The 125,883-nt window shown below is 38.2% G+C and overlaps 8 protein-coding genes across 16 annotated transcripts; 2 read left to right on the forward strand and 6 right to left on the reverse strand.

The window, feature by feature from the left end:
* Window positions 1-213: 213 nt before the first annotated feature.
* LOC120342920 (uncharacterized) lies at window positions 214-18,594 on the reverse strand. Of its 5 annotated transcripts, none has more exons than XM_078111080.1 (16): window positions 18,378-18,594; window positions 16,130-16,242; window positions 13,857-13,977; window positions 12,832-13,006; window positions 11,620-11,833; window positions 10,690-10,821; window positions 8,817-8,936; window positions 8,170-8,253; window positions 7,210-7,422; window positions 6,424-6,628; window positions 5,671-5,743; window positions 5,055-5,212; window positions 4,712-4,790; window positions 3,674-3,787; window positions 2,482-2,883; window positions 214-1,479 (listed from the first exon to the last, which is right to left on the reverse strand). In XM_078111080.1, the coding sequence occupies exons 1-16, from the start codon at window positions 18,434-18,436 to the stop codon at window positions 1,435-1,437; spliced, it is 2,307 nt and encodes a 768-aa protein (XP_077967206.1). In that variant the 5' UTR covers window positions 18,437-18,594; the 3' UTR covers window positions 214-1,434. The 5 variants fall into 5 exon arrangements, with proteins under 5 accessions (XP_077967206.1, XP_039267902.2, XP_077967207.1 ...); XM_039411968.2 differs by having other exon boundaries at window positions 2,472-2,883; XM_078111081.1 differs by lacking the exon at window positions 8,817-8,936 and having other exon boundaries at window positions 2,472-2,883.
* A 2,772-nt stretch (window positions 18,595-21,366) lies between these two features.
* Window positions 21,367-29,362, reverse strand: LOC120342219 (ferritin heavy chain-like). Its single transcript, XM_078111129.1, has 7 exons — window positions 29,212-29,362; window positions 27,669-27,758; window positions 26,814-26,960; window positions 26,132-26,238; window positions 24,564-24,648; window positions 23,735-23,836; window positions 21,367-22,860 (listed from the first exon to the last, which is right to left on the reverse strand). Exons 1-7 carry the CDS (start codon window positions 29,278-29,280, stop codon window positions 22,708-22,710), a joined length of 753 nt encoding a protein of 250 aa, XP_077967255.1. The 5' UTR covers window positions 29,281-29,362; the 3' UTR covers window positions 21,367-22,707.
* A 3,966-nt stretch (window positions 29,363-33,328) lies between these two features.
* Window positions 33,329-39,570, forward strand: LOC120343150 (uncharacterized). 2 transcript variants are annotated; one of them, XM_078111047.1, is made up of 8 exons: window positions 33,329-33,347; window positions 35,335-35,426; window positions 35,611-35,756; window positions 36,557-36,716; window positions 37,145-37,228; window positions 37,479-37,619; window positions 38,471-38,674; window positions 39,008-39,570. In XM_078111047.1, the coding sequence occupies exons 2-8, from the start codon at window positions 35,352-35,354 to the stop codon at window positions 39,158-39,160; spliced, it is 963 nt and encodes a 320-aa protein (XP_077967173.1). In that variant the 5' UTR covers window positions 33,329-33,347; window positions 35,335-35,351; the 3' UTR covers window positions 39,161-39,570. The 2 variants fall into 2 exon arrangements, with proteins under 2 accessions (XP_077967173.1, XP_039268204.2); XM_039412270.2 differs by lacking the exon at window positions 33,329-33,347 and having other exon boundaries at window positions 34,801-35,426; window positions 37,479-37,598.
* Window positions 39,571-43,298: 3,728 nt separating this feature from the next.
* On the reverse strand, window positions 43,299-67,112 carry LOC120342595 (uncharacterized). 3 transcript variants are annotated; one of them, XM_078111008.1, is made up of 23 exons: window positions 66,108-67,112; window positions 62,736-62,927; window positions 61,715-61,924; window positions 61,219-61,381; window positions 59,913-60,021; window positions 58,217-58,438; window positions 57,320-57,504; window positions 56,746-56,817; window positions 55,394-55,485; window positions 54,751-54,856; window positions 54,078-54,237; window positions 53,655-53,809; window positions 51,910-52,647; window positions 51,693-51,876; window positions 51,228-51,399; window positions 50,313-50,431; window positions 49,534-49,646; window positions 48,609-48,792; window positions 47,503-47,719; window positions 46,202-46,328; window positions 44,714-45,105; window positions 44,153-44,278; window positions 43,299-43,497 (listed from the first exon to the last, which is right to left on the reverse strand). In XM_078111008.1, exons 1-23 carry the CDS (start codon window positions 67,041-67,043, stop codon window positions 43,435-43,437), a joined length of 5,037 nt encoding a protein of 1,678 aa, XP_077967134.1. In that variant the 5' UTR covers window positions 67,044-67,112; the 3' UTR covers window positions 43,299-43,434. The 3 variants fall into 3 exon arrangements, with proteins under 3 accessions (XP_077967134.1, XP_077967133.1, XP_039267436.2); XM_078111007.1 differs by having other exon boundaries at window positions 51,693-52,647; window positions 59,913-60,015; XM_039411502.2 differs by having other exon boundaries at window positions 51,693-52,647.
* A 4,998-nt stretch (window positions 67,113-72,110) lies between these two features.
* LOC120342959 (uncharacterized) lies at window positions 72,111-74,357 on the forward strand. Its single transcript, XM_039412017.2, has 3 exons — window positions 72,111-72,299; window positions 72,977-73,108; window positions 74,068-74,357. Exons 1-3 carry the CDS (start codon window positions 72,165-72,167, stop codon window positions 74,272-74,274), a joined length of 474 nt encoding a protein of 157 aa, XP_039267951.2. The 5' UTR covers window positions 72,111-72,164; the 3' UTR covers window positions 74,275-74,357.
* A 1,446-nt stretch (window positions 74,358-75,803) lies between these two features.
* LOC120343276 (uncharacterized) lies at window positions 75,804-86,579 on the reverse strand. Its single transcript, XM_078110814.1, has 4 exons — window positions 86,449-86,579; window positions 85,710-85,847; window positions 81,956-82,443; window positions 75,804-79,843 (listed from the first exon to the last, which is right to left on the reverse strand). Exons 1-4 carry the CDS (start codon window positions 86,556-86,558, stop codon window positions 79,653-79,655), a joined length of 927 nt encoding a protein of 308 aa, XP_077966940.1. The 5' UTR covers window positions 86,559-86,579; the 3' UTR covers window positions 75,804-79,652.
* A 4,342-nt stretch (window positions 86,580-90,921) lies between these two features.
* Window positions 90,922-103,495, reverse strand: LOC120342649 (uncharacterized). 2 transcript variants are annotated; one of them, XM_039411570.2, is made up of 12 exons: window positions 103,391-103,495; window positions 102,069-102,586; window positions 100,697-100,919; window positions 100,390-100,501; window positions 99,698-99,803; window positions 97,710-97,938; window positions 97,157-97,308; window positions 95,571-96,428; window positions 94,387-94,895; window positions 93,465-93,618; window positions 92,769-92,869; window positions 90,922-91,101 (listed from the first exon to the last, which is right to left on the reverse strand). In XM_039411570.2, exons 1-12 carry the CDS (start codon window positions 103,459-103,461, stop codon window positions 91,081-91,083), a joined length of 3,054 nt encoding a protein of 1,017 aa, XP_039267504.2. In that variant the 5' UTR covers window positions 103,462-103,495; the 3' UTR covers window positions 90,922-91,080. The 2 variants fall into 2 exon arrangements, with proteins under 2 accessions (XP_039267504.2, XP_039267503.2); XM_039411569.2 differs by having other exon boundaries at window positions 100,285-100,501.
* A 6,783-nt stretch (window positions 103,496-110,278) lies between these two features.
* On the reverse strand, window positions 110,279-119,958 carry LOC144420935 (arf-GAP with GTPase, ANK repeat and PH domain-containing protein 1-like). Its single transcript, XM_078110789.1, has 9 exons — window positions 119,829-119,958; window positions 118,515-119,032; window positions 117,139-117,361; window positions 116,897-116,943; window positions 116,603-116,745; window positions 115,665-115,854; window positions 114,531-114,651; window positions 113,510-113,759; window positions 110,279-112,969 (listed from the first exon to the last, which is right to left on the reverse strand). Exons 1-9 carry the CDS (start codon window positions 119,897-119,899, stop codon window positions 112,664-112,666), a joined length of 1,869 nt encoding a protein of 622 aa, XP_077966915.1. The 5' UTR covers window positions 119,900-119,958; the 3' UTR covers window positions 110,279-112,663.
* Window positions 119,959-125,883: the final 5,925 nt, after the last annotated feature.

Here is a 125,883-nt window from a genome sequence, read left to right on the forward strand (position 1 = left end):
ATGACGTCATGAGTTAGGATGAAACAACACAGTGGAACATTTTAAAAAATACAGTGATTATGACGTTGAAAATGAAAAAAAAATACAACAATAGTCTTTACTTAAAATAAACTGCCCAAACGTAGATCACGAGAACTCATTCAGAAGTAAAAAGGACTCATCTCTGGGCAAAGTTACGGCTGAGTAAATGGGGGGCCGACTCTGGGTTACGGGTGAGTAAAGGGGGAGTCGACTCTGGTTTACGGGTGAGTAAATGGGGGCTCGTCACTGAGCAAAGTTTCGGGTGAGCGCACCAATGTATTATCCAGAGATACTAACCCTATACGTGAATCTAAACCAGGTTCACAAACGGCGGAGCGCGGCCCACAAGGGGGCGTAGACAATTTTTTGAGGGCGCGTGAAGGTTACTGAAAATGAAAATATTTGTTAGATTTACCTTGCCCGCCTTATCGTGGATATTTTATTTATCAAAGTTCTCATTCATTCAAATTATTTACGCTCCATCTAAGTATTTTTAACGTGTTTTTGAAGAAAAGATACTTTCGCCTTATTATCTATTATTTGTAGCTTATTGTTAGCTAGTTAGATGGGGCGCGAGACTTGACAAATTCCCAAAAAAGACGCGGCTTAAAAAGTTTGTGAACCACTGATCTAAACTAATCGTCACATTTGAAAAACGTTGCTTTATGTGGTGAATAGTTATGGAGAAAATCCCTGGGGAAAGATGGATATAGAACTTAGTCTGAATGAAGCATATCCCCTGAAGGTACAGGAGTGTCCATAAAGTCTAAATATTTTTTGAATTGCAAACGGAATTTATCGATACCATGGTTTAGATATATTAAGAACTGACTTCATGATAAAATTCAAATTGTAAAGGGACTTTATGGACACTCTGCAGAACTCAATCTCAAGGGTATTGTTTGAATATCTTAGGTCGATTGTGATAGATATTTAAACCAAACCAAAAATTCAACGTCAACAGACAACGAACGAACGAATCATCATTTTGGGACAAGACCGGAAATTCCAACCAGCTCTGGTAGTGTTGGTTTTAAGTCTATTGAGTAACAATGCGGAAAGTGTTTTTCGCCAAGGGTACCAACCCGACATGGTTTCACCCGGAACGTTAGATAGAACTTTTTATCAAAAAATTAGAAAACGCCGTAATGTCGAAGGTTTCACGGCTGAAGCGAAGTTTTACGTTGAAGGAATCTTATCAAATAATAGCTGAATTTAATAATCCAAACGTAACAATGAGTTCAAATATGATACGCACATCGCAAGATTAACAGAAGGTTTGTCATATCTCAAAATTATAGTAACATTAACTGATATTGTTAACAGTATTTGAGAAATGAAAAGTTAATGAAATGTGGAATAATAATACTGCCGGTGTTCAGTGTTTCATGTGTTTTCAGTAATTCTTCCATTTCATCCATCGATTGCCCATGGTGCTACTACTCGGTACGGGAATGGCTGAAAAGAAAAATTCAAAATGACTTATTAGTTTATTCTTATACAAAGCTCATTCACACTTTCGCTCCGAATAGGGCCCGCTGCAAGCAACAGCTGATAGCAAATGATATGCAAAGAGCAGTTAATAGCTCAGGATTGCCTGTCATATTTATTACACTTTGGCAGGGGCGTGTAGCCAGGAATTTTCAAAAGAGGGAGGGACTGAAATGTATGACTGCCAAATTAGACCGTAACATCTAGTGGGTCGTGGGAAAATGTAGGTTCCGAATGTCTTGAGGGTCTAAAAAGCGTTCCAAGCTATGAAAAATTGCTATGTAGGATAAAGAATAGTGGCTAAGTGAAGATCAGGTCTTGAGAGCTATAGAAATTTCCGGCTAGGATGGCAGCTGATTAATTTGTGTGAGTTCACAGGTTCGAATCCGAATAAGATAATTGTGCTCAAAAGGATTTATCGATTTAACCAAACGTAGTCGACATATACATTCAGTCGACATTCTACTTCGTGTAATAAATGTAAAACGGGCCACATTTTTTTTCATATCACCCACAATTCAAAATGGAAGTCACGGAATAACCGCGCAGTTTAAAGTAATGCAAATCTGGCAATTGATATCTCGCTTAAGTCGTACCCCATCATTCGATTGCTATCAATAAAATTTCACCGAAAGGAATTCAGTACCGTTATATTTTTCTTTACATGTAACTTGAACTAATCCAACTCACGCCTCAATTAGAGTGGCGTGGGTTTTCAAGAGTCTTGAAGGTCTAAAAGCGCTTTAATACGTGTGATACAGAAAGGTGATTTTTACAATTCAAAAGGCGTGTTCCGACCTTCAAAACCCCCTGGCTACGTCCTCATTGCAATCTCTATAATGTCTGATTAGCTCTTTCAATTTCAGTGGTCGTTCTCAGTTTTACTCTAAGATGGGTGAGTGTGGCCTCGAGCTAAATCTCACAAAATTATTATTATGTCGTAACAATATAAATCTAACCATTTTTAACCTTGTAATCTGACTTTGCTGAACTGCCTGAACAACTCTTAGACGATTCTAATCTTGATGACGACACTCCTGACGCTGATGACGAAATACCTGATGCTGATGACGTCACCGGGGATGACGTATTTGAATATTTTTTATTGACTTTTAGTGGACAATTATCGCACAACGTCTGATCTTTGCAAGTTTTTATCTCGCTTTCGAGCTTTGCGACATCGGTGACGTAAAAACCATTTTCCTTGCTTACGTCATCGTTCTTTCTCATGACGTCATAATTCGGGCGATTGACGCCATCAATTGTAACGTTGTTACGTAACACAGTACTCATACTATCGTGACAATATGGCAGGTACAAAGCGCTCTGTAATGTCGTCTTATGTCTCGATGGGAGGACCTGCGTGCCTTCCTGCAATAAGATACTTTTCTTTACTCGAAGCGTTAAATTGACATTTGTGTCAGGCATAAATAACACAGGGGAATCCTCTATATCCAGTGGTAAAAATGAGCGGGACTGTGCAGAAGAAAAGTTCCATAGACCCAGCCCAAATAAGAATCCAAAACATGCGCAAACAATTGTGGCTCCAAGTCCTGACTTGGCTGATTTCTAAAGTATGACGCTGAGCGACAGCTTCAAACAAGAAGACATTGGGCTAGTATTTCTGAAAAGGCCAAAATCTTTCCGGATCACCATTGTCCTGGTTGCATTGGACCTATCCGGAGACGGGAGTATAGAATGGTATAGCCAGAAAATGTGTATATGTGAGTATCATTTACGCTTTGCCATGTTGATAAAATTATTCTGCCTAGTCACGCCTCCTTGATTACTCACTAAACTCTCTTCAGCTGTCACATCTCGATAAGATTATTCGGTGCTCCCGTAGTATGTGTACCAAGATGGCGCACAACCTGAACATAGTATGTGTACCAGATTAGGGTTCAGGTTGTGCGCCATCTTGGTGCACATACTATGAGAGAGCCGATTAGTCTGACTGGTCACGCATTGATTCATTGATTCCTCGCTATGCCTAATAATACTGACAAATCTCGATAAGCATATTCTGGCTAGTCACACCTCATTGGATTCTCTCCATGCTTGGATTCTGGCTAGTCACGCCTCATAGAATTCTCTCTATACTTAGATTCTGGCTTATTCTGGCTAGTCACGCCTCATTGGATACTTCTGACTATAAACAAACCTGCTCCTGAGCCTGGAATGCGCTTGTACTAAACTTTCTTCTCGTGTTTACTCCGTCACCCCTCGGTGCGCCGTGACCTGGTTTCCGGAAGAAATTGTCAAAATTGCGGAAGTGCTGAAGGTAAAAGGTCAAATAGTAATAAAATGTCTTTGACTATTCATGGGCTTTGTATGTTTTCACTCAAAACAATTGAGCGATGCTCAAATATATGAACAGGGAGAGTAGAGCGAAGCAGTAGTCTTATTTACTTTTGACGACAGTGTACCGGTACCGTCAAAAAACTTCTGACTTACGCGAAGCGAAAGAGTTGCTCGAGAAGGATTGAAGAATCGCTACAAATTGCTAATATTCATTTTTAAAAGGTCATCGCACAAAATTTCGAAGTGAGAAACGAATAATATAGAGCCCACAGAAAGTTTTGAAATAAATATAAAGTAATAACCTTCTAGCGAAAAATGAAATACTTTTGTCCAACAAGGCTTCTTTTCGTCTCGGATTTCTCTGACTAAACCTTTACAGTACGAACTTATGACAGTCCGGGTGATGGGTATGGGATCTAATTCTGAGACCTACAAGGCCAACATTGATGAAGTCCAACACTTTGACCGCTAGACTCGCGGTTTCCAAAAGGGGCACCGACGCGATTTGCTCAATGCGGCCGGAAATTATATTTATTATAAATGTTTCATTGGTTCTTATTTTGAATCGATCAATTTATTTTACCGTTCTATTTCCATGACTTTCTGCTACGTGGTATTCTGTTACGACGTCGAGTCTAATATGATTGGCGTAGCCTACTGCCATGAGGGCGACGATCGTTTTACACAATATATTCAAAGCGTGGAGAAGTACCATATTTATTTAAGGCGACAATTTGTTATTTTTCTCGATATTTACAACATAAATTTTATGCTCATTAAACCTATAGTCGTGAATTTAGCAGGCCTGGTAAAACAGTTTGATGGGTCATATTCGACCCGCACACCGTAATTTGCCCATCTTCGGGCTAAGTTAACTACGAAACCACCAGTGTCATACCTTCGCTTCCAGCTGCGCGACTCTTTCCTTTTCTTTCATTCTCATTCTTTTCCTGTCATCCGCTTGTTCTTTCAGTTCCCTGAAAAAAGATTATTTATAGAATACTAACCACATCAAATATATGCTTGGCGCCGCGGTCATTTGAGCGACAGTTACCTAGAGATGGGCATTTCAAATCGAATATTCGAATCGGTTCGAATGACTGCAGCCAATAATTTACCCCTTGTTTAATAATCATATCACACATGAGGCTGCTCGCACAAAGCGATGTTTGGAGTAAAAGTCATAGGCGTCGTATCACAAAAAATCAGAATAAACAACTTAACCTGTAACCTGTCCTTACCTGTAGTAAGACTCGACATCTCGAGGCCTGTCAGCAGCCAACTTCTGTGCTGTAACGTCGCTCATGACCCGTTTCTGGGGTTGAATCAATCCTGTCTCTGGATCCCGAGTCGGTCTCCCCACCTTGCCTTTACTAAACCAGGATGGGACATCGCCAGCCTGAAATATAGATTCATATGAATTATATTCCAAGAAAGCTTGCAGCCGTGGTACTTGGTGTTCTTTACTTCTGAGTGAGTGTCTATAACTTTGCACAGAGATGAGTCTTCTTTACTTCTGAGTGAGTGCCCGTAATTTTGCTCAGAGATGAGTCTTCTTTACTTCTGAGTGAGTGCCCATAAATTTGCTCAGAGATGAGTCCATTTACTTCTGAGTGAGTGCTTGTGACTTTGCTCGGAGATGAGTCTCATTTACTCCTGAGTGAGTTCCCGTAACATTGCTCAGAGATGAGTATTTTTTACCTCTGAGTGAGTGCCCGTAACCTTGCTCAAAGATGAGTCTCTTTTACCTCAGAGTGAGTGTAACTTTACTTACAGATGATTCTCAGCGAATACTCATAACTTTGCTCACCGGGTGCCGTTTTGGCGAATCGCGATGAAAAATTATGCTAAACTCACCGGCTGCATTAAAAACTCTTTCTCTTGGTCTCGTAAAGTCTTCTGTAGGCTCATGCCTTCCTGAAGTTGAGATCTTGAGTAAGATATGGAAAGTGTTAGTGATTACTATATAATGAACGTATGGGTCGTGAAATTTGCAAGAAGGTCGACAAAACTTGGTTAGTAATTTATAAGTGCGACTGTGGCATTTGCTCCACTTGTTTATTGACCAGCTTCCCACTTGGAACGAGGCTCTGTGCCAGTCTAAAAGGATCGTGATCTTTCGTGTTCGATATTCGCTACCATAATTTGGCGAATTCTTTAAAAAATTTAAAAAAAATTAAGAAAAAAGCAAAACAAAAAACAATCTGGAATCGAATCTGCATTTATTCAATGGGCCGGGAGTCGGTTAGAACAGGGGTTCCAATCTCGGATACATCCGAACTTACTATTCTAATACCATACTAAACGGCATGTAGTACTTTTATAGTCGCAAACTTAATAACTGATTCGAATCATACGTTTTTACATAATAATTATTACCCCAGAAATTAGCCCAAAGTGACAAGGCGGGGCTAGTTTTAGGAAGGGGCATGGAATGGTGGCTTGGTGGAAGGGGGAATTGTAAAGTGAAAAGTAAAATTAGTTTTGCTCATAACATTTTGTTTCCCTCCAACTGCTTTGTGGACACGGTTATAGAACTGTTGATTTAAATTTATAAACGCTTGGTTGTCGCGTCACGCTGAGATTGGCCCGGGTTTTTTATATACTGACCTGTATAATTCTTTTGCGCGTACTCGGCGAGACGCCTCAGTTTGCGTCAGATTTTGTCGTTCTTTATCGATTCTGCCTTTTGTGTTCTTGACGACATTTCCAGATTCGTCAGTCAATGGAGCACCTGCACCAGGCCGACCCCATGGACTGTTCCCGCCTTCAAACTGACGAACCTTCTCTGGCGTGGCGACTCGTGGTATGTTTTCTGTGAAATGAAATAATTCTATATGATTTACCCTATTCTTGCTACAGCATCATTGCATTTCATGCGTACGGATCACGCGCAAGTTATTGGTACGGCATGCAATATCTGTGTTGGTGTGCAGCAAGATTTTTGTATCACCTAGTAAAGTTATCATTCTTGCTAGAGCTTCCTTTCAGTATGTATATACGAGTCCATCCGTACAAAAGCCCAGAATCCCAAAATATAAGCGTCCTATTTGTGTTTGTAAGCGGAATTTGCTCTAAACAACAAGTCTCCAAGCGAAACAAAAAACATTTTTCCAACAAACTCTGAGTCGTGAACCTTATTTTGCGTCAACCAGAATCCATGAGGGAAATTTTTAAAACGTGTTCATGTACGGGGGAGCCTATTCAAAAAATATCTCTTTACGTATCAGTGAATGCAGACCCTTGTTCGAAGCGAAAAGCATAGTAAAAGGCTTGAAACCAACATACTGGAAAAACACATATGAAGTCAAACACTTCGTACCCATGACTATCAGAAAACACATATAAAGTCACACTTTGTACACACGACTATCAGAATACAAAATTCAACATTACCACTTCGTCTTGCGCCATGAATTGTAGTTAAATTTCCCATTCGCTTTGTCAATGGCTCACCGTTGTCGCCAACTAGTGGTTCACCCCCACCCCCGATATGTTTCCGGGGAAACACTTCGCCAGGGACGCTGGGGTCGATAAATTCGTAGATTCCATTGTCACCTGCGCGGGGGAATCGTCGTGCATTCCCACGGGAATCGATTCTTGGAGCTTCTGTAATGATAAAAAAGTGTGAGTTATTCATCTGCAGTAGATAGTGCTAATCAACGGATTTTTTTGTCTTATTCGAATATGCATAAAAGCGCTAGAAGGCTATTTTATTCATATTCCTATGAGACTGATTTTTCGACTCAAATTTTGCTGGTTTTTATGTTTTCTGGGAACTCTCCGATATGACATCCGTTAAATCTATGACTGGGCTTTGCTGACATTGCAATGACCGCATCAGTCACTTGGAATTTACCTATCCCGGGAAAAGGGGAAAGCCAATAAGACGTCATAAGCATAGGACAAACCATGGCCTTTTGTCTGGTTGCCAGCCCTAATTACTTGTTATTTGTTTCACACGCATAGACTTGATGGCAAAGAGAGCAAACTATACGGGGCTTTATCATAGGTATTAGAGGCCCCTAGGCGCTTTTGACTTTGAAGCCCCGTATATAAAATATATTGATAGTAGGAATGTAACTAGTGTTCTGTGTTATCTGAAATTGAATAAGTGAGTTTCAGTATTCATTGTTGATTGAAGGCCGAATTATGATTGCTTTACATATTTATTTGGAAAAAGTTCTCATGCCTACAAACATCTTTAGAGAGGTTGAAGATGATACTGGAAAAAGAAAACCCTATCGTCGAGTCATATACCTTCGTTTTCAAGAATCGCTCCAAATTGGTATTATAATTCCTTTATGTCGGCTTCCTATAAGCATAATTGAAAAAAATAAAAGACTGGGAACAAACCTTTACCCCACGGGTCAAACAATTTGGCGTCGTCTTTTGGAACCGGGCTTGTGTTCTTGTAGTGTCGTCCGACTTGTACTCGGCCTAGAAATATTAAAATAGTAAGTTCGGATGTATCCGGGGTGGTAACTTCGGACTAATTTAAAATATTTACTTTGAATACGGCTTTGTAACTTTGTATAAACGTGCTCAATACAAAACGTTTGGCTACTAAGGAAAGGTATTCAGTTACTGGAACAGTAAGTTCAGCATACCTGCGCCCCGTAATTAAGATAGATGATCGGATAGATAAGATCAATGACCGGATTTAACTGAAATCGTACAACACGACTCCAACCACCGCTCCACATACTCTTTCCACAGTTGGCAACAATTTCAGTGAGTATAGGATGCCTATTCCCCGCACTCACTTTAAGATTGAAAATTCCAATAACCTCCGGATATAACCAGACCTTCAAAACAGGACTCAAGCCACCGCTTTATATTGATCGATGTTGGTGTCAACGGGTTTTTGAACAGCGATATCTTATTTATTTTAAGCACAGTAAATCTAGGCATTTGAACTACAAGGTCCCTGAACTGGGTGTCAATCGGCTATTCCCGGACCACTGAGACACGACTCCAAGCACCGCTTTTTATATTCTTACCAACGTTATCCTCAAATTTTGCTTCTTCCTCTGCTTTATATCGAACTCTCTCTGCGTGCCTGGCATCAATAGGATTGTTCACATACGACAGACTAATGCTTCGTTTGGTGGCTGGCTTGCCTGTTCCGCATAACATTTAGTATTAATTACTTTAACTCTAGCATGACGTCATCGTTCTAAATATGTGCTGAAAATTAATGTACTAAGGCCGCATGCAATTGAATCAGTGTAAAGTTCTAAATAAGATTTAGACTGTCTACTAAATCATGTGATCTTTGACAATCACGTCAAAACTTGCACTAATCTGATAACCGTGCTAAATATTGTGCACAAACCTGCATGCATTCGAATCAATATTGTGTTCCGCACAAGATTTAAACTGCCTATTTTATCATTTGTAATTTGACAATCACGAAAAAGCTCATAAGTCAATCTTCCTGATTTTAATACGGGAAGTACTGTTCTAAATATTGTGCTGAAAATTAATGTACTAAATATCGTGCATGAAGTTACGTGCATTTGAATCATAACAATTTCTGAAGAAGATTTAAACTGCCTATTTTATCATTTGTAATTTGACAATCACGACAAAGCTCATAAGTCAATCTTCTTGACTTTAATATGGGAAGTACTGTTCTAAATATTGTGCTGGAAATTAATGTACTAAATATTGTGCTGGAAATTAATGTACTAAATATTGTGCTGTGAATTAATCTACTAAATATTGTGCTGTAAATTAATGTACTAAATATCGTGCATGAAGCTACGTGCATTTGAATCATAACAAGTTCTGAAGAAGATTTAGACTGCCTATTTATCGTTCATTATTCGACAATCACGTCAAAGATAATAAAATCAAACTTAAGGCAGGAATAACTAAATAAATGCTGTGTTACAAATACTCAGTGATTAGTACTTATCTGATGAGACTACAATACTAAATCCTAATCACTAAATCAGACTAAATATTGGGTACTCACGAAGTATGTGAACCAAGATGGCGAACATCGGAACGTAGTATGTGTACCAGCTTAGGGTTAGGGCATAATTTGATTCCAATTTTCCCTATTTTAGTTCCATTGCGAATTCGGGGACTAGCCAAGTGACTCTCGTAGTATTTTTATCTGAAATTATGGCCTGACCCTAACCTGGAACACATACTACATTCCGGTGTCCGCCATCTTGGTTCACATACTTCAAGCGTGTACTAAATCCTAATCACTGAATCCGACTAAATATTGTGCACAAGATCGATAACATACTAAATCTTAACTGGTAGTGTAAATTCGATTAATATTTTGCACAAGATTAAATTGTACTAAATCTAGATCGTTGAATTCAACTTAATATTATGCACTATCAGTGAAACAAGTAAAACTTGATTGTCAATTGTACCAAATCACAGCCATAAACAAGTGTAGTAAATTTTGAAAGTTAAATTACTCAAATTCCGCGCCCGAATCAACCTTCTTTCTGATTAGATTAGATTAGTGAAGTGGTAATTAAAACGTGATAATTTTAATATAGTGATTGAAGTCCAAATGATTTCAAACGTGCTGATTTGGCTTTTAAAGTCGATTATTTTAAAGATGAGTAATCAACTGTGAAATGACGTGCCATGATGCATACATGCTGCAAAAATACTTCATTCAATAAAATAAAGATACTCTAACTGTCGAATCTGAAATGTAAAGTTTTTTTACTGTATTTTTTAGCCACTTTTTCTTGTTATAAGCCTAAAACTTTAAAATTGCGAATTTGTGACTTAAAAAAATGCGACTCCGCAGACCTAAGAGTTCATAGACCCTCAAAATGGGCCACAAGAGGAAGAGGTTGAGAACCACTACTGTCAATCATCTAGTCACGTGATTACCTTTGTTGTCACGGTTCGGTGCACCTGCCCCTGGTTTTCCGAACGGATCGTAATGCAAGCTGTCTTTCTCTCGTTCAAAATCTATGGACTTGATTATGAGTGCGTTCTTTTCCCGGATATCCATGAGTGTGTCTGAAATGAAGGAAAGTTGACTCTGAGCATCACAATGTTTGAGACATAATCCACGTTATACCTTTGAGTACATTCCGTCTCCGGATTTACCGGAGTGTACTCGAAAGAAAAAATGACCGTTCAAAGACACAAAAAGTCTTTTGCACAACCTGAGCAGTGGCTAATGTAAGGATTTCTTTTAACGTATTTCTCGGCCTGTATCTGTAATGAGAAATATTAACTCTGGGTCGGTCATTTTTTGTGCCATACATAGCAACTTTTGGTAGCTTGAAACGAATTTTAGAGTCTCATGACTCTTAAAATCCATGTTTTTCGCAATTAAAAATTTTTGAACCGCCTTTTTTCAAAAATTCCTGGTTAATGAACTAAAATAAATAGCAGCCACCTAAATTTCAGTGACTGCTCGCTTAGTTATGAGTGAGAGTTGTGGAAATATACACTCAAAGATGAGTATATTTTACTCCTGAGTAAATGCATACGGTCTTGCCTCGAGTGAATCCCATCAAGAAATGCACAAATATTTCAGTATAAAATCGCAACCAGTTGCCTCAACCAGCTTCTACCATTTCCTAATCACTGAAACTTCGAAATCAATTGATCGATTAGTTGCGAAAAGGCTCGTACCAAGGGCGGGACTTTTATTTACATTTCAAAAGGAGAGAAAGGAGGTCAAAAAGTTTCAACTCACAGCCCCCGCCTTTTTTTTTTAATTCCTTGACTAACTCCCTGGATGCGGAGAAAAGCGATTTATCACAGCAACGACAATCCATATTTAGAATACGTGTTAGCAAATCATACCTAATTCTTTCTTATACGCCAGTGCTGTCTCCCTACTGACGGCGTATCGTCGCATCTGGTCGTCTTCATATCTTCTCACTCGAGGGCGCCCTGGGGCACCAATAGGAACTGTTTTCTTCCAATCGACTTTCGGGGGCTGTGACACATAGGGGTCGACAACGATACCCACTCCGTTTTGGTTTTGAAGAGTTTTGGAAAATCCGGTCTTTTCGGCCTGGACAGTAGTTTTCATAACGTTGATACAAATAATTGCGTTTAAAATAAATAAGCATTACTAAATATTTGTGCAATCTTCGACTTTAGATTAGGAAAATTATCATTGCATCCATAGTATAACATCTATTGTGTAACATCGTAATACCATAAATTTGCAATCTGCTTCTTCTCACAATTGAGGCTAATTCGTAAGTTTTGTCAATCCGGACTCGGAGTCTGAATTTGTGAACCGGACTCGAGTTAACTTCCAAAACTGGAGTCTTAAACCGGAGTCTAAGTCCATTAATTCTATGTTTAAGAGTCTAAGTCTACTTTTTTAACTCGGAGGTCGAGTCAAGCTTCTCAAACGAGTCTGATTCGTATGATTCATATGGATTCGGAGTCTAAATTTGTGAACCGGAGTCGAAGTCAAACTCTCTGTAAACCGGAGTGGGAGTCAAACCCTCTGTAAACCGGAGTCGGAGTCAAACTCTCTGTAAACCGGGGTGAGAATCAAACTCTCTGTAAACCAGAGTCGGAGTCAAACTCTCTTTAAACCGAAGTTGGAGACAAACTATGTAAACCGGAGTCAGAGTCAAACTCTTTAAATCGGAGTCGGAGTTCTTATTTTTTTAACCTGGAGCAAGCGTTATCGTCAAAATGGAGTCGGAGTCAAACCTCTTGAACGAAGTCAAAGTCCTAATTTTTATGAACCCGGAAGCCGAGCCAAACTTCCGAAACCGGAGTCTGATTCGTAATTTTCGTCAACCCGGATTTGGAGTCTAAGTTTGTAAACCGGAGTCTGATTCGTAATATTTTTAACCGGGATTCGGAGTCTAAATTTGTGAAACGGAGTCTGATGCGTAATTTTTGTCAACCCGGATTAGGAGTCTAAATTTGTCAACCGGATTCTGAGTCAAACATTTTGAACCGGAGTCGGAGTCGCTATAAGAGTCAACGATGATTCAAGTTCTTGAACCGGAGCATTATTTTAAATTTTTTTAGAACCTGACTCACCCTAGGTGCCCCGTATCCTGGTTTCCCGAAAGGAAAGTAAGTTTTCAGTTGTTTCATGTCGTTCTCTTGTTCTTGCTTCTTTGCTAATTCCTCCCTTTTCCTTGCTTCCCGGTGTAATCTGAGAAATTCAGTCTGTTCTTCCTGTGCGCGTTGCTTACTCCTGATTTCTGCAGAACTGGATGAGAAAGAGAAATTATATGTGAAACGCGCCGTTCGCTCTGAACAAGGGACGGCACAAGTAATCGAAACCGTACAAAGGTCCTGGCGACCGTGAGAGTCAGGCCGCCATCTCCTGACATGTAAAAACTGGCTACGCTCTTGGTGTTAGCTGCATATGAAATAAATAATTCAATAGATATCTGCCTCGTTTAGGCTGAAGTTATTGAATTCTGAAGGAATACATTACTGTGGATACAACATATTTTACGAGTGATACTAACTACAGAATTTTCAAAATTTGAAATAAAAATGTTGAGAAAATGCGCATTAACCAGCGATTAATAAGCGGGAGCCTAATAGTGTGAACTCCAACGGACTAATGGGTGAAAGTCAATAGCCAGTCAGTAGTGGGCAAGGTTCTTGGAGCAGGTGCCAAAAATTTTGCCTACCCATACAGGCGGGCCATGTGAGTGTGATACAAGAAATTACATTTCATGAACAATATTCAAAGTGTTACATAAGCAAAAGTGGAAAACAGTAAGCCTTGTGCCGAAACTGAATTTAATCGCAATCTCCACAAATCCCTTGAGCAATTTTTTTGGGAGAAACTTCAAAATTAGGTTTAAGTCTGGTTGTGGCAGCACCAGGCAGATTGAATTATTCAACGGGCCGGATTTAACCCGCAGACCATATTTGTCCATGTCAGAGCTAGATGGTCAGGCAATGCGAAAGCAAACAGATTCCTAATTTTACAATTTGTAGCCGTCCCGTGGATGCCCATGATTAGCCTTGTTAATAGCCGACATACCGGATCGTGTCTGTCGACGGATATGACTCCACTCACCGCAACTTGTAAAATAACTTACGTTTTATCTAGAAGTCTCAAATTAATTTTATTCTCTCTTCTCTCCTCCCCGCTCAGGTCTCGAATATTTTCCGAACCGAAGAAAAATCCTTTTGCTGGAGTCGGTGGAAGGACTGGGTTTCCTGGAAATATGATAGAAAATGTAGCTATGTGTTTATTCGACGTTTTACTGTAAACAAGGCGCTATCAAGAACCACTGACTATATATTCGGCTTTTGGATGATTTGTTGGTCAGAAAGTGAACTAGTTGGGTTGTTTTCGCACCTTTTACTGGAAGCAATTATCGGTACTCCTGTAGTATGCAAATCAAGATGGCGGACACCGGAACGTAGTATGTGTACCAGGTTAGGGATAGGCCATAATTTCATGAAAAAATACTATGAGAGTCATTTTACTAGTGCCCGAACTTGTAATAGAACGGAAATGAGGAAAATTTGAATGAAATTATAGCCTAAACCTAACACATACTACGTTTCGGTGTCCGCCATCTTGGTTCACATACATCAGAAGTACTGAATTTCGGTACTCCTGAAGTATGCGCACCAAGATGTCGCACAACCTGTACCCTGACCTGGTACACAACCTGAGTTCTATTAGTGACGGCGGCTTTGTACAAAAGTTCCAATTATTTTTGCAGTTATTGGCAAAAATATCAGTCGTTGCGTTTAATTGTTTTATTGTTACGCTTTCTACTTTTAATTGGGGGATCGCGATGTCACTTTCAGCAAACTAAAAAGATCTTTGTGCGTCGGTGGACACTCCCGATTGGCTGTGTATTAGGACTTTAATTTGAATTTGAGAAAAGTCGGAAAAAATAATGCCTTAGTCATACTTTATATCGTTTGCTCTTTACCAGCTGTGGATTCTTTGCTATGGATATGTCGTGCAACTCGCTGTGGAGTTTTGAAACATCGTAAACTATGTCCTTTGCGATATCGCCAGGTAGTCTAAACATCGCGGGAAAAAGCGCGGGAAATGTTTTCTTAACTCGTTTATTTTGTCACAAAGGATTTGTAAATTTCGCGCGTGCCACCGGGCAGACGATCGCTTTGTTTGCGAACAAAACGCTTTTTGTTGAATAATAAAAGTATTTGAGGTGACACAATAGCAGGTGCATTGTGAACGAATAAAGCGAGATCTGACACTCGACAGATCAATAAAAACATTGTTGTCCCAACGTGGGAGAGCCCATGCTTGAACATACATATGCCGTATATAAAGTGGATACAAATATACAGATTATCTTAGGCCGAATATAATTCATCGTTTTTCAACATCTGGCAAGTGTTGGCCATGTTGTACGTTTGAAGTATTTTACTCGAGAAACGTAAACACCATTTCCATTAAGAACTTAAGGATGAGACGCTTTGAACATACTTAGCTTCTGTTGTCTCATTTACCCATAGACATTTCCGAATAAAGTCCCAAATCCCGCCCAAATGTTTTTTATATTTCTAATTCCACAAATGCCTTTATGCCTAACTGGGAAAGAATCGTTTGTAAGAGGGCAAAGTAGAATTGAGAATTCTTTGCGCTGCATGGGTTGCGAGTAGTGATTCTCCCCTTTGTAAAAGAAATCATTTTCCTATTTCAAACATAGCAATTTTTCGAAGCTTGGTACGCTTATTAGACCCTCAAGATTGCTATTTAGACCCTCAAGACTCTAGAGACCCCATGGACTCGCTAGCTGTTACGGTCTCACTTGGCAATTGGAAATTTCAGAACCGGCCTGGCTACACCCCTGGTTAACGCCTTAACGCTTAGCTGTTAATGCCCCCGGGTGACCTCGGGTGCTCGGCTAATGTCGGAGTTTGGAGTACTTAATATTTACATCTGAATTCGAATTTTTCCTAACCCGAATTCGAATTTGAACAGAGTTAAAGAAAATTTCGAATTCGATTTGGAAAATTTACATTCGGGGTTTACAGTCTGACTCCGCTTTTCGGTTCAAGGTGAAGGTTTACGAGGTCCCATCTACCAAAACTCTACAATTCGTACCAATTTTTATGTTGCGTTCTCCCAGCTTACTTATCCCCATAAAATATGAAAAATATTGTCTAATCCTTATATCTTATCAGCGAGATTGGGGAAGTAATCTTATCCCCCTCACCCTCTCATAGTTATCTCTTATCACCAATCTGTGAAGGTGTTCTTATCAGCCTCCCTTTTCCGAGTAAAAATGAGAAATATTATGTAAACATTTTACATTAAAAAAACAAAGATCTTGTTAACTTTCCTCTCGTAACAAAACATAAAACAATATCTAATCTCTACCTCTTATCAGTGAGTTCGGCAGCGGATACTTCTTCGTATCATCGGCTCTGAATCCTATCGGCCCTGTGAGCGGGATTCGGGGATGTTGGAGGTCATACACGTACCCTCGGTATCTGTCATGAAAATATAAATTGACTATAAAGGTGTTATAGCCAAACCATATATGGCTCGTGGCCCCGTTCCAGAGACTTTACAGTGCTTACAGCCAACGTTTCTTCTAAGAGCTTGCTTAGTTGCGCGGAATAGAGCGCCATGTGAGCTCAAAAAAAAAGGTTTGCGCGGTGCAAGGTGCAAGAGGCGGTCCGCCGGCCACAACCCGGCCCGCCAAGTCAATTAGTGTGGGCCTTGTCAACACTCTTTTTTTTCCCTATCAAGCATAAAATCCGAATCCGACAGACGCTCACGTAGGTAAAAATACATAACTTTTTTTTCTCTCGTCGCTGCGTTACATCTTTTGCCGTTTTTGGTGCATTTTTGAAAAAGCCGGAATATTTTTTGTCCAATTTATTGCACGATGTGTGAGGTGGCGAACATCAATTTAAATCCAAGATGTTTGACAACTTAGTTAAATCAACGTGGAATAATTGCGTTTTGCGGACATGCAACAGTGCTTCGACAACTAGGCGGCCTTCAATATTTACTTAATTTAAGAAAAATTACGAAAAATATTTGATCAAAAATGCCAGCGTCGCGGTTAGGCCATTCATATAAATCTTCAATCTATCATTTTAAAATATGTGTTCCTATAAAACGATACACATGATGGGTTAATATTTGTTCAGACTAAGCCGCAGCACTTCAAATATATTAGCGTCATCCTCAATAATGGCCTCCTTGAATTTATGTGCTTAAAACCGAGGTATGCGATAAATGAAAGCCTTTATCACAATGAACGTTTCCCCAACCCTTGACCGCAGGAACATTTTCCATATACTTTATTATAGCAAAAAAAAATTTGCTCATTTTGAGAGTGTTTTGGAAAGTTGTATCATTCGTTCGGTTTTCAACTTTCTAATTTTGCCCGCGAGCGACAAAAAGTTGCCGACCCCTGTCGTAGACCCGTTTGCATGCCAATTACTGCTTCTACATGGCAATGTTCGGGGTGAACTTGCGATTCCGTAGATTATATTTTTGTTTTCAATAATCCCGATTTGGGTTGTTAGCGGAGGGTGTTGAACCGAAGTCAGTGTTTTTTATACTTTATACGCTAAACAAGACATTCGACCGTGTGTACTACTATATGTCAAATAGGGAGCAGTTTATACAATTTATGACGGTTCCCCACTAAAATCGGTACACCAATAACCGAATAACCGTGGAAAATTTTTTGTTAAATTTTAACAGAGCATTGCAATGAATAATAGAACTTTGATTGCGTGTTCGTCCTCCGCGTCTTAGTCAAACCCTCTAATTCAAACATCATAAAACTGAGTTAAAGTTAGCAAAGTGATTGTTTATCGGCTGGCGCGTCATGTTAATCGTTTTCTAAGCGAGGTTACCGTCTCTACCGTAACCCATGCGGTCGTAATGGGACGCGCTTAGAAAACGATTAGCATAAACTATAAGTGAGTTTAACTCGGGAATGTACACGAGAATGGGATTTCCATGAGTTACATTTCCAGTGCAATCTAAATTCCTGGCCAACACTCTAACCGCAGTGGTTCCCAAACTGGGGTTCGCGAAAGGGCTTGCCTAAACCGAAGCTTTTATTAATCAATATTCAGTTTGTCGATGCTGGAGTCTACGTCAAACGTGTTGTCGGTCCGGAATAGGAAATCAGAACTGAAAATGCTTCTAAACAACTCACAATTAGGAGTCGAACTCGTGAAAATTCTCCCTTAACTACAGCCCTGCAACGACACTGCCAATGATTGCTCCTCCCGCTGTTGTTCGCGTGTTTAATAATGTGGATGTTAATTAAATGCGAGAAGATTTATCGAAAATGTTGTCCGGTTACTGATCCACGCATGCTGGAAAATTAACTAGGAACTCCATCAGGATGAATATACTAATTATATCTTATAATTAACCCACCCCATCGGCCTCCTTATTGAGCCGTATTATCAACTATCTTCACCCCCAGAAGGAATGAATATAAAAATTATATCGTATGATTACGTCGTGTTATCCTACGATTGAGCCATCTTATCGCCTTTCCTCACCCCTGGGATAAATATACCATCCTATCACCTGGTCAAGCCATTCTATCGGCTTTCCTCTCTCCGGAATAAACATAAATGTCATGTACCTGTGATCAATTGTAACTGCATCTTGTTGAGGCAAAATCGCTTCTTCGGTCGCCGCCATTTTAAGCAGAATACGACAAAACTATCTTTCGTTTACCCTAAGATCTTTATTTTCCTATAAATTACGAGAAAAACGTCCCATTTCACCAAATTCAACTTTAAATTTAAGCCCTAACGCTCTAACAATTCCTAACTCGCAAAAAAATTCCAAAAACTGATAAATCTTCGATTTTCTTACTACAATTATCTCGTCACAATGGTTACTGTATCGCAATAAAAAAACGATCCTCTGACAAGCCATTGTTGACGGAACAATCCATTTTATACTTCCCATTGTTACAACACAGAGCGTAAATATTGACAAAAGAAATCTATCCGCTGGTAATAATTAACGCTTTTATTTGGAAATACTACTCGCACGACGTTTGGCCATATAAAAACCACTGTATAAAACTGTGAAAACCACGCTCTCAAATACTTTGAAATGCTCATAATATTTACGAGTTTCATCGCAGCTTTTGATTGCCTTTACGTAGAGACTGAGCAGTCAAAAATTTAGGCGTTTCCTTGTCTGCTGCCTGAACGCTGGTAGCAATCTGCTATATTTTTGAGTGAATCTTTCTGCTAAGGCCTTTGGTTGGGACGGTTTCAAATTTTCTCTCTGAAAGAAGCTCTGGACAAGCGATCTCCTATATGTAAAAAGACAGTATTTAGGGTCTCTGTATAGAAAACTCCCACCTCTAATGCAAAATGTAAGGCATTTGTACCGCAGATTTCGCTCGACGCTAACCCTATCCCGGACATAGATGGGAATAAATGACGCCTTTACAGGGAGTCCTCGGGTTACGACGGTCGCGACTTGCGATGTTTCGAGGTTACGAACGCACTCCATTAAAAATATAAAAGATGATACTGTACTGTACACTGTACAGTATTTGCTTTTATTCATGTGATATGGAATGTTTTCTGTTTTTTTAATAAAGTACTTTTTTGCATTATTTGTACATTTTATTACAGTACCATACTTTACAATACAGTACGATATGTATAGAGTAATTCAGGCACTGTACCACTGTACAGTATAATGTTCCGACTTACACTGAAATTCGGGTTACATCGCGTCTCGAGAACGGAACAACGTCGTAAGTCGAGGACTTCCTGTATTTGGAATTATTACACGGCCGAGGTTCGACTAAGCATAAGCCTACACATGCGTTAATGGCCGCTTTCGACTCTTCTATCAACACTCTTTTTTACTTTTATTGGAAAGCTCGAGGCCTTGGGATAAAGTGTATACAACTGCGAAAAGATGCTTTCAAGTACTTTGAAATGTTCATACAATTTACGCGTTTTATGACAGCTTTTGATTTCTTTGCGTAAAGATTGAGCAGTCGACAATTTAGGCATTTCCTTGACTATGGCCTGAACGCTGGTGGGAATCTGCTATATTTGTGTGAATATTTTTGCTTCAGCATTTGTTTGGGACGGTTTCAAACTTTCTCTCTGAAGGCAGCGTTAGACAAGCAATCTTTTAAACGTAAGAAAACAATATTTTGAATCATCTGTAGAAAGCCCTCGCCACCAATGCAAAAATGTGAAATTTGAGAAAAACATCCCCGCACGTTTTGAAATAACAAATTAGTAATTGTCCAGTTGGGTTTAGAAATGATTTGAAAATTCGAATTTACAGTTCAATCTGCTTTCCTAACCCTAAATGTATAATTACTGAGTTTCGTATTGTGAGCGATGTCTGGAGCTTTGCAAATGCCCTGGTCATGTTTTAATTGGTTCCATTACATTTGAACCCACGACAATAGCACCAGCATACTATTGCACCTATGAATTTTTTTTGTTTCACGGATATTTGAACCCATACTAACCCTAACCCATGGGTTTTAGCACCCGCATATAGATTGAACCCGCGGATATACACATGATGGGTTCAAATGTACGTCACCGTTTAAATTAAGGAAATTTAAGGTGACGGTGACGGAGTTTTACTATCATTATTATTATTTTTTTACATGAGGAGGGATTCACAAGATCCAGTATTTATACGAAGCACGTGATCTCTTCGGTTGAGTTTATCTTTAGGCATTTCGAAAGCGTTTTTAAACCTTCGATCTGAGTGGAGCTTTAGGCAAGCTAACAAATTGGCTGCCACTAAGCTAACCAAATACTTGATAATTACGGGTCTCTTTGAAAGACGCTATGAATTCTTTCAACTCACCAAATTGAAATCTTTGCATTAAGCCCCCGACACTAATGCAAAAATGAGTGCTCCCGAAGTATGTGAACCAAGATGGCGGACACATGAACATACTATGTGCTATACTATATCCATAGAAGATCGTGTATTTTTACAAAGCCTTTTTTTGTACCGTCCCTCCTCAGGCATGTTAATGAGCAATTTTAACTTTGGGCTCTGAACGAAGCTTTAGACAAGCACCTGTTGGAATTTAGGAGCTTTTGATTTTCAAACCACGCCTTGGTGCGAATACATAAAAAATTGTCAGAATTATCAACTAATAAAATTTTGGAAACGTTTTAATAATTCGCGTCGCGTTATGATTGTTGCGCGGTCCACAACGTTATGAAAAAAAAAAAAAATATGAATAACCAGTTCGGTTAAGAGCAAGGATGGATTTGAACCTTGGTGTAAATACATATAGGAAAAATGATATCACGAATGACAGCTTGGAATCACGGACAAATAATAAGTAAATTTTGGGGGTCTTTTTAATTCGCGTCGCACAAATATTGGTTGGTCCGCGACACACAGTTTGGTTGCCACTGACCTACACAAAATACTCGATAATTACGGGACTCTCCTTGGTAGACATTATAAATTCTCTCAACTTACCAAACTGAAATCCTTCGTACGAAGCCTGCGCCACTAATGCCAAAATGTCAAATTTAAGTAGAACTCCCCCTCCCACACGTTTTAAATTTTTTACAAGACATCCCCAAATTATACATGAAACCAGCAAGTCAATGTTGTTATTTGATTTTATTGCAATATTCGAATGATTTGGTTAACACTGGTGAGAGTACGTAATATAGGAGTAAATTCATGGTACTATTCTGTAATTTCCCACCACAATTTTTCTTTGGTTCTGTTTTGGTTTTGTTGGTCATGCTGGCTAGGTCATAAATTTATCTTACATTACTCGTTCAACTAATCATAGCCTAACCTAGGATAAACAAAATCTGAGAAGGCAGATAGGTCATCACAATAAACGTTCTTTGATTCTATTTTTCTTAGATAGGGATAGGTTATTGCCCGCCTTTTCTGCTAAACATAGCTTATGCTAATCAGGACTAAGTTAAACAAAATCTAAGAAAATTAGTGATGGGTTGACAACAGAATGAAGCTCTACAAAAAAGATTAAACAGATGTTTTACAGATATAATAAAAAACAAACTTTGCATTTGTTAGCTAACTGCTAAGATTAAAGATATGACAGAGAAGAGAAAATTACTAAAAACACACAAAGAGTATAACTACAAATGAAGTCAAGAACCGATGCCCAAATGCTTATCGTGGGGCAATACCATATGACGAATGGCAAAAGGATCGATGAGCGACCTTGTTGCATAATCTGCAGAAAATGAAATGACGAAAAGAACAAGAAAAACACTCAGTTTGACTATAACATGCATTACTACAACTCAAAGTCAAGAACGGATGCAATGCTCATCGTGCGTCACTAACATATAACGGATGACTAGAGAGATCAAACAGTATTTTTCTTTCTCGATTACAGTAGCTAACTAAAGGAATGCCTAATATGGAAGATGAGATCAATTACCAAAATACGCGAAAAACATCGCCACACCGCGCATAACTAAAATCTAGACTGGGAACACTTGCTTCGTGCTTTGGACAAATTGAGCGAATTTTATGCCAGGTTCAAGTCTGGTGTCTAATCTCGTTCGACAAATTTGTAAAAATAAGCACAATAGCTATATCTAATATACAAACCACAATATATCTAATTTATCTTTCCGTGAAAATATGGGGCGCTGAGCTCGGTAGCCTGTCTAATACGCAACAGAGCACGTTGCAATATTAACATTGGTCATGTACTGAAATGAAACTAAAGTAGTGAATTATTATATTAGGAAGAAGTGTGGATTTCTTGTTTGCAAAATGTAACCGTTGCCCATACAAGTTAAATGTACCCTCTTCCCATTGAGTAGCCCTAGTAGAGCCTAATAGCACTTATAACAAATGAAAAAAATATATACAGAAAGAATTATCACAAAAATTAAATGGTAAAATCACAATGACGTCATCGGTATGACGTAATATAATGATATGTAGCTAAATTACAGTTCAAGGTGCTTGTCGAAAATGAAGTCACCGAGACCCGGAGCGCCATCTGCCGATTGCAATTTCAATACATTGCGATAATGATTGGCGATCTCCTTGGTGTCTTCCACTTGGTGGCCGAGGAACTCATGAGCAATCATTTCAGCAAGCTGAAACAAAAGATAATTTTTAGTTTTTATCTGACATGAGAGGAAAGCCGGTAAGACGAATCAATCATATAGTCCGGTTTGTGTCTAATGAGAAGGGTTAGGATAGAAAACAATATTTGGTACTCCTGAAGTATGCGCACCAAGATGTCGTACAACCTGAACCCTAACCTGGTACATGACATGGGTTCAGGATGTGCGCCATTTTGGTGCGCATACTTCAGGAAGACCCAATATTTTTATATTTATTCAAGTAGGAAAAGTCGATAAAGCTGTATAATAATAATATTGCGATTCATCGCTCATCGCCCAGTCCATGTCGGAATTGGGAATGGTTGGGTTAGGAGAGTATTCCATATATCAAAGTGAGGAGAATCAATAGAACTATATTAATAATATTTTGATCCATTGCTGATCGCCCGGTTTCAATGTCGGATAATGAAATGGTAAAGTTATTCACAGGAAAGATATTCTATATGTATCCCCAGAGGAAAAGAAAGTCGACAGAAGGCTTAATCATACGGCAAACCACGGCATGCGGTTACCAATCGATGTACGGGTATGGGATTAGTTAGTTAGTTATTTGTTATTCGAAGTATAGACTTGATGGTTGAAAAGGCCGCAAACTAGAGTGAGGGTCGCCCCCCCCCCCCTTTCGAAATGTAAAAAAATAGCCGGACCCGCTAGATGTTACAGTCTAATTTCACAGATAAAAATTTCAGAACCCCCTTGAACACTCTCCCTTGGCTGTGTATGTAGGCTGAATTGGTTTGGCTGTTGAACCCAACTAAACCGTCTGGCAGGTCTTAGGTTTAAACAAATTCTGTTTAGAAACCCCGACAAGCGCACACGCAACACAAGACAATCTCAAACCTACCTCAACGTATTGTATTGACTGTATCGAATCACAGGTGCAGACGTTCATAGTGCTTGTGGTGGTTGCAGAGTTCTCGCCGACCGTGCAGGTAATGAGGAGAGGCTGAAAATACAAGTAAAATATCGTGAGTGATAAATCGGTACTAGGGCTTCCAACGAGGCTTTAGAACAGGGGTGTGCAACTTTTAATACAGAATTGCCAGATAGAGATAACTGGGCGAAACCGCGGCCGCACCTTTATTTACCATTGGCTTTACCGATAGTTGCCGGCACAAAAATTTTGGTTGTTGTCCTTCCTACATGCGTCGTTCGCTTAGCACAAGTTAAAAAGTATTGAAAACGCGTTTTGCGGGCTGCACATCATTCAAACTTGGCACTTCTCCGCGGGCCGCACGATATTTCCTTGTGGGCCGCATTTGGCTTAACTGACTGGTCAAATGTTTATCAGTCATAGAGTGTCGGATTAGAAATTAAAGCTTGATGGGAAGAGTTGAAAAGGGCCACAGTAGGTCAGTTAGGGGGCCACGTTGTGGCCCGGGGCCCGACTGTTGACAAAACTTGAGCACGAATTGTTAGAACATAATTGGATTTGGAATCTACCAATCAAAATACTATAAAGACCCCTGGAATGATAAACAGGGGGCCATGAAAATGCCTCCGAAAGTGAGCCACGAGCCATAGCATGTTGGGAACTACCGTTATAGGCTGTGAGGAGCCAATTCTCTTTATTCTCGTTAAGCATTTGAATGACCTACTGCGAATAAACCGTCATTATAGTGCCGTTACAGAAGTCCTGTAACGCAAGTTAGCATGACAATGAAATCACGTACCTGTGTCAGTCGCAAGTCATCATCATCAATGTCATCAACCCCAGAACACTGGTTGGAAAATTCTTTTTTCACTTCTGATGCATCGCTGTAAAAGAAAATGACATTTAATAATATTTTTTATTTTTAATCAATTCACATTTCCAAATTATATTTATTTGTTTAATCTTTATTACGCTTTTCTGCTACATGCATTTCAGTATAAATATATGTGAGTTCATTTCCTTTTTTCGGTGCGAAAATTGTGAAGTCTTCATTATGATTTTTATCGTTGTTACGACACACAGAATAATATAACATTGAATATGTTGCAATAATGAGATGAAGAAATAAAGCAAATATTTGTGAATAAATATGACGTCACACACTTCAATGGTGTATGCGTTTGTGCACGCTTCAGCGAAAACAGCTGCTCAGAACAAAGACACCGGCGTTCACTCAGAAGTAAAGGAGATTCATCTCCGAGCAAAATTACGGGCACTCAGTCAGAAGTAAAGGAGACTCATCTCTGAGCCAAGTTACAGGCACTCACTCAGATAAAATAAAGACTCATCTCTGAGCAAGGTTAGGGAAACTCACTCAGAAGTGAAAAGGACTCATCTCTGAGCAAAGGTACCGGCAATCCCACATAGCGAAAGTTGACTCATCTATGAGCAAAACTAGACGTAAAAAAGATTGCTTTTCGAGCAAGGTTACGGGCCCTCACTCATAAGTAAAGACTCACGTCATTGGCATCCATTATTTATGCATGCATTATAGACGTTATTTGGGGTTTCTGGCTTTTTAAACATTTTCTTGTTTTCCTGGCCATGTCATTATATGTATATGATACAAAAGTCCATTTCACAAGGCAAGTTAAAGGCTCAGGGACGCATCGTGAATATACTAATAACTACAAGAGGACGACTATGGACATGAAATTCAAACTTTCCTCCGTAAACTTCACGATTAACGCAAACGTAATCGCCACAAGGTGCGCAATTTTTGATGACGTAGTCGCACACAAAAAATGAATCCCATAAAGCCCACATAACTTTTTGAAATCAATAAAAGTAATAATTTTGACATCATCGCACACAGAAAACGAATCTTATACAGGACACCGAAATATTTGAAATAAATAAAAGTAATAGCCTTCTAGCGAAAAATACAATGTTTAACCACTGAAAATTTCAAAGCAATTGGTCCAGTAGTGAATGAGAAAAGCGATTTTTTCATAACAAGAAGAGGGAAGGAACATAAGGTACTGCCGTAGTATGTGAACCAAGATGGCGGACACCGGAACGTATTATGTGTACCAGGGGAGGGTTAGTCCATAATTTCAGGTACAAATACTATGGGAGTCACGTTGGCTAGTTTCCGAACTCGTATTAGAACTAAAATAAGGAAAATTGCAATAAAATTATGGCTTAACACTAACCTAGTACACATACTACGTTCCGGTGTCCGTCATTTTTGGTTCGCATACTACAGGAGTACTGAAAAGCATACTAACAACATAATGATAAACAACAATTAAACGATCCCTAGGTTCATTTCTTGTCCAATCATGTCATTTCATATATACTCACTTATGTAACTGAGTCAGCTGACGAGTCACGTGAGCTTCAAGCTCCATTGCACATTTGAAAGCCGTCTTAATGTCTTTGACGTCAGCGCAGGAACCTTCGGTGTATCGCTGAAATAGATAACCCTGCGTGTCAGCTTAGGAAGGATTTCTATACGGGTTTTAGGAAAATAAATTTACTGAAATATTTCAACTAAAGCGAAAACAATTGCGGAAGAGTCCGCTATTTAACTTGCGTAACGGGGTAAAGCGCAAAACAAAAGAGTTTCGGTATCGCCGACTGAAGATTTTGAGTTCAACCCACGCCTACCCATGGTGGACGGGCCGTAGCCAGGAATTTTTGTATTGTCAAGCTAGACCGTAACAGCCGATGGCGGGAAAACGTGGGGTTTCAAGAGTGTTGAGTGTCTAAAATGCTTTTTTTCAGATTTCGAAAAAGGGGGGTTACGATCGGCACCCCTCTGGGTACGCCCCTACTATTCATCGTACCATGTACGCCCCTAAAATATCATCGTACCATGCTGATCACAATAAAAAAAATAGGCGCTCTAGAAGTATGTGCACCAAGATGGCACACAACCTGATAACCTTAACTTGGTACACATACTATGTTCAGGTTGTGCGCCATCTTGGTGCACATACTTCGGGAGCACCAAAAATTAGTATTCTGGTTGTAATTTACTTACCGAGACTGTTGGCATGTCGACAGTTCCACCTCGTTGATTTTGATATTCTATGAATCGTTCTGCATGACTGAGTTCTTCAGCAGATTTGGCGCGAAGATATTTTGCGACCTTTGGGTAATGGCGGGTATGATGTTCGAAAATTTGGGCCTGAAAAGAAATGATTTGTCGTTCAAGCTACATTTAAAACACAGAAATCATTTTTACGATAAATATTAAATTGGCTAAATACGACAGTTTCACATATACTGGGGAAAAACAATTAGGTAGTCGAGCGTCTAACTTGGAATCGTCGTACGTTCGGTTTTAGGATAGAATTTACATATTTATCCCAGGGGAGAGGAAAGTCGATAAGACGACTTAATCCTTTTATGGCGAACTGCAGTCTCTCGTCCGGTTACCAGTCCATGTCGGGTATTGAATTAGTTGGTCAGGTATTTTGTTTTCAGATGCGTGGAATTTTACCCGGACAGAGTTAAATTAGCATCTCCGGGATTTCATGCCACATAAAGCAGATGTGTTGTTGCATATTTTCTGTAACACTTCAAATTTACTCACGAAATGTATGAAATTCTTTAAAATAGTAAGTAAATGACCTTCGTTGTTGCATTAATTAATTCGTTCAACACCTACACGACATCCATAAACTTCGGTACTTCTGGAGTGTGTGTACCCCCTAGGTTTCAGTCCCTCTGCACAACTTGATGTAAAGTAGGCGAACAAAATTATTTACCTTCATATTGGTACACACAATTTTGGAGCGACATCTCTCTAAGGAGAGCAAACATCTTTCTAAGGTCGACCCCCAAACCCCGGTGACAACGCCTATGCCTCTGGCATATTCTATATATAACATACCAGGTATAAATAGGTGTAATGTCCGCTGAGTTCGACCCCGATCTGACTGTTGACCCACTTGTTCACGCGATCATCGTAACATTTGAAAACCTGGAAATATTGAGCTGTTAGTAATATTAATTAAGTCAACCAAAATCTCCGTGTGATAAGGACTTCTTCCCAAATTTTTTTTTTTTACATAGAAGCGCACTTGGTGCCAGCATAGCAGTGGTTTGCAATCTTTTTAGTGGAGAGGGACCCTAATTCCAGGCGCTCGAGAATTGTCGGAACGACATGGTGCCAACTAGGTGGTAACTGTTCTTGGTTTGTGAGAATGCAAATTTGTTAAGCTTGGTTAAAAGTCCACGACCATCAGAATGGGCAAAAAGCGGTGGAAACAGCAAGGAGGTATTAGGACTACTTTGAATACCTGTGATATATGAGTTACTGTAATTTACATATTATTGGACATGAAGTGGGCCTATGGATTGTTTCGTTATTTTGTTGTTTTTGATCAGCAAGATCAGTATTTATTTTCTGTGATTTTTATGGGATTCTTTTTTGTGTGATATGACGTCATCCAAATAAAAATTGCGTCTAGCAGCGGTTTCGCTCTCGCGAAAATTTGCGATTTTGATATCAGACATTGGGCGTGACAACGGAAAAAGTTCAACTTGAAATTGACTATAGCACAAGCTGTCATGAATATGAAGATAAATAATATTCAATTAAATGGAATATTTAGCTTTGGGACTTCAATATTTTATTTCCCAATAACAGCAGAATTTCTGTGTCAATAGGTTTGGGTATAACTTGCACTTCGAACTCTGGATTAAACAAGAACTGTAAAACATATTTATTTGGAGTCGTAAATGAGATCAAAGCTAAAATGACAAAGAAATCAGGCAAATAACATTTACCATCCTAGACAGATATTAAAATAAAGCTTTGACTAAAACTGTTATTCGCTGATTCAATCCGAAACATATGCACTGGTTTGAACTAGGAAAGAAGGAAATCTGTTGCAACCTAAATCGGCAAAACAGCATGACACAGCAAAATGATTATTCAACAGTAAAATCGCTGACTTATTATTAACACACTTTAATAAAATATCATTAAAATTAATAGCATTTTGCAGTTGTTAATATTTGTATGTGCGTATTGGAATAGGGTTGGTTTCAGAAAGTTACAATCTTCACGAATATTTGAAATTTACGTAAATTGTGAGACATGTACGGTTCTGATCATTTAGTCTATATAACGTCCCGAGATAATTATTGATGTAAAAAAACTGAATATCATCAATTTGCTAACAAATTGCAAAATTATATCTTTTGTTATAGAATACGTCCTAATAACGGATGGAAGCATTTGATCACCCAACGCGTAATATCATAGTTCTGGTGCACAAAACTACGCCAGTTATTAGCACCAATGTAAAATAAAAATATTGATATTGTACGGTGATTAATCTATTCGGAAACTTCTTAGGAAAGATTTCTATATTTATCCCAGAAGGAGAGGAAATTTTACTTAATACATTGATAAGGACTATACTCACCCCTTTGCATTCCCCTCCAAAGGCTACCCCAAGCATTGACAGCAACAAGATGGCTAACACGTTCTTCATTGTGGTGATTTCAGAGAGTTTGAGAATATTTTAGTCAACAAATTTATTCTAGAACAAAGAAAAATTAGAAATTGATAGTGCATGGATTCCGGGTCGTAGACAGGAATTTCCTAAAGGTAAAGGGAATCCCTCCCCCCGGCTATGCCCTCATACGGGTTACAACTGCTAATGAATATTCCTTGCTTCAGCCTTCATTGGCCACTACGAGTAACAGTCTATCTCTGTCCTTCGTTCTTTACAATAAAGAATTATTTATGAATCTCCGGTTCGACTTAAGATGCTGAACTTGACACTACAATCTGTACGACGTAGTATTTCTATCATGTTCCTACGAACAGCGTGTCAAGAGAACTAGGATCATTGACCAGATGCGAGCATTAAATGTCCGGCTTGTCCGCATTCATCACAAAAGATCTGGACCCTTTCCTCCCCCTAATTTTTGCGAAATGACCACTTTAGTAGAGTGCAAGTGGACTCAATGCTTGCTATTCTAACATTGCAAATTTAGGAATCGCGAGTAAAAATCCGAAGTTTCTCATTCAGCTATACCAGCCGAAATTGATTCCGTACGATTGTGGTCTCCTTGTTATCTGAAATCACATTCTTAAGTTGTCTGAATGCCATTGCCCGGGGACAATATAAGAAAATAACAAATTATTTGTGAGATGACTCAGATATGAAACTGTTTTCGATAAGACGTTGCGAGTAAACGATGCGAAAAAGGCTTTGAGCAAGCAGACGATAAAGAGATATCACGGTTATGTAGCGGCCTTTTCGATTCAGGAAAGTTTGTCTGGTAGAGGTCGTTAATGAAAGTGGAAAAGCATGGTTTGGGTATCGCTCGAATACCAGCCTTTGTCTACAATGCAAAAACTTAACTTCATCCCATGCATAAACTATGACATCACAAAGAATAGTCAGAAAAGATGGCTGCCAATTTTCTGATTTGTGTTCTCCGATTCTGCTTAACTTAGGTTAGGATAAGTTATAGCTTATTGCCATAACTTTATCTGTTTACGTAATTAATTCTGGATATTTTTTTTTCCGAAAAACAATCCCGCCAATGCTCAAAATAAGAAAATTACTAAATACTTAAATATCCAGTCAGGTTTCGTTGCAGATTGTGTTGAAACCCCAACTGGATATCTATTGATTTGATATTTTAAAACCTGAGGCGCGTGTTTCTCCAAACCTCACAGTCTCGACCTATTCTCGCAATAACAGACTAGTACAGAAAATTTAAACATCATCTAAAGCCTTTTTACGAACTCACTTCTCTCTCTACGAAAGCTTTTGTGACGAACAATATAGCTTGCGAAAGAATTGTTTGCACTTTGTTGCATAATAATCATCAGTCGCACTGGCGCGATAAAAACCACCGAAGTACAAAGTGCATTTGCAGGATTGTTTGCGAAGTGCTCACTAAGAGAAAAAATTAGGACAGATTAAAAACGCGTAGGAATAGGTCAATTGGGAACTGCTGTGATAAAGAAAATGTTGTGTTTTTTAACGAGGCGATAATTAGGATTTACCTATAGGTTGCGTGACATTTAATTGCGTACATTTTGTATTTTTTCGTGGACATATATGGATACCTGGATATTTGAACATCGATTCGTTTTGTGCTCTGTGTGCTGTAACAATCATTCTGGTGTGTTAGCTTAGGTTGGAAATGTCACGTAAAGAAACTTTCAGTCATTCCAAAAAGTGCAGCACAATGGATATCCACGTTACTTGTATAAAGCATTGTTAAGAGAGAAATGGAAACAAAAAATCCTAACTGTGGTTCAGAAAGTACTTTCCATTTTAGTCAATGGGAACACTGACATGTTATTGCGAAAATCAGCTGATGTATGACTCATAATAAACCTTTTTGTTCGTTCATAATAATGTTCTTTGAAAGTAAACAAGTGACGTGCGTACTGCATGGTTAAGCAATTATTGCATTTTGACATTGTTGAAATCTGACTGCTCAACAAAGATAGAAAAGTTCGAGGTTTTAATAAAGCTGACAGCTGTGAAAATGAAATAAAAATAGAGCCGTTGCAGCGTGTGGTATCAGAGGCGTATCCAGGAATTTTTAAAAGGGATGTTCTGAAATTGTTAATTTCCAAGTTAGACAGTATCAGGTAGCGGGTCCGAAGGCAGTAGAACGGAAAATGAAGGCCTAAAAAGGGTTTTAAGCTACGGAAAATTGCTATGTAAGATACAAAAAAAAAACATTTTTGACTTTTAAACGGGAGGTTACCCCCCTTGGCTACGCCCCGGTGTGGTCTACATGCATGTTTCTAATGTAGTTTGTGATCTGTGCGCATCGGCAGTATAAATGCGACTCAATATAGTAACACCAAAGCTTATGACATATTATTTTCGATCTCTCTACATTTGAGTTCAGGTTAGTTTGATAAATGATAGAGTGGAAAATGAGTAGTAGTCGGAGCTTTGCACAAGACTTAAATAAATAGGTGCTATAATTATCCGAAGTCTTGTACAGAGACTTTTTCAGAGAGAATGTATGAGATGAAAAAAATGTATAAACTCGACTTTCTGGTTAATAATGATTCACCGAAAATGCTTTATGCAAGTATTGGATATATATTTTAAGAGCAGATTGGGTAGACTTGCGCTATGCTTCATTCGCAGTCAAAGAAATGCATAAGTTTGTACAAGCATATGCATAGAAGTGAAGCGTTGGTCACGATGTCTCAAACTTTGAGCTGACGTTGCTTTTTCTTTTTGTAATGCAAATTGCGCGGCATTCGAAAGTAAATGTGATTTTATTAACATTCAATAACGACAACGAAAAGTTTTAAAATATACACTATTATTGTGTGTATGTATGTGTGCGCGCACGCGTGTGTGTGTGCGTGTATGTATGTGAGTATATGTGTGTTTACGTGTGTGTGTGTGTATGTATGTTTATTTGCCCGTCAAAAAAGTAGTGGTATCTACAAAATATTTTAACAGTATAACAGAGTTCAATGCGATGCGTGAGTTGTACACGTAAACGACCCCCGCACGACTGACTATCTAATACAGTGTTCCTCAACCTTTTTTTTTATCGTGGTATACCTTTTACAATTTTTCAAGAACTTCGTATACCTCACAAATACCAATGTTTATTTAAGGCTTAAATAAACATTTTAAACAATAAAATTTTTAAGCACATATTGTACTGCAATATCTAATGCAATCTAATAGGCTAGTGTCCGCAAGTTGCAAATTTGACTGACGGCCTTAGCGTCAACAAGAATAATGTTCAACGTAAATCAAAAGAAATGCATGACAGCCGAAATCACCAACCCACCCACGTGACCACATTATCTAAATAATTTGTGATGAAACAATGTGCTCACGTCGGTTCTTTGCGTTAATGACATTTAATATTTCATGTGCGCCGCTTTTGCATTGTTGTCACCGCTTGAATATTTTATAATTTATTAGAATCCCTGACTTAGGGATACTTTCAATGTCAATTTAACTGATTTGGGCTTTCAAGGTCGCATCATACCAGCATTTTTCTGTATCATGCATAGCAATTTTCCATAGATTGGAACGCCTTTTAGACCCTTAAGATTCTTGGAAACCCACATTCCGCTAGCTCATACCTTCTAACTTTGCAATTAGAACTTTCATTTTATGTCAAGTTACAAACGCAGACAGATAAGAAGTTATCATAGGGATTAAATTGTTATTTGGCGACTCACAGCATCCCTGCGTCGAGTCTAATTAGAATAAATTGTAGGTCACTTGAGTTCATTCTGTTTGTGATGCAATTTAGGTAACGATAAGGTGATGCTTATTTGCTGAATGGATTTGACAGCGCGGACTCCTTTGAATGCGCATTGTTTAATATAATAATTAAAGATTATTTAATTGGGCGTCTAGAATACCTGGCGTCCCCGATAAACTGCGTTTATTTGCCTTAAACTACAACTGCGTCTGCATAATCAATGAATGTTGTTATAGAAAGCTTATATTATCTGAGCGGTATTCCTTTGCGGGAAAAGGGAGCATAAAATATATTATTTCTTCATATATCAAAGGGTTCAAAGGCATTGCAACGGGTATTCCACTTTGTTACGTTTCGTCTCAACGTAGTCAGACTTCCTCAGACAAGTAGTTCGCAAATACTTTCGAATCACTCAACATAGTCGCTGTAGTTCTCCCATAAAGGCGGGGGGAAAGGAGAAGTAATTAGGTACACATTAGTTCAATCAACCACTGTATTATAGCCGGCGTGGAATAAAGGTGCGGCCGGCGGTTTCATCCAGTTGTCTGTATCTGACTGCATAAAGATTGCACACCCCTGCCCTATATCACTCGAATTTCTGATCTATTACTCAATATTTCCTACTTTACGCAAAATTTCGACAACATTGCATTCTGGAGCCTGCCACCAATTCTATTACTTCCGACTCAGCCATTTCGATCGCTTTTTATAGTTTTCTACGAAATTCTGATTTGACACACCTACGCCAAGCATGGCCATCGATAAATTGACTCGCCCGACTTTCTTGGTCGTGGAAAACGGTTCTGCATGAATGGATAAATTCTGCAATGGTATTTCATGCGTGACTTTGAAGCATAGTTGTGTCATAATTACTGGTTGGCATGGGGCAGAACATACATATCTGGTAAACAGCAAACAATATGTTGTTGTCGCGCCAGCGCTAATTTGAAATTTTTTTTCTTGGATTTCGTTTATCTTAGACTCAGATTGAGATGAGATACGTTGAAGCAGTGGTTTCCAACCTATGGGTCGCGATCCAAAACTGAGCAACATACATAAATAGATGAAGATTGCAGCAATAGCCTAACTAATCCTAAATTAAGATAAACAGGATCAAAAAACCTATTTGTGGACGCTATTCTGTTATTGCTGCCAATTTCCCTATCTAACCTAACTTATCCTTGAGAAAGTATTGAACGACATGAGATAACTATTACTTCACGAGCTTATCTTAATTAAGATAATCAGGACCAAAAAAAATAAAATAATTGTGGACACTACCCTGTTATCGCGTCATCATTTTTTTAAATTTTTTTTCCCTCTACCTCAGGTCGGTTCAAGTTCATTTAAAAAGATTGAGGCAGGGAATAGCCTAATCTGAGTTATTCTAGGCTAAACTCATCAGAATCGTGGTGCAAAAATATGATAGTATCATGATTGTTTTCTTTCACGTACTCTTAACAGTGTTGAAGAATGTGTTCCGTATTGCAATAGAATAAAAATATAACATCATTGACTTTACAGGTATTAACATTGGATCTTTTGTACAAATCCCTCGCCAAAAAGAAACATCCCCGCCATTGCCTAAAATAAGAAATTAGTAATTTTCCAGTCAGGGTTGGAAATGCGGATCGCGCTGAAAATTCAATATTTCAAATCATACCTAACTACAACTGAATAATTACTCATTTTTGGATTTCCGCTTCTAGGAGACCCTTATTATCAGTCGTTCTGTCTGTCTGTTTAGATAGAGCGTCTTAATAATAATTTTTCATGCGGGTTATCCTGTCACCTTAGTAATATGCGTTTCGTAGAAAGGCCGGGTATGGATTTTGTTTCCACGGTAACAATGAAAAACGCGCCGATCGTTATGAAATTTCCATTTTTTTCACAATTTATCGCCGTTTTCTCGCCAACCAAGTCGAAAATTAAAATTCTAAAACGCTACCTTCCGAACAGCAAAATACTCTTTCCAATAAATCGTATTTGGTCTCGATACCTCATAAACTGGAGAATCCTTAGGCATTTTAGTGAACATTTTTTTATATTTATTTTAGCCACATATCAGTCACGCAAGTATGTCAACGGAACGCGCAGCGTTTAAATGAACTGGCATTTTCAGTAGTGTCTCCTATTACCTGTTAGTAAACTAAAATGACGCGGGCCTCAAGCAATGGCGGAGATCCAACTGGGCGCCTAGCCGCCTACCGGCTCATTCATTATTTTAAAACATGGCGGTGGTGTTTTTCTGAAATTTCACATTTTTACATTAGTTGTGGGAGCTTTGTACAAAAGATCCAACATTCCCCTTTTCTCTGTAGAAATAGCCTTATAGCTTATGACTTTGTACAACAGCATGACGAAGTGGCCGTACCTACTACTGCTGGTAGCTGTATTGCAAGGGCTGGCTACGGTAAGTCTATTCACTAGAGGCGTAGCCCCCTTTCTTGAATGCGGAAGTAGCATTTTTCTTGCACCATACACAATTTTTCGTAGTTCAAAATCACTAGATCCATTCCCTAATATCGACTCGAGTTAATTTTGAAAATTTGGTTTTGACTGTCAGATCTGCCTGGCCTAACGTTTTTTTTCCACAGGGCCATCGTTTCCCAACGGCGAAGATCCGGAACCCGATACAAGTCATATTGGAGGACAATCATTCCATAAACTATACCATAACACTGGATGGATCCGTATCAACAGGGGCGGACTCCTTCGAATGGGAGGAACACAGGAGGCCAAGGTAAGAAATATCGTCAGAGCTAAAATTTTTATGTTTCGTGCCTTCACTCAGAACAAGGCTTTGTATAAGAATACATTAATATGTAAGCAGGGGCGTAGACAGAAAAAAATTTGGGGTCGCTCCCCCCCCCAAATTGGAATGTAAAAAAAAATTAGGATTTTAATTTTTCATAGCTTAAAACGCTTTTTAGGCCGTCAATACTCTTGAAAACCCACGTTTTTCGGCCTGGCCAACTTTTACGGTCAAACTTGGCAATGAAAAATTTCCGAACCGCCTCTCCCTTTAGAAAATTCTTGGATACGCGGCGTTATATGTGAGAGCCACTATTTTGGAGAACCACAATCCTCAGAGTACGGTTTCGCTCACACAATTAAATCGCCATGTTAGGTGGAAAGGGTATTTTATTGAACGGTTGCGTTTTCTCGATATCGGATCAAGTATTAATTGTAGACGATATGTTTTATAGTCCGACGTTTTTTGGCTGAAGGTTCCAAACTTGAAGAATGGCCTATCTACTGTTCAGACCAATACGACCAAAGAACTAGGTAGAATATGCGTAATCGGGAAGATTCAAGCCTAGTTACAAGGGCGTATGCAGGAATGGGGTTGAAGGCGGGAAACCCCCTTTTAAATGTCCAAAATAAAAAGCATTTTCTGTACCCTACGTGGCAATTTTGCGTAGCGGGAAACAATTTTCCGACACTGTGTTTTCCGACGTCTGACAGTTGAGGTCTATTTTTTTGGAACCCCCCTTAGAAAAGTCCGGTTACGATCAAGATTTCACATGCTTCTATCCCCAGGTACGCTTCAGCATCGAAGATTGAAAACCGTCTTGATGCCGTTACCAACGTTACCATTGACGCACAGCAAGGAGTCTACCGGTTCAAACTCAGCGCAAAGTCCACTGGGAGGCGCAAGAGACCAAGAACAAGCACGGCGTCCTCAGTGGTTCATGTTGAGGTGAGGGAGGTTACTGTGAAAAAAAATCATTTTTCTTGTAACTGTTGTTCCAATAAATTTTCAGTTTTTTGAAAGAATTTCGAAGGATGATTATTTTTTCTGATAGCTATGGTCCCGATATTCCCAACTAAATTTAGCAGTTTTACCGTGTTCTAAGGACCATAAGGCGCACCGAGTTATAAGGCGCAGCAAAAGAGAATACTATTCCATTTAGCCGCGACCCAATTTTATTTAATTCTGTTTATCCCAGCGTAAAATATGAATCTGTAACTCGGCATCTGCCTTTTAATCTTCATTTTTATGTAGATAGACCTTTTATGGGTGCCCAAAACCCTAATTTTGCCTTTTTTTCACCTCACACAATTCCTGTTGTCCCTATGATATAACTTCCAGATGTAAAGTCAGTCACCCAATATCTTTTTTTTCAGTCGGCATCAAGTGTCGGGATGTACATCCTTTCATCGGACATTGTGACGAGGCTATTACAAATGCAGTATCAGTATCTGGGATTGGTGAGTAAACTCGTGATCATTTCTTTATATCAGAATCAGCTCGGAGCAGAGTCACTCGCACTAACACGGCACCAACTTGTTTTAAACGTGCAGTCCTCTTAATTTCCAATATTGTCGTATTTATAACAGTGTTGGTTAGTAAGGTGCGAGCAGTGTTTCTCCAATCGAAAATAGAATTTCTAGACTGCTCGTATTTACTGCCGTCCTGGGGAAGCTCGAGCTACGAACTGAGCGCGAATTCTATTTACAGAGTCAACATTACAAGTCAGCTTTGCGATACTATCCGAATGTTTCCGAATACTTCCGAAAGTTAGCGAAGACGCGCGGAGCCATGTTGGATGAAGTTACAAAGTATATACTTGCTAAGCAGGTGAAAATGAAATATTGTGACGTAAGTGTGGTATGACGTCATCATAATTATGACGGTTAGTATTTATAGTAAATAAATAATCATATTTTAATCAATGTTGCTGATCCCGGGGCACTGTGTTCTAGCGCAGTATCACACTAGGCTGCGGACCGGTACCGGTTCGTTACCGTTGCTCACTGTGTATTAGTGCAGTGGTCGGCAGTAACTGGGTCGTGGACGATTACCGGTAATCCAAAAATATATCAACCACCGTGCATTAGTGCGATGGTCGGCAGTCACTGGGTCGCGGAACGGTACCGGTCCGGCAGAATTTCGATACCGTTGCCTATTGTGTATAAGTGCGGTGGTCGACAACCACTGAACACGCCCCAGTACTGGTTTGCCAAAAGATCCATTACCGGGCCGCATTCCTTTCCATGTAAATTGTTCTAAAACACAATTTATGGAAAAGATGTATATTATATAGCAAGTTTGTGCAACAGACGGCCCGCGGACCATAACCCGTCCGTCAAGCCATTTCATGTGGCCCTTGACAACACTCAGATTTTCTCCGCCAAGTATAAAAATCTGAATTCTGTCAAAGCCGAAGCTGATGTTATGCAAGAACTCAAGATTTCAAGTGTTCCACTAAAATTTTTCATTTTGCCAATGGTTAATACGTTGTGTACATGGGAAAACAATTTTTTTATGTGGCCCAAGCTCGATATCTGAAGTAGGGTATATGAACCACCCACAAAAAATGTTGCACACCCCTGTTATATAGCTTTCGGTTCGACATGATTTCCGAAATGAAAAACCTGTTGTTAAGAGTTCATTCATTACAACCTGGACCTCTTTAAACTTTGATTTCATCACTGTTTCTTCATATTTAGGTAACCGAAGAGTTATTGCAGTCTTGTCCTACCGATTTCGTGCGGATTATGATGTCAGAAGGTTTCAACAACTCTATTGTATACAACAATGACGTCACTGAGTTGATGACGTCAGCGTTTGTTGTAGCTAGGACATCAGAAGCGGAACTAGGAGGAAAATTGGCTGAAATATCTCTATACGCTGAGAAGAACAACGACTTCGAAGTAAGTTCAAATCATTTTGTTTTTTTTAAGATAATTTGTTCTAAGCGACAGTATAAGATCAGCCCCCCTCAACTAGGGAGACTCATTTCATAGCAAGTTTCGGCAAAAGTAGAGTGGAGTTCTTTATTTAGGATTGGTTTACATATTTATCCCGTGGAGAGGAAAGCCGATAAGGCGACTTAATCATATGCCGAACGACGGCCCCGTCTATTTACCAGTCCATGTCGGTTCTGGGATTGGCATGCCAGTTATTTGTTTCAGATGCATGTATGTCGTGCGCAAGAAAAACAAGACCAGAGGAATCCGACTAACTAATCTCTTATTTTATTTCAGTTATCGGAATTCGTGGCAGCTGACTTACTCCCTCGAGTGACGAAAACGTTGCACGAGCACACGAATCATCTTCGAACAACTTTGCGTGCGACTGAAGCATCTCCACAGCGACATCTCGCGGAATTCCTTTTTGATAAATATTTGTTTATGTAAAATTTGTTCATCAATGCTTTAATGCATTTTTGTGTTAATTGATAAAACACAAAAGGCTTATTTGGAACGTCCAATGTCAAAAAATTTTCTGTTATATTTTGTCGTCTTTATTTTCTCAGTTTCAACAATTTTCATCAAAAAAATCGAGTGTTAAAAATGCCTTTTCAAAAGTCTAATGTACATGGCTAATTTTATTTTGGCATTATTTAACATTTTTTTGAGAGGTCATGATTCATAAAAGAGCATTGATATGGTAATTCATCACTTTTGCGGCAAACTGAACTGTTAATTTTATATCCGATCAGGTTGTATATTCAAATGTATATCACGAAAATTTGCAATATTTCGGTGTTTACATGCGATGCGGAGAATTTCATGTTTTAAGAATAAAAATATTGAATCCAATTCAATTCAAGTTTAATTATGCAGTAATGGAATATAAATAAGAGGTTGATACTCGAAGATATGGCCAAGAATTCGTTAACTGTTAGTTAGAACAGTGGCCCCCAACCGTTTTTTCAGGCGATCAAAATTCTCAACAAAAATGTACTGTAAAATAGCGTTACCTAAAGATATACGCAAATTCTGAACGGCATGTAGTACCTTAATGACGCAAAATAAAATTAGTAATATAAATGGCTCAGCAATCAGATGATGACAATGCTGATAATTTTGAGCTCCACATATTCTTCAATTTTATTGAGGGTGATATATATGCTTTTGCATGCTCTTATATCAGCCTAACCCTGCGACCGAAAATAGCGAATCTGTGGAATCATAGCAACATTGAAACTAGATAGCGATCGGAGACCGCCTACTAATGATCTGCAGTTTCGATTCCTTCGCACTGACTCAATAGCGAAACCACGTGTCCCATCACTAAATAATTAATAGCTCGCTCATTATACGACATAATTTACCCGATATTTATCAATAGGCTTTTGGTCCGAGATATGATAAATGCACATGCAAAATTTGGAGCAGATTCAGCCCCGCTTTCGTGAGATATCGCGTAACATACGAAAGTGTCTAACAGACAAACGAACAAAAAAAAAACCCAGACAAACAGACAGACAAATACCTATCAACATACTTACCGATCGAGATCGATAAGTAATAATATTGTGATAAAATTGTACACATACCGGATTATCAGCTGCCAGGTTTTTATATATTGTATAGCACTTGTGACAATAACTTCATCTCGTGTGCAGGTATGGAGTGGAACACACATTCTGTGAGAGATTGTCATAAAAACACTCGGGAATATTTTAAAAACAGGCTCAATAACCTATAACCAAGACCTGCACCGCAAAACTTGCAGCAGTATCCTGGTCAAAGCACTCAAACTGAAATCACTACCTTTCAGGTTGTCGAAGCAACTCGTTGTTGAGATGTTTTCTTTTATGGACGCTCAACCGTGAAGCAGACGCTTTTTTACGAGTGTGTGGCTTCCGTGATATGGTGGATTAAATAGACCAACCAAAAGATTGTGTTTCACAGCAGAGATACAGTCCCAGATATTTCAACAAACAAGCTGGTGTCTTAAATGATCTGACTAGAGTGGTAAAGCCATAAGTACCACGCCCGATAAGAGACTCGAACCCTTCACCGTTGGATGTTGGACAGTTCAACGCCCTTCCGACTGAGCTGACCGTTTAATCTTAAGCAAAGAAACATGTATGTAAAATATTCACAATTGTACTTTAATCAATGGTTCCAAAACAAAACCGGTGAGACAGTCTTAAAAAGACTGAGAAGGTGGTGTTAATAAATTAAAAAACTTTTCTGAGAAACTATCCAACTTAGGATAAAGGTATGTTATATTTGCATTACTGCATGTATTTATATTGAAGCCAAAAGTTCCCTTCGTTGGTTCGGATTTAATCTTTATTAATATAGGCTGTTAAAGCTTTGGTTTATTACTCAAACTAGACTACACACATGGTCGGCAAATCGTGAACCGTGATCTTATTGTTGCCCCGAGCATATTCTAGTGGGCATCCATTAAATTTCATCTATGGGCAGTGATGCACAAAAAAGTTTTATAAATCCCAAAATTATTTGCGAAGCACAATGTTCCAATGGCCTGAATATTATCAACTGACAGATTGAGCCCCGTCAATATTCGGGCGACACCGAGGCTAAATCAATTGTTGCGGAAATCGCAAACACTCTCGATGGTTGTTGGGCTTGAAATCTTTTACTGTTACTGTACTCAATTGTACTGTTTCGGCCTCACTTGAAACACTTTCCACGCTAGTGGGTTCGTATGCCTACAATTCAATGACTCGTATTTCATGTCAGTGAGTCATGTAGACCAGGGCTACTCAACTGGCAAACCGCGGTCCGAATCCGGACCTTTCGAGTATTGGATATGGACCGCATCTAATTATTTATTTTGGATAATTTGCCCCACTTTTGAAGTTCCTGTTATAAAATGACTTTTACAGTTTTGAATTTATATATGAAAAGTACTATAACACCATAATAAACAATCTTGATTAGATAATAATCATTAACAGGTCGAGGAAGTACTCGTTTAAGGATGCTGAAATATAATTTCTGGAAACACCGGACCCAAATAATTTTGAATTTTTGTATGCGGATCTTCGGTGGAAATAGTTGAGTAGCCTTGATGCAGACAACCCAAATGAGTTTTCAATAGGAATCTAGAAGAGCCTAATTGTATTACAGCACGCATCAAACTAACATTTGATTAGAATAATTCACAAAGCTTAAGCCGTATTGAACCACATTGTAATTGTGAGCACGGTCGACTTAGTAGCAATATTTTGACTTCATTTCTGTTGATTTCTTTACATGCGATCATGACCAGAGTACCTACTTAATTGTCATTATACTTTTAATAAAATTGTAATTAATTGTAAATTAATAAAATTGTTCATCTAACTCTTGGACTACTTGATTCTTCGATATTTTTTTCTATGTTTTATATTAGGTAGCCATTTGAGAATTGCTCTTAATACTACCCTACTGTTGAATACCTTTAACCTATATCAGATATTCATGTCTTATTTGATTTTATAATTCCTGTAACGTTGTGTGAAACTCTGACTCCAGCTCCCAAGCACTTGATCGCAGTAACATGTACAAATTTTTTTTCCTACCATAAAGGTATGGTTTATTCGTTGGTGATCCTGTTGAGGTTACCCTTAGCAGCCTGTGAGTTTCAGTGTAACCCTGCGCCAACACAATTTAACGTACAATGCCCTTCATTAGACCATGGTCATTTCACAATTGTATCATTGTGAGACTGCCTCACCGCGGCTCCATGGTTAGTGGTGTTCGGAGTCGTTTTTCTTTTGTTGAAACCGGCGAATGCAAGGTATAGCAGATCACCTCGAGGTATTTTTTTTAAATTAAGATACATAATGACTTTTTAATTTATAATTTCCCGTTAGACTTATTTATGGGTGCTGCTGCTCGGTAACCAGTATGTTGGTTTTCGCGTCTCCTTCACCCTGAAATACGGTATGTTTATATAATTTATTGCAATAGTATGCCTTATGCCTATTTTCATTATGGTGAAATAATAAACTACTGATTTCTGATCACATAGTCGGTGTTACGCAAAGGTATCTATTCATTCTCACCTTCTGCCATTGTGACAAAAATGCGGTTTTTATGGTCACTGTATAACTTCCTTCCTAATTCAGTAAGTGCTTATGATGATATTTTCTCCATCGTAATCATTCACCCATGGGGTACCGTAACCATTATTGATGAGAATGCCAGCGCTTTTGGCCGTAGTCTAATTATGCTTGTATGGAGCAGTCTGACAGAAATTATTTTTTTGTTGAACTGTTGAATCACAAACAAGCGAGCCCAGGTTATTCAACGGAAAAAATTTGGATCTTTTGTACAAATCTCCATTAATGCAAAAATGTGGGACCTGCTGAAATATTCCCGCCAAGTTTCAAAATCACAAATAAGTAAATATGCAGTTTGGGTTAGAAATATTTTGAAAATTTGCCCATCTGTATTTCTAACTGGATAATAAGTAACTTTATTATTTTATTAATTTATTAGGTTATTTATTTTTTATTTCAATAAGATGTTTGGTATAAAAGATCCGAAAAGTCTTGTCGCTCTCGACATAATATAGTCGAATTCATATTTTTTATTTTTATTTATTAAACCATCAAAACTATATAATAGCTATATAATTAATGAATAAATCGACACTGTATTAGTCTTTATTCAAATTTGTAGAAGGGACTTTTGTTTGAGGAAATGAAAAAATTCTCTCCTCAGTTCCAGGAAGTACGTCGGTCGCTTACTTCTTTGATGCGTGGTCTACGGTCAAAGGTCACCTGCGGATAGAAAAGGAAATATAATATTGTTATTTCTATTGGGACGTTAGCCCATGATGGAAGATTAAGCCCTTTTATGAAACGGAAGTATCATACAAAATAAATATGGAGATAATTAAGTGCCAAGCACGGTTTTAAAAGCAATCCATGAAGCAGCTGTTCAACTGGAATATAGAATGACTCCCAGTTCGGAAAATAGAAAATTGCTGAATTATTATGATTAGAGCTGTAGAGTTAAAGAGATAAATTTTCCATTTTCAGTGATAGTAATCGAGGTCAACATTTTTTATTTGCACTATAAAAAGCAGTCGATTGACAAAGCAAACAATTAAAAAATAATGTTTCAAAGTTTGTTTTCTCCGAGTTGTGGGCAGGCCCATAAGTTGTTGAGAACCCATACCATAGTCGAATTTTTTGTGAGAGACTCCACATCCTTATATGTGTGATACCACATTTTTATATCTAACATAATCACAATTGTAATTGGATATTCACAAAGCGGCATATTTATCATTGTGGATGGTTTTTCCAATACCTTTATATAAGTTACAAATATTTTCTTCACCTCCATGTTTGAAAACACTCCAAAATGAAAAATGAAAAGCTGGGAAACATACTGTGTGTAAATCTTGTTCGACAGCCCAATCAGACCTACCTTTCGCTTTGAACTCCCGAACGAGTCAAGTCTCTGTTGATCAGGATACGACGAACTACGATGTAATGCTGGATTATTCCGTTTGTTCACTGATGAAAATGAATCTCCGACTCTGATGCCGTGTTGCTGTAGAATATTAGGTTCATAAATAAAAAAATCAGGCAGTTTTGACTGAAATGCAGGAAGCAACGCGTCTGGTACGACAAGTTGTTAGTTATGTGAGAACCATCTTTTGTTTCTGTATTAATATTATCTCAATGTATGGAATAAGCGGTAGGAAAGCATAAGCGTGGCGGTATGTAGCAGATTGAGTAGTCTTTTGGCTTTATCATTGTATACTCAGATTTCACATATACTTCCATTGAAATATTTGATTGTATTAAGTAATAATCGATATATCATAGATCATATCATAGATAAAAACTCATTTTAAGTGGCCGGTTAGGTTATTAGAGCTTGGATCAATATCTTCCCGTTTCGAATTTTAAGATAATTCGTGTAAAAGACATGCAGTTGATTGATTATTGCATCACATTACGAAGTTATGTTATTTATTATTACCTCATAATCGCTTGTATAAATCGGATCCCTGTCATCTTCTCCCATGAACCATTGTATCGGTGGTTTGTTGTCGTTTACACTTTTACTTCGTTCCTTCCTTCCATTGAATTCGTTCCTTTCGTTGAATTCGTTCCTCCCATTGAATTCGTTCCTTTCATTGAATTCGTTCCTTCCATTGAATTCGTTCCTTTCATTGAATTCGTTCCTTTCATTAAATTCGTTCTTTCCATTGAATTCATTCTCAAATTGTTTGTTTTCTTTCCAATTTCTTTTTTCTGTTTGATTCGCATTCCGGGAATTTGAGTTTTCTCTCCATTCTATTTCTCTTTTGTTGGCATTTTGACTTCTGGAACGTTCACCGCTCACACGGTCGGTATTGTTGCTTCTTTCAGCTGCAAGAAATACAAAGTAAATCTTATTGCGCTGATGATTTGGTTTCTGCGGAATTAACTACTTATCCTTCTTCTGTGCATTTGTGCTTATGGATTCGTATGCATATAATGCAAGGATGCTATAGCAAGAGTAAAGATAACTATTCCAAGTGATTCAAGAGTCCTGCTGCACACTAACATGAATATATTTCTGTGTGTATTAGTGAAGCTGCCAATACAAATAAAATGTTTACAATACGTTGCAGAAATACAGGGTGTTAATGAAGTCCTGATTGTTTAAAAATGCAAAGAGAATTTATCGATAACATATATTATATTGTTTGTCCCACCTGATGCAATTGATGAAGTAAAAACTCAAATAAACACTGAATAAAATGACAGAAGCCAGGTTAACAGGTATTGAAAACTGGCCTGCTAACAAAATTAAATTAAGAACAAAACTCTGTGAACACAGTGTGTCATAATGTCAGCGTGCAGCAAAACCTCGGATAAGCTCGAACAGTTGTAACAAATTTTAGTTTGCAACTTTCTAAACTATCGAATATAACCCCAATTCGTTTTTGACTTTAGACTTTAAAGTCTGAAATAGTACAAATAATTTTCCACCGGCATAAAACAATGGCCCTTATATTCACGAAACAATGAAGTCTTTGATATTTCTCACGATAACTAGGTCATTCGATCACTTTTACAAAACGTTTGACCTTAAAACAGTGCCAATAGAAAAACAACTATCTTGCTCTAGAATAGAATATATTATCAATCATCTCTATCAAAAAACGTCATTCACCTTACTCATGCTATGTTATGGGTCGCATTATACACATGGTCTATTAACACAAACGGCAGAAGATGTTAGGCAGTTATTCTTGTTGATTTGATGAGAATAATTGAAACGCATTGTAAAAATTAGTTCACTGCATTTTTAGGACAAGCCAGTGGTCCCCAAACAGAGGCCCGCGGGCAAATTACGACCGAGTAACAATTTAATATGGCTGTCGAACTTAAGTGAAATAGTTTGACATGTTTCTACGTTTTGCATTATATATACCGCGCATTTATATGACAATATATGTCACAACTGCAGTAAACCTACCTTCCATGTTTTGAAACTGCGGTCCAGAGAAAGCTCTTTCAAGATCTAGTGTGTTGTAGAAATGACTCCCATTCTCTGAGTATGGATACGTTGTGTTTGATCCCTGACTTGGAATTGATATCGGTTCCTGTAAGTAGAAAAAAAAATAACGACGTCTTGTCACGCATTTCACTTAGAATAGAGTCCTAGACAGGTGGTATCCAACCTTTTATATCTCACGGATATCTTTTAGCCCTCATGGGGACTTTATTTATCATTCCAGTGGTATTTATAGTGTTACTCTTGATTTTTACATTCCAAATACGATTATGCTCAAACAATTCTTGCTCAACAAAGTGAAAAACACCATCTGAAGTAACCTTATCAAGCAATAAAATTTAGAAGAACAGGGAGTTTTTTAGTAAAAGTAAAACGAAAATATCGGTCAGAGACCGAAGACTTATCGATCGAAAGTTAAGGGATCCCCCAAAACAGCGCTTTTACTCCATAGTGACACCTTCTGTACCATCACTAGTTAATTAATAACTCGCTAATTATACGACATAATTCGCCCAAAATCAATAGGCTTCTGGTCCGAGATATGATGAATGCACATGCAAAATCTGGAGCAGAATCAATCTTGCTTTCGTGAGATATCGCGTGCATCCAACAGACATACATACAGACAGACACATACATATCAACATACTTACAGATTAAAATCGATAAGTAATCAGTTTAGCGTCTGGGATGGTGGCCCTACTCTAACTGCTCTGTGGCCTCCTTGGTGGGCCACGATCCCCCGGATGGGAACCACTGTTCTGGCTAGACAATCCGTCGCGAATAGAATCTTCCCTATTCGGCAATGCCTACCAAGTTTGCTGGATTCTGGGTGAGGTGGTGAGCATTGTATTTGCACAATATCCGTGGTTTCCAACCTTTTACTGACTGTGTGCCATTGTTTTTTTTATTCCGGTCCTGTACCACCGACAAAGCCTCCGTTTTTAGGTGGAAAACAATGGCACAAAAACGCGCTATGAGAGTATTTTACAATGTGACACTACATCTATTTTTTAGAGCTTCGTTCAAATTTCAACCTATTAATTACATTCAGTAATAACGTAATGAATGATTGCGTGCAAAATCGTGAGATAATTTGCATCGTCTACTGTCAGAGTTGGCTTTAATTATTGCAATCAATGAACTATCGCTAACCTCGGGCGAATACACTCTGATCAGCGATTTGTAAAGACAAGAACTGAAACCACTGCCCTGTATTTCCAACTTGCACAACCTAGTCTTATATGATTGCCTTATTTTACCTTATTTCTTGAAATAGCTCTACTTTGCACACGAGATCTGGTGGAAGGTCTTCCAGCATGCGACGACATCGCATCAAACGCGTCCAAGATATCGTTCGTCTGTTCAGTGTCCCGACTTGTCGATGACCGAGCAAATCCGACCGAACTTTGGGACGTTTTTCTCGGGAATCCGAAATCATCAAATTCATTTCTGCTTGGGGGAATCGACGATATTGATCTAGTTTAGAAAAAATAGAGAAAAACATATAAGGGTCGATAGTTTAGTGGTTACAGAATATAGCTCAAGGCTTCCCAAACTTTCAAGCTAACGACTCGTTCCAATATATTAAAAATTTTCCGCGACCTCTATTAAGCCGGCATTGTTATGCAAGCGCGTCACTTCACTCATCCTATGTATTCTCTTGAAATTGTGAGATTTATGCTTTGCACTAGTTTCAATAATTGTTTTTCGAATCAACGTATAGAAAAGTAAAATAGATATATTGTAAAATAGATATACTGAAATTCGTTGCGCGACCCGCTGTGACAGTTTGGAAACCCCTGTCATAAAGGGTTTGGAAAACTTGTTATGGGTCAACTATTAAAACGAGAATATCGATTGAAGACCGAAGACTTATCGACCGAAACTGCGGTTTCGATTCATGACTCTATAGTGACACCGCGTGTCCTATCACTAATTAATTAATAACTCGCTAATTATACGACATACTTCATCCAAAATCGATATACTTCTGGGTCAAGATATGATAAATGCACATGCAAAATTTGGAGCAGATTCAAAGCCTTCGTGAGATATCGCGTGCATCTAACAGACAGAGAGACAAACAGACAAATACCTATCAACATATTTACCGATCTAAAGATCGATAAGTAATGAATTCTAACAGAGTCAAAGAACCATTCGAATCGCTTCCGAAAATTGCATTCTGCTTCAATTTTGTACTTCATCATTAAAAGAAATATCTTGCGAACTATATCTTCAATGCACCATGCTGCTTTATGATATTGGGCTAATTCGAGAGGCCAGCCAATCACTCGGTTGTTGCTACTGGATATCTGCCAAATGAATTTTATAGAAGAAAATTGGTATAAAGTTTTATATTTACCTGTAGTCGTAATAGTCATCTGTTAGGATCTGTCCTGGTCTTGATGCAGGTCTGAACGATAGTTTGCTGGTTCTGCGGGAAGAAAGCTTCTCTGTCGCCTCTGAATTCTGACTCGTTGAACGACTCATGTTCTTTGAACTTCTTCGATTGTTCGACGAACGACTAAAATTTCTTGAATCTTTGTCTGTAATGGTTTAGTATGTGATTTGTAAGTTATAGTTGTTTAAAGTGAAAGCCATGAGCAGTGAACGTAACCTAATTTATCATTCGGAGATACTATGCTAAATCTCAGCTTTTATCAGGAATATGTGTTTTGCTTTAAATAAAAAACCACACAAAACCTCTATGTAGCAATTAACAATACCGATGTATAATACCATCTATGTGTAATGAATATGCAGTACTATGGCACATATCAGCATATATTTTGACACTTTCAATATTGATTTTTGAATAGCACGTTTGAGGCGTAAATTAATGTGTATTGAAGTTTTTTTTTTTTAAAAGCTATAGTATAGTCAGACAAAACTAACAAAAAGGAGGAACAAAGATTTCTGGTTCATACTTCATGTCCACCTCTTTACCTAGGCTGTGATAAATTGAGTGAGCCGAACCAAATTTTTTTTAAAATAGGACTTTTTTAGAGCGCGTTGCTCGGATTCTTTAAAAAACGCAGTTATGCCAATCGAAAATACTGTTAGAGTCGATTTTCAAAAATTGACTATGCTGCTATCAAATGTATGTATAAGAAAAAATTGAAACGATACAGAGAGGAATACTAATTCTATTATTTCCAGACTGTACAGCATGCACAGATATGAAAGCAGTTAAGTGTAATATAATAACAATGCAAAGAAGAATTGGAAGTATTGCAGTAATCATCAAAAATTAAAAAAAAAAAACATTACAATATCAGTAGACTTACTCGAATTGACTGAAACCTTTCTTTCATCCTGGTGTTTCCAACTCATTCTTGAATCCGAACTAATCGTTCGGGCCATGTTCGATCCACCTCTTCTCGATTCTGCTGTTCTAGAACTGTAGTGATCGTTCGTTAGTATAAGCACATAGACGCATATAATTGATGCGAGCTAAATAATCAAAGACTAAATTGGTATAAAAAAAGACCGGGAAGTTTTAGTCTGGTGTCTCCCGAACCAAATAGAATATAGAAGTTTATTAATTTATGAACCAAGCAGTGTTGCTTTAGAGCAAAATATTCGATAACACTCTCGGACCAGTGAGAAAATGCCTAAAATCTGAGACAAAAGACCGTACTGCTCTCAAAAGCGTCAAAATATTAGTCCGATACCGTCTATAAAAACCTGTAAAAAAAGTGATATGTTTCCCAGAAGAACAGGAAATTGATTCAAAAACTTATTTAAAAATCGTAAAGTTTACGACTTGCTGCAACACACTGCAATTGACTCAAACTCAAAATAGTTGAAACTTACGAATTTCAAACTATCGCGTTTTTGGGCTGTTGTTATTTTTTGCTTAAAGAAGTTAAACTATTAGAAATATAGCCTACTTTCATATGAAGAGATTATGTTCTCCTTACTCATATTCATCAAGATCTCGTTTATGCATCCGCGTAGCCACTGCCTCTTACTGACTCAAATCAGAACTTGAACCCCCAAAAACGACTACTGATTTAATAAGCGAAGTCCGTAATCATAAAGGTATATAATAGTTGATACATACTCTTTATCCCCCACTTGTGATATAAGCTTTTCAATGAAATCATCTCCGTCCTGAAGTTTGTCTTTTTGTTTATCCTTACTGATCGTCTGAAGGGCTTCACGGAGAGCCGTCTTGTAACCCTGAAATAATATGTAAGTTGTTTAGCGTTAATTCAAGTTTGCTCAAAGCAAGGTCTGAAAAACCCAACTAACAGTGGAAAGAATATTGGTAGAACAGTTGCAAGTTTGCTCAAAGCAAAGTGCCAAGCACTCAAACAAAAGTAGAAAAGAGTGATAACAAGCCGGTAGGCGCCCAGTTGGATCTCCGCCATTGCTTGAGGCCCGCGTCGTTTCAGTTTACTAATGGATAATTGGAGACACTACTAAAAACGCGAGTTCATTTGAACACTGCGCGTTCCTCTGAGTTCATTTCAAACGCTGGGTGTTTCGTAGTCTTACTCGCGTGACTGGTATATCATGGCTGAAAGTTGAAAAATAATCTTCACTAAAATCCTTACGGCTTCTCCAGTTTATGGAGTATCGAGACCAAAGATAATCTTTTGGAAAGAGTATTTTGCTATGCGGAAGGTAGCGTTCTTGGCGAGAAAACGGCGATAAATTGTGAAAAACATTGAAATTACATAACAATCGGCGCGTTTTTCGTTGTTTCCATGGAAACGAAACCTCCATCCGGATTTTCCATAAAACGCATAATACTAGGGTGGCTGGATAACCCATGTGAAAAATTTCATCCAGATTTGTCCAGCCGTTCAGAGGCAGACAGACAGACAGAATAACTGATAATAAGGGTCTCCTAGAGCGGAGATCCAATAATAATAGAAAGAGTGTTGCAAGCGACCAATAATACACTAAGGTACCGAGATAAAAGTTTGCCAAGAGCAAGACAAACAAACAAGGCAAATAACTGGATAACTACCTTCAAGAACGCATCTCGTGTCGTGTTCTCTTCCACCGCATTAGCAATGAACGAATTTGATCTCGGTAAAGATTTTGACTTGGAACCTCTCGACACCGGACGACCAAGCATGTCATGTAAGTCTTCGTTCTCTATTCCCCACTCAGCCAAGTTTCGACTCGATTTACTGGATCTGAATTTATTTATTTTCGTTTAATAAATAGTGAGGAATGTGTTTTGTTAGCGAGAAAATTAGTTTCACTATTTCGAACAAACAACGTGAATGCAATTAAAATACTTTTAAAAATAGGGCATTTTATAACCGAACAGGATTATATTGAAAATAGGATTGAATTTTCCATGGGTTTCGATATATTACAATATATGATTTATTTAGGGTGTTAAGGTAGCAAGTCATTATACCATCAAAATAGGTTCCCGGTGAAACTTCCCAATTAATTACAATTTCAGATTGTAGGAACTCACCTTCGACCTGATAATGACCTTTGACCCTCTGAATAAAGATCGTTATCAGTGAGATTCGGCAAACTTCGACTTTTGTAGCTGTAACCTTTACTACTTCCGGAATATCCTCGACTTCCGGACGCTCTGCTCGTCTCAGCTCTGCTGTCGTATCCGCGGCTGCTGGCTCCAGCCCTGCTGTCATAGCCTCGACTGCTGGTTCCAGCCTTGCTGTCGTAACCTCGACTGCTGGTTCCAGCCTTGCTGTCGTAACCTCGACTCTGCGTTCTATGGCTACTAGTTCCTGATTTCTCAGTATATGGTGGGGCTGGCTCGTCCCAGTACTCGTACGGATTATAATAAGGGTCGACTGAATACGCTGGGTCTCCCATAGGGAACCAGTTGGGTCCTGTATACATCCCAACGTCTCCATATAAAGATTCAGATCCCGGGTAATGCGGGGGATACCCCCCAAAATCCCCATAAATTGACCCATAGTCATCATACATCGTGTAGCAGCAACTGTATGGGCATTCTTCGTCATAATAGAGTTCATCGTGGGGAATCCCCTTGTGATCCTGAGCAGACTTGGGAGGTAAATTATTCCTATTGAACCGTGGGTCATAAGGGTGCCCTTTGAATGGGGGTGCTTGATTTGGGGGCCTGGAGATTGTGGGGGGCTCCGGGGGGTTGTAAGATGCTGAGTTTTGTTGAGGGTATTCTATCGGGTAGAAGTTATTGGGTGGAGGCGGGCCAGACTGAGCGTGGCTGACTGTATGAAATGGCTGTGATACAGGGGGTTGTATAGGTGTGAATGCACTCCTGGGATCAAATCGAGGGTCGTTTTTTGGAGGATATTGTCCCCCCATTGAGGACTGTGACATTGAACTTAGTAAAGGATTGTTTGGCATTAGTGTCCCCATGTTGGGAACCGGTGTCCCCATGTTTGACATTGGGGCTATAGCTGGCACTGCTTCACCTGCAGAAATTTATAAATAAAAGCTTTCAGCTGTTGAAATATTTTTCACATATATAGGGATGATTTGATATGATGTAATGACAGGCCAACATACTTTTACAGATGAGGCCATTCGAATGAAAATAATGATTATATACTCATCCGCATTCATATACTGCAGTCTATATGGCAGTTTATTGCCTTATGCAAATGGGGTCGTTCAACTGGCGATTGAAACTCTATGCAGGCGTTCCCAACCTTTTTTCAGGACGACCCCAAAGACAACTTTCAAGTGTCCAGTGCGACCCCAGGTCAATATATATTTTTTTCATGAAGCTTTAGAGCTTCTTTTACTGAATTTTTGAGTTTTGTCATGTGGGGGTATTAAGTAAAAAAAGCTAAAATCAAACGGTGATGTCACAATGAACACCTACATTTTCTATACCTTAAGCATAGAGCGATGCCTATGAGCCTGTTTTACAGTAAGCCATGGTACAAACTGCAAAATTTAACATGGTTTTTCAAATCTTAGATGTTTTGTACATCCATCCTCTATCATACCTCAGCGACCCCACCGATCCCATGACCTGTTCGCCTCCCCACTTATTTATCATCCCGACCCAATTTGGGGTTGCAACCCCTGGTTTGGGAACCCCTGAAATGTATCCATCTGTATTCCTATCCTCCTGTCTTTATGGCCGCTCGGTAGCGCACTATAAACGAGGCCATTCAAATGGTATAGGTGACAGTTTATATATTACTATACCATGCATCGATAGCAACTGTACAAGAGTGTAGGAAATAATTGTTATTTGAACAACAACCTCTTTCAGGGGTAAGAAAGTACATTTTGACTTGTTGTTCGTTGTATTCGTTGTTTGACGACAGCTGTCGTCTATCATACAATAAACAACAAGTCAAAGTAAGTCATATAACTAATCATTAGCATCGGCTCTTCTCGCTACGGATAAATATAAAAAAGCCTATCCTGAGAAATCCCAAACAATGACTGTATACCGAGCACTTACTCGGGTTGAGTATAGATCTCCACGGTTGTTGTTCGTTCATCACTGCTTCAGCGATCCCGGTCTCAGGAGGAAGGAAAGGCTGTGGTAGACGACCTTTATGATCTTGCAACGCCTTGTAAGACATTAGATAACGGTTCACCATCTCGGGATTCTGACTGTAAATACAATGATTGTGTTATATATAATACCGTGTTTCTCCTACAATGATACCCAAAATACTACCTGTGACTGTGTAAAGTTGCTTCACGTGTTTTTTCTGTCTGGTATTTTACTAATCGGTCGCTGTCATGATGCATTAGATTTAGAACTGCTCCGATTTATGATAAATTAAAATTACTTTATGTAAAATGTACATGTACAATTTGAATTACTTTATGTACTTCAGTTTACTCTGGGTTCAAACAGATTATGACTGTATTTTACCTGCATAAATCCTTCCCATACATGCGGAACATTTCTTCAACTGGATTCCCTGTAAATGCGTTCGGATCCCGAGATAATTCATCAAAGAAACACGTCGCCAACTGCAGATTCTGCTGAATTGATTCTCGTTCTTCTTCTTCGGACATAGCAGGAACCGAGTCTGGAAGTAAGTTCATAGTTCAGAACAAACCAAAAAGCAATGCTCAATTTTGCTAATTACAATTAATTTGCGACAACCTTAAGCGCTGAATAATTGTAATCATCGTTGCAATTTGCGCGGAATACTTCGATGTTAGTTCGGGTTCAGAATGGAATTAAGACGGCATAACTCTGGCAAGTTTCAATTTTGGTTGTTGGTAACATAGAATCCAAGCGGCTATAAATATCCACAACTTTCTATACCAGGGGTGGGCAAGATTTTTGGACCTGGGGGCCAAGTGGAGAACTATAAGCCTCGTGGCAAAACTAAATTCAATCGCAATCTTAACAAGCCTTGAGCTTGTTTTAGCTAAAGTATCAAAATTTGTTTGGTTGTGGCAGCATCAGACGTGACCGATTGAATTACCCAACGCGCCGGATTTAGCCTGCGGGCTGTAGTTTGCCCATGCCAGATCCATACCTAGCTTATATTTTACTTGAATCTAAAATCTCAATAAAAGGTTCTCCAGCTTACCGGGTTGTTGTTTGGCGTTCTCGTTTGATTTTGCTTCTTGGAGAATTTTCTCCGATAACTTGAGAGCGTTGAGCGCCATCTGTGTCAAGTTCTCCGCCATTGCCGGCTGCAACGATAAAAAATTAGACATAATATCCATATACCGGTATATATGCATGTTTTTTTTTACTTCTGAATGAGGATTAAAATGATTCCTCTCTAAGCTTTTATCCCTCTTTAATTAAGCTACTTAATGGAACTTTCTCATAAAAAATATGACTAAATTTCTAACCCAAGGGTGTGCGACATTTTTGTCGGTGGACAATATGAACACCTTCAGACATTTAGCTGGGCCACACATACGATTTAGTTTTTCCATTTACACAACGAAATTCTCACAATGCTAAGCGTCACAGCAATAGAGGCCCCGGGCAAAACGGCGAAATATTTAACGCACTGACAAAGCAAAAAAACTTATGTATTTGCATCCTATCCATCTGAGCCTTAAAACATAAAACTGTCGGGTTAGGATATTATACTTAATGAGGGGAAAATCTGCGTGTTAGCAAAGGCCCAAATAGTTGACTTTGTGGGCGGGGTTGTGCCTCGCGGGACTCCTGTTGCACTCTAATCATAGTTCGTGTATTTGAAACTCAATACTTACATCACAATTTCCAGATTTATCCAACGCTTCTCTCTCCTGGCGAAGCTGTTCAGCCAACTTTTCCATTTCATTGATATCAGGAGGGCTTTCACCTGGGAGAATCGAGAGAATGAATATATTGCAGTGATTCGATCAACACAGCAGAGTATATACTATTTTTTTCAATTTTGCCATGTCAGGTTCATTTTTTCCAACCAGTGAAAAAATATCACAAGCACAAATTACGAGAAAATGATAATTTACACAGTTATTACTGGGAAGGGAAGTCGTGGGGAACCAAAGCTGGTTATCGAGCATCTGTTTTTAAAACCAGTTTGTTCAAGTCACGCGCACTCAGAAATCAAACATTATTCTTCTCTGAGAAAAGTTACAGACGGGCAACCATTGAATGCCTATAACTGATAAAGCTATGTAGATTTATGAAAGTGCATTCGACAGCAGTAAATAATAATAAACGTTACCCTTGTAGCAGTTCATCTGATCATGAAACATATTTAAGGTAGTGGTGACGTTTACAAAACTGTTTTGAATTAAATTGTTAGTTTACATTGATAAATGAAAATTTATTTGTCGCGATCACATTGACAAATAGAAATGCTTAGCATGTGTGATATTTTTCCACGAGGAAAAAATTCTGTGGCCTGCGGAAAAGTGACAATTTCAAATCTTTCGCGGCCAGCGAAACGCATGTAATAAGATCGATAACCAAATTTTTTGTGCCTACAACTACTACAAAGCATATGTTAAATAAAGATATGGTCCGCAGTTTCACCCAGTTATTTGTATCTGGCCCTCCGTATTAATGCCTGCCCTAAGTAAATATTATTTTGAAAGCATGACAATAAACATGTGTGCTGATGGCTGGTGGTTAAAGAATCGCGACAATGACGGTATCGCCAGGCTTGTCCATGATACATATTGCACCACCCCAAGGGATTTCCACCTCCCACTTTAATCTCAAATCCCCCCTATCAAATTCTCTCGCTCGATAGCAATGAAAATTTCTTAAGTTATGTGTTGACGCAGAAAACGTAATGTTATATAAAATTGACCGAATTGTCGTACGTGTCCCGCTAGTCTTAATTGTCTCACGTGTCACATGGAAAATACCAAAGCGTCCTATCCTATCCCACGGAACGTTTCCCATGGGAATCCCATTTCCGTAGACGAGCCTGGGTATTGAAGGTTAAAGCCCTCAGGTTCCCAACCCCAGCCATAGGCGTAACAGAGTAATAGCGTTTCAATTATTCTGCTACTTGTAAAAACTGTGACTTATTATCTGTGAGTGGATGCCTGTACATAGCTCTGCTCCAAGTGCAATACTTTCATCACAAAATGTTGACACCACTTACTTGAGGCGAGAGACGATCTTGAATTGAAACCAGTATCTTTTGATCCAAATGGGCGGCCATCTTTTTTGATTTCTGTTTGAGAGAAATAAATTGTTACCAAACAAATATTGATACTTTGACATGGTAAATTATAAAATGAGTGCAAGACATGGCGGTGTGGCAAATCGTGTTAAGCGTTAGGAATACTTTTGACACCGCATCTCTGATTACCTTGCGTTCGCAAGTTCGAATCCAATGCAAGGTTAATTATGTGCGAGAGGATTGCTGGACACTTTGCCACCATAGCTTTCACGTAACCGCTGGTCGGTTCCGCTATTCTCCGCCATCAAGCTTATGCATCTGAAAACAAATAACTGGTCCAATACACGACGTGGACTGGCAACAGGACATAAGACCGTGGTTCGCCCTATTGTTAAGCCGTCTTTTAGGCCCTCCTCCCGACTTAATGATGAAATAAGTCAACCGAAGAATATTACTTTTTTTCTAATTTTTGTTTGTGCTCGATCGTTGTACTTTAGCGTAAAGTTTTCGCTTGTTGATTACTATTTTTAAATTGAAAGAAAGCCGCACTCACTCTGAGCAAGTTCTTTCAAATCAATTTCTGGCGGCGGACAATCATAAACAGGTGAGTTGACGTCAGAAAGCGAGGCTGCACGCTTGAGTGGTTTTGAGACTTGAGTATATGATGGTTTCGGGGTCGTAGGTCGGAGGTCATGGTTCATATAGATCGCTTCCTGTATAAATGGTGCTGGTGGTCGCCTGAAACGAAAATACATAAAAGTGATTTTGTTTGTACATACGTGTTTGTTATATTTGTATTTCAAATGTGTATACTTTCGGAAAACCAGATAAGGCATAGTGAAAGGATAAGTTATTGACTTCGCGTAATCTCAATCGGTACCGCGTTTCCTCTGCTAGAATAAGACATATCCTGGGACCTAGAATGAACTTTAGGTTCCATTACATTTGAAGCCACGTACATTTGAACCCACGACAATTGCATCTGCATACTAATGCACCTATGGAATTTTTTTGTTTTACGGATATTTGAACCCATACTAACCCTAATTCATGGGTTTTAGCACCCGCATATAGATTGAACCCGCGGATATACACATGGGTTCAAATGTACGGTCACCTGAATTTTAAACATGAATTTAATGAAAGCTAATAATATAAATTTAAAATAAGACCTAGTCGACAGCGCGAATTTTTTTTTTACCTAAACGATAGCAAGAAATCTCTCCTACACGTTTTAAATGATAAATCTAAAACGCGTGAAAGAGGAATGGATATCGATTCTCATATTTTGTATATTATGAAAATCTCGGAATTCTCTACTTTGTAATTTTGTTTTTGAAAAATGAAAATGAAAGACATACCCTTAAACAAGCCCTAGTGTTATTTTTCGGAAGAAAATTGAAATAAGATCTGGTCTAATTTTCGGGGAAACACGGTAGTTTTGTCTTACCTGTTAGGCATTCGTCTCAGCGGTCTCGGTTTAGACAAATTATCAAAAATATTTGGATCATTGGTGACTTCATCCACTGCCTCCTTGAAAGTCTTCTTTGTGGAAATCAAAGAAGCTCTTGAGTCTGAACGAGATATCGGGTCACTGGGTCCTGCTTCATCGTCTGGTACAAAACTTGTGTTGACGTAGATCCGATCTCCGTAGTCTTCGCTGAAAACAGGCCTGATAATGGGTAAGTATAAATGTTACGAAAACGAGAAACAATAATGATAACAAACAAGAATATCAGTCAGAAACCGAAGACTTATCGATCGAAAGTTAGGGGATCCTCAAAACAGCGCTCTTACTGACACCTGTGTCCCATCACTAATTAATTAATAAATCGCTAATAATACGACATAATTCACCCAAAATCGATAGGCTTCTGGTCCGAGATATGATGAATGCAAATCTGGAGCAGATTCAATCTTGCTTTCGTGAGATATTGCGTGCATCTAACCGACAGACAGACAGACAGACAAATACCTATCAACATACTTACCGATTAAAATCGATAAGTAATGAATGTTAGGTAGACGGCAACAGTACTGAAACAATCGAATGGATGTGACTGTCAGACTGATAAAATCGAATTTCTATCGAAATGCCGATAATCATATCGTTGTTCTCAGCATAATTTCAACAAAATAGCAAGTGCATTTGTAAGCTCATGTTAGTTCATAACATTTTTATAGGCAAGTATAAAAGTTAGAAAAACGAGAATTAATAAAAATAACAAATGAATGTGACAACCAGAATGATGAAATCAGATTTTCAACAAATCGCCGACGATTTGTTGGCAATATCATCTTGTTTTTAGCGAAAGTAGGTTAATTAAATCGGAATTAAGTAATCACTTTCATCACATTAGCAAGTACATTTATGAGATTCCGTTAGTTCATAGTCATAACTTCTGGGGACAAATAAGTTATAACTCAAAATAAACAGCGAAAAATGGATGCAAAAAAAAGTCTAATGAACCGGTTTAGTCATCGTGGAGGTACAGAGGCGTGATGCATGGAGTGTAAGATGTCAAACAAATCAGGGTAGTCTAGCAATTAACTAAGGTAAAACTAACACGCAACACGAAGCCACGGTACCCTTCGATCCAATACCAGATTTTCAACAGAATTAGGCCGCCAGACAAGCAAGTTTTTTTGAATGTGATTATGGGAATGTTGGGCATCGGAAATCGTAAGCCTATTTTTGCGCTGTGGAAGGGGTGGTGCAACCTGTGGCCCACAGGCCAAATGCGACCGACAAGAAATAATTGTGAAGCCCGCGAGGAAGTGCCAACTTTGAATGTTAGTTTAAACAGGCGAGTGCAAGTAATCTCAATCCCTTTGCGTTTCGAAGCCTATACCCGAGTTCAATTTATTGTCTGTGCCTACGACGTTAACAGCTAACTTGAGAGGGACAACAAACGTCAATAGATCAATACCCAAAATTTTTGTGCTTGCTATTTCTAGAATGCCTATTTTAAATTAAATTGCGGCCCGTGGTTTCACCCACTTATTTGTATTTGGTCCTCTTGTATTATACACCATTAAGGTTGCACACCCCTAGTTTACAGCAACGATAAATTTTTTTATATTAGTGGTTGAATACCAAGGCTTCAGCATCTTCGGCGCCGCCAACAACGCTACAAATCCTTTACCTTGTTTCTTTCTTTTCGGCCTGTCTGCGAGGCAAAGCGTCCGGTTTTGATCGATCTTTCTTCGGTTTGTTCCTCTCTGATATTGTTTTCATTCCTATTTCATCTTCAGCTTAAGATTATATCATATTATTATCATATTAATCATCCTATTAATTAGCAAGACCATTCCATGAATTCTAGAACAGTGTTCCTCAAACGTTGGGTCGCCCCCCGTTAGGGTGGCATAGACAATTTTCGAGAGGGAATGGAGCAAATATTTACGTTCCATCCGTATTTTCAACAAGTTTTTTGAATTAAACATACTTTCACCTTACTATCTGTTATTTGTAGCTTATTGTTAGCTAGTTATTTTTGAGGCGGGGCGCAAGACTTGATAAATTTTAAAAGGGGCGTGACGTAAAAAGTTTGAGAATCACTGTTCTAGAAATCCAACTTGCTGTAAGATCTCGTTACTTGGAATGTCGTTATAATCAGCAATCCGTTTGTTTGTTTTTAGCATTATCCGCCCGCAGAAAAGCTTGACGTACAGCCATTAAATAGGGTAGGCTGTGTCAGACTGAAAAATTAGAATACGAGGTAGCTTCCCATGTATCAGTCAATTCAAATCCAGGACCAGTGCTGGATTAGCCATTGAGCAACAATAAACCCGTGCTTAGGGCACCAAAGGAAAGGGTGCGCCACAGAAATTTCCATAGATTAATTTTCAATGGTGCTAAGTGTTTAATTCATGAAACACAGACCTGAATATTATCCAGTTGAAATAAAGCCTATCTCAAGTAGCCTATCATCTGCATCCATGTTTGCAAGTATGAGAACTGTTGCAATTAAATATAACTTGGCGTTCAATCAGCAATGAATATTGAAACTTACTCATCATATTTCAGATGACATAAAACACCGGGTTCAATACTATTATGTCATCATGTATCCAAAATCTCAAGTGGTTAGAGGAGAGGTAAGCAAGGTTTTTTGTATCAGGGGCAAAAATGTTGTCCATTGAGACTGGCGGTTATGTAAGTGTGACGTAAATACAATATTTACAGTAATACAAAAGTGAAAAACAATAAGCCTGGTGTCAAAACTAAATTTAGTGGCATTCTCAACAAATTCCTTTTTAGCTATTTTTTTAGCTAAATTTCAAAATTGGGTTTTAGTTTAGTCGGGCCAGATTGAATTATCCAACGAGTCGGATTGGGCCCGCGGACGTTAGTTTGCCCATGTCGGGCTTAGAGCCTCTAAGAGGCATGATCCGGCCCTGTTGAGAGCCTTGTTCGCAAAGGTTTGAAAACAAACATAAAATATTTACCTGTATTTGTTCTCGGTTTTTTAACTCCGACTTTGGTTACTCCGGGTTGCAACGATAGAGGGGGCTGCTGAGTCGAAGATGGGGTGGGGTTTGTGCCGATTTTAGGTGAATCCATGTATTTTAGAAGTCTTAGATAGGAGATCAGGACCAATGTAATGTAGACCTGTATAAGAGATTCGGCGTGTTAGTGGACATGAAATGTACATATAAATCGTTTTGTTATAATGTTGTTTTTAGTATTTTTCTTCTTACTGTTATGAAGCATCGTTTTTCTCTTAAATTACTTGACTTTATTACGAAACTTTCTATTGGATCCGAGGGATCACATGGAACTAAGGTTAGTCCGTAACACGTTCTCACAACATATTCCTAATATTCATTAATCACAATATATCTTCAAAATCTGATTCGATGACGTCCTATTTGATAAAACGATGACGTCATTAAAATATGATGACGTGTTAAAAAGTTGTGACGTCACGCATATCATACTCACAAATAATATAGCAAACAATCCGGTCAGCCCCCACAGTTTGACATTGTTTGATTTGATTTCATCGATGCTGTCGCTTGAATGAGTGAAACCTTTAAACTTTATGTTTGGCATGGCTTGCACGAAGACAGCCTCACCTATGTTGTTGATCAGGGCTGTCGTTGTTGCGATGAACCAAAACATTATGCATCGTCGCATTCGTTTGTAACGTTCCTGAAATATAGATCAATTTTATGGCGCTCGAGAAGTATGTGTACTAATATGGAGGTAACTAATTTTGTTCGCCTACTTTACATCAAGTTGTGTAAAGAGATTGAAACTTATGGACAGGGGGTCACTCGGCTAACACAGACAGTCCCCGAACTCGTAATAGAACTGAAATAAGGAAAATCGGAAGAAAATTATGATCCAACCCTAACCTGGTACATACACTAACAGGACTTAAAATTTGCTGAAAAAACAGTTGCAAAAGACTAATTCGTGCTGCAAGAGGGGCATATGGGTTAATAGTCTTTTGGGAACATATTTTACAAAACGAGCTCAAAGAAACCAAGAAGTAAAAGAGTAAACTAAACAGTGGTTACTAATTCGATGGGAGTTAAAGGAGCTTTGAGTCTAATAAAATATAGTTCTATTATGTATTTAGATTTCAAAGAATCTTTTCGAAGATGCCGCATGACATACCGTTTGACCCAACATCATATCACTGAAAAATAGTCACATAACACTACTTTGCGGCTGTAAGAAGGGCATATGGAAAATTGAATAATTTTTTCAAACGAGATACTAAAATTAAACTAGAAAGGGAGGTAAAAGAGATTATCAGGCCTAATTTAATATACTTTTATTATGTACTTTAACTTAAAAAAAAACTGCCACATGACATACCGTTTGACCCAAGATAATTTGCTGAAACCATTTTAAGAAGCGTATTTTACTTAAAAAAATTTAATTTTTAAATAATAATCATGCGTTCAAACAATTAATGTCGATAATAAAAAGAAGAAGATAATGAACTTTATACCTTGTTACCCCATAAGCAAGAAGCAACGACGAGCAACAATGACGCGAGAAGACAGAATGATGCGCTCATGAAGCCGAATATGAGAAGCAATCTCCAAACATCCGGAAGTAACCTTTCACCCCTCCATATCCCGATCACCGTGCGGATCTTGAACTCTTCTGCTCGTATCACGAGGAATCCGATGCAGATTAACTGAAATACGAAGTTGGTATCGGTGAAGTTGTTTAGGTATTGTTAAGGCACATTCCCGTTTATAGTATTGGGATCTGATATCTGTGATTCTGTTATCTTGGATTAGGTAACTTAGGCTAGAAAAAGTTTTAAACAACAAGTTGCGTTGAGGTATTCTATCATATCCTAACTCATCATAATTCATGATAAATCAAGAAAAAATTATTGATAGGCGAAAGAATTATACATAACTTTTTTTTAGACGTAATCAGATATAAAACATGACTGTAAGATTATCTTAAACCTTTTAAGCCGCGCCTCTTTTTTTATAATTTCTCAAGTCTCGCGCCCATCTCAAAAATAACTAGCTAACAATAAGCTACAAATAACAAATAGTAAGACGAAAGTATGTTGTATTCAAAAACACGTTGAAAATACGGATGGAACGTAAATATTCAAAAAAAAAAAATGTAAATATCCAAACTAAAGCGGGCAAGATCAAATCTAACAAATAATATCTACATATTCAACTAGCACCATGTCCCCTCAAAAATGTCTACGCCCCCCCACCCCCCTGCGGGGCGCGACCCACCGTTTGAGAACTACCGCTTAAATGTTATTATTTGTTCATTACAGAGAATACTGTTTGTTTATCGAATAAAAAATAGGCATTTTGACATGATTTATTTGTAATAACATAACATATCACAATCAATTCATAGTGTGCACGTTTGCAATCCTGATTTAAAATAATTTTTATAAATTTCTTTTCACCTCATGAGTGATTTATAAAGATATTTATAGAAGTGAAAATATAAAATAAATCAGGGCCCCCCAGAAGGATCCTTTGAATCCTGTGGAATATAAAGAAATAACGATTGACCCTCACGCGCAGAAACTTTTTGTTTAATTATTTACATTCGTTGAAATCGGCTTTCAAATATCCTCAGTCACTTTAACCGCAATTATGACCTAACATTCCTCATGTCTGTTACAAAACAATGCCCACAAGCGACAACGTACAACACGTTAAACAAGTGTAATCACGCACTAACCGCGGGATAAATTGACACACGAGTCTTAAAATTCAAGCATGTGACATTTATTGAAGCGATGGATCCTTGTATAATCAGTTCTTGTTTGACAAACTTCAAATAAGGGTGTCCATAAAATCTTTAATTTTTTTAAAATTACAAAAGGAATTTATCGATACCCTACATTGTTTTGGCCTTCACAGATATATTAAATGAAGTAAATATATTCAAACAATTACTGATCAAAAACAACAAACCTGGTTTAAATTGAGAACTGAATTTGTAAAGGGACTTTATGATTCATCAATACCTCACAAGGAAAAAAGAGTCAAATCCCAAAAATCAATATGGCGTTGATTCTAAATTTTCGTGTGGAACGATTCGAATAATACACTATTCGACTAAATTCTAACATTCGATTCGAAATGCCAATCCCTAGGCACAGGGGATAGAGGTTGAATAATTCTATCTGTAAACGACAAAATATGACTCGATGACGTCATATGTGATAAACGATTACGCCATTAAAATATGGTAATGAGGAATCATAACGTTGTGACGTCACGCATATTATAATAACAAATAGAATAGTAAACAATCCAGTCAGCCCCACGGTTCGAAATTATTTGGTTTAATTTCATCAATGCTGTCGTTTGAATTAGTTAATCCCTTGAATCTTATGGGGCTTGCACGAATACAGCTTTGTAGGCAAGTAGTGAATAAAAATTACTGGCAGGCAGGTCATGTCCCGTCTGAGACAGTATTACAAATTAAATTTTTCATTAAATTAGCTCCAGGAATTTTTAAATCCCATAAAACAAGATACTAAGCAATAGGAAATCTTGAAAAAATTGCGATTTTGTCCGAATCAATTTATTTAAAAATTTATACAAGCTTATGCTCGTATGTCAAGTCGCATAAGCATTTACGAGATTTTAATGTTCCTTAGAAACGCCTTTAAAAATTACTGAATTGTATGAACCGGCGCCTATAGACGTTATTCCCAGAATAAAAATTAACAACTCTAAATGGTTTCCTGGAAAGTACGCAGTTTTCTCGGATCTTTTGTATAAAGTCCCCGCCGCCGCTCTAAAAAATGAGTAATTATCCAATTACGGTTCGGAATGCAGATTTCAATTTTCAAATCATTCTTAACTCTAACTGGATATTTACTGATTTGTTATTTTAAAACATCCGTTTTATCATATATATATGTGTGTTTACGGATAGCGCCATGTTGTACCAAATTTTATGTCATAAACTGGGGATCTCCGACAGGAAAAATTTTTGGGATCCCAAAGAGTACACTAATGCCACACAAAGTACTATATCTTTTGTACTTTTTTACACTTTGATTCGAAACACAATTTTCAAAACTAGCTCAAAACATAAATTTCGCAATTTCGAAAGAATACATAGGATCAGAGAAGCGGCGCGCTTGCAACGAGCCGTTTAGCATTTTGAACGTGAACGTCGCGGCAAATTTTAATATATTAAAAAGAGTCGCAATCTTAAAAGTTCGGGGAAATTTTGGCTAAACTGTATCATTTGCTTGATACTCCTGAAGTATGCGCACCAAGATGTCGCATAACCTGAACCCTAACCTGGTACACAACCTGAGTTCAGGTTGTGCGCCATCTTGGTGCGCATACTTCAGGAGGTCCGTTTGCTTTTTATCTGTTGTGCATTACCGTGAATAAACCTGGTAACAGCCTCTCTCTATTTTACAAGTCTATGCTTTATGAGAAACAGCTGGGAGTATATAGTCATATTTCTTTACTTGACAGTTACCAAAACCTTACATTGCACCCGTCCTTTTGACGCCATATCTTCAAAATAGCTCTGGATTAGTCGTCATAATTTTGAGCTAATCTGATACCACTACCTAATTTTATATCCGTTTTAATTCGCGAAATATTTATCTACGATCCCAATTATACAGAAAGTTCATAAAGTCCCTTAAATTTTTTAAGAGGGGTGAAGCTAATTAAAAATAATACTATTCGTTAGATTCGATCTTGTCCGCTTTATTTTGGATATTTACGTTCCATCCAAGTCTTTCCAACGTGAAAATGAAAAAAAATGAAACGCGGCTTAAAGTTTGAGAACCACTGTAATGATCCTTGATGAAGAGAAAAAAATGGAAAACGGCCAAATGAAAACTCACCACAAACGCAATACCAGCAATCAGACTTCCAGCTCCAAGGCTGCAGCAGAAACAACAGTTGTAGAGCAGTGGTTCCTTCTTCTTTGGCAACTTAGGCCCAACTTCCTCGTCCACTATAACGATAACCGGACCCTCCTTATCAGCCCTTTTCTTATCACCCTTTTTACCTTTCTTATCTTTTTTATTTTTTGATTTATTTTTGGATGATTTCTTTTTAGTGACGTCACTATTAACGTCATCAGTCTCTGACGCATATTCGGAATAGTCTGTTGACAAACCACTGAATGAAGCCTCGCTACTCGCCCTACTGATTGATCTATTCTTATTTTTCTTTTTTCCTGTTTTCTTGGTTTTCTTTTTATCTCTAGTTTTCTTGTCCTTTGTTTTTTTGTTCTTTTTATCGACAACGTCACTAGACGTCCCTGGTTCTGACGTCAAACTTACGTCATTTACTGATTTATCGTCATCCTTGGGAACTTTAGCCAAAGTTGATTTCAATTCGTTTACAAGAGCATCGTTATCTCTGCTCTTTTTTGATTTTTTGTCAGTCTTTACTGTTTTTTCATCTTTATTTTTATCAGCTTTTACTTTTTTCTTTTTCGTTTCTTTTGTCGGTTTTGCTTTTTTAACGGTTTTGTCATTTTTAGGTTGTTTTTCGGTTTTCTGTGATTTGTCTTTCTTCTTATTTTGAGTCTTCTTATTTTCACCCTTCTCTGCCTTCTTCCCTTTCTTTTCATCCTTTCCCGCCTTTTTATTTGCTTTGTCTTTCCCGCCGGAATAGTTCCCGGGCCGATCGTCCTGGTCAAAATCGTAATCAGGTAAGCGACTTCCCCTACTGGTATGACTAGATGCCACACTAGTATAGGATTGGGTTCGTGAATTTAATCCTTCCGTTACGTCATTATTTGATGACGTCATGTTTGTTTCCTCTCCCATTGTGATATCAGTTATCTAAACTTTATCACTATAGTAACATATTACAGTCACATTGGATATCTATTCGAAAACAAAACACCTTGTTTAAAGGAAGATTCCCTATTATGTGTCATAGTGGTAAAACGCTGGAATCGAATTTAAACCTGATGGTCGCTATCTAGCCCACAGCGTAATTAATCGGGGATGCCAGTCATTCGTTCATTCAAAATATATGTGGACGAGAGTATCTTATTTGGAGTGCAATGCATGAAAGTGAAATATATGTGAGGTATGAGTGTACAAGCATTCGAACTTTTACGGTAGCGTTCATTGAAGTTAGCTCCCTACACGCTTCATCCCTTTACACCCCACGAACATTTCAACCTCCCTCTCTAATTTTGCGGTGCTACATCAAAGTTTAATTTCTAACTTGAATATAATTGTATTTGAATATTCAGAAAGTGCTGTATATACCAATGCAGATGATCTGTCGAACACATGTTTATAAGTTACGAATAGTATTATCACTAATAGCAGAATATCTACAACCTCCTGGATTTGGAAACACCCCCCATCCCTGAAATGGAAATCTGGAGAGCTGCAACTAACTGAACCTCATTCCTTCTCAAAAGATGGTGGATAGCAATCGTCAACATGTATCATCGACTGCGGTTATGCTGAACCAACCACTCATCCCGTTTCTATCGCTTTACGTCGGATAAACCGTATGTATTTATCGCAACGATGCTGTGACAAAGATAAGGATGACTGTTTTACGCGATTCAAGAGTTTTGCTGTAAGCTAACAGAAATTTATTTCTGAAACCTCCGTATATTGTTGTATCAAAAAGTGAGATGAAAGACGTCTACTCTACGTCTCTACGTCTAATTGATGAGTCTTGCTGTACACTAACACTGATTTATTTCAGCAATGTTCCCTCTAAACCAGTCAACCTTTTTTCTTTTCCACTTTTTTGCATAAAATTTTTTGTGGCCCATTCACTTTCATACGCAAGGGAAAACTACAAGAAAACAATAATTTTTTTTGCAAAGATAGAAACTTCGACTTTATTAAATAAAATGGAAAAAACCATTTGTAGCAAAACAACATTATCATTCATTTATAATACAATCAAATGTAACTAAGTATCAAGTCTAACAATTTTTAAGTGATTTGTGGCCCATCTAAAATTATTTCTGTGGCTATGGGCCACTGGTTGGGAACCGATGGTCTAAACAAAGTCAGACATTTTCATACAATCTTGTCACAATCACAGGATAACAATTTGGTGTACAATCCTTACACCACAATTAATTCGTAGGCAGTGATTAAACGCAAATGCGTATAATGCAAGGATGTCGTTGCAAAAGTGAAGACAAGCATTTCACAACTATAATACGCATACGGATCCACCTGCGCAAAGGCATATAGAGCAAGGAAAGGTGATTCTCTTGTTAGTAACTCCACAACAGTTAGTCTTTTTTACACCATTTGCTATCCGTCAGTCTTATTTACATAATTAAAATAGTTAGTATGGGGGGAGGGAGCTGACTATGATGACCGTATGGTCTCATCACTCTCTCACGCTATACCGAATAACTGTGATTTTGTATATTTTTTATTATTCCAAAACTCGTGTTTAGCTCTTGACAAAATAATAAATATCTCTTTTTCCTTGTGGTATTTACACTTCCATTACACATGGAACCGCTGTCGCCACATTGTTGCCCAATTAAAAATCAATAAAACGACGCGATAAAACAGCAGAACTTCACCGGAACATTTCGAACTGGTAATTAAAAGTTAAGTAAACAATTCGTGGGAAAGAAGCGAACCGAGAGTAATTGAGATTTAGTTGCATAATAAAATAGATTTGATTCACATTGCGCTAATGATTTGATTTCTGCGGTACGAACTATTCATCCTTCTTCGATGCTTTTGTGCCGGTGGATCCGTATGCAAATAATGCAAGGATGTGGTAACAATAGTCTGAGAGTGAAGATAACTATCCTGAGGGACTCAATAGTTTTGTTATTGAGACGAACCGTTACAGAAATATATGTGTGTCTGTTTGTGTTAGTGTGCAGCAAGACTTTTGAACAGACGTTGGCAAAGTACTGCCCGCGGGCCAAATCCAAATTCAGTCTGGCCCGCCTGATGCTACCACGACTGAACTGAGTCACACCGCCGCGACTACTTATCTATCTTCTATGCTTTTGTGCCGGTGAATCCGTATGCATATAGTGATTCAAGAGTCTTGCTGCACACTAACACAAATACTAAATATGCTCAAATACTAAACGTCATGTAGTAAGTACTTCTATAACTGAAAAATTAAATTACTAATATTTAATACCACTCGCTATTCCGAAACCTTTTTCTAGTTTACGCATCGTTTTGAATATCCATACAGGCAAACTTTATCATTATGAATAGAAAATAAAATAGGCTGAATGAACATTCGAAACATTGACTGAACTATATCGGTTCGGTTTTTACAAGTTGAGCGTGTGTAACTAACTTTATCAAAAACTAGATGTTGGTGATGTAGGTTAGGATATTGTGTACAGTGATTTCCTTATCCCCTACTTTTAATGTGTGATACCACACTCAAAATCTTAATTAAATAAACTTTTATTTAATTTTCCAGAAAATGGCGATTTTACAGATGCAGGTGTAGGTCAAACACATGACACAGTTTCATAAGTAGAAATAGTCTTCATCCCTCACAACTAACAACAAGATATCAATCATACCCTAAATTTGAATACACCCCTACTAAAATGAAAAGCTGAGGAACATATTTTTGCGTACTGATCTGTAAGTTCTTACTCTGTTTACAAATGACTCGCTACTTCGGTGTATACACGCTTAACCAATATGTTTTATGAACAACGTAATATCATCCCACAACACAAATAAACAAATCTAAGTAATCACAAATTAACATCACAATAATACGGCGTTACTCCGCAATAATATTAGTTGAAACACTTTCAAAACTGATTGAAACAACTATTCTTTCTTTACAAATGATGCTTTAGGTTTAGATAACAACAATATGTAACGCATAATTGTACACCGTAATGCATAACTTCCCCCCTAAACTAGTCTCATAACTTTCGACACTAACCTGAAACCCAATACGACCTGTGCTGCTATTACAAGCTATCTATTCGATGTTAACATTCAACGAAAAGCTACCAAGCGGGATTTCTGGTTCTTAACTCTTTTCTTACCAACCAGAGAGATGAGTCGCGATTTATACTGGAATGGGTAAATACTTTTTTGTTAAAATCTTTGAGATTTGTCTAGCTTGGCACGTCCATGTGCTGTGCATATGTGTTCATGATTATGCTTGGCCGACCATGTTTGCCACATGACTTAAATTCTGGCGTGAAGTGAAAGGGTTAATTTTATTAGCTCGCTATAAATGTTGCCCCCAGGGCTGTTGTCGCTCTCACAGGTTCATCGTGACGTCATATTGTATGTCGAAAACTGAAGAATGATCAAACTTGAACCGGTTGTTCGCGGATTCGAGTTTAATATTTTCAACCGAAAAACAATAGATTTGGATTTAAGGGAATTCGAAGCAAAATAACAGACCCGTGAGATCTTGCTTTCAATAAACTAACATCAAAATATCTCGAGGGAAAGGAATGCAGAAAAAATATGTATACAGACGTATGTCATCAGTTTAATAAATGCGGATTTGATAAGTCGAATCGCATTGTTGGCCATTTCAAACTTAAGTTCGAGTTCGAGTTCTCAACAAGATTAAAGCTGAACTGATTGCCTCTAATTCAAATTTAATTGTTCGAATCGAACTGTCAGCATAGTCAAATCGAATTTAAGAAGTCCCATGAAGCTTCACCGATCCGAAGCAATTTTGCTTGGTGGTGGACACTTATGGCACGATTGTGAAGCTTTGCTCTCCCGAGACTTTCAATGCACTCACGTAAAATATCTTAAGGAGGGGGGGGTGGGGGGGTTGAGGATAGTCAATAAAACATATATATATAATATAAATATTTATACAGACGCATGTCGTTATTAAATTCTGATACAGTTGGTCGAATCGAATTTTTGGTTCAATCGGGAGGTAAGGAAATTTGATCTAAGTTAAAACACAAATAGCAACCCTCAAATATTGCTTATCTTTGTTCTCATGATTTATTGCTTTCAACAAACTCACATGAAATATCTCGGGGGGAGGGGCAATAGCGATAAGGTGACTTGAGGATATATATCTTGATACAGAAGTACCTCATCAGATCATTAAGTTCGGATATGATTATATTCGAATCGGATTATCGACGAATCGAATTGAACTCATAGACCTACGTTTTCTGAAATCGACATGTTTTTGTGAAGGGAATGATACTTGTAACAGCCAGCCATACACGAATATGTTTCCATCCCACATAGTTTAGATCAATAAGATCTTTTCTTATTCGAACTTTTCTTTTAGCGAATATATCTCGTGGGAAAGGAGAACCGTTAAAACGGCTCAATCATATGGTGGCTTATCATCCAATTGGAACAATACTTGACATAAACGAATAAAATGCCAAGAGAAACTGTAGCTATATAGCAGGGCTGTGCAACATTTTTTCGGTAGACCATATTACCAACTTTAGGCATCAGCACGGGCCACACAAAAAAATTAGTTTTACCATGCGGGAAAGGCGAGAGAATGCGGCAAATGCTCAGCCTTGCAGGATAAAGGCACCGGATAAAACGGCGAAAAATTTAACGCAGCGACAAGAGAAAAAAATTATGTATTTTTACTTACATGAGCAGAGTGCTGACAAGAGCCACAAGTAATGGCTTGTCGGGCTGGGTTGTGGCCCGCGGGACACCTGTTGCGCACCCCTGCTATATAGGAATATAGAGATTTAATATTTGCACTCACCCAGAGCCAGAGGTATATAACTCAAATCTGAACAGAGTTATATGCGAGCACGAAAATATGAAGATCTAACGGGAGGTCGCTGTGAAGAAGTGAATTCCACATTATTGAAACTGGCCATCAAGTAATTCAAGTCATAAAGAACGAGAAAGAGAGTATAGTTACGTCACAATACCTGTTATAAATACTGAATTTGCAATTTCAGCTATAAACGGCATTTCATCGCAACCATGGCTGATAACTTTACGGCTGATGTATCTAGCCAAGAGATTGAGTCCATAGCACCACCTTGCGTGAACACTGTATATCTAAATCTGAAAGAAGAGGAATTTAAGTTGCTGCCTCTGAAGCATTCGCCGAATGAGGTGAGTGTTAATGTGAAAAATAAGTTATTTGGCCCTATTAAAACAAAAGCCTGAAATTTGCTCAATGCAAGCAATATTTGACGAGGAAAAATACGCAGCATTCAGTCTAGGTATTAAAATAATAAATCACTTTAAATTTTCAACTGAATTTACGAAGAAACCGAAGTACTTTGCAGGTTATATAAGTTAAATTATTTACATTGCTGTGCTCAGAGGCGTATCCAGGAATTTTTGAATGAGGTTTATGTCTACAGCGAATGCTAACGCAACAACAAGTTCGAGGCTTTTATCTATTCTAAACCTAAATTTTAATTTCGTTAAAACCAAAGTGGGATAGATTAACCTTGCAGAAAATACATCGATCTAGTATCATTACTAAGATACCATTTTGCATAATTACCTCGGAGTAGGAAAAGACCTAAGACGCCTTAAATCATACATTTGAACCACGACCTCTCGTCCGGTTGCCAGTCAATGTTTGGTTCATGTTCATTTTAGGCGCTCGGGCGATAGCGGTGGAGGATGCTATATTCAATTATAAATTTCAGACCCCCATCCCTTTTCTTTTTTCTGCGCAACGGTGGCAATCGCGTTCCCAACGCGCAACTCAATGCTCAAATCTTTGTTCTTTGAGCTCTAGCCAATGCAGTATAAAATTCTTTCCTATTCCGTCACAGATCAGGTCGGCTCTGAAGTCTGTTCAGCATAGATTGGACGAAGTTGATTCGTCGAATAAGCTGATCAAGCAAAAGATCGAGTCGATGTTAAACCAAATCATGTCGTACAAGAGCAGATGGACGATATTTCAGGTTGGGAATGTTTGAAAAATTTGAATTCGCTAGTCTGTGCGGGAGACGGGTGATCACTTCGTTAATTAACCCATACGTCGTTCTCGTTTTTATTTTTATGACGTTGCGACGGTTTCACTCTAAAAAACTATGTCCTCTGTTGTATAATGAACTATCATTTCCTTTTCAATTCCAAAGAATTTTCTTTGTTGTTTTTCGTTTAAATTAAACTGTATAACGTCGTTCGCAGAGGTAAGACCTACAAGGCCGTAACAGTTGCGCATCTAGGGCATTGCAGACAGGGTTAGTGATATGGGTGCCATTTGGACACGACACAAAAAGAGCGAAAAGTCTTTATCGTAAAATGTTTGAATAAAATAATTTCATTTTGGAAATAGTATAAACTGGTTTATTTTATTCAAATAATAACGTACATATATCTAATATCAACAAAACTCGTTAAAAATAGTCAGTCAACAGCCAAGAGTTCGCATTTTTAAACTTTACTATGGGCGCAATTTTACGTAGATAGGCCACTGGGCTATAATGACGTAACAACGGCGGTATCTAGAACGCAAAAAGGTAAAACATAAAGTGTTAAACTATTTCACTTATGTTCGGCGGGCCATATTTAATTGTTACGCGGGCCATAATTGGCCCGCGGTTTGGGAACAACTGCTTTAGACCAAGCTATGTTGGCGTCTTTAACAAAGGCAAGACCCACAAAGCCCGCCTCATATATATATATCAGTCGTTTCTTGTTCATGTCAAAGCGGGCAAGCATGTAAATGTTTTAGGCAAAATTGCGAATCAGCTGATAAAGGGGTGACCAGTAAAACGAGCTGGACTCACGTCTTAAAGTTGGCTATTATTATAACTAACCCTAATTTACACCCGAGCGAGTTTGGGTGCGGACTATTGTTTTATATTTTTCATTTTCTTTGACTACACATCGACTGCAAAGCAGATTATTTCTACAGGAGGAAAGAAACAATATTTTAAAAAATATTTCGGATCCTGAAACAAAACCGAAAATAGACACGACTGCTGGAGATTACGAGAAGATGACAGAAGTGAAGAAAGATGATAATGATGTCATAGTTGGAGATTATAACAAATATAGAGACTACAAAAAGCAATGTGACAAAACAAAGCAACCATTGTTGAAGTTAAAAAATGTTCGATGACATTTTCTCGTGATTTTTGCAATTTTATTTTCTATTTTTACAAAAAACATTTTCGTATTTCTTTTAAATATTTTTACGCATATGCATCTTACCTTAAGTAAAGGATGGTACGAAATATTCAATTTTTTTTTTTATGAAAATTTAAATCTAAGTCCCGGGCTTTCAACTAAAAGTAGAAAAAATAGAAGAACTGAAAGTCATATTGACGCACTATGAGCTGTGCGTAGGTTTATTAGGCGAGAGGTTGATCTATGGCTTGTTTTGCTATTATATTGTTATTCTTGTTGGTAATTTTACTTTTGTTGTTGTGAAAATATCGCTTTTTTCATCGACTAGTCAACCAATTGCTTTGAAATTTACGGTGGTTAGGGATTGTATTTTTGCTAGAAGGCTATTACTTTTATTTATTGTTGATACAGAGTTGTCAGTATATAGGGAATAAAATGAGACTTGAAATTGGTCAAATCAACTTTGTCAGGAAAGCAGTTAGGTGGAATTCTACAAATAGATAAAAACCAGCGGTTGATCTAGGGGAGCGGCTCAATCTTATGTTGATGGACGAGATAAATAAAGTTCGGCGATCGGCCTTCTCTGCCTGCGTAAAGCCTGTCAGCGCTAACAGTATCACCATCGGAGCCAACCACAAACAAGCTATGTTAATCTCAGAATATGGCACAGCCATGGATTGCTTGACCCGGTTCTAAAATTCCGGGGTGGGCAAACTGCGGCCCGTGGCCGGATCCGGCCAACCGAAGTGTTTCATCCGGTACATCTGTGTCTGCTGAAATTACGACTATAGTTTTTATGGATATAAATCTCCGTTGAAATAATCGAGGAAAATAACGTCATAATGACCCCGATTGTTACATTGTGCATCTTATTATTATACAAACGTTAGCCAAGCTGTTGGACTAGCTCCTGCTGTCCTGCTGCACACCAACACAAATGTATTTCTTCGGTCTGTTTTGGCCCGGCGAAACGTTACAGAAATACATTTGTGTTAGTGTGCAGCAGGACTCTTGGATTGCATAGTCTGGCATTTCTATTCCTGCTACAGCATCTTTGAATTATACGCATATAGATTCACTAGCGCAAAGACATTGAGGAAGGATTGTGAGTTAGTATCGGGTAACCTCTACTGATAGTTATATAAACATGCAAGCTGCTATTTTAAACTGAACTAAATTTTCTAATAGTATTTGTGGATGTCTAGCGCTATCAGGCTCGCACATAATATGGCACTCCCGTAGTCTGTGTACCAGGTTAGGGTTAGACCATAATTTTATTCCGATTTACCTTATTTTAGCTCTATTACGAGTTCGGGGACTGTCGGTGTTAGCCAAGTAAATATCCCCCTGCCTACAGGCTCTCGTCCCTTTACACAATTTGATGTGAAGTAGGCGGACAAAACTAGTTACCTTCGTATGGGTACACATACTTCTGGAGCGACAAGAATTCTGCCTTTGCTTAATTTTTGAAACACAAGGCGACAAGTCCTTACTCAACATGATAATAAAAACAAACAAAGATGGATTGAATCTGAATAAAAATACTTTATTTCGAGAAAAATGCATATATTCATATCGGGCATGAAGCGAAGAAAAACGTGCATAGTATGTTTGTTTTATCCATGGCCATATTTAAATGTGCATCAAAATTAAATTGTAGAACCGAGCACCGAGTGTGCCACAAATTGATCGGGTTTAAATGGGGGGTTTACGTATTAGTTTGAAGTCAGTAATAGAATTTGGTGAAGTTACCACCCTGATTCACAAATTTGAGCCGGTTAAAGGGTAGTCACAGTTACGGGTCAGTCACCTATTTTTTTTCTCGAAAATCCAGAATATTTTTTTAAAAAGCATTGTCGTTTAATAGAAACGTATTAAATACAGAACACAGCTCAAATCAAATTGGAATCTCAGCTCGAAATCACCAACAGATTTTTTAAATTAACTCCTCAAACGCCAGCCACCCAACATAAAGCTTGTTTAGTAACAGTTATGGTGATCACTGTATTACTGGTTGTTACGGGTTAACAGTGCAAAATAAAGGAAACAGTGCAAATATTTTTCAGTTGCCGATCAATGTCATTACAATGTGTGATATTTCCAAATGATTCAGTTTAATAAACTAAGTTTAGGATAACTGCAACAGTGAATAAGAAAATCATTGTTAATGCACGAAATTGGATTATTGTGAACTGGAAATCTGCATAGAAAATAGTTCAAACGTTGAAACTTATATTATGTATAAAGGTTTATATGGAATAATTTTTGAAATAAGACAATGGCGTTATTAAGCAGGACTTAATCATTTAAAAATCAGCAATATTATTAGAATTTTAATGTCAATTTGAATTATATAGTTTGCAGCATTTTGCAGGAAATGAATTACGTCATCAAATATGGCACCACCAAGTGCAGTAAATTGTTTACTTTTATTTTAAGTCTATCAAATATGACGTCACGATTCTCTGATATTGTGTAGGTGCACGAATTAAACAATAAACAAAAAGAGATTCTGGGTAAATAAATAATATATATATATATCTTATTTCTTTATCACACTTAAGCCATATGTGGGACCTGACACTTCTGTAGCTTCAGTAGTGCATAGTAAAAGGAAATTAAATTTCCGGGAAATTCCGAAATTTAAAAATATCTTTTACAGTATTCTAATGACGCCACCAAATACGACGTCATCGTTTAAAATAAATAACAGCATTTTGCAATTAGGTCTATGACGTCACCGAATATGACGTCAAATTTTTCTGAAATATCAGGTACAGTGAAAAATGGCGTCAGCATTTTCTAAGAAACTTATAGGAAAATTACAGCAATATTACTAGAATTTTCGTCAACTAATGTTACGTCACGATTTTTTAATATTGTAGGTGCACGAATAAAACAAATAAATAAATAAAAATCTGCGTAAATAAAGAATATTTTGTTTCCTTATCCCACTTGAGCCTACCCTGACAGCATTAGTAGCACATAACTCAAATGGGATTATTCTGCAAACACAATTGTACGTAGGACTCTCACATATAAAGCATCTAATCAAAAATTTTATGGAACTGTTGGAAAAATACAGCAATATTACTAGAATCCCCAAGTCAATTAAAATTCATACGGTGGATAAAAAACTCTTTTGTGAGGGAATTAAATATATTCGACTAGGACGGTAAGAAAAATTCAATGAACGAGAGCAGGGGTTGTAAAACGTCACGATTTTTCTGATATTAAAGGTACACGAATAAAACAAAAAAACAAAATGAAAATCTGGGTAAATAAAGAATATATTGTTTCCTTATCACACTTGAGCCTAGACCTGACAGCATTAGTCACACATTATTCATATGGGATTATTCTGCAAACGTAACTGTACGTAGGACTTTAAAATATAAAGCGTTAAAAACTTTATGAACTTGTAGGAAAAATACAGCAATATTACTAGTATTCCCGAGTCAATTTGAATTGATGCAGTGGAAAAAACTCTTTTGTAACGGAATTTAATGCATTGGGAACGGGAGAAAAATCCAATGAACTAGGGAAGGGGTTGTCAAACGGTGGGGCGCCCCACAAGGGGGCTTAGACACTTTTTTGAAAGTGGGGGGGGGAGCTGATTGGGTATTTTAAATCAGGGGTGTGCGACCTTTAATACAGAAGGGCCAGAATCAAATAACTGGGTGAAACCGCGGGCTTTACTTTATTTAACATAGGCTTTCTAGTAGTTGCACAAAACTTCAGGTTATTCATGACATGCGTTGTTTTCTTCAGCCAAGCTGGCTGTTAGGCATTATAACGTAAATAAAAAAAAATTCAGTTTTGGGCTTGGAATCCACTCGCACGTATCAGATTAAAATAAATTAAAAACTCGTTTCGCGGGCCACAAAATTTTTCTATGTGGGCCGCATTTGGCCCGCGGGCAGCAGGTTGCACAGCAGGTTATATTTTTATAAGACCGTGGCGGTAGTGCATAGAAAAATGAATACAGACAATGTTGAAAATTTATACTTTGCAGTAAAAGTATGACGTCATCAAATGTGACGTCATTTTTGCAATGAATCATTGGCGAATCAAATAGGGCATCACCATCTTTAAAATTTAGGAGTACAAAAAATTATTAATAAAATTCTGGGTAAATAAAATAAATATATATCATTCCTTTATCACACTTAAGCCGTATGTGGGATCTGGCTGCATTATCTAATAAAGAATTAACTCGAAATTACTAAAATTTTGAAGTCGATTCGATAATAACGGCTAATCATACTGACTTTATTGGGCGTTCAAACAGAGGAAGATTGTCAGATTGGACATACCGAATCAGCCCTCCTTTTGGGGATTCTGTGATTGAAAATAGCAAATCGGCCCTTCTTTTGGGAATGCCTGATTGAAAATAACGAATTAGCCCTCCTTTTGGGGACTATCAAATTAAAAATAATATATGAGCCTTTCTTTTGGGCATTGTCGTGTTTAAAATAACGTATCAGCCCTTCTATGGGATTATTAGATTAGAAATAAAAACCTGCCCTCTTCTTGGGATTATCAGATTGAAAATAACAAATCAGTCCTCGTTTTGGGGATATTTAAGTTCGCATAGAACACGGCTCAAACATGCAATACGTGAAGCATTTTAATGTTTGAAGGGACCACATTCCTTTTTGATTCGTCCCACATTTTATTACATTTAGAGTGAATTGATGGGCTTGGAGGTTTAAATTTGGAATTTTCAACTTTTGGAGAGAGAATTAGACTCGACGCCCTAACTCTGCGACAATAGCGCACTCTCGGAATAGGATGCAGATAAGAGAGATATAATAACATAATAGAATTCCAGATATGACGGTTTATGACAGGCGGCATTGACAGATTAAAATCATAGCTGAGATAACAGTGGAGATGGATAAGCGAATAGAAATTCCATATAGAGGACTTCCGGATTGAAAAGATTGTCAGTGTGGTGGTTTGAAAACTGATATTTCAAAGTATGGTTAATATGTGGTTCTCAGCCTATGGGAAAATTTTTTTGGGTCGTTTCTTTTTTTTTTCCAAATAAGAGTGTACGCTCTAAAATGGGACTTTGTTTCATTTAAATATGAAGACGCCGCATAATCATTTTTTAGTTTAAATATCTAATAATTTGTTTTGAGATGAACATTCAACAAAACGTTTTATTCTGCATTTAGCAGCGTTGTTAGTTGAGCAAGTCCATCCGAGCCAAAATAAATTGAGTTTGAACGAAAAACAATTCTGTTTTTTCGACTTATCATTAGCTTAGCATAAATATAACGTTGTTCAGAGCTTTTTTCGGAGAAAACGAGAGTTAACACTTCAAAATATTTTCTGAATAAATATTTCACGTTAGCAGGACAGCTACTCTTGGGCCTTTAGAACATCTTTCAGCTCGTTTTCGAACTTTTCGTCATCACTGACGTCACCGTCGAAGTCAGCGACGTCATTTTCACGCAGGAAGGTCATAAACTCCTTTGTAATCTCGTCGTTTTCGTCCCCATTGTCGTAATCGCTCAGGAACTCGTCATCAAAGACTGGATCAAAATCTCCGTCTGATAAAAACAAAAGAGCGATAAATACGAAGTAGTAAGGGTATGCAAACGCTATCAGTACAGTGTTCACGTTTAACGCACAGTAAGCGCAATTTTTAATTCTGATGACGTCATCGCACAAAATAAAAACGAATTTCTTAGAACCAACAAGATTTTTTCCAAAATAGCCTTCTAGCGGCAAGTGCAATCTTTAACCACTGTAAATTTTCAAAGCAATTGATCAAGTAATTGAAGTTGTTTCCATAACAATAAGAGGAAAAATACCAACAATAACTACAACATAATAACAAAACGAGTTATATGTAGCTTTCGTATCCAACAAGAGAGTACTACACTAATATTATGGGCTGAATAATATTGTTTTTAAAAAAATAATAAGTGGGCAAGTTTCCCATTCTCGGCATGGGCTGATAACAGAGAGGCGCTATTCGCCAAGTAATTAATCAGTCTACTAATTTGGAGGAAGATATGACTTCTTTAAGTTATGTAAATTGAAATTAGTTCTTTCGTAACGAAAAAGTTTATTTTTTCACTACAATAACTATAAAATAAACATTTTATGGAACCAATTTGTATCCAAACGGTTTGCTCACTTGGTGTCGCCACGGAGTAGAAAAGGTCCGTACTGAAAATATTGAACGATCCTCGACTTGAAATTTGCAGCCTATTGGTTTGCATTACATGGATACAACTATATGGACATATTGGCTTTTATTTATACGAAATCTCAATGACTGATAGGGCCATCGCTAAGCGAAAGTTAGAAACGGGCCATGAAAAATTGGGTCCCCCTGCCGTAGGGCATAATTTTATTTCTTTTTTCCTTATTTTAGTTCTATTACGAGTTCGAGGACTGTCCGGTTATTAAAGTGAATATCCCCTGCCCATAGGTTTCGGTCCCTTTACACAACTTGACGTAAAATAGGCGAACAAAATTAGTTACCTCCATATTGTTACACATACTACTGCGCAAACATATTAAACGTTGAATAGCAACTGGTCTGGATTATTAATAGCAATACATTTTGTTGTTCACACTCTTTTCACTCCAAAAAAGGCTTGGTAAAAGCATTCACCCTTTGGGTAAAAGCTCCAATAGAAGCGCTGGAATCTTGCATTAATCACTGAATTTATTACACCCTGCGCGAAGTGGTAAGTAAGCGATTGAATTTGAGAATTTTACGCTGCGATGATCCATCGCTTTGACCATTTTGGTCTCCGAGTTTACTGGTTAACATCTGGTAAAATACAAACGCTAAACTGGTTAAACTAGGGGGTCTTAAACTGGGCCTTTGACTCGACATCACCAACGTATATTACCAGTTGACATAGAAAGCACCGCACAGTAGAACAGTTACAATACGACTATCACGTATTGCAAGGACAACCAAAGACATTAAACACAGATGGCGCTATAGTGTCTCTTACGTCATATTGCAACATTTACCAGTTTCAATTTGCGGTGACCATTCGCGATTAATTTAATTTTTTGATCGTTTAATAAACGTGCGCACGAACTTACCGATGGAAGCATATTGAAAGCAATACTGGGTATTTATAGAAGGGCCGGGAGGCTGCGAAAGCGTCGAAAATGAGTCACGAAACATGAAAGTTTGAAAACCATTGGGGTAAACTATATCGTTCGCTTCTTACGAGCTGGACATGTGTTACAATAAACCATTTTTGTCGGCGGCCATATAACCAACTTCCCATATCTAGCCGGGCGACACAGAAAAAAATATTAGTTTTTCCATCCGGTAGAGTCAAGAAAAGAGAATGCGGCTATTTCTAAGTCTTGCAGTAATAATGGCACCTCGCAAAACGAGGAAATATTTAACGCAGTGACAAGAGCGAAAACAGTATGTATTTTTACGCATTTGAGCGACTTTTCAAATATAAGCTGTCGGATTAGAAAAATCTGAGTGTTGACGAGAGCCATACTGAATGGCTAGGCAGGCTGGATTGTGGCCCGCAGGACGCCTGTTGCACACCCCTGCTATAGAGTCTGTTTGTCGCTGCTGGTTATAAATGGTCATATGTGATGCTATATGGTTTGCGCAAATAGGAAATTTTCAGTTCGTCAAAAGTATTCTATGTCATATAGTTACGTACCTTCGTCACCTGGCATAGGTGGAGTCGGTTCGGTGGTTGTAGTGGTCGTAGTTGTGGGGGGTTGTTCGGGTGTGGTAGTTGTAGTGGTGGTGGTAGTTGGCTTGGGAGTGGTAGTAGTAGTAGTCGTGGTGGTTGTAGTGGTAGTAGTTGTGGGGGGTTGTTCGGGTGTGGTAGTTGTAGTGGTGGTGGTAGTTGGTTTGGGGGTGGTCGTAGTAGTGGTCGTAGAGGTGGTAGTTGTATTCGGTCTAAGCGTAGTGGTCGTGGTAGTTGGTTTGGGGGTGGTCGTAGTAGTGGTCGTAGAGGTGGTAGTTGTATCCGGTCTAAGCGTAGTGGTCGTGGTAGTTGGTTTGGGTGTGGTAGTGGTGGTAGTTGTATTCGGTCTAAGCGTGGTAGTTGTGGTAGTCGGTACAGGCTTGAAAATCGTTGTTGTAGTCTTTGTCGTAGGCCTGGTAGTATATATGACAGCACGAGTAGTTCTGACACGGGTCCTGAAAACAATTGTGTTGTGTTTCAATGCTGTAACATTTTTCAATATTGTTGAAACTTAAGGTCGCCGACTCAATCCGACCTTAACTATTGTAGAGCCTATGCGAAATAGATTGTCCCGCGGCCTAGTCTGAGTAGAATGAATATTAATAACTAAAAATAGTATTTTGCAATATAAAATTATTTGGTCTTCACATGTTATTACCTTTTATCTAAGTACAAACTCAAGATTAAAGTAACTTCACTTTTTGAGTCTCGCATGTACATAATAAACTATATACAGCTACGCGATGCCATATATTGGTTGAAGCATTGAAAATATGGACAATTATATTTGCCGTTACCGATTGCTATTGGTATTAATAGAGTGTAGGTGGCATTGTGACAAAACAAACGCTCTTCCTGATATATTGTGGAGCAACAAACAGTAACGTCCGATATGAAATAGTAATAATCATAGTTTTCCTTGCATTTAGGGGAATAAATTTTTTCAATTCTGAAAGAACGAGCATTGGATACCAAACCACGGTCCGCGAGTTAATTACGGCCTGCGTAACTGTTTAAAATAACCCGCCGAACTTAAGTGAAATTGTTTAACACCTTTTTGCGTTCTAGATACCGCCAATCGTTACGTCATTATCACAGTAAGCACGTGTATTATTCGTAACAATTCAATTATACCGGTATCTTAATTATATGTACTGGTACCAGTATTTGTGGCATTGTCATGATGGAAAGTATCTTCTAAGACCGGCTTTGTAGTTTTAGACGTGATTGGAGTCAAATTTTTGTCAGCAATCGGATTTTTTTTTATCTTAGTTAATTATCTTCGCTATCATAGCCCTAGTTTTGGATCATGTTTTGTCAAACCGTTAGACCGATGTTTTGAATCAAATCCGCAATATTTTTCAATTAAGTTAGAAGACTTATGCAACTATTTTTCGTTTGCGCAACATTGATTTGAATGACCATACTTTTTTAAAAAGTAAATGAACAGTTCTGTTGTCAAGTTGAAGTCAACTATTTCTCGAACCCGAAAATTCAAGGCTAAATTTGCTAACCTTGTCATATATACTGTATATAAAAAATATCATACCGTTCGATCACAATGTGGGCGACTACTATGCAAATCAAACTTCCTGACACATTGTGATGTAATAAATTACTAGTCATAATCCACCAAGAATGGGCATTGTTTACTTGCGGGTTGGTTGTAACTGCGAAGATATCCGGCCGCGCTCAATCAAATACAACCACATATGTGTTGGCGGCTATACTACGTTACTATATTACGTGAAACATATGGAAATCACTTCGCCTGGCGTTAAATTAGCTGAATAAAGGATCTGTCGTACAACGCCCGCGCCACTAATGCAAAAATGTTAGATTTGAGAAGACACTGCCGATACATGTTAATATAACAAACTCTTGTCACGATTAGGAATGATTTAAAAATGCGAATATACAGCGCAATCTGTTTTCCTAACCCTATCTGGATAATTACGCGATAGCTTAGTGGTTACAGCGATCTATATTACTTATATTGGCATCGTGTGTTAAAAATCTGAAACTACGAAAACAGATTTGAACAAATTTTGAACTCTCAAACAGAATCCTTTATCAAAATGTTTTTAAATCCCGGGCTCCAATTTAATGTGCAACACATCACTGAGTTTGTATTATTTGATGCCATGGCCCCCTTAGTACAAGGGTACAGAGCTTTATTACAATTGAAATTGCATGGCTTTCATTAGGGGTCATGTCTGGAAAGATAAATCATTCCAAATAACATTCCAAAAATTCGCTTCGCGCTGTCATTAAACAACTTTTGGTACTCCCGTAGTATGTGAACCAAGATGGCGGACGTAGTATGTATACCAGATTAGGATTAGACCATAATTTCAGATAAAATACTACGGAAGTCACTTGGCTAGTCCCCGAACTCGTAATAGAACTGATATAAGAAAATTTGGAATAAAATTATGATCTAATCCTAACCTGGTACACATACTACGTTCCGGGGTCCGCCATTTTTGTTCACATACTACGGGATCGCCCAACTTTTTTAGCCGTATAGTAATTCCTAACTATAGGGAATACCGACCATCAGTGTCAAGGCGCTTCCGACAAAAGATTACAACTACTTGAGCATAAGGCGCTCGTTGGTAATATTCTTTTCAATAAAAATATTCGACCGCCCCTAGAAACATTTTTTATGCAATTTACTTGAATTTTAACATTTCATAAAATCTTCAGGCGTAGTTAATGCTAAGTTATATATTATACATATGGCATGTATTTTATTAACAAAAATTACTTTTTAACTAAATATAACTCATGAATGATTTCGATAACACTGGCGTTTGAATTTCTTTTACAAAAACGTGGACGTTTACAGAAAAATTTCTGCGCACCCCTTCATATAGATACGCTAGCGCTCCGAAAGTCTGTGCATCAAGATGACGGACATCAGAACGTAGTATGTGTACCAAGTTAGGGTTAGACCATAATTTTCATTATTTTAGTTCCATTATGAGTTCGGAGACTAGCCAAGTGACTCCCGTAGTATTATGGCCTAATCCTAACCTGTTACACATACTACATACTACGTTCCGGTGTCCGCCATCTTGGTTCACATACTTCGGGGAGTACCGATACGCCTCATAGGAAAATGTTAATGAGAGTTGACATGAAGATTCATTCAAACCACTGATTTCAAACTTTTTTCTCAAGCGAGCAAACTTTTTTTAAAAAAAAATTGGTAAAATCTCGCTACCAGGGACAAGCTCAAATATTAAACGGCACTTATTACTTTCATGGCCGCAAACTTAACGAATAATATAAAACAATCCTTTCCACATAACATTTATTCTGTCACAAAATTACCCCGAAGTGGGAAGGCAGCGCATGTTTGCGATCAGTGAGTTTTTGAAATGATCACATGGCTTTACCTGGCAAAATGAATTTTGCCAAGTTTTTACGCTTTGATGCTTCCCACAAATACTATTGCTATTGAGCCATACTTCAATACCAAATATAAAATAAAAAATAAAATTAGTGACCTTGGGGTTTTTGTTGAAAAAAAAACAAGCGACACAAGAAAATTTGCAAGCGACCTGGTAAATACATGTGTAGACAACAATGTAACAGCAGGCTTTAGAAAGCTCTGATAAACAAATCAAGATTTGCATTTATTCATGTCTTTGTACCGAACGGACAGGATACCTCGCATCTAGGGGCGAAAAGAATAAAAGCTTAAATAACGAACCTGCAACGTCTACGTCCATATCTGCGACCCCCATATCGTCTACGCGGTCTCGGGCAGATCCTGAATCGTCTGAAGACATATCTGTGACAGAAGCGACGGCGTCCGTACCTTCTCACACCGTATCTCCTCACCCCGTATCTGAAATATAATTGAAATATGAGTTAAATCAGGATTTTTCAATCAGGGCTCTGGGATTCTACAGGATCCCGTAGAGTAGTTCTCTGGCGACCACGAGCAAGGTCCGCGATTGATACTTTAATTTTTAGTTATATTGACAACAACTAATTGACTGTGGTTAGTTTTAATCTGTGACTGTAATGCTTTTTTTTGGCGCTCCCGTAGTATGTGCACCAAGATGGCGCACAACCTGAACCTAACCTGGTACACATACTATGTTCAGATTGTGCGCCATCTTGGTGCATATACAACCGGAGCAACTTTTTTTGTTTTCTTGTTCGAATTTTTGTAATCATACGTGGATCATAAGCAACTCTAATCGACTCGAATCGATTTACAATTTATCAAAGATTCGCAAAGACATTAGGTGATCTGAATCGACTCGATAGTCGGATGACCCATAACTTGTCTTGAATTGCAACTGAATGTTTCCTATCTTTTACATGACACCGAACTGAGTGAGTGATGGTGAACCGCTCAGAGCGAATTCTTTTTGACACTGAATGGTGGAAAATGATTTACCTAAAAACCAAGCATAAAACAGATGATTTTCCTAACTCACCTTCTGACAGGCACACGATATCTGCGTCTCCTTTTGTTTCCATACCGCCCATAGTGAGCATGCACGATACAAAGGCAGAGGAACAAGACAAACACTATCTTAAGATTCATCTGAAACGCATAAATGCATAGTTTTTTAAATAAGAAAGATAGACCGAAATGCTTAAAAACGGTGTATGCGAGGTTGAAGACCATTGAAAATGCTATTCAACTTTCTTCACCTCGCTATGAACCAATCAACTACAAAAATGTTTGGCTGAACGGCCGTTGTTTTACTTGTTTTACATATGTCGGCGTTTGCTAACGCGTGCTTCACGTATATTTTCTATAGTCTCATCAGCCAATGTCATTTTAGTGGCCGCCGATTCCTACGCTCAGAGATTGTTTTTTTGAATGAGTGCGCGTTGTTTTAACCATATTCTCAGATGAAAAATGTGCTCAAATTAGTCTAAGTGTAGTCAGGTTCTGATCTGGCTTCCCATTTAAATTTTACCTTTTATCGAATAAAAGGCTGACCCCCATCGTGCTATATCAATATATTCATAACTGCTTATTTGCCTAAAAGTCTTTCCCCTCGAACACCTGTGTCTGCTCGCAACCTGAAGCGTGCTGACTGACTTATACGCCCTTCTGTGAGCGTCACTGCTCTGTCGAATGCACTGAAGATAATATTTCCATAAAAAGAGGAAACATGACGTCATAGTGTTCCCAGACAACTATTGCGTAAATTCTACAAACTAAAAGTTCACTCTGAGAATATTTTGTTTGACACTTGGAGGCTTTTAGCATTCAGGGTCCCCTGTTTATCATTCCAGTACAATTTATATTGTTTATTTGGTTGATAGATTAGAAATCACATCGTGTTCAAACAATTCATGCTTAACAAAGTGAAAACACCCTGTGAAATAATCTTATTAAACGATGAAATTAGGAAGAACCGCGAGTTTTCTTGTAAAGGGAAATGTAAAATCAGTTCCTCATGTCCTCTTGGCAGCCACGCGCCACAGGTTGTGGACCGCTCACCTAAGATAAAGAGAATTTAAGAAAACAGACTACCGGTGGGCCGATAACAGCACAAAACTCGAACCCGAGCACAAATTCTTCCTGCGAAGTATAACTTGACTTTAAATCTAACTACAAATAATTTTCCTTTCAACTCTGTAAAATTCCATTACCAATTATTCGACAACAAGGCATATGGCAGCTTTTTGATTATCTCAATAGAATATGACACCACAATTGGAAAATATATCCGGACTAACCTATTTCCTCCACTCTTATCTTTTTGTTGAATCAAAGTGAGGAAATGCGTCGCCAGGGTTAAATAAGAGCACAATATCATTTACCGATACGGCATTATAAAATCCCAAATTCAAATTACAGCTAAATTACGTGCCTTCCTGCAGCACAATTGAAATTTCGAAATTATCCGCATCACGCTGATAATAAAAATTTGAATTTACTGAATTTACCCCGTAACTATATAATAGAATAAGCAGTGGTTCTCAAACCTTTCAAGCCGCGCCTCATTGGGAATTTTTCAAGTCTCGCGCCCACCTCAAAAATAACTAGCTAAGAATAAGCTACGAATAACGTATAATAAGGCGAAAGTATGTTTTATTCAAAAACACGTTGAAAATACGTGGACGTAATCGCAATCTCTATACAATAAAGAAATGTAAATATACAAAATAAGGCGAGCAAGATCAAATCTAGCAATTATTTTTATTTTTAATTAGCTTCACGCCCTCTTTTAAATTGTCCTCTTGCGGGGCCACGCCCCACCGTTTGAGAACCACTGTAGATGGATCCATTGCATTGGCGTTTATTTTTACTCCATATCTTTCGTTGCTTATAATATTTTTATTTTCCCTTAACTGAGTATCTGCAACTTGGTCGCATTTTGCCCAGAAATGAGTCTTTTAATCCTGATTGGCGGCGGGTATAGCTATTAGCACTTAGGTGGTCGCTAGTAACTTTGCGCACTGATGGGCTCTAAAATGTTTTTTAATTGTCGAGTTAGACCACTGATTCTCAACGAATGGGCCACTGCTGGACTATAGGAACATTTCCAAGTGGGCCACAAGCCTATTAAAAATTACTATCGTTATTGGAAAGTTTAGTTTCATTTGTGTCTTTATAGTCAAATTTTCATTGATGCTGCTGCTTTTATTGAGGTAAAAGTATTTATTTTTGCAAAAAGAGTCTTGTTTTTCTTGTAGTTTTCTCCTTGCATGAGAAAGTTAGTGGGCCCCAGAATTTTCATGCAACGAAAGTGGGCCACGAAAGAAAAAAGGTTGAGAACCATTGAGTTAGACCGTAACAGCTAGCGGGTCCAGCCGGAAAACACGGGTTTTCAAAAGTCTTGAGGGTCTGAAAGCATTTCAAGCTACGAAAAATTGCTATGTATGACACAGAAAAATGCTTTTTTACATTTCAAAAGGAGGATTTCGACCTGCACCCACTGAGTATGCCACAGCAAATGGGTCGTGCGTTCAAACGCTTGAGAACTTTTGATCTAGGCTTGAAATTCACGTGATCATGCTGAAGTTTTCTAACAGTAATTGACAGTAATCGTTTCATTGTGCCGCACAGATGAACACGGATTTCCTTTTTACTTTGAACCGATTTAATGTAGAATCATTTCAAACCGGCTTGATCCGGTTTGAGTTTGACTAAACTGGATCTAGCTGGTTCATTCCAGAACAAATGCGGTCACGACATCAGATTCTCATTGAAATTGGATCAAATCACTTCCTTCTTGGAATGAATGAACTCAAACGACAATATATCTTTCATGTGTAGTCTGTTCCGTGGTATCGTGTCTTTTCATTTAATGCCCGACAAAAATGGAGTCTAAGATTACAAAAAAGTTTGAAAGCATTTTCCCCATTAATATGTATATCATGAGCACTTCCGATTGAATGCAATTTGTACAATACAAACATTAATCCCACTATATATAAATATAAGATAAGTACATTTAAAATCCGACATGCAACACAAATATTGATTGAACCATACGAGGGTTCCTCGTGCACTATTGCAAATGGTTACTATAGGGGCCGCCAACGGCACATTTGCGCATTTGGCGATAGAAGTATACGCCTCGTATACGCACATATCAAGCAAAATTTGGTGAGAAAAGAAGGCAAATCGTACTTAGCTCCCGGTGGTCCTCGTGATGACATCTATAGTTTTTTTTAATATGGTTGCGGAAGCTTGTGGCCGTTGTGGGACTCGAGTTACGTATCAACAAGAATCTAAGTCAGGGGTTCTCAGACTTTTGCTGTTATGAAGCCTGTAAAGGGGTTGACTATTATTTAGGGGACCCAATAATAAATTTATGAAAATAAAATTATCCTTTGGAACTTATAGATAATGTCATATTTGAATCAACGCCTTGTTGTCACATTTCGACGCTACTGTTGTCAAATTTTATTGATTAATGCCGTTATTGCTTTTTCGGACAGTTTAAATTAGCCAAGCCAGTATTTTAATAAGTTAACGAACTGCTCGCGTAGCGCCTAGATTTATCTTATAGAGCGCTGTGGCCTCGCACGGGGCACTTTGAGAACTTATGCTGTGAGCGACTCTAATAATCTATACAAAATACCTCGGCTCGAAAATTTGCTTGTTGAAGCAATAAATAAAAAAAAAGGGCGCGTTGGTGTCGAGGCAAACAATATCAATACATTAATTTTTCTTTTATTTTATTTTTAAAAATAATGTTGGGTTCGTATGATACAGATTTTTTGCATGTCAAACGGGAAGGAGAGGAGCGGTGGGAGGTTCCGACACGCAACCCCCTGAATATATCCCTGCCTGTGACGCCGGCATAATTATCTCCAACGCTTCGACCACCTGACTGTTATGACACTTTCGCTTACTGCACGCGAAGTGGACATAAGGATCGGTTTGCTATCATGTTGTTATTGTTGTCAAAAATTTCTAATTCACTACTTTTGGACCAGTTGATTTCAAATTTTCAGTGGTTAAAGATTGTATTTTCGCTAAAAGGCTATTTTATTTATTCCTAGATTTTCTGCGAGATCTGATATTTCATCTAAAACGCGCTGTTCATTTTTAATTATAGGAACACATTTTATGACATCGTGACGACTGACTTCCACGTTTTTATGACGACTGGTACCACTAGTCTGCTATGACAGATTGAATACCCGTACTACAGCGATCTGGATTTGGTGTCCATGTTTAATTTTCCTAAATTTTAAGTGAATCCTATGAGATATGATATTTTATCCAAAATTTTGCTGTATTATTTTTTACTCATGAAAACACGGTTTTCAATCCGCCAAGCGTGACGGCTGTTTCCGATTTGACGCGACGTTACGCGAAACTCGGGGATTTATTGATACCGGTAGGCACGTTACGAAAAGCACTTTATTTGGACTTCGTGTCCATTTATATGAGCATCGCTCTCTTGTATTTCATATTGGTAAAGCAACAGAGCTTTAATACTTCAATATAATTTATTTCAGAAATGCAAATAAATGTTACAAAATAGCCGTTTTTTCTAGCATGAACAGGCTGTGTTGCTCATCTCCCATTGACAATCATAACGATGATGAAATCCTTGATGGTGATAGTGACGTCACAATTGAGAATGCCGTTATTGATATCCAAACTGAACCTGAAATGTTGAAAAAGATATTGAATAGTTGTTTGCAATGGACCTTTCCCCGACCTTTGACCCCCGGAAAATTCTTCCTATACTTTGCCATTGCAAAATTTTCAGTGCTATTTTGGGAGTGCTTTTGCGAGTTGGCGCCTGTAAAATGGGGTATGTGTTTCAAACCATCATTATGATTCATTGCACACAACAATCGGTTTTTTCAAAGTACCGGTAAAGAATTTCAGGCTAGTCTATCACAGCTATTTCTACACAAATTTTTATTATTGCAATTAAATTAAAACTCTTAGGAAGACAGAGTGATCATTGGATTATCTGATTTTTATTTAAGTTTCCAAAACACAACTGAAAACTAACGAATAGAGTTCAAAAACGCGAAAACGAGGTAATGTTTACAACCACGCTTGAAAATCTGTCTGAGTGAGAAAAGTGTCTGAGCGGATGCAAAAAGGGGGCATTGTTACGTCACTTTTTTCATCTTGCTGATTGGCCAATGTCACGAAGTAAACAAGGAAGTCGATGCTCGGGGAAAGGTCCATAGACTGAAAGAGTGGTTGGTCTAGTTCAGCGGTGGGTAAGATTTTTGGACCAGGGGCAAAAGTTTTGCCCGCCTAGACTGGCGAGCCATTAGGTGTGACGTAAAAAGTTATTATGAACAATATTGACAGTGGTACAAACATAATAGTGGAAAACAATGAGCCTTCGTGTGAAAACTAAATTTAATAGTAATTAATTCCTTAGGATATTTTCTGATAAAACTTCAAAATTTGGTTTTAGTTTGGGTTGTGGCAGCATCATGCGGACCAGATTAAATTACCCAGCAGGTCGGATTTGGCTCGCGAGCCGTAGTTTGCTCATCTCACCGTATTTTCGGTGAGCAACACTTCACAACTGTACGTATTATACGCTTGTGTAATGCCTACATGCGAATTGTTAAAACGGTGCAAGGAACCGGTGATAGGAACATTTTAGAGTGAACATCACATTCGAGTTATATGACTCAAAGTTGCCTCTTTACATCATACATACCCAAAACAAAATAGTAGCCATAACTTTCTTGGATACTTCGGCAAAAGTTACGAAAACACCCAAACGCCACCTATTTTGTGTATAATTGTACCCAAACGTTAAGTAATCAACGACGCTTTGCTCAGAAAGTCATGTACTTTCTAAAATATGTTCCAAGGGACTAAGGCTACATGTGTTTTTGCCAAGGGTTCACTTTTATATTGCAATTCTAATTTGCCGCAAAACTTTATGCGCTGTGTATGCACCTGTTTATATTCCTATAAGGCAGTGGTTCCCAACGTTTTATGACTCGTGGCCCTTTCTTGAGCTGTTAGCACTCATGGCCTCTGTTTATCATTCCATTGGTTTTTATAATGTATTATTTTGATTGGTAGATCCCGAATCGCATTAGGTTCAAACAATTCATTCTCAACAAAGTGAAAACACCCTGTGAAATGACCTTCGAGCAGTGAAACTAGGAGGAACGAGGGTATTTTTCCAAAGGGAAAAGTACAATGGGTTTTGCGCCTGGCATTGTGACCCCTCCAACCTCGTTGTGGCCCTCTTGTAGGGCCCTGAGACCCCGGTTGAAAACCCCCTGCTATAAGATAACCGGGTCAAATTATCCTCTGTGACAAAAATATTGGGACTCTACTTACTCGTTTTCTACGGTTCCAATCCATAGGTGGCGCTGCTCTGTAGCCTCCTCGTTGATTGTATGACGTCATCGGTGGCCCGTGGAAATTCGAGTTGTGAGGATCTGAAGTATCAATAGCATTGAGTGAGCATGAAATCCATATAAAATAGAAGCTTAATGAGCGTAAGCACAGTGAACCTTAGGGATGGTCGTATGGATCGTTTTGTTACTTTGTTTTTGTTATTGATGGCATTTTTCTTCTTTTTCTCATTACCTACTGGATCTATTGCTTTAAAATTTGCAGTGGTTAAAGATTGTATTTTTCGCTAGAAGGCTATTACTTTTAATTATTTTTAAAAAATCTTTGGGCTCAAGGGATTAATTTTTCACTTCGAAATTTTGTGTGAGTACCTCTTGAAAGGTAATGAAAATTATTTGTAGCGGTCCTTCGACCTCTTGTGCTACGATAAAAATCCGGAAGTTTTGGTACCGGCACTGTAGAAGGTAATGTATACTACAGCTTCGCTTTAGTCTTTGTGCCCATATATTTGAGCACCGCTCTCTTGTTTCATAATATAGTACAAATTTACCGATCTGTATTTACTTGCTCAGAGCCTTGCTCGGATGTGTTAAATTAAGTGGAATCATATAACTAAAGTTTATTTTATGCTTTTACGCGAGTGAGCAAATTATAGTTCTTAACAATCAAAGTATTTACCGTTTCTAAACCTTGGTCCTTGCATGTTCGGCTGGACGACTTCATGGTTTTGTCTCATTCTGCGATTATCATGTGGTTGAAACCCTTGGCTGCCATCTCGCGGATCATCTTGACTTGCCCGAACAGGGGCCCGGGCTGTGCTGGCTGATGATTCCTGTGACGGGAAAATGATTTGGTTTAAATTAGGTTTATACTTCGAACACTAATATTTAGCATTTTGTTTCATTAAGAGGGAGTGGGCAGATGATATATGAATGGCGCCATGGCAAAGGGAAAATATGCGCCCCTCGGACAATTTTAAACGACTGTTGTTGATTTGAGATACTTGTACGTTATTACTTGAGTAAAAATACGACTTTTATTTTTTCAACCTGTAATTATATTATTGCGACATTTTACAATCAAAAATTTTTTGCGCCCCTTTCCAAACGGCGCCATGGGACGAGACATAACATTATATTTTCCCAGTTTCAATAGCAATGCTTTGAACAAGGCTTAGTTCAAGATACGACTTGCTCCAAGAATTGAAAACAGAAAGGATCAGGACATTACAGAACAATGAAATATGACTTCCATAAACTTCAATGTGTAAGAGCACCTTTTTAACATTTTCGCTCGAAACAATATAAGAAGCAATCTTCCTAGTACAGCATTGTTTTTTCAAGTTATTACCGAAGGTGAGGTCGCGGCCATATGGACCGTCTCCTTACATTAACAGTTAGAATTAGTGTCTAACTTCTTTAATTTATCAATACTTTGAACGAGGTCTTGTTGATTCTTTTTGAGTTGCGTACACTCCATTGGTTTATGAAAGTTCAACCAGCGAACTACGCGCTAATTACAACAAGATTACACGAGAAGTTTTCACGGTCTGTTGTTTAGCATGTGCCCCCCTAAAAACAACACATACAATCCGCCTTACCAACGACTCCATGTATCTCTGTCTCAGTCCCTGCATCCTTGGAGAAGACCTCGGATTGTCGTTCGTCACTCGACCTCTACCCTGCTCATTTGAATGACGTGGACGAGACGTCATCATTTCCCCCTCATGAAACCTTGCTGCAATTTCAAACTCTTCTTCACATTCTGAACAATCGCAAGATTCTCCATGCTCACTACCAGAAAAATCGTCATCGATTACGTCATCATCTCTATAGTAACGTTGATGACGTCGTCTTTTGTTTCTTTGTGGACTTCCGTTTCGAGAATGAGGACGACCCGATGATGGAATGATGAAGTCATCTGGGTGACCCAACACGTCATCAAAATTGCCAATGACGTCATCTATGTCGTCATCAGAGTAGGATTTTTCTTGTTTGACGGCAAATGCTTTTCTTATATCCCCGAGTTCCACATTATCCGGCAGCTCATGTATTCGACCAGCTGATATTGCTCGGCGAAGACGCCCGTGAATTCGATCTTCTTTGTGATCTGTGAAAAATGTACGTGAATTTGTTTACTCATGTTGCATATTAAAAATTATTCGGTAATTTTATATCGCTTGATTGAGTTTCAGTAAAAACTGAAGATTTGAATAAAGTGTTGGTTCTAGAATTCCAACTATTCAAACGAATTATTTGTTTTTATTGAAATATCAGGTTCACCATACTATGTCTTATATCAAGTCTCACGGAGAAAGATAAGTCGTTGCTCAGTATTCATAGAGCAAGATTGATTGATGCAACACGCCACCGCAATTCTATATAAATTCGTTGATTCGTGACATTTCAGTGGTCTCTTCTCTCATTCTGTTAGAATCATTTTAACACAAACATGGCATTAGAGCCCAAACGAAAGTTTCAGATCGTACTCGAAAAATGAATTTGGAGTGAAATTTCGGTCAAACCAATGCAGGGATTCGTATTTGAGTTGTTTTTTCGAATAACGAATCGAATTTCATTCATTTTTTAGTCGCGAACACAAAAGACGTCAACTGCATTGAAGTGAGAAAATATTTTTATTGGAAATAAATTCACCTATTTGTAATTACAATAGAAGTAGTGAATGTTTCTAACTATTTAATTTCACTAAATAGCTGTGTTGTTTGGTCCTAAACCCTAGATCGTTGGTCAAATCGAGTCGGGGTTGCAATGTTGAATGACTTACCGGCAGTGTTAGTTATCTGCTTCAATCCCTGTCTCTCTGCAAATGTGATCACCGCGTCCTTCAACGCAGCTTTATATCCATCCAAGTACGATTTTCCAGCAATCTTTTCTGCGTTGATGACGTCACGATACTGATGACGCAATGGTGACGGAGATCGTGAAAAATCTTCATCGTCGCTATAGCGAGGTCGTCGTGACCTTCGACCTCTACGTCTCCCGCCGCCTCGTGTGTGTGTCCTTCCACGTTTATGAAAATGTTCGTGGTGGTGACGTTGATGTTGAGGAGGGGAAAATCCCCCCCAGTGCCGTGGGGGTGAAAAAGCATGTTGTGGGGGCCGAGAGTATGGCCCCATGTGCGGGTCCATTGCTTGGTACGGGTTACGGGACCCATAAATTGGGCTCCGTATCGAGGGATTAGCCGTCGAGCCATAAACCGAATTTGGGGGATATGGGCCCTGTGTGGGTGTAAATGGCCCCTGGGGAGGAGAAAAAGTGCCTTGTTGTGGAAACATGGGGTTACGTGGGTTGTAAGCTCCATTGGGATTCGGGTATTGATTCGGAACCTGGGGATAGTTGGGAGGGAATCTGGAGGGGTCTTGGAGGCGATATGGGGGATTTTGAGTTGGGGGATACTGGGGCGGAAATTGCTGTGGGGTTTGATGGGGTAAGTTTGGCATTTGATTATTTGGGGGTAAGTTTGAGAATCCTATTTGTGGGTATGTGGGGAAGTCAACAGCGGTGTTTCTAGGAAGAGTGGAGGCTTCTGATTCAGGGGCTTCTGGGAGATTGATCGTGCAGTCACTCCATTCGCTGTAGACTGAACCAGCCCGACTAGAAGGTCGAGATGGGAAACCGTCGTCTAAAAATTAAGGAGAGTGATCGATGTGATGAAAATGTAAATAACAGCAACTTTGCTCAGAGATGAATCTCCTTTACTTATGAGTGAGTGGCCATAACACTGCGCAGAGATGAGTCTCTTTTACCTCTGATTAAGTGCCCGTAAAGTTGCTCAGAATTGAGTCTTTTTTACTTTTGGGTGGTACGCATGATGCACCACCAAAATAGTTTCAGTAGCTCTTAGTAATTAAACACTGCCATAACTTTGCTGAGAGATGAGTCACCTCTATTTTTAATTGAGCGTACCATCATAACTCTATAAAGTTTTAATAGTTCTTGGTATTTCAGTGCTGGTATTCCTCTACCTTTGCTCTGATATTCATTATGTTTATTGCTGAGTTAGCAAGCACTAGGCCGGACATTCTAAATCGGTATCATTTATTGCGCGATATACGTTCATACTCTCACTATGGAGAAGATTGTCTGTTTGTTAGATATGAACCTTATAATTATTAATGTAGTCCAGTTCAACTGCAGGCAAGTAAACTGACCACGTCCAATTTTATGCATTGATATGCACTATTCTACATTGAAATGCCCTCTCTTAATGCCTTTTAGTCCCATAAGTCGTTCTAGAATTTGATATTGGGAATATTAAATATTGGGTAAATTTTACTTCTGGGGGTTATGAACCTATGGATACGGCCGTCGTTAGGGCAATGACATATTAAAGTTATTCACGGAACTAACCTGGCGGTTTTATGTCGTCTTCAAATGTGACAGACTTGACACTCGCTGGCCTTCCATAGTGAGTATTTGTTTGGTTATATCCGGTCATGTCTTTCCCAAACAACTGATACATGAGATCCACTGCTCCGCTGGACACATTCCTAGGTGCCTGTCTACAAAGTAAAAATCAGTATTATCGCGATAGCCTAGAGCAGTGGTTTCCAGTCGTTCATGGCTCGTGGCCCCGTCCCGGAGGCTTTTGGCACTCATGGCCTCTCTGTTCATCATTTAAGTGGTATTATGATTGGTAGATTCGAAATACCACTATGTTAAAACAAGTCAAGCTTGTAAGGGGAAAAGTAAAATCTGTTTTGCGCCCGGCATTGTGGCCCCTCCAACTGTTCTGTGGCCCTCTTGATGGAAGAAACCCCTTAGCACTGGTTTAAGATCAAATTCAACGTACTAATATTTGAATGATAACGTTAAGAGTGGGCCACAAACAAAGGTTGAGCGCCACTGCAGTTAAGCTTTTCAAAACTCCAATTCTCTAAAGGTAATTGTGTAACTGAATTACCTTGTGATGTCATAGATTGGCTCAGAGGAAATGACGTTGTTCTTATCATTTCTTGTTGGAGGGGGAGGAGGCTTGAAAACTGGAACCGATATTACTGTTCTTTTGTTATCTTTTCGATTGACGTCATCGTGGGCTGGTACGTCATCATATACGTTTCGTTTATCCGACGTCATGGGTGAAAGAGCAACTTCGTCATATATGGTGTCCGGGTCACGAGGATCAACTTTGTCTGGAAAATTTAGTAAAAAAAAACCGTCAAAGTCTTGTTTTGGTTGGCTCGTTAGATAGACAGTGGCGCTTGTACCGAGACTTACTCGGGGCGAAGATGTAAAAACATTAATCTATGGATGTTTCCCGACCCTTGACCCCTAAATAAATTCTCCCTATACTTTATTATTCCAAAATTTTCAACGCTGATTTTGAGAGTAATTTGGAGAGTTGGCTCTTACAAACTGCCTCACATGTTCTAAACTACATTTTTCATTCAAAACAATAAACCACGTGCCGCCTATAGGTATTGATAGCAAATTTTAGACTAGTCTAAAGCAGTGTTTGCGGTATCAATTTTTGAATATTGTAACTAAACTAAGGGTCCTCTAAAGACACAATGATGATTAGGTTATTTTATTGAAACTATATTCAGGAAACAAAACTCAGGAAAATTTAGTTCAAAAAAATACTCGAAGTCTTGTTCGTGGTAAAGACGTGAATACGACTCGTTAAATAGAAAGGTGAGCTTGGACAGAGACTTGCTCGGAGCGAAGATGCAGGAACATTAAATCTGTTCCTAGAACATGTATGAATGTTTCCCCGAGAATCGATTTCCTTACTGTTCATTTCCGTAACAATAACCGATCAGCAGAAAGCTGTGATAGACTAGGCTAAAATTAGATATTAGTACATGTAAGAGACACGTGATTGTATATTTCATTGACAATAATTGTTTTGAACATGTAAATCAGTTTGTAAGTGTCAACTCTCTAAAACACGCGCAAAATAAGCATAAAATATTTTGTCATAGTAAAGTATAGGGAGAATTTTTCTGGGGTCAAGGGTCGAGGAAACATCCATCAAGGTTTATTCGTGTCTTTCGTGCACGTGCGTTTTTGACAGTTGACATATTTCCCAGACATCTATATGATTCTCGCTAGCCTGAATCCATCACTGTACGCACGTGCATGCTATCATACTCAGGTGTCGATTCACAATTTCCGAAAACATGTTTTGCTTGATTAGCAGTTTATTGCATAACTAACTCATTAAACACCCGTTCAACAAGGTCCGTAACTGTTTCCTATTTTAATTTTTATCGCCTTGAAAATTTACTTCTCGATGAGGACAACTTTGCCTCGGGATGCAATCCTGCTATGCGATTACACTCGTAAACATTAACAATCGGAATAAAATAGATCTGGGTGATTTCTCACAGATGTTGTCGAATAAAGAAAACGCGCGTCGCGACTCAAATAAAATTCTGGGTCAATCTCAGTGTTGCTGATCGATAACCAGAAATTGTTTAAACGCTTCCCTTCGCCCTAAAATGCCATATTCACGTTATTTCCGTATTCTGTTTGTTCAAATACTTTTAAACCATTCGATACAAATATGAAACAAATATGATTCCCGTAAAAGTATTGAAATCTAATATAAAGGCATATGGAAGCCAATTGACAAATATGGAATATTTAGAAGCAGGGGCAGGCAAAGCTTATAAAGATGAAAAAAATTAATTTCTTGCGAGGTCCCTGCGGGGTGCAGACACCTCGGGTCAGAATTTGACCAGATGGCCTTCATATTTAGAGACTTAAACACTATTAGAAGTGCAATTGCAATTTGGAAGCCCAAATATTTTTCAAACAGTGCTTACAAAAGCTAGAAAATATCTTACGACGCAAAGTTCGGGTACCAGTCGTTTTACAGCAGGGGGCCGAAAAAATTTCTATGCAAATGCGACTTTAGCTGAACACTCAATAACGGAGTCTTCCTACCTTTTTCTTTCTCCATATCTTGCAGAATATTCTTCGACAGCGATAAAGCTTGGATAGCAGCTCTCGCCAGCTCCTGTGCGTTCTTTTTGTCGGCGACCAGTGATTTCTAGTAGAAGGACATAGTGTTAAAAAAGGAATATGTAATGGGATTTGAACTATGTGTATGCCATTTCCTTTAATTCATAATCTCAGTCAATAGAATTTATTTGAAACCAAATCTTTTGCACTGAAAATTAAATCGGTTATAATAAAAGTGAAGGACATAATTTTTCCAGGGGATACAACTTTGTAGATTTGAACAAACTGATTGAATGCAGTTATAATCGGATCGGACGACACATAAATAGACTCGAACACACACAATATCAAAACTAGGTCTTTCCTATGGCACTAGACAATTCGGCATTTTGCAGCCTTTTATTAAGGTAATTAGGGCACAAGACCGGGTCATTTGCAAACGTAGCACAGGAATCAAAACAAAAAACCCACGCGGCAAAATGTCACAAATAAAATGCAAACAAAACATTGAACGCAAAACTTTTGCTGAGCACGACAGCATTCACCTTTCCACAGCATTTTATACTAACTTCATCGCTAGATGGCAGTCTTGAAATACTCCGGGTACTATAACTTGGGGAGGTCTGTACAGAAGGGTTGACAAAAGCTATTTTGTAAAAATCATCTTTACTAACTTCGTCACTAGAGGGCAGTCTCGAAATGTTTTGAGAACTGTTGCTAGGCGACGGGTTTGATGACGCGTTCGATACAAATCCAGTGTCTGTTTCTGATGGATATTTCGTTGGCCTGGACAAAAGAGACAAGTATCAATATAGGAATTGCAGAAATATCGGAACTGTTGACGATATACAGAGAACCACCAGCGTTAGCAGAGCGATGTAATTCACCGCAGTTTGTTATTTTCATGTCGTTATTAGGAGGGTGGATTAAGTTAAGAAATATTTATTTTAACAGAGCCGGTCTATCCGATCCTCTACTCACTTTTCATTATCGCTGATTACATTTCCAGTACTTCCGCTAGAAATCCGTCCTCGAGATGTCGGTACAGAATACAAAGGTTCGTCTATGGTTTGAGAAGGTTGCTGGTTGGTTGATGGTGCAGGTGCACTATCCGGTTTGGTAACAGGAGTCAATTTCGTAACGGTATCCGGTATCGTAGGTTGGTTAACTGAAGATTTTGGTTCTTGTTTTGGAGTTGCTTTCACTTTTGAATCAAATATGTATACTTTACTTCAATATAGAGTCGTAACACGGAGGCAATGCACAATCACCCAGAATCTTGACTGTGGTAGTCTGTGTTGTGACATTTTTGTAAACGGTCAGTACAATGGCTTATCTAGGGTATACAGTCATGACTCGTGGAATTGGCGTCGTTTGGAGAGTAGCGCATAAAGAGCGACAAGTCCCAATCGTAAAAAGTTATAATAAATTAATTCTAAATTGGAAATAAATGAAACTTGTATTTTTACTCAAATAATAACGTACAAGTATTTCATTTCAACAGTAACCGTTAATAAAATTGTCAATCAACAATCAAGGGAACGCATATTTAAACTTTTAAACTTTACCACGGGCGCCATTTCACGTTGATATGCCGCTGTGTCAGTGAGCGCAATGGTTGTTAACTATATATGCTTGCTGGTTGAAAATCACAAACTCCTTGTCTACGACTTCACCAAGGATGTAACAAATTATGCATAAAATGACGCACTAAAAAGCTTACGATCCTTAGAATAGCAATAGCGCTTATGCGCTTAAGTACCAGATTCACGAGAAATGAATTGATTGACCTAGTTTTCGTGAGAAATATCGGTGATTTCATTGTCTCATGAATATGAGATCATTGTTTCATTACCTGTGTGTTCTCTGAAGATTAGAGTTTATAGTCAAAGTAAATTACAAATTGAAAAATTGTTACACCTGAAGACTTGTTTGGATAAATGTTGTTCAAAACATCTCGAACTTACTGAGAATTGTTCCATGAAATTTAACGATAATAATTTAGGTTTAGATCACAAATCTCAATATGCTGATTGTACTGCCCCCCGCCTAGCTATGCCGTTATAAAACTTTGTAGAATAGCTGGTATACCTTTATACAGCTTGCATAACTATATAACTACAGAACTAAAGATCATAAGTTGGATTATCTAAACCCGATCTTAGTGTGACGAAGGGAAATCGTTTCAAAGATATCCTAACGTTGGAAGTTAACTAAGTGCTGATCGGTATATGCATCAAGCCTCAGATAAAGTATAAAAAACTTGACGAATAAAAATAGACTCTTGGTGGCATCTGGGTTGTGTGTTCAACCCATCTAAGAATTGACAAAAATCGAATTAAAAATCACAAACCTGTCTGCTGTTGTTTGGGTCTGAAGCCGAAATCTATATCGCTCACTTGGTAATTTCCCTTCGGTTTGGGCAGTAGCGTTCGCCTCATCAGCCATGGTTTTGGCCCGAGTCTGTTCTGGGCAGGTATGTCCGTTGTTTCGTCATAGATCTCGTTCACTACGTCCATAAAGGATGATCTCGTCGGATTAGATTTTTGTTGCAACTGATTACGTGGTGTTGATGGTAGCTTGAGTAATGACGACTTATTTATGACGTCATCGTTTTTGTTTGTTGATGACGCAATGTTAGTTAGATTTTTGTTTACAGTGAGGTCAGTGGAAGATGAAAGCCCACCGCTTGCGATTGTTTCGTCATCACTGGAAGTCGTGGAAGATAAATGATAATCTGCGTCATCGTCTGACGTCAAAATGTCGTCATCCGAAGATTCGAAACTATATTTTCTTCCTGTTGCCACGGGTTTCCGGGGAGGATCGATAATTTGGGAAAAGTTCTGGGTTGATTCGTCATTTAAAGGTTTCCTGCAAATATAAGTTGAATGAGTGAATTTAGGTAATTCCTGCGTGTTAGGAAAGATGAAAATGTTTCAACATATTGACTCAAAACAAGGCCATGATAAAGCCACCGATATGTATATTGTCGGCCTTTATAAGGATTCAAACATATAAACAAATGTTCTCGAAAGACTTTACTTAAGCGAGGTTACGCGCCCTGACGCTAGGTAGAGAAGCTCTGAGCCTTCTCCCTCACTCTGAGCAAAGCTAAGAACAAAAATTTTCTTTAAGACCGATACACTGATAGAAAACGGATGAGGGCTCTTATCCAACCAAGTACAATGACTGCCGTGGGCTTTTATAGGAGCAGTGTTAATTCTAGATGCAAATGTAATCATTGATGATATATTGCAAGACTTCGACAAAACCCTCAAAGCAAAGTTATCCACTTGCAACTATGACTACTTCCATTAATCGCGAGTTTGAACTTTGTTGAACGAATTCATTTTCTATTACAAAATCTTAATTTCCAAATATTATTTTTATCTCTACCCAGAGAAAGTCCTACGCAATCCGCATTTATTATGGCCCTGCATGACTAAAAAATTAATTGTTTCCAGTTACCTACCTCCCCCCCCCCCCCTTTTGCTCAGCCACGTTTTTTAATAAAAAATTAGTAATCATCCAGTTGGGGTCAGGAATAAATTAAAATTTCCAGCGCAATCTGCATTTCTAATCCTAACTGGATAATATGATCATATTTTAGTGGAGCGGATAACTGGAAAAAGTCCAAAAAATTTCTTGGAAAAGCAAGTCCCTTAAAATACTCACATTTCAGTTCCGACGCTATCCTCGCGACCAGTCTGCATGTATTGAATGTCATGAGCCGTTGTCGAAGACATCTCAACACAATGAATCACTATTTCTATTCCTAGAACTGAAAATAAAAGACCTCAAGCTTAGAATCACGCTCACTTCCTTTATTGGCTGTTTTGGTGAAAATCATATGATGCCCACAGGGAGTTCGCATGTCAACCGGTATTTGCGCCGAAAAAATCACGGGGTACTGAGCGACAATGTGTTTTTAATATTTATAAGAGATCCAATTCAATGTATAATGTGACATACCTATGTAACACTTTGTGGCCCAAACTACGTATAATGGCGCCCTTGGTAAAGTTCAATATGAGCCCCTTGACCGTTAATCAACGATTTTATCGATAATTGTTGTTGAAATGAGACCTTATTATTAAAAATACGCGAGTCTCTTAAATTTTAAATTATTTTACAAAATTGTTAATTGAAAATTGGTTCAAGTCTCCACCTCGACCCGGGCGTAATGAATAATCGCCGAATCGGAAAGATTTCTGTACTTTGAAATAACAGCGGCGCCTCATAAATCGTTGGATATCAGTGACTGTTTGTACAAAGCCTCGTTCCAGGCGAAATGCGCGAATAAGCGACTTATAGCAAATCTGAATAATAATCTGTTGCTACTTTATTATCGCTGCAACATTGATTTTTTAGGTAAAATAAGGATAAATTAGGTAACGTTTATTATTTAGGAAAAACGTTTTTACGAATGCAAAATTTGAATGATCTGACTTATCCTAGTTCACCGGTTTTCAACCAGTGGGCCATGCCTTACTGCTGGGCCGCAGAAACATTTTCAGGTGGACCCTAAACCTATTAAAAATTGCGTTGAAGTTGAATTGAAATTGAGTTATTCAAAAATTTACCTCCGATTGCGTCACTACGGGTAATTCTTTACTGTAGTTATAATTATTGAAGTGAGAGTATCTATTTTTGACAGAAGTGTTATTTATTTCTTTTAGTTTTCCTCTTGCATAAAAAAGTCGCAGAATTTTTAGGCAACAACAAAAATGGGCCACGAAATATAAGAGGTTCAGAACCACAGTCCCAATTCAAGATAAACGTAATCGATGGAAACGAAAAAAAAAGCAGTATTTTCGTTTTCTTTGATTCTATTTATCCACGGTTTGGATATTAAAGATAAGTCACTACCCTTCGTTCAAATTATCCGCGCCTGAACTATGATAAACAAAAGTAACAGATAGGGATAAGAAAATCAGTGTTCGGCAATAACATAATAGTACAGCCAACCCAGGAAAAAAAGTGAACAAAAAGGGGGAAGGCACTCTCCGTTCGACTAACACCCTTCTATTAGTAATCTAACTTGATCTTGGTTTAAACAAACAAACATAATCCACCAATGTTTGTTATTTTAAGAGATTGAATGAACGCAAATCTAGCTTGTCAGTGAATTTAATCTGATAATTCAGTTGAACAATGGAGATAGTGAGATATGAAACATTACCGGTGTGAGCGAAATTAGCAGCGGAAAGTTAGCAATGGTTCGTCAGTATCGCTGATTTAACAACATTTTTTTAAACGCACTTTTGCAGCATTTGCAGTGAGGCATAAGTTGTAACGCCTTTCCCAACAACCTTTCGCTCTATTCTTGAATGATTTACTGAAAATTAATATTCTTTTCACCAAATGAACCAACCGAGATACATGAAAATGAGCGCTTGCATAACTTCAAGAGCGAAGTAAGTCTGTAGAGATATTATTCAAGATATTGTTAGACATCAGTTGCTACTTTTGCAGTCTTGTTCGGAGAAAGGGCACGAGTGAGCGTCGTATTACGTCATTTTACAAAACAAAAATTTGGTCTGGCTACGCTCTTGGTATCGAGCTCTAGCAAGAGTGAAGACACCATTCCATGCAATTCAAGTGTGCAGTGAGACTCCTGAATCACTTAGAATCACGGCATTATTATCACGGCTTATTACGGCAAAAACAGAACAGAGCTACACCACCTGACCAATTCCGAGTTTATATTCCTTTCCTGAGTTGTATTTTCTCACTTATCTCATAAGTAATTTTGAGTTACATTTTTAACAGCGGATTGGTTATTAGAGTGACTTCCTCCATAGGGGGCTATTACACTGCAATATAGTGGATTCTTACGTAACGCACAGCTAAATCTCTCTTGAATAATGCCGCGGACTTTCCATATTCAACTCACATCTACGTTCGAGTACATTTCTAACACGTACAAAGTTTGTTCAAAGCCTTCGCCACTGAAGCAAAAACATTTGAAATTTAAGAACGACATCGCCGTCACGTTTTAAAACAACATATTAGTAATTATCTGGTTAGGGTCAGGGATGATTCAAAAATATAAATTTCCAGCGCAATCTGCATTCCTAACCTTAACCAAAATCCTAACTGGATAATTACTAATGTTATTATCGTTGGCGAGTGTTTTTTTGGCAGAGGCTTTGTACAAAAAGATCTGAATTTTTAAAGCAGGTAAATAAATATCTGCAAAACTGCTCATTGTATGATGCTAGTCTCATTCAAGTCAGCTCAATCGGCAATCTGAGCGTTCACCATATCACGACAAAAACAGAACAAATAAGCTCAACGTAGTATTAGAATTTTGGCCACTCGAGATGTGTGTGTACCAATATGGCGGTAACTAATTTTGTTCGCCTACTTTACATCTAGATGTGCAAATGGACTGAAACCTATGGGCAGGAGTATATTGACTTGCTAAGACAGACAATTCCCGAACTCGTAATAGAACTGAAATAAGGAAAATCGGAATAAAATTATGGCGTAGCACTAATCTTGTACATACATTACGGAAGTACCGAATTCTGAATACATCATTGTGTGAAGTCTACTAGTGCTACCAGTCATCTATACAGATATACAGACGAATTTTACGGCTGCAACATAATATCTATTAAAACGCGCTTCCTCCAATTTTGTTACGGTCTTGCCACGGCAAAAACAGAAAAAAAAATAAGACATGTAGTAGGGTATTAAAATTTGTAATACCTCATTGCGCAAAGTGCTACCAGTCAACTATAGAGACATGCGGACGAATTTTAGGGCTGTGACATACCGTCTATCGAAACGCGCTTAATTGAATTTTGTTGCGACCTTGTCACGCCAAAAGCAGAACAAATAAGACATATTGTAGAGTATTAGAATTTGGAATACCTCATTGTGCGAAGTCTACTAGTGCTACGAGTCAACTATACAAATATATAGACGAATTTTACGGATGTGACCCAACGCCTATCAAAACGCGCTTTCCTGAACTATGTTACGGCTTTATCACTGCAAAACAGGACAAAACAGAACAAATTGAACAACGAAGTACAGTAGTAGAATTTGGAATATCGTATTACGCAAAGTGATACTAGTAAAGTAAATTATACAGACGAATTTTATGGCTGCGACATAACATCTATCAAAACGCACTTCCTTGAATTTTGCTTCAACCTATTCAACCCGCAATTAAACTTAAAATACCTTTCGACAATCCTAAATTATACTTCTAACATCGAACACCTGAACAAGACCATCAAGATAATGAAGCGATATAAGGCGGAAGGAACGCCGTCTAACACGTTTCACTTATACCCCGAGGGGAAGAGACGGTCGTTCGCTGTTGAAAAAAGCGACTGATTTTTTGAATTTTTGTGTAACTAGTAGCCTGAGTAATAAAAGATTTTATCTGGCCGTTATTACGGTATTCTCACACGATGGCGTGAAATTCAGTTTTTGAAATGCAGTGAGACATAAATTCATTCGCCTTTTTCAACGCCATTTTCCTTCATTCTTGAACGATTTACTGAAAAGTGACTTTCTGATTTGCTATCTATAATTCTTTAACCAAATGAATCAACCGAGATAGATGAAAATGCGCGCTTATACCTTGGATAACTTCGACTCCAAAGTAAGTCTGTAGGAAGATTCTAAATAATGTTAGATATCAGTGGCTACTTTTATCAGGCCTCATTCGAAGAAAAAGAACGAGTAAACGTCGTATTACATTGATATACAAAAATGTTTTTTCTCGCCCCCTAAAATTTTAGCCTGGCTACGCTCTTGCCGCCAGGAAACCCTCAATTCCCCAAAAACGTGGAAATTGTCCATCGGTTCAGAACCCCTGAGATAGACGAATTGGACGGTCATTTCATAAGTTTCTTACCAATTGTGATGGTTAAATAGCCAGAGCAATAATGGAGTGTTACGTTTCATTCGAATACAACACGAGTGCGCAATATTCAAGTGCGTCCATTGATTAATATGAAACGTAAGGCCGATTTTTCTTCCGAAATCGAACACAGCAAACTTCTACAGCGTTCCGCAAAGTATACGTTTTGCTCTCCGAGGTAATATGACATCATTATTCTTGATGAGTTGAACAATGAACCATGGCAACCGCATTTTTTCATAAGAACAAGCATAGCAACTAATTATGACGTAATTAATGAGTGATAATAGCCCGGCGTTTATAATCAATTAGCAATGTTTATGACGTAAATAATATAAACAAAAAACAATCGTGCTGATATTTATACTGCAATGCTCTGAGTCAGATTAATTTTTAAACGGAACAAAACACAGGACACAGCAAGTACACGAATAACACTAGTCCCAACCAAGGCTACCTAAGGTGCGGAACTGCGCACCAGGACATTTGCGCAGTAAAATCTTATTCTCGTGCACTTAAAACATTACATCTATGCATTGCTCTCATATTTTCTAAAGCCTAGATAGAATGCACCGTGTAGTTTGGTCGGGTATTTTCAGTCGAACCTACAATGCCAGCGCTGGTCGGTGTCGCATTTCAAGAAGCTATTTTAGTTGAGTGTGTACTTTGTTCGTATCCTGCTAATGGAATTTTACAAAGTTTGTAAATTATTCAAGACTCTGCTCATCATCAAAATATTCAGGCTCAATAAAACAAACATTTGCCATGCAATTTAACATTTTTTAACGGGAACACTAGTCCTAACCCTGATAAAGAGGAATGTTGATCGAGAAGAGTGACTGATATGTGTAGTACAAAGCCACTTCCGAATAGCGAGCGCTTGGCAATTCCTGATATTTCTGGAAAACATAATTTCATGATATGCTGCCTTGCCTTGCGCAAGACTCTCGTATTATTGAAGTTACTTTAACCCAAGTATCTCTGCATTTTGTTTGTCTGTTTACTTTTTGTGTTGTTCATGTCAGAGAACCGAAATAAAATGATTGATTGAGCCGTGCTTTTGTATTCAGTCATAAGGTAATAAAATTAAAGGGAAATTCATTAATTTTTCTTGTCTCTGCCAGATTGTGCCTTGTGCAATCTGATTCGCCTGGAGATAATTGGAAATATCCGACAAATGGCGCTGTGTTTTCCAGTCAAAAAGGAACGAGCGGTAGCGATTACGTTTCAGGGTATCAATGACAATCTACCCATGGTTTGGAGTTGATGCAAAATTGTATTTGAAACGAATAGATATGATGGGAAAAAGTAGATCGTGTGTCACCTGTGCCATATAGCGGATCACGGAAACCGCGAGGTAGAATTTGGTGAATAAATTTGATGTTTATTGAATGAGTAAAATGGTGAACCATGTCTTCACAACACTACTTATCCGTGCATTTCGTATGGCGCAGTACATGAATATTCATATTGGTATGCGATGCCATGTGTTTTTTTGTATATCCCAGAAAATGGAAGATCTTCAAAATATGATCTGGTTCGGAGTAATTTGTCTAGATGCTGTTCCGCTTAAGTGTTAAAGTATTGCTGCGTTCTTACGACATCGCATCACGACAATCAAAGTCCAAAAGCACGTTACTCATAGTTAAATATGGCTAAATAACTTCAATATTGTTCCAATTCTGCATTCAGTGATTTGTTTACCTTTCAGGCGGAATACTTCGTTCACTTCTATCATGGGCAAACTACAACCGGCGGGCAAATCCGGTCACTAGGGTAATTCAATCTGGCCCACCTGATGTGCCACAACCAAACTTAAACCAATTTTTGATGTTTCAGCTAAATAAAAAGAATTTGCTGAGATTGTGATTTAGTTTGAGCACGAGGTTTATCGTTTTCCACTTTTGCAACACTGTAAAATATTGTTCCTAAAATGAAACTTTTTACGTCACATTCGCATGGCCCGCCAGTTTATGTGGGCAAAATTTTTGGCCCCTGGCCCGAAAACCTCGCCCACCACCGGCCCAGATGTTAAAAACATGACAAGCCTGGCGCGAACTAAACTGTTGTTACTGTTTTACAAAACCCCCTTAATAAAATGCGCAATTGTTGTTCTAGCCCAGTTACAGATTTTCCTGGCGGAGTTCTTTATTCTACTCTTGTCACTTTCTTCCATGAAGTTTGAATTATTGTGATAAGCTGATACGACTTGAACAGTGCTTAGAGATGAACTGGCATCGCTCCTCTACGTAAGCAGATAAAACTAAGAACAGTTCAGTCATATTCTTGAAGCTATAAATTCCAAACATGCTGTAACGATAGAGAGCCCCCTTGTATCTCATATAACTAGGCGGGCTTGGCGCACCGTGCACGTCTGATTACCCTGCGTGGGTCAGCAGGTTCGAATCCCGTGCGAGGGATTACTGGACTGCTCGCCGCCGTTGGGTGGTTCACGTAACCGCTGGTCGGTTACGGCTTCCTCCACCACAAAGTTCATCCATCTGAAAACAAATAACTGGCTAACTAATCTCATACTCGACATAGACTGGTAGCCGGACGCGACGCCGTGGTTCGCCATAATCGGCTTTTTTCTTCCCCGGGTTAAATATGTAAATCCTGTCTTATCCTCAACTAGCCGTCGTCGTATCGACTTTCCATTTAGCAAACTCACCACCAGATGTCAGCAACACACGTAGATTGTCACAAACTCACCGATTGAAAATAAAATCACAAAAATGATCAGGAACAAGAATAATAAAGGTGTGGAAAGTATCACAGTGCCAAGCTTGGCTCGAATGTGAAAACAATATACTGTGTGACACCACACTACCAAAGTGTGACATTATAAAATCATTTATCGCCAGAATACAATACTCGTTCTTGAATAAAATTTTAGCCACAAAGTTGTCTCATACTTGTCGCTCTATAGCTTTCCATGTGGCTGGCAATATAAATGAATGATGTAACGTTCATGACACCGGGTGCTTGGTCAGACCCTTGTTCAAGAAGAAATACTCTGATGAGACAAAATACCAATTCATATTTTGAATTCAAGTTGGGGGTAGTTTTAGTATGGTGCTGGAATATGATTGAAATAAGAGTACTCCTGTAGTATGTGTACCAGGTTAGGGTTAGGCCATAATTTCTTTCCAATTTTAGTTCTATTACGAGTTCACTGACTGTGTTAGCCAAGTGAATATAGGTTTCAATCCATTTACACAACTTGATGTGACAAAGGCGAACAAAATTAGTTACTTCCATATTGCTACACGCACTTCTGAGAGCGCCTAAATAGGAACTGGTATATTATTCCCGAAATTATGGCATACACATGATCGAGCAGATAGATATGTAAATTCCATCCCAAATACAAGATATCAAAACCTATGGAAAGAAAAGATCTTGCGCTAGCCTCGATTATGAAAGATGGAATTCGTGATATAACGTTCGGGCCAAATCTGACACAGTGATACTTCCCACATAATAATGAGGTAACAACGGAGATACAGAGAAGAATAATGCAGGTTGTCACAGGGACTGACATGGAATAGTTTTAAAGTGGTGACGTCATAACACTGATGACGTCATTGACAATAATAAAATACAACTCCAGAACACATAGGTTGGTAAATCATTTGATAATTTGCAGCATACTCAGGAGGTATTGAGTGACTAAATACTTTTTTTTTCAAATTTTCAAAACTTTGTTAAACCAAAAAAAGTGTTACCTCTCATGGTGATGGGAATTTAGTGATGTCATAGCTGATGATGTCACTGACATTGAAAAAAAAATTCTCCAAAAAACGCATGGAATTTACTGGGATGCAACTTGGAGATACATGGCAAGTAATGGATTGTTCAGATATTTTGAATTTCAAGTCGGGAAAAAGTTTACAAATGATAGTAAATGATATTCAACTTTGGCCCACTAGTGAAATATGTTGAGACAGTCAATAGAATTGGTGGGCAATTATAGTAACGAGAAACACACTAGAATATGCAACATTCAAAATTAGAAAAAATTACAAATTGTTTTATACAATCAGTGTTAGATCGGATCAGATGATTTTAAAACAATAAGGAATTCTCAAGCAATTTTCATTAGGAGACACATACTCAGAGTTTGGTATTCTAAATTATGAACTTATTCATTGAAATTTCAGATCAGATAAGATTTCAGAGTTGATTGAACAAGTATTTGACGAATTATTCAATTTGATAAAGCTTATGAAATACATAGTCATATATTTCCCAAGTTCCTTTCGCCATGCATACCAATTAGGAATTTCATGAAAACAATCACTTTGCTTTATAATTATTTGACATTTGAATTTCCATACTGACTAAAATATGTCTAATGACATCATACCGTTCCGAAGTTTGATTATCAAATATTTGTCAATTAATATTAAATTATAACATATACCAGGATACAAGTTGAATCACTATTTTACAGTAATCAGTTAAAAGTCAAATAACAGGCTGCCAACTGCTCACATTATCAAGTCTCACATTACGCTGCATTCACTGCACCATTATTGTACAGTGGCTGTTTGCCGGTAACTTTGTTCACAGATGGGTCTCCATTACTTCAGAGTCAGCGAGCCACTAAATTCTCTATAATTTTAGTAGCTTTTGGCATTTCAGTGGGTCCCGTAACCAACATTCCCTCTAAGCTGCTGGCTGGCCGAGATTCCCCGCGCAGTGCTTTCGTTCTGCCGCGCACTGGAGTTTATAAATAAATTCTGTGTTCGTTTAAATTTATTTTCTATTTTTTCTAATTTTCCGTGAAGACCTTTTTTTAGAGCTCACATGGCCTTCTATTCCACGCAACTAAGCAAGCTCTTAGAGGGAATGTTGCCTGTGAGTTATCTAAGACACGAGTCTTTTAACTTCTGAGTGAGTGCAATTATCTTTTCCTTAAACTTTATTCGTCCACCCCTACATGCTGGACGGGGTCACTTACGACAGGTAACTTTACATAGGTATAGTGCTTCTGAGGACGGTCATTGAATATATTACTGCATTACATTGCACACTAGGGGTTGCCAGAGAGTCCACCGCTAGATGGCACTGGTGTACATATAATTGATATTCGGTCTGGTGTTCATTTCGTTACTATAGTAACCATGGTCATGGTTGACTGCAGGAATCAAAGCGTTCTCTGATGGCAACGTTGCTATTGACAACGATGATGCAGAGCTTGTTAATGACGCAGGAGAATTATTCGCTTGGTCATGCAAGACTGATAATCTGTCATGTGGAACAGATGATGATAGAACTCTATGGCACTCCTGGTGGCCTCGATGTTCGGTTATCATAGCAGCTGTCTCTCCCGTTGCTGTTCGTTGACGTACGTCAGCCTTATTCTGTTGAAAAAATACAATCAGAGTCAGTTTACTGTTAGAATAGGTTTAGAATAGGAAAGATGATCAGTTTAGTCATAAGACACCACGGCTCTTCATCAAATTACTATTTAGGTCTAGTATGGACTGGTCCATCCTAACGAATCAAGATTAGAGGGCGGGAGAATCAATCAGCAAGTGAACCACCTAGTGAGTGAAGCTGGTCATGAAATACCTATTTCTAGACACAAGTTTTTGTGTGTAGATAACCCAGAGGTGCGGTTTTTGGACCAGGGACCAAAAGGTGTGATGTAAAAAGTTACATTTCATAAACAATGCTAACAGTGGCACAAAAGCAAAAGTGGCACAACTTGACCAGCATCTAAACCGGGTTGGAACCCCCAATTTTAAATGTAAAAAGAAGCATTTTTATGTATCATACAGAGTAATTCTTTGTAGCTTTTAGACACTCAAGATTCTTGAAACCCCACAGGGCTTTATTCAAAGCAAACTGCGTAAATAAAAAAGATGTGGATAAGTAGTTAATAATAAATCAACAATTACCCAGAGTAAGAGTTGCAGCATAGCAAGATCTCCATGGTAAGCAGCAATATGTAACGCGGCACGATGGTCTCTCGTCGCTGGTGCATTTATGTCACTAGGTGTCGCATGTGAGAGCATTTGAACCAACAGCCGCATGTTGGCGCTAGAGATTGCTTCACAAATAGTGGCTCCAACGTCGCATTCTGCGGGGAGTGAGGAGACGAACTTTTTATGAATATATTTGTCACGGATGAATACTTCTCGTTCCTCCCTAGAAAATATGAGTGAAATCTATTAGTAGCAGCTCCACTATCATTATTTGTCTTACAAGGGCTCACTTACATAAAGAATGTAACATCGAATCGTGTAAACTTATTCCTATCCAGAATAAAATGTTCTGGATAGACGAGCTGACTTTTGTATTTACACCACAGAAAAGGAAGTAATAGTAGTTGAATAGTAATAGTGGGTGTTGACATCGATGACCGCATCGCTCCCTCCCGTCCACACTAAAACAATTTTATTGCTGTTACTCTTTTACTGCATTAATGACATGACAAAATAATAAATTTCTTCTCTCTCTGGAAAGAGCGGTATTCACTCAGGACAGGGAGAGAGAAGTGCAGCGAACCGTTTGCGCATAGAGTCACCCATCATCAGCATGCGACTAGCTCTCAGCACAACATTTCGATGAGTATGACTCACAGATTTTTACAAGCTTAGCAATTATGGGACAGGCGGGAAGACAACCAAAGACAAAACTAATTCTGACGACTCAAATGTGAATGGATGGAGATTAAATGTAATGCGGTGAGTCAATAAACGGCAAAAAAATATAATTAGTACTATACAGACCAACGACCAGGGGTGGGCAATTACTTTTCCTAGTGGGCCAGCTACATGGTTAATAAAACTGAAAACTTTTATTTATTTCAAAAATTTCTGTGGGTTCTATGGAATTCGTTTTTCACTTCAACGCTTTGTGTGGGTCGCCTGTTCCACACCCATGATATAGACAATTTGATTCATAAAAACCCTTTACCTTGTTGAATGTGGAGTAGGTTTAATAAATCTGCCCACATTTGCTTCATAGACTGAATTACAAACTCGGTTTCCAACTTGCTTCATTACTGCACTGCATTCTATCGGCCAATCATCAAGTTCTGAGAAAATGTTTGGATTAGTTAGCGAGTTAAATTAAGCATCGGAAAATTTCAGTAAATCATGTGTAGGATGGAATTTTCATAATTAACCTGGGGGAGAAGAAAGTCGATAATGCGGCAAAATCATATGGCGAACCATGGTCTCTCGTCCAAATAACGATCAATGTCAGGTATGGGATTAGTTAGTTGTTTTCAGATGAGTGGATTTGTAATTTGCCCCATCACAGGTAAATTTTAATTGGAGCGTTTGAATTGGGTTCTGAACTTTTCATATTAAAGCTGTTGATTTAACAATAGTAATATTTCTGGTTGAGGAGTGCATAACCATTTTTATACAACTATACTTTTTTTCTTGATTGGGTTTCTACAAGTCTAACTATTTATCCGTCTTCTGAGGAAGTCTGACTATATCCCGACGAAACGTTACAGAAATAATATTTGTGTTAGTGTGCAGCAGGGCTCTTGAATCCCTAGGACAGGGTTTCCCAAACTTTTTGGGCCGCGGACCCCTGTTGGTGAATCTTATTTATGACAGACGCCCATCCTCTGTCATATAAATTTTCTTGCCTAATCAGCGAGGAAGGATAATGTTTAATTTGACAAAATAAAACTCATGAAATGTTAGCCCAACGAAAATTCGACAAGATTATAATCTATTTGCCCACTGATCAGAGGATCCCAGTTTGGGAGACCCTGATTTAGAATATTCTACTTTTTTTATTTGCAACCTAGTTTAATCCATGTAGTCTAGTTGCTAAGCCGTCTTACCAGTCCATACTAAGCTTGGCACTACAGAAGTGTGTGTACAAATATGGAGGTAACTAATTTGTTTCGCCTACTTTACATCAAGTTGTGTAAAGGTAATGAATCCTATGGGCAGGGGAATGTTCACTTGGCTAACACAGACAGTCCCTGGACTCATCATAGAACTAAAACAAGGAAAATCAGAATAAAATTATGGCCCAACCCTAACCTGGTTCACACACTACAGGAGAACCCACAATCTCACTCACCTATAGATCTAACTCTTGAAACATGTGACCCCAGATTTCTGTGAATCCCCGAGCACTGAATGCACATCATACATCCAAGATTGAGAGAAGCCCACGTAGGATTCGGACAGTCACAATCCACGCATGTATCGTTACCAGGAATGCTACGAAACACTTCCATATCAACGGGTGTCATCATCGTGCAGTCAGTCTGAGAAAATGTTTTTCTGGTATTGTTTAGGTTATCAAACTGTTGGTGTTGAGTAGCCAGTGAAGAGGTCAACTATTATTTACGCTACAATAAATTTATAAACATAAAAGCAAAAAAATTTACTGTTACTTACAGATTAATTTTCCTGGAAAAATTAAAATTACTTTATTTAATACCTCGAATGTATTTGCTGCTTTTTTTTAAAAAATATTCAAATTGTGGTTGCTTCATAGATTCTTTGGACAGTTACAAAATGAGCGAAGTTAGTATTTTTATAAGTAATCGAATAGCTCACAGAACCTCTTGGTTTCTCTTACAGATTCCTGGGGCTCGGTATGGAGCACTTTGAGAACCCATGGTTTAATGGATGACTGAGCAGTGACAAGTGACTGACCGTGATCAGCCAGCCATGACGGAAATTATGGTCAATGAGTTAGGTTGGTGTAAAGGCAGAATAAAGCTCTAGACTAGAAACATTTAGGTGGTGTCAGAAGGTTGAATATTTTCTCATTTCAGAACCGTTTAACTCAATTTTCACACTCACATTATTTTTATTAAAAGATGGGTAAGCGAAGCTAGAACCCCTAACTTTGCTTTGACTAAAGTTTAATATCAACCCTAACCCACTGCATATTTTAATTTGATCAGACACAAAATTTTTCATTTCATTCAAGAAGAAGTCCCGAGACATCATCGAGTGACATTAGAATGGCCAATGCATCGTCTATTCTGATTTTTCGATGCTCACCTTATTTTTGCTTGATGCTCCATTCTGTAGAACGTTCATTATCTGTTGCTCAATTACAAGCACCCACTGGTCTCTCTCGTACGACGTCGGGCATGAGAAATACCAGATATTCCCGTCCATGGACACAAGATGGAACTCAAAGTCTTCTGAAAAATATTTGGTTTATTGAGATGAGTTCAGATAAATCGTTTTTATTGATAGTAGAGAGAATTTGTGACAAAAACTAGATAAACATCAAATTCACCAAGATGTCGCACAACCTGAACCCTAACCTGGTACACAACCTGAGTATACAAATCGATACAAATCCAATGTCTGTTTCTGATGGATATTTCGTTGGCCTGGACAAAAGAGACAAGTATCAATATAGGAATTGCAGAAATATCGGAACTGTTGACGATATACAGAGAACAACCAGCGTTAGCAGAGCGATGTAATTCACCGCAGTTTGTTATTTTCATGTCGTTATTAAGAGGGTGGATTAAGTTAAGAAATATTTATTTTAACAGAGCCGGTCTATCCAATCCTCTACTCACTTTTCATTATCGCTGATTACATTTCGAGTACTTCCGCTAGAAATCCGTCCTCGAGATGTCGGTACAGAGTACAAAGGTTCGTCTATGGTTTGAGAAGGTTGCTGGTTGGTTGATGGTGCCGGTGCACTATCCGGTTTGGTAACAGGAGTCAATTTCGTAACGGTATCCGGTATCGTAGGTTGGTTAACCGGAGATTTTGGTTCTTGTTTTGGAGTTGCTTTCACTTTTGAATCAAATATGTATACTTTACTTCAATATAGAGTCGTAACACGGAGGCAATGCACAATCACCCAGAATCTTGACTGTGGTAGTCTGTGTTGTGACATTTTTGTAAACTGTCAGTACAATGGCTTATCTAAGGTATACAGTCATGACTCGTGGAATTAGCGTCGTTTGGAGAGGGGCGCATAAAGAGCGACAAGTCCCAATCGTAAAAAGATTTAATAAATAATAATTCTAAATTGGAAATAAATGAAACTTGTATTTTTACTCAAATAATAACGTACAAGTATTTCATTTCAACAGTAACCGTTAATAAAATTGTCAATCACCAATCAAGGGAACGCATATTTAAACTTTGCCACGGGCGCCATTTCACGTTGATATGCCGCTGTGTCAGTTAGCGCAATGGTTGTTAACTGTATATGCTTGCTGGTTGAAAATCACAAACTCCTTGTCTACGACTTCACAAAGGATGTAACAAATTATGCATAAAATGACGCACTGAAAAGCTTACGATCCTTAGAATAGCAATAGCGCTTATGCGCTTAAGTACCAGATTCACGAGAAATGAATTGAATGACCTAGTTTTCGTGAGAAATATCCATGATTTCATTGTCTCATGAATATGAGATCATTGTTTCATTACCTGTGTGTTCTCTGAAGATTAGAGTTCATAGTCAAAGTAAATTACAAATTGAAAAATTGTTACACCTGGAGACTTGTTTGGATAAATGTTGTTCAAAACATCTCGAACTTACTGAGAATTTTCATTGAAATTTCCATGAAATTTAACGATAATAATTTAGGTTTAGATCACAAATCTCAATATGCTGATTGTACTGCCGCCCGCCTAGCTATGCTGTTATAAAACTTCGTAGAATAGCTGGTATACCTTTATACAGCTTGCATAACTATATAACTACAGAACTAAAGATCATAAGTTGGATTATCTAAACCCGATCTTAGTGTGACGAAGGGGAATCGTTTCAAAGATATCCTAACGTTGGAAGTTAACTAGGTGCTGATCGGTATATGCATCAAGCCTCAGGTAAAGTATAAAAAACTTGACGAATAAAAATAGACTCTTGGTGGCATCTGGGTTGTGTGTTCAACCCATCTAAGAATTGACAAAAATCGATTTAAAAATCACAAACCTGTGTGCTGTTGTTTGGGTCTGAAGCCGAAATCTATATCGCTCACTTGGTAATTTCCCTTCGGTTTGGGCAGTAGCGTTCGCCTCATCAACCATGGTTTTGGCCCGAGTCTGTTCTGGGCAGGTATGTCCGTTGTTTCGTCATAGATCTCGTTCACTACGTCCATAAAGGATGATCTCGTCGGATTAGATTTTTGTTGCAACTGATTACGTGGTGTTGATGGTAGCTTGAGTAATGACGACTTATTTATGACGTCATTGTTTTTGTTTGTTGATGACGCAATGTTAGTTAGATTTTTGTTTACAGTGAGGTCAGTGGAAGATGAAAGCCCACCGCTTGCGATTGTTTCGTCATCACTGGAAGTTGTGGAAGATAAATGATAATCTGCGTCATCGTCTGACGTCAAAATGTCGTCATCCGAAGATTCGAAACTATATTTTCTTCCTGTTGCCACGGGTTTCCGGGGAGGATCGATAATTTGGGAAAAGTTCTGGGTTGATTCGTCATTTAAAGGTTTCCTGCGAATATAAGTTGAATAAGTGAATTTAGGTAATTCCTGCGTGTTAGGAAAGATGAAAATGTTTCAACATATTGACTCAAAACAAGGCCATGATAAAGCCACCGATATGTATATTGTCGGCCTTTATAAGGATCCAAACATATAAACAAATGTTCTCGAAAGAATTTACTTAAGCGAGGTTACGCGCCCTGACGCTAGGTAGAGAAGCTCTGAGCCCTCTCTCTCTCACTCTGAGCAAAGCTAAGAACGAAAATTTTCTTTAAGACCGATACACTGGTAGAAAACGGATGAGGGCTCTTATCCAACCGAGTACAATGACTGCCGTGGGCTTTTATAGGAGCAGTGTTAATTCTAGATGCAAATGTAATCATTGATGATATATTGCAAGACTTCGACAAAATCCTCAAAGCAAAGTTATCCACTTGCAACTATGACTACTTCCATTAATTGCGAGTTTGAACTTTGTTGAACGAATTCATTTTCTATTACAAAATCTTAATTTCCAAATATTATTTTTATCTCTACCCAGAGAAAGTCCTACGCAATCCGCATTTATTATGGCCCTGCATGACTAAAAAATTGATTGTTTCCAGTTACCCCCCCCCCCTTTGCTCAGCCACGTTTTTTAATGAAAAATTAGTAATCATCCAGTTGGGGTCAGGAATGAATTAAAATTTCCAGCGCAATCTGCATTTCTAATCCTAACTGGATAATATGATCATATTTTAGTGGAGCGGATAACTGGAAAAAGTCCAAAAAATTTCTTGGAAAAGCAAGTCCCTTGAAATACTCACATTTCAGTTCCGACGCTATCCTCGCGACCAGTCTGCATGTATTGAATGTCATGAGCCGTTGTCGAAGACATCTCAACACAATGAATCACTATTTCTATTCCTAGAACTGAAAATAAAAGACCTGAAGCTTAGAATCACGCTCACTTCCTTTATTGGCTGTTTTGGTGAAAATCATATGATGCCCACAGGGAGTTCGTATGTACAACCGGTATTTGCGCCGAAAAAATCACGGGGTACTGAGCGACAATGTGTTTTTAATATTTATAAGAGATCCAATTCAATGTATAATGTGACATACCTATGTAACACTTTGTGGCCCAAACTACGTATAATGGCGCCCATGGTAAAGCTCAATATGAGCCCCTTGACCGTTAATCAACGATTTTTATCGATGATTGTTGTTGAAATGAGACGTTATTATTAAAAATACGCGAGTCTTTTAAATTTTAAATTATTTTACAAAATTGTTAATTGAAAATTGGTTCAAGTCTCCACCTCGACCCGGGCGTAATAAATAATCGCCGAATCGGAAAGATTTCTGTACTTTGAAATAACAGCGGCGCCTCATAAATCGTTGGATATCAGTGACTGTTTGTACAAAGCCTCGTTCCAGGCGAAATGCGCAAATAAGCGACTTATAGCAAATCTGAATAATAATCTGTTGCTATTTTATTATCGCTGCAACATTGAATTTTTAGGTAAAATAAGGATAAATTAGGTAACGTTTATTATTTAGGAAAAACGTTATTACGAATGCAAAATTTGAATGATCTGACTTATCCTAGTTCACCGGTTTTCAACCAGTGGGCCATGCCTTACTGCTGGGCCGCAGAAACATTTTCAGGTGGACCCTAAACCTATTAAAAATTGCGTTGAAGTTGAATTGAAATTGAGTTATTCAAAAATTTACCTCCGATTGCGTCACTACGGGTAATTCTTTACTGTAGTTATAATTATTGAAGTGAGAGTATCTATTTTTGACAGAAGTGTTATTTATTTCTTTTAGTTTTCCTCTTGCATATGAAAGTCGCAGAATTTTTAGGCAACAACAAAAATGGGCCACGAAATATAAGAGGTTCAGAACCACAGTCCCAATTCAAGATAAACGTAATCGATGAAAACGAATGAGAAAAATCAGTATTTTCGTTTTCTTTGATTCTATTTATCCACGGTTTGGATAATAAAGATAAGTCACTACCCTTCGTTCAAATTATCCGCGCCTGAACTATGATAAACAAAAGTAACAGATAGGGATAAGAAAATCAGTGTTCGGCAATAACATAATAGTACAGCCAACCCATGATAAAAAGTGAACAAAAATGGGGAAGGCACTCTCCGTTCGACTAACACCCTTCTATTAGTAATCTAACCTGATCTTGGTTTAAACAAACAAACATAATCCACCAATGTTTGTTATTTTAAGAGATTGAATGAACGCAAATCTAGCTTGTCAATGAATTTTATCTGATAATTCAGTTGAACAATGGAGATAGTGAGATATGAAACATTACCGGTGTGAGCGAAATTAGCAGCGGAAAGTTAGCAATGGTTCGTCAGTATCGCTGATTTAACAACATTTTTTTAAACGCACTTTTGCAGCATTTGCAGTGAGGCATAAGTTTTAACGCCTTTACCAACAACCTTTCGCTCTATTCTTGAATGATTTGCTGAAAATTAATATTCCTTTCACCAAATGACTCAACCGAGATACATGAAAATGAGCGCTTGCATAACTTCAAGAGCCAAGTAAGTCTGTAGAGATATTATTCAAGATATTGTTAGACATCAGTGGCTACTTTTGCAGTCTTGTTCGGAGAAAGGGCACAAGTGAGCGTTGTATTACGTCATTTTACAAAACAAAAATTTGGTCTGGCTACGCTCTTGGTATCGAGCTGTAGCAAGAGTGAAGATCACCATTCCATGCAATTCAAGTGTGCAGTGAGACTCCTGAATCACTTAGAATCAAAAGTGTTCATCTTATTACGGCAAAAACAGAACAGAGCTACACCACTTGACCAATTCCGAGTTTATATTCCTTTCCTGAGTTGTATTTTCTCACTTATCTCATAAGTAATTTTGAGTTACATTTTTAACAGCGGATTGGTTATTAGAGTGACTTCCTCCATAGGAGGCTATTACACTGCAATATAGTGGATTCTTACGTAACGCACAGCTAAAACTCTCTTGAGTAATGCCGCGGACTTTCCATATTCAACTCACATCTACGTTCGAGTACATTTCTAACACGTACAAGGTTTGTTCGAAGTTCGAATAAAAATATAAATTTCCAGCGCAATCTGCATTCCTAACCTTAACCAAAATCCTAACTGAATAATTGGACACGTAGTGGACATAACGATCGTTTCAATATTATGTTGTTGTTGTTCTTGTTCTTGTTCTTGTTCTTTGACACGTTTTTAAAAAGTCGCTTTTCTCTTCGAATACTGGACCAATTGCTTTGAATTTTTCAGTGGTTAAAGATTAATTTTTTCGCTAGAAGGCTATTACTTTTGTTTATTCTTAAATTTTATATGAATCCTATGAGATATGATATTTCATACAAAATTTCGTGGTATTTATTTTTACTCATGGGAACACTGTTTTACACTTATTTCAAGCGGTTTCGCGATCGATTGTCTTGCTCAGTACTACAGCTACTGTAGGTCGGTACTGGTAAGTTGCCATACCGGTAGGTACCGTAACGCAGTGAAATTGACTTATTCCTTCCGCGGTATTACTAATGCTGCAATGCAAGTTTTATAGCCTATCGTATGCGGAACGGAATATCAGACCTACAGGTTCGGTACTGGTAGCTCAGTACGTAAGTACGAAACTGGTACTGGTGCCGGTGTCTTACCACAATGAAATTACCGTAACTTATTCTTTCACGGTCCTACCAGTGCAGTAATGCAGTAATGCAAGCGTTGTAGCACTTGTAGCCTACTATATTTGTTTATTTTGATGAGAGTCTACTGGAAACAACATACAATTTGAAAGGGAAGAATTGTTCTGTGATCAATTATCTGTCCTAAAGTGTAAACAACATAAAATTTGCAAGGGAACAACTGTTCTGTGATCAATTACCGTATATGGCCTACAGTGTACAGGTAAGATGCTGGCTGACTGCTAACCGGTACTGGTAGCTCAGTACGTAAGTACGGTACTGGTGCCGGTACCGGTGTCTTACCACAATGAAATTACCGTAACTTATTCTTTCACGGTCCTACCAGTGCAGTAATGCAAGCGTTGTAGCACTTGTAGCCTACTATATTTGTTTATTTTGATGAGAGTCTACTGGAAACAACATAAAATTTGAAAGGGAAGAATTGTTCTGTGATCAATTATCTGTCCTAAAGTGTAAACAACATAAAATTTGCAAGGGAACAACTGTTCTGTGATCAATTACCGTATATGGCCTACAGTGAACAGGTAAGATGCTGCCTGACTGCTAACTCAGTACCGCTTTTAAAAAGTCACGTTTTTAAAAAGTCGCTTTTCTCTTCGAATACTGGACCAATTGCTTTGAAATTTTTAGTGGTTAAAGATAAAAATTTTCTCCAGAAGGCTATTACTTTTTTTTTCGCTATGACGTCATCAAAATTATGTGACTCTACGTGTCCATATATTTGAGCATAGCTCTCTTGTTACTAATGTTATTATCGTTGGCGAGTGTTTTTTTGGCAGAGGCTTTGTACAAAAAGATCTGAATTTTTAAAGCAGCTAAATAAATCTCTGCAAAACTGCTCATTCAAGTCAGCTCAATCGGCAATCTGAGCGTTCACCATATCACGACAAAAACAGAACAAATAAGCTCAACGTAGTATTAGAATTTTGGCCACTCGAGATGTGTGTGTACCAATATGGCGGTAACTAATTTTGTTCGCCTACTTTACATCTAGATGTGCAAATGGACTGAAATCTATGGGCAGGAGTATATTGACTTGCTAAGACAGACAATTCCCGAACTCGTAATAGAACTTAAATAAGGAAAATCGGAATAAAATTATGGCGTAGCACTAATCTTGTACATACATTACGGAAGTACCGAATTCTGAATACCTCATTGTGTGAAGTCTACTAGTGCTACCAGTCATCTATACAGATATACAGACGAATTTTACGGCTGCAACATAATATCTATTAAAACGCGCTTCCTCCAATTTTGTTACGGTCTTGCCACGGCAAAAACAGAAAAAAAAATAAGACATGTAGTAGGGTATTAAAATTTGTAATACCTCATTGCGCAAAGTGCTACCAGTCAACTATAGAGACATGCGGACGAATTTTAGGGCTGTGACATACCGTCTATCGAAACGCGCTTAATTGAATTTTGTTGCGACCTTGTCACGCCAAAAGCAGAACAAATAAGACATATTGTAGAGTATTAGAATTTGGAATACCTCATTGTGCGAAGTCTACTAGTGCTACGAGTCAACTATACAGATATATAGACGAATTTTACGGATGTGACCCAACGCCTATCAAAACGCGCTTTTCTTGAACTATGTTACGGCTTTATCACGGCAAAACAGGACAAAACAGAACAAATTGAACAACGAAGTACAGTAGTAGAATTTGAAATATCGTATTACGCAAAGTGGTACTAGTAAAGTAAATTATACAAACGAATTTTTATGGCTGCGACATAACATCTATCAAAACGCACTTCCTTGAATTTTGCTTCAACCTATTCAACCCGCAATTAAACTTAAAATACCTTTCGACAATCCTAAATTATACTTCTAACATCGAACACCTGAACAAGACCATCAAGATAATGAAGCGATATAGGGCGGAAGGAACGCCGTCTAACACGTTTCACTTATACCCCGAGGGGAAGAGACGGTCGTTCGCTGTTGAAAAAAGCGACTGATTTTTTGAATTTTTGTGTAACTAGTAGCCTGAGTAATAAAAGATTTTATCTGGCCGTTAATACGGTATTCTCACACGATGGCGTGAAATTTAGTTTTTGAAATGCAGTGAGACATAAATTCATTCGCCTTTTTCAACGCCATTTTCCTTCATTCTTGAACGATTTACTGAAAACTGACTTTCTGATTTGCTATCTATAATTCTTTAACCAAATAAATCAACCGAGATAGATGAAAATGCGCGCTTATACCTTGGATAACTTCGACTCCAAAGTAAGTCTGTAGGAAGATTCTAAATAATGTTAGATATCAGTGGCTACTTTTATCAGGCCTCATTTGAAGAAAAAGAACGAGTAAACGTCGTATTACATTGATATACAAAAATGTTTTTTCTCGCCCCCTAAAATTTTAGCCTGGCTACGCTCTTGCCGCCAGGAAACCCTCAATTCCCCAAAAACGTGGAAATTGTCCATCGGTTCAGAACCCCTGAGATAGACGAATTGGACGGTCATTTCATAAGTTTCTTACCAATTGTGATGGTTAAATAGCCAGAGCAATAATGGAGTGTTACGTTTCATTCGAATACAACACGAGTGCGCAATATTCAAGTGCGTCCATTGATTAATATGAAACGTAAGGCCGATTTTTCTTCCGAAATCGAACACAGCAAACTTCTACAGCGTTCCGCAAAGTATACGTTTTGCTCTCCGAGGTAATATGACATCATTATTCTTGATGAGTTGAACAATGAACCATGGCAACCGCATTTTTTCATAAGAACAAGCATAGCAACTAATTATGACGTAATTAATGAGTGATAATAGCCCGGCGTTTATAATCAATTAGCAATGTTTATGACGTAAATAATATAAACAAAAAACAATCGTGCTGATATTTATACTGCAATGCTCTGAGTCAGATTAATTTTTAAACGGAACAAAACACAGGACACAGCAAGTACACGAATAACACTAGTCCCAACCAAAGCTACCTAAGGTGCGGAACTGCGCCATTGCGCACGAACACCAGGACATTTGCGCAGTAAAATCTCATTCGCGTGCACTTAAAACATTACATCTATGCATTGCTCTCATATTTTCTAAATCCTAGATAGAATGCACCGTGTAGTTTGGTCGGGTATTTTCAGTCGAACCTACAATGCCAGCGCTGGTCGGTGTCGCATT

The sequence above is a fragment of the Styela clava genome, chromosome 3 (assembly GCF_964204865.1).
Source record: "Styela clava chromosome 3, kaStyClav1.hap1.2, whole genome shotgun sequence".
In the NCBI taxonomy this organism is placed as follows: domain Eukaryota; kingdom Metazoa; phylum Chordata; class Ascidiacea; order Stolidobranchia; family Styelidae; genus Styela; species Styela clava.

Bases quoted from the DNA above. Each gene is read 5' to 3' on its own strand.
- LOC120342959 (XM_039412017.2), top strand. From the start codon at position 72,165: ATGGCTGATAACTTTACGGCTGATGTATCTAGCCAAGAGATTGAGTCC. The intron at 72,300-72,976 runs GTGAGTGTTAAT...ATTCCGTCACAG, and splicing joins TGAAGCATTCGCCGAATGAG to ATCAGGTCGGCTCTGAAGTC. The intron at 73,109-74,067 runs GTTGGGAATGTT...TTATTTCTACAG, and splicing joins GCAGATGGACGATATTTCAG to GAGGAAAGAAACAATATTTT.
- LOC120342219 (XM_078111129.1), bottom strand. From the start codon at position 29,280: ATGAAGAACGTGTTAGCCATCTTGTTGCTGTCAATGCTTGGGGTAGCC. The intron at 26,239-26,813 runs GTAAGTAAATTA...TATCTATTTCAG, and splicing joins TCGACATGCCAACAGTCTCG to CGATACACCGAAGGTTCCTG. The intron at 23,837-24,563 runs GTACGTGATTTC...TTGTATTTTCAG, and splicing joins ATGACTTGCGACTGACACAG to CCTCTCCTCATTACCTGCAC.
- LOC144420935 (XM_078110789.1), bottom strand. From the start codon at position 119,899: ATGTCTTCGACAACGGCTCATGACATTCAATACATGCAGACTGGTCGC. The intron at 117,362-118,514 runs GTTTGTGATTTT...TTGATTCAAAAG, and splicing joins ACCCAAACAACAGCACACAG to TGAAAGCAACTCCAAAACAA. The intron at 115,855-116,602 runs GTGAGCATCGAA...ACATTTTCTCAG, and splicing joins GAGCATCAAGCAAAAATAAG to ACTGACTGCACGATGATGAC.
- LOC120342595 (XM_039411502.2), bottom strand. From the start codon at position 67,043: ATGGGAGAGGAAACAAACATGACGTCATCAAATAATGACGTAACGGAA. The intron at 56,818-57,319 runs GTGAGTGCGGCT...TCTCTCAAACAG, and splicing joins TTTGAAAGAACTTGCTCAGA to AAATCAAAAAAGATGGCCGC. The intron at 49,647-50,312 runs GTATGTATCAAC...CGATCACTACAG, and splicing joins TCACAAGTGGGGGATAAAGA to TTCTAGAACAGCAGAATCGA.
- LOC120342920 (XM_039411968.2), bottom strand. From the start codon at position 18,436: ATGGCGGCGACCGAAGAAGCGATTTTGCCTCAACAAGATGCAGTTACA. The intron at 13,007-13,856 runs GTAAGTTATTTT...TTTCTCATCCAG, and splicing joins TTGAGACTTCTAGATAAAAC to TTCTGCAGAAATCAGGAGTA. The intron at 2,884-3,673 runs GTTTGTTTATAG...ATCTTATTGCAG, and splicing joins CATTCCAGGCTCAGGAGCAG to GAAGGCACGCAGGTCCTCCC.
- LOC120343276 (XM_078110814.1), bottom strand. From the start codon at position 86,558: ATGAATCTTAAGATAGTGTTTGTCTTGTTCCTCTGCCTTTGTATCGTG. The intron at 82,444-85,709 runs GTTCGTTATTTA...AATTGTTTTCAG, and splicing joins TATGGACGTAGACGTTGCAG to GACCCGTGTCAGAACTACTC. The intron at 79,844-81,955 runs GTACGTAACTAT...TGTTTTTATCAG, and splicing joins ACCTATGCCAGGTGACGAAG to ACGGAGATTTTGATCCAGTC.
- LOC120343150 (XM_078111047.1), top strand. From the start codon at position 35,352: ATGACTTTGTACAACAGCATGACGAAGTGGCCGTACCTACTACTGCTG. The intron at 35,757-36,556 runs GTAAGAAATATC...TTCTATCCCCAG, and splicing joins GAGGAACACAGGAGGCCAAG to GTACGCTTCAGCATCGAAGA. The intron at 38,675-39,007 runs GTAAGTTCAAAT...ATTTTATTTCAG, and splicing joins AGAAGAACAACGACTTCGAA to TTATCGGAATTCGTGGCAGC.
- LOC120342649 (XM_039411569.2), bottom strand. From the start codon at position 103,461: ATGTCTTCGACAACGGCTCATGACATTCAATACATGCAGACTGGTCGC. The intron at 93,619-94,386 runs GTAAGGCGGATT...TTCCCGTCACAG, and splicing joins AGAGATACATGGAGTCGTTG to GAATCATCAGCCAGCACAGC. The intron at 92,870-93,464 runs GTAAATACTTTG...TTGATACTTCAG, and splicing joins AGGACCAAGGTTTAGAAACG to ATCCTCACAACTCGAATTTC.